This window comes from Phasianus colchicus, chromosome 11 (genome assembly GCF_987193195.1).
Source record: "Phasianus colchicus chromosome 11, bPhaCol1.hap1.1, whole genome shotgun sequence".
Lineage (NCBI taxonomy): Eukaryota > Metazoa > Chordata > Aves > Galliformes > Phasianidae > Phasianus > Phasianus colchicus.
Genome location: NC_143446.1, coordinates 3,055,651 through 3,170,302, shown reverse-complemented (window position 1 = coordinate 3,170,302; position 114,652 = coordinate 3,055,651). Strand labels below are relative to the sequence as shown.

Here is a 114,652-nt window from a genome sequence, read left to right as displayed (position 1 = left end):
GCCTCCTGTGAACACGAGGGAGGTGAGCTGTTGGCAGGATGCCACACACTTGATGTACCTCCTTGAGGAGCTGGGATACGATTTACAGAACTTCAGCTCCAGGACACACCAACGAGAGCCTTCCTCTCACCCAGAGAGCTCCATCCTCAACTATGGGTTTTGTTTTTATGTCACATAAAGCAAAAATGCACAAGGATGTACCAGACTTTCAGGCAGGGAGGGACCATCCCAAAGCTTTCATGGCCATTAAAACCAAATCCCAGGTCCTAACACTTTGCAGACAGCTTTTGGGAAGCAACAAAAACAGCTCAGTGAATCAGAACCTTTCTTTACCCCCATGCCCAGCAGGCAGAGCCAGCCCTCCCTTAGGGAGAGCACTTCTGCCAGGGCCTAGGCACCTAGAGGGAAGCAGACACCACCTCCTTGCACCTTCTGAGCCTCCCAGAGCTGGGCATTCAGTAGGGACAAACAGCAGTTCTCTGCTAAATTCAATAGTGCTTAAGATTATTTTCTCTTGCAGACCTTCACTGCCTATCTTTCCTCAAAGTACAGTGCTGTAACACCAAGGCTCTGATAGCAAGAAGTACCTAAAGAGCTTCTGGTCCACACTTTATGTGTCTTAGAATGTACTTTGGATCAGACTGCAACTTCCATGGCAGAGAGCTTGAACTCAGTCTGTATATCTCACTTTTCTCCTACACCGGGCTCTGGGACAAGACTGTGTCCAGTAACAACCACAGGTGCAAGGCTGCCTGAGTACCCAGCTCTCCCAGGGCCAAATGAAAGCGTGCTTTGCGGATACAGAGCCTATGTTCATCTGCTGCTACAATAGACTTGTTGCAGGGAAAATGCATATAAATCAATCTGCTCTGGCCACACAGCAGCACCTGCTGCTGTTGCAAACCCTGGGATTGGCAGAAGGGGGAACCACTGCAGAGCCTGCCAGAGAGCGGGCTGAGACACAGCGCACAGTCAGCTGAGAAGCAGAGTAAGCAATGGATCTCAAGCCAAGAAGTCAGCAAGGTTCTGCCCCAGATCCAGGGATGTCTGCAATATTCTGTCTTCCACCCCAATAGGCTGAAGACTGATATGAGAATTCAGGCAGGAAGGGACCTCTGGAGGTCTCTAGCTCCCACCACCGGGCTCCACACAGGTGCATTCAAAGCACTGCCAACTTCCAAGACTAATCAGGTTGCTCAAGGCCTTGTCCACGCAAAGCTCTCTGCAGACTCCACTCCAGCCCATCCATGAGCACACACAGCACACAGGTGGACTTTTGGTATCTATGGTCCACAATGCAGCTTTCTCCAAGAAGAGCTGGGTGCTCTTCTGCCTGCCCCTGCTGCATGACAGCAGTGTGTCTCACCCTCTGACACCACCCAAGCACAGCACCCCATGTCTTGTCAGCCAGCAGCCTTGCAGCACTTCCTCCCCAGCTGCCTGGATGTGCAGCCTGACCTGACAGCAAGCTACACCATGGAATGTAATAGGTTGGAGGGGATCTTAAGGATACTGTGGGTCCAACCCCGTGCCTTGGGCTGGGTGCCAGGCACCAGGGCAGGATCCCACCCAAGCTGGCCTTTGCTGTCTCCACAGGCACCCACAGCTGGCTAAACAGCTGTGAGATGGCTTAGAGGAGTCTTCTTGCTTTGAGAGCAATGCTACATGAGTGGTGAGGTGCTGGAACAGCTGCCCAGAGAGGCTGTGGATGCCCCGTCCATCCCTGGAGGTGTTCAAGGCCAGGTTGGATGGAGCCCTGGGCAGCCTGGGCTGGTATGAAATGTGGAGGTTGGTGGCCCTGCGTGTGGCAGCGGGTTGGAGCTTCGTGATCCTTGAGGTCCCTTCCAACCCCGGCCCTTCTGTGACTCTATGAGAGCAGAAAGCAAAGCTTCCTACAGACAGGGAGAACGCACTCTAGGGAGCAACCAGCTGAGGTGGGGGCTGGCAGCAGGGGGATAACAAGGCAAACGCAAAGGCATCTGGGCGTCACACCGGCACCACGAGGAGCTGCAGAATAACGTACCGAGCCTGCTGGGAAGCAACAAGACTTTTACTGCCGCCAACCCCACGGTCTCCCAACAAAACGCTGAACAAGAGCAGTGCGCTTGCGGCATGGATGCCCGCTGAAGAACTGCGATAAACGGGGGGGCGGTGCGGGGGGCGGCTTCTTGCTTCTTGCCGCTCAGCTCCCGGACAGGAGGGAGGAGGAGGAGGAGGAGGAGACGTGCGTTGCCGGGCGCTGTGCCGGACCCCCAGCGGCACTCCGCGGCCCCCGGCAACGCGGCCCCGCCGGCGGGGGAGGGCGGGGGGCTCCGGCGGCGTCTATGTCAGCGTCTCGCCCTTGGTGACCTGCGGCGACAGCGAGCGCTCAGGCCCCGCCCGCGCCGCGCCCCGCCCCGCCCCGCCGCCCGCTCACCCGCGCCTCGATGTACTCGATCCTGCGCTCCAGCGCCGTCAGCTTCTCGTTCAGCGTGGCCAGGCGGGAGCGGCACGACATGTCTGCGGGAGCGGCGGTCAGCGCCCGGCCGCCCGGACCCCTCTCCCTCCTTTTCCTCCTCCTCCTCCCCCACGCCCCGCCGGCCCTCACCGAAGGAGTTGAGGAAGTCGGCGATCTTCTTGATGGAGCTGGTGATCACCTCGATGTACTCGCGGTTGGCCCAGTCCTGGTGGATCTCTCGCTGCACCGGGTCCTCCTGCACCGACATGGCCGCCGCCGCCGCCCGCGCATGCGCGCCACCTCCTCTTCCTCTTCCTCCTCCTCCTCCTCCCGCCCCCCCGCGGGCTCAGCGCCCCGCCCCGCCGCTGTCGCTGTCGCTGTCCGAGCCGCCCGGCTCCCGCTCGGCTGCGCTGTCCGCCGAGTCCTCCGAGTCCTCCTCCGGAGCCGCGGTAGCCTGGGACAGGATTTCTTCTCCCTGAGCGGAGGGAGGAAGAGCTGCGCTGAGCGGGCGGGATGTGAAAGCGTTTCGGCAGCCTCGAGTGGGCAGGTGGGGGTCCTGCTCCAGCTTCTCCCCTTCCCTCCCGGGTCCTCGGCACCGAGGAAAGGACCCCCGCCCTGCAAACAGCACGAGGCACCCGCTGCGATGGGCCACGCCGAGCCGGCACCCTCAGTGCAGACCCAACTTCAAGTGCTTCCCACCCTGCTACAGCTGTAACACAGAACTCTGCCGACTTAAATACTTCCTGCTCTGCTACGGCTGTAACAGCACCTTCACACACAGGGTGGTGAGGCACTGGAACAGGTTGCCCAAGGAGGCTGTGGATGCCCCATCCCTGCAGGCATTCAAGGCCAGGCTGGATGTGGCTCTGGGCAGCCTGGGCTGCTGGTTGGCGACCCTGCACACAGCAGGGGGTTGGAACTCAATAATCATTGTAGTCCTTTTCAACCCAACCCGTTCTATGACTCATGCTATGATTCATTCTGTGATTCACGTGGCCTCTTAGCTGCAGTCTGCACAAGGTGAGCACCGTCCCCCAGCTCTCAGTGCTCACCTGCAGGTCTCGGTTCTTCAGGATGCCCACCCAGAAGGCCTCCTGGCAGTGGTTGAAGGCCAGCATTGCCTTCACGCGATATACAAATTGTTCCAGGGACTTCTTCAGCAAAGGCACGTGGTTGGTCAGGCCGAGATCCTGGTGAATCTGAAAACAGCACAGAGTGGGTCCGGTTGGTTTTTGCCAAGGCTAAGTAAAAATTGAGGCTCCACAGGCCCAGGCTGGGTGGAGGATGTCATTGGCAAATTAAATTCTGCTTTAGCAGAATTAGGGAATAGTGCTAGCCCAGGCCATGGCTACACAGGTGGGATGGAACAAGCTATTCCTGGTGAAATAGCAGTCATCTCTGCAGGGCAGCAATGAACAGCCGCACAGTCCCAATGCACAGCAAAAAGCTATGGTCATCAGAGCATCAAACAATCTGCCTAGGAAGAGACACAGCTACTTGCTGATAGCTGCAAGCCCATCATGTCAGATTGCCAAGCACAGAGAAGAAATGAGAAAGATGTAAAATAAACCACTGCAATGGCAATCTCTTCTTGCTCAGTGCCTGACACAGCTCCTTTACATTAGATGTGTGGGATGCGGATCAAAAGCCATCTTGTGCAGAACAAAGAAACACAGGCTTTTGGAGGACTGGAACAGGAGGGAAGAGATGGAATTGCTGTAAGTAAGCACAAAGCAGCTGAGGAAGGGCAGCTATGCCAGGTACTGTGTGTGATTTAGCTCTGGGTGAGCAAGCCTGTCTGAGCAGTCTCTTCCTGCAAGGCATGGATGTGCAGTACAGCATGGAGTCATTGCTGAAACAGAGAAGCTGCTGAGAGCCATAAACAACTTTGTGCATAAGAATGTTTTTCTTTCATGAGAGTACTTTGCAGCCTTCTAGCATCAGATCCTCTCATTAGCTGCAGTCTGAAATCAGATTAACTTCATATCTTGGATGAGTTCAACACATGAGGGTAGGAAGGCACTGCCTTCCTTCATCTGCTACCAGCAGGGAAGAAGTAACTGAGTAACAACAGCAATCTGTTCTCTGGTCTGTGTATAGAGGCAGGAGCTGGCAATCATTGGCAGAACCCACCCAGGAGTGACTGCAGTAATGACACTGCCAATATCACTGTTCTCCCTGGGGACTGGAACCTGTCCCACTGCCTGCAGGCAGTTTGAAGTCTCAACAAAGCACCTTCTCATTTGCCAACATCTGACCCCAGAAATTCTCTCTCTTGTTTTTCCCAAACCATTTGGCACAGAGACTTGATCAGACCACACTGGTGAAACAAAAGTATTTACTAACTGTGCTTATAGGCTAAAGAGACCACAGAAAACAGCACTTGGACATCCTTTTCTCAGAAATGTGTTCTAGGACCTCTGAGGAACGTGAAAGGAACAAAGCAGTACAAGTAAAATTTTTTCTAACAGCATTTTTGGTTGTCTCTCTTGGGATGAGCACTGGCTGCCCATATTGCAAGCAGGGTGATAATCCTCCTTCCTTCTTTCCCTCACTGTACTACACAGAGGCTGGCAGACTGGCTGGGTGCCATCAGCACAGTCCTTTCCGTTTGCCCTCTCCCCTAACATCAACATAACAAACCAAGACGACACCTAGAGGGGATTTTGAGTATGGTTTTCTCCTTGTTCTGGCTCGCAAGGCTGGCGATCTTTGCCACGGCTTCTCTCACGTATTACCAATCTGGCAATTGTACTTTATACCAGGTTTCCAGGGTCTTGGCTTGTGTGTTCAGAAACTCTCCTGCAGATGCCAACAACAGAGGATAACAAGAACCTTTCCTTTTGAATAGGGTATGCTAACCTGATCTGACATCCAATTAAGCAGCTTCCAAATCAAATACTTCAGCTTTTTGGCCATTGACCACGGCTATTTCACCTCTCAGAGCTTTTGCTATAACTGACACATTGTAAGACTGCAATTAGAACCTGGCTGTGCCCTGGAAAAACAGGGAAAAGAATAAAACGTGCTAACAAGAGGAGCACATGGAGCAATTGGAACTTACCTTGGAATGGCCACACATGTGATGGAGCTGTCTGGTACTCAGCTGCAATGTTTTCAGCAAACTCTGCACATCGTCCTGAAATAAAAACATAGCCCAGTAAATAACTGTAAAAGCATTTTCCCACAAGGGACAAAAGGAATTAGTGTAAGAGCTTTAGTCTAAGTAAAACTTTCAGAGGTACAATTCAGAAATCATCAGGTGAACAGGATGAGCCATAGGAGAACTGCACTTTGCACACGGCAACTAAAGTAGGACCACACATCATAACCTATCAATGAAAGCAATTAGGGACAATTAGGATCAATCTTGCCACATCTTGCCTGAGTACAACCTTCTAAAGTAGGGGAACTGGAAGGAAAATATGTAATACTGTTAGATTGTGGTACTTGAAACAATTCCAGCATGAACTCTGGGCAACAATCCATTTTACTGAGCAAATTATGAGGCGCTTTCTATCGTGCAGCAGGTGTCCTTTTTGATAACCTCATTCTCCTAAATATCTGGAGAACAGATCTCAAGTTTGCTGTAGAAATGGTCCTTTCTTAGCGAGTTGGTTGAGATGTGAAGGCTAGTAAAAAAAAAAATAAAATAAAACAAGAAGTCTCACTGCCAAAGAGGCATTGCCTTGCAGCAAAGCAAGGGATCTCAGACTGTTCTTGTCTGTTGTGTGGTGCACATAGGTTGGTCTGCACCCACAGATGTTGAACTACCCAAAGCTGCAAGAATTTTTTTGCAAAAACACTGTCCTTCCAGATTGGAAACCCTCACCAACCCGACTGCTGAATGTGACCTTCCCACTCTGTCAGGGACACCTCTGTGGTGATGGTATTTGAAGGAGAAGGAGGAGTTTGAAATCAGTTATCAGCAAAGCCATCCAGCTTTGCCAAAGGTTCTTGGCAAGCTGGAAAATACTGTCTGCTGAGGGAGCACTGGACAGGCTAGTGAAGCAAGGCACAGCACAGCTGGAGGCATCAGACACATTGGTCATTAAGTGTCACAAGTGTTATGCCAACGTGTTATAGCAAGCATTAGTCATGCTTCCCAACTGGGTTCAGACAGTTCTCTTTCCAAAGCACTTACCCGATGTTTTTTAAAGCTGTGGTCCAGGAGAGGCATGGCAAGCTTCAGAAATGCTTCTACAAAGAGACGGCCATACTACCAAAAATGACAAATATTTTAAAAGGCAAGTTTAAATTCCTTTTCAAAGAATCATCAGGAAGTCAGGTAAGATAGCCATACATTCTTTCAAGCTACTCCTGGAGACTCCTCTTGCTCAATAGAAGACTACTCTGAAATATACGGCTCAGTAAGGGGTCTTACCTGAATCACTGAAGAGACAGACTAGAAATACATACTCATACACAACCCTGGTTTTACCAGCAAATTGGCAATAGAATCTAACTAAATAAAATTACAGAGTCACTATAGAAATCCTAGTCAGAAAAGGCAGAGTTGCAGGGAGATGTGTGGTCTTCCTGGGCTCCAAGGGAGACCTGCTTGTTGTGATGTTTATTCTGACTTGAAGTATCATGGTAAAGGAGAGAGGGGGAAGGGCTTAAACCAGTAGTGGCAATTGTAGCAAATTCTCTGTGGTTGAGCCATGCAAGGACAGTAAGTGGAAAGGTAAAAATGCAAAGGTATGTGTGCTACTTCCAGAGAATGCAGTAACTACTCTGGTACTTCTGGTACTGGAAACAACAATTCAGAAAAGCTGATGCTTCAGCAGCTCTCTTCAATGGAGTTCTTGCTTACCTTCAGGCAGATGCTGAGTACAGGCCTGCTGTCAAACACCTATGTGGACAAGAGTTAGAAATGAGTTAGATAAGTCTGCAAGTCAGAACGAAATAATGCAAGCACAGCAAACAGTTAAAAATAGCCCACTGTTGTATGCCATTTCTTGGCATGTGACACCTATTTCTAAGGCAACATCCATTCTCAAGTTTTGACAGGGAGCATCATGCAAGTGCACAAAATGTAATGGTTGTCAGACAGAAGTACTTTGCAGAATGGCTACTCAGTCATCAAAAGAGAGCAGGGAGGTAGACCTTTTGCAGATGGCACAAAATCATCTCAGTGATTCTGAAGTTCTTAATAGCCTGGAAACTGAGAGACCCAGCCCAGCTGATAGGCAAGAGCCATGTAACAGACAAAGCAAAACTGAGGTGTGCAAAAGAATGTCTTTCAGAGGAAACAGTGAAGCTGTTACATTAATGAGGCCAGCTGGCAGAAGGCACCAGTTATCGCTGCACAGGTCACACAGCTGTGATCTAAGAACAAACAACGAGTCTGAATAGGTGGTCTCAGCTCTGCTGAGGGTTTTCTAGTACGTTTGTTTACATATTTTTGCCAGTCACCAATTCTATCATGAATTTGTGAGCATTTGAACTTTCAGAGCACACAGGTGTCAGCAAGTGCTGAGATGTTACCATGGTGCTGCTATGGACTGCAGAAAAAACACTGAGTTGGCTCTGTCCTTTCACGGTCTTAGAAGACTGGTGCTGTGAGAGAACATGGAGTGCAAGTAGGGCTCCAGTGAATGCTGCTATTACAGAAGAAGCCAGCTCAATTCACGAGAACTCATAAGCTGTACTTGAAAAAGCTTGCTTCTACCTTTGTACAGACTTAACATTTCTGTGACAGCTATGTTATTAAGACGTGCAGGCTGTAAGAATCAGAGAGTGCTAAATGGAAACCCTTGTACACAGGTTATAATGCCTTTATTTACCACCTCCAGGTTGTTCTGATGGTACATCATCCTTCACATTTTTCTCATGTGCTCATAAACCCAGGTTCACTGGGATGTGCTGGGCATCACAAGGCAAAACCAGAAAAATATCACAGATATCATCACCATTGACCCTCACCTTGACCAAGTTAATGAGGATATGGAAATTCCTCACAGCAATGTTCCACTTCAGCAGCTTCTCCAGTTGTACCTGATGGGATGCAAGGGGACAGTAACCCAAGATGGTGCATTTCCTCTCACTCTACTGAATGGTCTCACTGTGTTTGCTGTACTCAAAGTGCAGTTATTTTGAAGACAGAGGAACAAAGCTTTATCACAGCAAAACCACTCAGTGGCAATGCCAGCCTGATCAGGACCCGCCATGTCCTATAATGTTAAGAGTTAATACACTTCTTTGTTTTTAGAAGCTTTTGGTTGGAAAATAATTTTGTGAAGCCACACAGGTGTGCAGACCACCTGCACAGCATATTAGTTTGTGGATTGCTACCTGTTTTCTCTTTATAGTTTCTGATGGATTTACTGGATTTTTAGATGGTGCAAAGCAGGAACAGAAGGATGCTAGTTACATATTAACCTGTGTATCAGTTTGGGCTGATAAATGAACCTCTCTGACTGCATTTCCCAGTCCACGTTCAGCAGTAGATTCCTTTACAAGCTGTACATCTTTATTATACCTACCAGTTTAGCTTAGGTTCTTCTCCCCTCTGTGATACCAGTGCATCTGTTTTCCTACCTCACTCGAGTCTGATGGTTTCCCAGCTGGGATGCTTTTCACAGAACTCTCTAGCTGAGCCATCATGACTCTGAAGAAAACTGGGAATGTCTGCCTGTGAAGAAAGAGAGAGCAAAACTGAAAGCCACCCACAAGCATCTGGATAAACGCATCCCTAAAACAACTTGGAAACTCAGAGATTGCCCCATTGGGCATCCTTTTTAGCAGGAAATCTCAGGAGATTAAGCCTAGAGCAGGTATAGCCCAAGCACTCAATGCAGATGGAGAATGCTGGATAGTCAATATCAATATGAATTATACAGACACCTTCTTCCTCCTTGTAGCCCTGGGAGTGCACAAGTTTGCACTTCATTGCAGTTCATAGCATAAGATGTGTTTGATACCTCAAAAGCATACATATTTTGTCTATCCCTATGTAAGCAGCAAGTGCTGGCAGCAAGAATAACCCAAATCCAAGTACGGAGCTTTTGCAAACTACATACCAACCCAGGATTGCTCACAGCCACCCCAGGTCACCAAAGGTGACTTTCAGCATGCTTTCTATCACTGCAGTAGCACATAAAGGAGTAGTACACATGACAACAGACAACAGATCATTCTCCATGTGAAATGGCTTGCAAATAAAAGCTCAACATTGTATCAATGCACAAGGATACATCACCTCAACTTAAAGCTAATAATTATTTATGAACCTGTTATGCCAAAAATATTTAGGAATGCCCAGAGTTTCCCTCAGTGGTACTAACACGAAATTATTACATAACAGACAACAAAACATGAAAATAAATATAAAAAAGTAGGATTGTGCACCTTGTGATGTTCTGATGCCTACTGAGGTAATTACCTGCTCAGTGTGGGATATGTAGAAGAACATCCATCTTTGGCAGAGTTGATCAATTCAGGAATACCAACACTGGAGATTTCTTCTATAGCTTTCAGGATGTTATCTGTGTGCTCCAGGTAGACGCTGAATCCAAAACCAGCTTAGTTCATTAGTAAATATTACACAAAATAACACAGCAAGCTCTTGAACTTTGCACTGCCTGTAGCATATAGCCTGGTTCATTCTTATGCTGAGTACCTTCAGGCTCCTTCAGTACCCTTAGGTTCCTGTTCTGCCCCACAGATCTGTGTGTTCAAGCAATGCAGTGGGTGGCTAACTATTTCCCTGTGGATACAAAAGGCTTCATTCTGCTCCCTGTCTCTGTCTTCTAGCTCATGGGATGGGTATTTTGAGAACTATTACCTACTAATAAAAAACGAGGCCAAAGGCAGCATTAAGCACGTCAGCAATCTCCTCATCTCTCATAATCATGCTTCCCTGCACATCCAATAAAGGATGGAGACTCTCCTTATCTTCCCTTTGTTGTTTATGTACTTACAAAAGCATTTTTTATTGGCTATCACTTTAGTGGCCAAGTTAAGGTCTAGCTTGGCTTTGGCCCTTCTAATTTCTTCCCAGCATAAATGCACATTTGCAGTCTCTGTGACCTGCCTGCCCCTTCTTCCAAAGGTCATAAACTCTTTTGGTCCAGGGCAGCCTGCTCAAGGAGAAGTCCTGATGAAGAAAGGCAACTGAAACAAGGTGACTTCCAGAGATCCATTCCAGTTTTCATCATCCCATGATTCTATCTCACCTCAGACTCAGCCCCATTCTCCTCAGCTTTAGTGAGAGTGGATTTGCGTTCAGTTTTATGAAAACAAAACCAGAAACTTGGATCCAGACACACATTCACACATGCCTTCGCACACATCTTCACACACATCTGTAGATGTGTTGATGTACACAGTGCAGCAAACACAAGGTCCAAGTGTGCTTTCTTTACAGAGAGAGTGGTGAGGTGCTGGAACAGCTGCCCAGAGAGGCTGTGGATGCCCCGTCCATCCCTGGAGGTGTTCAAGGCCAGGTTGGATGGGGTCCTGGGCAGCCTGGTCTGGTATTAAATGGGGAGGTTGGTGGCCCTGCATGTGTGGAGGGGGGTTGGAGATTCATGATCCTTGAGGTCCCTTCCAACCTGGGCCATTCTGCAATTCTGTACCTCTATGGCCAGTGACTAGCAGAATTCTTTCCATCACTCACTGTCTTCCAGTGATGTAGAAACAGTACGCTAGGCCAAACTGCCTAACTATGAGGATTATGACCAAGAGTCACCAGTAACTAAGAGAAAAAGTTCCACAGTGTCTTAATGTGCTCTTACAAAGGCTTGAGCCTTACCAGAGTAAAGTATGCAGGGCACTGTTGAACTGGCTGCCCTTCTCACGGTCCCCACCAGGCTTCATCCATGACTGGCAGAGGAACTGCTTTGCTAGTGAAGCTGGAAAAGGTAAGAAGGAATTGGACGTGTTTTGTTTCCCAAGAATCCAAAACAATTTCCTTCTTCCATAAAAAGGCCATGTGTCCAAATGGCTTGCCAAAAGATCACAGTATCATTACCCTTCAGTATGCCTGAACTTTGAGAAGATGGAATGCATTTTCCCTAGAAAGCAATAAGGTCACAAGCTGAAAGAGGCTTAGACTTGATATAAGGAGGAAATCATCCATTGTGAGATAGGTTCATAGGTTGCCCAGAGAAAATGTGGATGCTCCATCCCTGGAAGTGTTCCAGGTTTTTAGCAGCCTGGTCTGATGTGAGCTGTTCCTGCCCATGGCAGAGGAGGAGGCAGAACTATGGTTTGGTCCCTTCCAACCCAAACTGTTCTATGGCCTATCACAACAATCTATGCACATCCAGTATGCTCCTGGTTTGGAATACCCACTTTCATCAGAAGCCACCCATCTCTAACTTAAGCCAAGCATAAGGTCTTTGGTAGCTCCTACAAGCCAAATATTTAAATAAGGCAATATGCAACCCTTAGGGCATACATTCTAAAAACTGTATTCCAATAACAAGCAACTTTTTGTTTTGGCCACAGCTCTGTAACCGTGAATGTTAACTGGCAAATTTGAAGTTTACAGATTACTCAAATCAAAACTTCTAACAAATTTGTTTCTCTTTTGCAGAAATGCTTAAATACAGAACATTATTAGTAAAAACAGATTATTCCCTGACACAGTCTGTGGGTAGTTTAAACGGGACAGTTTAAAACAGTAAAAATCCCATCAAAGTAGGGAATTTATCATTGAGTGGTCATAGGTATCTGAGAAAGACAAATTCTAGAGACGTTGCAATATGACAAGGTACAGCTGAGAGGGGTGACTGTCTTTGTCATATACTGAAATAAAGAATTAAAAGTGGAGACAAACTACTTTTCTTGTATATTCCTTGCAAGGATGCCTATGCCTTACCTTCTTGAAGGCTATTCTTCTTACGGTCCCAATCATAATCCCTAAGAAGGCCAGTTCTCTTGACTGAGATGCACAGAGTTAGCTGTTGCTAATTTTTTCTCCCTCCACTCTGAAGTAACAGCTCTACCTGGACAGTTTATTTCCACAATCCTTGGAAATGAACTGTCACAACATACTGAGCTACATGTACTTACTAGGAAGTTACATCCAATTACATCTGTGATCAGCTCCATAATTAGTTAAACTGAACAGCAAACTTATTCACAGAACTCTTAAAAGCTGCAAGGCTCCAATTTTAAAAAATACTAACCAAAAGAGCTGGAGTTTGCCTTTCTGCATAGGACTGAGGCACAGCAAAACGAGTACCAAAGAGCTCCCAATAGATTTACTGTAGTTCCTTTTACTAACTGCTGCAACTGATCATTTGGAGACATAACCCAAGATTGACCAAAAAAGGACAGCACAAAAAATAATCTAGGAGAAAAGGCTCTTCACGCATTACCCATTTTCTCTCTCTTCCAGCCTGTCATTGGTTTTTCAGAGATGGCCATCAGGAGCTGAGCGAGGATGAATGCACACTGGAAGCTGGGAACACTTTGCTGGAAATTCAGTAAGTATTGGAAACTCTCACTGCAGAATGACAGGAAAGCAAAAAGGAGAAGACAGCATAGATAGGGTAATCTCCAGCAACAGACTGGTTCAAGATCCAAGGTCTCCCTAGCCTAGCACTTGTCTCTAGCAGTACTATTCTGAAGAAAGGGTAGCAACCTCTAGTAGACAAAAAGTCAATGACTGAGAAACCTCTCGTAAGCCCTAGCTGCTCTAAGTTTAGCAACATCTTTATACACTGCTTTTGCCTTGTGTCCCTGCAGGCATTTTAACTATTCAGAACCCATTTGTTCCTTCTGTGAATCCTACTGATCTGCTAGTTTCACATAACATGCTTACACATGCACCCCATAGACTAATGCCTATCTTATAATTCAGTAGTTCCATTTTATCAGCTTTGACTGCACTGCCATTCAAATGAAATGCAAAACTTCCTGTTTAGAGATGTCATCCCTAAGAGAGCTCCCAAACACACACTGATACATAATGTTTGAAATCTATCACTTTCAGAGCTTGGGAAATATTGACTGTACCTTATCAGCTCTTCAAGAGGAAGAAACTCCGTCTCTCCTGGCTTCAGCCTGTCTGCAAGTACCTGGAGAGCTGACCTCAGCAAGTTGGAATTCTCATGCTGAGAAAAACCATTCCTGAGGGTAGAAAAAGTCCAGCTCAGCACCAGAGTAGGAGGAGAGATACTGCATAAAAAAGCATACCCAGGCAGATGTTTGCAACAAGGATGTTTGATGCAAAGAAGCAAATACACCAGAAGAGCCCAGCAACACGGAAGTTATAGGGGGCACCCTAACCCTTTAGCAGCGGCCAACAGGAGAGGCACACCTCAGTAAGAAGCAGAAGTGGCATCATCAGCTGCTTACTTTCGCACATGACATAAAACAACTGTTCAGTTTGATTAAAAAACAAGAAAACCTAGAAAATTCTGCTAAATTCTAAAGAAAATGTAACGTTTACTAAGCATTCAAAGTTCAGGGAGTGCCAAAGGCATGTTGATTTGCATTCTGCTGCTTCCTTCTCTTGTTCTTTTTACACTTACTACTACTTCCAAAGCACAACCAAGGTAAACCACTTTCCATACTCAGATCTAAATTAGGATTCAGAAAAAAAACCTGTGCAATGCTACTCTGAATTTTATTAACAGATGCAGAAGTTAAATTCAGAGTGAACATACATTTACAGTTTGACATTTAAAAATCCAGTTCAAGTGCATCAGTAGTAAAAGCTCTCATCAATGAAATGCACATCCATTATTTCCAGTGAAAAAAATTAATCCTTTCATTGCTCAACATTCAGGCAATGACAAATTAGCATGAGGCTTGCTGGGCAAGAAATTCCAAGATCCCTATGCAGAATGGAAGTTGCACAGTGAGGTGTGCCAGTACTCCACTTATGCCAGTCATCATCCAAAAAATCACACTGATCAATGCACTGAATGCTGGCCTGTTCTATGCTTCCAACTGTTCTGCATTCACTCTTAATCACCTACCTGGTTTTGTTCAGGGGAGTTAACTACAAAGCATTTAAATATCTCCAGATACAGTAGTGTGCAGTTCTGCAAGACTGATAGGCCATCAGTTGGGTACAAACACTACACAGGAACATGAAAGGGAGGGAGCACACAAACTTTGTTCATTTATGTGGCTACACAACCTTTTGTTTAAACTCACCATGCAAACAGCAAGCGAAAAGTTTGCAGCAGCTGGTGGTAACAAGAGGACATCAGCTGGTACTCCTGGATGTCCAGTCCTGATTCATCTACCACACCTTGGTTTGGTATAACTGTCTTTAATACAGAACAAATTATTCATTAAATACTAGTTCAGGGAAAGAAAACAGCGAAAGAATACATTTCTATAAACTCAATGCTTAAAAAACCCTGCAACACACCAAAGCCACTCTCTTTTCCCCATAAATAAAACCAGAAATACTTCTATAGGCAACAAAAGTTGATGATTTTTGAGTCAAAATTGCTGCCCACTGACCTGGAAGTAGTTGTGCATGTTCTCCATGTGATTGCACAATGGCTTTAGTAGCTTGACTACACACACAGCAACTTCCTTTGGGGATCTCTGACAAAGGTGGGAAAAACCAGTATCCTTGTTGACTTTTTCCTGTAGCAAACCAAAATTTTAAAGTCAATTCAGTCTTATTTGATAATAACTTCAAGAGTCATCACCCAGAAAACCAAGGACTCCTTGCATTGAAGGTGTTATTTTAAAGAATATGAAAACATACAGGGGAAAAATAAAAAACAGAAAATTGATTCCAACGCCTTCTGTCCACTTAAGCTGAGCTACTTCTTGAACAGCAGAGCCAGTTTCTCCAAGCTGGGCAGGGAAAAGTGTCACCTGAGTTTTGGGCTACAAGGTTTTCCCTCAGCTGCTTGCCCTTTTCTGAGACATGCAGAGAATTAGATGCTGCAAACACTTTGGAGAGTGATGCAGTAACAGTAATTTCTTTTGAAAGGGCAATTGCTGCTCTGACACACAGCTGGGAGTCAGACTGCCATTCAGCTGTAAGGTGAATATATTTCTGAAAAACATTTAGTCAGGAAAGGCTGGAAGCCACTGATGTGCTCTGCTAGCCCGGGTTGTGCCCCACTGATGTGCTCTGCTGCTGTACACACCTTTAAGAAGGGCACTCTCCTAGTGGAGCCTGAGGTCAGCACGTGTTCTAGCTTACAGCACATGTCATCCAGAAGGAAGCAGAGCTCAGCAGGCCCCAGTTGCACAACTTCACTAGCCTGCAATTACAAGGAAGAAAAATCAATTCCAGAACTCAGCACCTAATTGTAGTGCCTTGAAGCTCACGTTCACTTCCTCAATTTCCAGTTATGTTTCTTGGCTTAGTTAACCTCTGCCAGGGAGCAATTTGGTAGATACTAGGCTTTTGCCCTTTCTATTGCAGGTATGGGCTATCAGTTCTGGTTACTCAAAGCACAAGGTGGATCTGGTGCTCTGAACATAACTCCAGTAACATCCAGCTACTGAGAGAGAACACATTTATACAGTGAAATTCAAAATCACAGAATTGTAGGGGCTGGAAGGGACCTCTAGGTCCAACCTTCTGCTAAAGCAAGTTCTGTAGAATACACAGGAAAGTGTCCAGGGATGTTTTAAATCTTTCCAGGGGAGACTCCACAACCTCTCTGAACAGCCTGTTCCAAGTACTCTGCCACCCTCACAGTAAAGAATTTTTTCCTGTGTTCAGATGGAACTTCCTACATTTCAGTTTATGACACTTGCCCATTTTCCTGTCACTGGACACCACCAAAGAGCCTGGCCCCATCCACTTAACTCCCACCCGTTAGATATTTATGAGCACTAGTAAGATTCCCTCTCAGGGAATCATTTGAAATAATGCCACATGTGCCAGGAGATTTCTCAAATAGCCTTACAAGTGCCCTGTGTCTTGCACACGTGGTGATAGCTGTCCTTGGAACAGGGCAGGCTGCACTCCACACTACTACAGCCTTTTTGCATTTTACTAATCCTATGGTTGCATAACAAAATTAGACTCCAGATGGACTGAGCCTGCCTACAAAGAGTCTAACAAAATTAAGCACTTCTGCTCTCCATATTCATAGCAATGCATAGTTTTATATAAGCTTCCAGATGGCAAACAGGGCAACTGCCCAGTGGGGGCACATCCATGACACCAGTCTCATTTTTGCACCCAGTTTCCTCTCTAACAACGACTTGAGACACCTGCCTTTTTGCAACATGGACTTTACTGTCATAGATTCTTTGGAATAGGCAGGCCACCTCGTAGTGTTTTTAACATTCTATACCTCAGCAGTGTTCAATGTTAAAGTTTTTTTCTTTCCATAAAGTGTATGCATGTTATACTGTATCTTTTTCCTTATACCTAGTGGGTGGCAAACTTGCTCATAGCAGGGAGGGTTGGACTATGTGATCTCCAGATGTCCATCCCAACTGGCAGATTCTGTGATACACAATATTAACATTACTTCGGTTTAAACATTGTTGCCATGCTGCATGTTGACTACCAACAGAAATCCTTCTGACCTCAGTACCTTGAATTACTTTTGTTTCCTTGGAGGCAAATTCCCTCCTGTCACCAAACTCAGCCCTGGCTCAAAAGATCTTAACGTCAACCTTCTTTTCACTTTAATGGAGCAGGAGAGGTCAAGGTCACAGTGAGGCAATAAATAACAAAACTGGTTGCACTCACCTCTGTGTGCATCTCTGTGTCCAGGACAGACTTTGTCAGCAGCCCACAGTGGAGTACAGAGAACACTTCCAGGTCCAGCTCTCGGAAGTAGGGACGATAACTCTGCAGCTGTGCCAGAGGGCTTCCTGTCTCTCTCTCAGCAGCACTCTGAAAAATGAATGGCAGAACTCAGCTTGCAACCTGCAACACTTTCTAGCTCAAATAAACCTATTTCTTCCACACAGTCCTCTATATTTCTTGCCAAGATGAAACAAGACTAAGAATAATTTGCAACAAGTAGCAGAGATGAATACACACAATCAGAAGCATTTTCATTTTGGATTGTAAACAATCCTAAACCTAAAACAAACTAAAACCTAAACAACCTAAAGGTCACTAACATTTTCTGGAAAAAACAACATAGGAAACGAGAATAATCTTTGCTATCTCCTTTCTGTGAAACAATGGCTGCCATGAAATTCATCCTGGACTGGTGAAAGACAGTGTAAGCACCATAAGAGACAAATGTTTTTATCTCTGATAAATACCAGAACGATAAACCACGGTATGCTATACTGCTTGTTGGCCCAAAATCTATGCATTCCTAAGAGATTCACTCCATGCTAACATATGTTACACGTGGATCATACAGGATTTATGGATTTTGTCATCCATGGGTTTGTCTGGGACCAATACTCCTGTTAGCTAAAAAAAAATGTTTTACATCCATAAATTTCCAGAACTATCCAAGACTTCACTCATAACGCAGGTGATTTTGTTATTGTATTTGACTCAGTTTTCATACCTGTACAGTAGCATGGAGACAGGAGAAGCATATTTGCTGGACCAAAAAAAATGGTAAAAAAATAGGCTCTGAATATCAATTATTAGTAACAGTGTAGTGGTAGCTGTGCCTTGAGGGATGTCTATGAGATCCCAGCATCTGGGATGCTGAGTCCAAAGCCAGGCACACTTCCCTGGCCTCTCTCCTTCAGCTAGGACAGATTGTGCATTCTGGACATAATGACATTGCAGGATGAGGGGAAATGGTTTTAAGTTGAGGGAGGGGAGATTTAGGTTGGACGTCAAGGGGAAATTCTTTACAGAGAGAGTGGTGAGGTGCTGGAACAGCTGCCCAGAGAGGCTGTGGATGCCCCGTCCATCCCTGGAGGTGTTCAAGGCCAGATTGCATGGGGCCCTGGGCAGCCTGGTCTAGCATTAAATGAGGAGGTTGGTGGCCCTGCGTGTGGCAGGGGGGTTGGAGATTCATGATCCTTGAGGTCCCTTCCAACCCTGGCGATTCTGTGACTCTGTGATAATGATAAGAGCTTGTTTCAAAGAACAAGAAAGAAGATCCAACAATTCATTAGTTGGTAGATTTGGGGAGCAGCTCTTAGTGTGTGAAGAAAATGGGTAATTTTAAATATGCTTTTTGATGAATATATTGATCAAATACCTCAAGAAAAAACTAAAAAAAATGAGAAAAAAAGAGACTGAAGCAGACTAGAGTCAGAGAGAGAGATGCATTTTCTTACAGGGGTCTGTATTTTCCAGATTTATGTCAGTTTCTGACTTGAAACTAGGAACTGCACTTGCCTGCAGTAATTCAAAGCTTTTGTTTTTATTTCATTTCCCTTTACCTTTCCTGCAAGTCCTCAAGGGTATATACCTACCTTCTCCAGCTCGGAGAGCTCAGTATCAGGCTGGTTTCCATCAGAACTTTCATCTGCCTGAGTACGCTCTGCACTGCAAGCTTTGCTGCTGTCAGACTTTTTTTTCTTTCCTTGAAGAAAAAAGCAAATTCAGAGGAGAAAAAAAAAGGGGGGAAACAAGGGGGGAGAAAGAGGTTGCACTGCGTTCAAATAGTGCTGCAAGGCAGGGAAACAACAGAGGTTGTACTTCAATCAGCCCTAAGAAAGCACGGAGCACACACAGGTTGTGAGTCACCTGTAGCCAGGGTCATAGTCCAAAAGAAAGCCAAATGCATTTGGGACTCTCTTCTCACCCAGCTCCTCTTTTATGGAGTAAAATCACAGTAAGAAATTGAAGCAAATCTCACTTTTCTCACAGTACTGTAAGCATGTTATGCAGTGATTGCCAAAATGGTGGGTCATCTTAAAAAATGCTTGAACAAAAAAATTAGCATTGCTGTCTCTCAGTAGTGACAAAGTCAGAGGACCTGGAAAAGGACAGTAGGGCAAACAGCTACTCATGGGGCTCTTGGGATGCTGTATCAATAGCAGAATAACTCAATTAATTCACAGCAAAGGACCTCACTGCTGACAAAGGTGGGAAGATTCATATCTGACACAGTAGCACAAAGATTACTTGAAATCAGTGTAGTTTCTTTAACTGTACACGATGTACTTGGCATCCTGTAAGTCACTAGGACAAGGAAACGTTCACTCAAGGTTCCAAAGTTATTCCAGTGCAACATCACTGACACTCTATCCATTGCCTTGGGGGACTGACAGCTTGCCAATGGAATCCCCATGAATTTAAAGGGATATAAAGAGGATTCAGGAAAATTAAGGCAGTTGGGTTTGTCCTCCACCACTGGAAAAGATCATTGAGCACATGGACATACAGTCTGTTGGAAAAAAGCAGGGTTGCCAGGCTATTGGTATCACACTGATAAAAGGATTCCAGAATTTAATAGAGATCTAGATATCCAAAAAGCCTCTGATAAAGTTTTACACCAAAAACCCTTGAAGAACTGGATGAAATAGTGCATTCCTGGACAGAAAGCTTGTTAGAGGAGAAGCAGCGAAGAGTAGGGCTTAACATGCACTTTTCACATGGAATCAGCTACAGAATTCTTTAAAAATTGGTTTTATTCAATTCCATAAGCAACTCAGAGAAGGAAATGCTAGGGGAAACTTCCAGCAAATGTTTCCAGGAAGTCTGACCACTAGGTACAGACAGTAAATATATCAAAACAATAAAGAACTCACCTTGCCAAAAGTAAGCAGACAAAATAGCTCACTATGTAATCACAAAGGATATGAAATAAGGCAGCTCAGAGTGCGAGTAGAGAACTGGAAAGCCTTCCCCTACTTATTGGCAGCAAACTATTTACTTTGGCTGAGCAAAACCAAAAAGTAGGGTGAAACTGGTGTGGAAACGATATGACCCCATGCAACTGTGACACGATGGATTTTTTTTTTTTTTTTGGTAGGCAAAATGAGCTGAGCTCAGAAATCTCTTGGTCTGATATGAGCTTACCAGTCTGCAGAACGTAGTCATAACTTTCCTTCTGCTTAATTACTCTCACATGACAGGTCCAGTGCAACATGCTGGTCAAACCCAACATCACATCCTTAAACATTACAAGATTTCCTTACCATTTTTTTTTCTCACTGGACCACCAGCATTAATAGATGGTACTCCCTCTGGGGCTTCAGAATCAAAAGTAGCAGGCGGTGGGACATAGCCAGGGGTTGCTGAAAGAGCCAAAACACAGACATTTGTTTAACTCAGTTCCTGAATGAGAAAATAGAGGCAAGTACACATCTAGAGGAAGTACCCCATCATCGTCCCCATGAAAGGGGAGACAATACATTACATGAGACAGCTGAGGCCCAGAACATACAAATATTTCACATTCACCTGCCAAACATTTTCCTAGCACATTCTGTAGCTCTGTGATGTTCTGTAGTCGAGTCAGAACTTTCCCCTTCATCTCAGCATCTTGTTGCTGGCAGAAGGCATTTACAACCTAGAGGCACAAAACAAACTGACTGTGAATTAGAGAGATGTGTACTCTTACTATTTTTTCTTTTCCTAAATAGCATCCCTATGTCCTGAATAAGCACACAGCACTCAGCACAAGTGGCCTATCTGACCAGATCTAGACTGTGGGACAGGAGCCCCTATGAAAACAGACATATCATAGAATGGCCTGGGTTGAAAAGGACCACAATGATCATCTAGTTTCAACCCTTCTGCTATGTGCAGGGTCACCAACCACTAGACCAGGCTCCCAGAGCTGCATCCAGCCCAGCCTTGAATGCCTCCAGGGATGAGGCATCCACAACCTCCTTGGGCAACCTGTTCCAGTGCCATAATTCCAGTACCATAATTGACATAATCTGAAAAGTAACTTATTTCATCAACCTGCTGGCTACTCTCATGCTAGTACAGCATGGACAGACTGACCTTTTTTTCTTGTGCTCTCCTCTCCTACTATGGGCTACTACTACACCTCATAGCTTAGAAAAATATTTGAGGTTTACAGCTGCCTCCTTGCAGCAACAAAACTGATTTTCAGACACAAAACTAAGCCACAGAGAACAGGCTGCAACTGAGTAGCAGATGGAAAACTCACGTGGCAAGGGAGTCCTTTAGAACCTCTGAGTCTCTTACAGCTAACAGCAGAGTTGCTGTGAGCAGGATAAAACAAATAATAACGAAGAGAAGAACACGGAAAGATCTCCAACATCTTGCTGGAGAATATTTCCAAAAGGCAAGGCTGTTCCTTGACAATTGCACCCCTGAAGCCTGAGGTTAGTATGTTTAAGTGTTATTCCTCAGGGCCACTCCAAAATAGGCAGGCAAGGCTCTACCCACCTCACGAAACCAGTTGAGTGCATAGAACAGGAGCGAGCACAGAAATTCCCGTTCCTGCTTGGAGAGAGAGTCCAGCTTCCCTTCCACCTCCAGGTCAGTCAGGTACAGAGGGCAACCTGGGACAGAATAAGCAGAGAATACATTGGGCTGCCTTTGCTACCCATCCTCTCATCTTTGCATGGACCCTTCTCAAAACCTGTAACAATTCCAATGACTATCTGGAGCAAACTCCACCCGTCACTTGCCAGAAAAAAACAATTTTCTCCCCTGCTTCCATCATTTACGGGCAACAGAGCATCTCAACCTCCATCATAAACTACGTATTTCTCCCTACAGATGCAGGAGGTCTTTGCAAATCTGTGACAGGAGCAAGTCAGCTGGATGGACTCTGTACAAGGTTCACTCCCCATACCTAGTAAGGCATCAATCTCCTCCAGGCTCCCGTTGTTCTGTTCTCCAGTGTAGAGTCTGAGCAATCGGAAACAGGGTGATAGGCATATTGGTGATACTACCCTGGGGGGAGGAAAATTAAAATATATAAATAAAAATATAGAGAAATGGACTTGGTCCTCCTATGTTTTATATCTCTCCAGAAAGCTTATTACTTTTCCCTTGCACACTGTGTCCTCCCCATGCCACCCAGCCTACTCTTTTGATTTTGTGCTGCTGTGGCTTGCAAGGAACAAAGCAGAAATGCACCATATGGTTAAAAGAAATATATCATTTATCATCAATTTTCTGGGAAAGCACATGGGCAGAGAAACAGCTGTACTGAATCAAAAATGGAGTCAGATTTACTTCTAGCAGAAACCAAAGATGAATGTTACAGGAGGAATGACAAGAATTTGTGTAAAATATATTTATCAGCAGTGGAGAAACCTTCTTGAATATTTGCTAGCATTCTACTTACTGCTCTCATTCTGAGTGAGAAAAGTTACTATTTTTACACTGATGTATGTAGGGCAGTGATGTGGGTTTTTTTATTTGCTATAAATTGATTCTGTTTATTAAGCACAACTACAATCTCAACAAAACCTTCCAACAATAAATTATGCAGAATGTGAAGCTGATGTTAAAAAAAAAAGTCTTATTTGCAGTGTTGATGGCCCACTGTTTAAGTTATTTATTACACACTTCTTGTTCCATTCCCCAAGGACAAAGCCCTTGTTCCTCAGTCAAATTTCACTTCTGGCTGCATGTTTGTGATTTTGCACATTTTTTTATTGCCTAAGTGCAACTTAAAGGTGAGAATAAATTGTGTACTCTTTACACACCCAAATTCCTTGCTGATTCTATTTGAGACTCATTGCTCAAAATACAAATTTTGCCACCTCAGAGTTCCATATCCATCTCAATAAGGCATTTAATAACACAATAACACTGGACTAAAGAGCTACTATTCTCACATGACAGATGGAAAACAAAGTGGATGCAACATAACTTACTAAGACCACCAAAACAGCCTGAATCAGAACAGGCTGCCAGGTCCCCATCACATGCTTATGCCTCTAGACTTATCTGAACACGTCTAACAGCAGACAAGAAAAGAACAACGAAAACTGGCAAATCCTCCACCCAGTTCCTCATCAAGCACTTAGGCAGCCAGGGCTGGGCACAGTGTACTGCATCAAATGAAAATACAGTTCTTTGAACTGTAGTATGACTGCATGGTAAATATCAAAGTACCTTTTCCTTGGATTACTCATTTCATCAGTGACCCTGCCAAGCTCACTCTGTGAGACCAGTGGTAGGAGGTTAATGGCAATTGCTCCCTGAGTTTCATCTTCATCCAGATTATACAAGGACTTCACTGGGAACAAAAAGGAACTGCAAGAAAAGAAGACAAGCTCAGTTGAAAGGACCACAGTGTTTACACATTCAGTTCTCAGTAGCAGAAATATTACAAAGATTTAGCCAACGTTCAGCATACCCATCCACTGTAGGGCTGAGATCAACCACAAAGTCATTGGGAAAGTCCTCCACCAAACTCTTCCCAAACTTATCCTATAAAGAGAGGAAAAAAACTGCTCAACAATTTGGCTCAGTGAAGCAAACTGTGACAACTGCAGTAGAAAAAGCAGAAGACAAGGCCAAGCAAAAGGACACTGGAACAGCCACAGCAGTGAAACCCACTGCTTGCAAGGACTGACTTTAAAGACAGTTAGGACACATTGCCAAGCATACAGAGCCAGTCCCAAGAAGAACTTTAACCTGTACCAGCCTTGCTAAGAGAAAGAAAAAAAAAAAACCACATTCAAGATGAATGCTTTTCCTCCAGGGAGCACTCAGTTGGATGCCAGAAATGACTGGCTTTTCTAGCCTAGCCAGTCCTGTTCGAAAACACAGCTCCTCTTCTACACAACCAGTTGTTGCAAAGAGCACAATGATTCCAGCAAGAAAGAGAGATGAGCCCTTGCTCTTCCAATTACCATAAATCTTCCTATGGCTCCTCCAGGTCCTTTGGTATCAGACAGCCTTAATTGTCTGACCAGAAGCCAATTCTGATAAGAAGTTTAAAGCTCTTCCAGGTTCTACCTTGTTTATGGATATCAAAAGCCTACTCTGAAATGTCTATTTATTTCCTTTAAAAGTCTTTCCTCCTTCCTGCTGTCATGTGAAAGTTTACATAGAGGAAGCTGTTAAAGCATAACAAGGAATCTGTCAAAACAGACAAACAAAAAGCTCCAAAAAAAAAAAAAGAAAACCCCACAAAGATGAAGGAGTAGTTTGTATCTCCTCAATCTCTTACAGGAACCCTAGCATGCCTACAACAAAGAAACAGTTCTCAGACTGGAGTAAAATCCAGTGCCCTGTCCATACTTCAAAAACATCACGTTTCTGAAGAACATATTTCAGTGATTAAATTCAAAATACTTTGCAACATACCAGGAGCTGCAGGTCCAAATTTCCCTTCTGCTTCTCAATCAAATTGGCAAGTTCATCATAGTAGAGAGCCAAGATCTCTGGTGTTTGCTCACAGCAGAAGCCAACAAGGTCCAGCAGTGTAGAAAGCTGAAGGCAGAGAACAGTTTGTAGAACAGGTAAATAGACACGACTAAAGCTTTTACCTTAACTTCTCCTTTTTGCATTTATTTATTCTGAGGCATGACCAAAGCTTCAGCTCTAGGATAACAGCCGTGGTGGCTACTTTTGCAGAGATGCAGTTTATAGAAGGTCTTTCAAGGACCTAGCACTGCTCCACCACGGGACAACACAAAAGAGATTGTCCTGTTTCTTTGTCTCTGAAATAATATTTGGATAGAAGACTTTCACTAGATGCCTGCAGTACTGCATGAGTGCTATTTTAACATGGTACTCCCAAACAATTTCTAATAGATTCTTGGCTCTGTAGTTAACATACAAGCATTTCAAGCTGAGTAAAGCTGACTGTCAGACACACACAGTGCTTCACCTGAAGGAGATCTTCCTGTTGACCACATCCTCTCTCTGCCCCACACTGCCCCAGTATGCACCCATTCTTGGCACCCACCTGCCCATCACATTCGATGCTCGGCTCAGGTCTCTCCAGCGAATCACCATCTGCTTCATTTCTGAAAGCAATTGATAACCTCACTTTCATGATACAACACCCATGATGGCAAAACCCATCACACAGAGAAATTCACTGAAGAATTATACATGAAAAAAGACACATTTGGTAACAGTACGAGGGAAACACCTGCTGCTGTTTTACTCATTTGGGACAAGACTCAACATCATCTTCAAGATTACACTTCTTCTGACCTCTACTCACCCACCTTTCTGAAGGCCATGTAGCCTCACCTCACCATGAGCCTAATATCTACTATATCTAGTACATGATGCCAACTACTCAAATTCATGCTGCTTACTTGCAAGGTTCAGAAGGGTAGTCTTTTTTCCTCTGATAAGGAAGGAGGATTTGCCTCCTTCAAAGTGTTTCTGATGAAATCAGGTAGGATGCTAGTAAGGTAGAGACCCAACATACTATCAAGATATTTCTCAAGTGCCAGCAGATACATTTTCCCAAAACACTTGGGTCAGACTTGGACTGGGAAGGAATATCTCTGTAGGTCAAACAGCCAAGTTCCCTAGGGATTCAAACCTTTTTTTTGAGACACAGAACACACTCCCACCTGAGGGGTCATCCGTGTGCATTTTACCTGGCAAGTCTTTTGCTACTGAATGGTGCTTGATGTGCTGATGACTCCATTCTTGTGTTGTTCTTTTTTGTCTGTAGTCTGCATTTTAGGATTTTCTAAACCTCTTCTTGAAATAACTATTTTATCTTTTCCTGCTTAGACTTAGGCCAGTGCAAGTCTGATGTCAGTGTTATGGAAGCAACCATAAGGAAGCCCACTAACTCAGGGCCTACAATTGGCTTTTCTCTTTATGTAATAAACAGCAAAAGTATTTCATTAAGAAGTGAAATATCAGCAAGCTACACCATACTTCCAAACACAGCTCAAAAGTTTCTAGTCTAAACTCTTCAATCTTTGTTGCAGTTCTTACCAGGAGTTTGCCTGGTTCGTCAACACTGTTTATAAATTATTTATGCAGTACATTGAAAGCTGTCACGTCAATACCTAGCATAGAAGTAACATTTTTTCTTCTTACTTCTCCATTATATTTCTCTGCATTCAAACAGGGTACATTAGATTATTCAGCCTTAGCTTTACGGGCTGATCTGCATTCAGTCCACCACAGTATTCAATTTATTTTCCCTAAGTGTTAGGTCCCACTAGTGCTAGTCAAGGCCTTTGTGTATAAGCACTAACAAGAAATTCAGGGGATGCCTTCAGGATTTGCAGCAAGCAGCAGTACTACACAGTTAGCAACACCAAACATTGCAGTTTGCAGGTAAGAGTTAAGTTACTGGATCTGACCAAGATGTGCATGCACTAGAAGGCAATGCCTTCCTGCCACCTTTCCCTACTCCAGGTTGTCTTAAAGCATATTGAATTCACCTCTGTACATTTTCCTCTTACCTTTTTAATGCCACACTGCCCATCATGGTAACAGAACCAATAATCCCCATCTGTTTGTGGTTGGGAACAGAGCTGGAGAGCCACTTCCTGATCACCATATGCATATCATCCTAAAAAGAAAGACACAGCCTATATCATTACAGAGGCATCTGTGCCCACCACTCTGTTCTATCAGCATCTTCACCTGATGTCATCTCCAAAGGCTGCACAGAGATGATTGATTGAGATAACTTTGAGCTCTGTAGACTGAACATACGTCCTGTGATTTCATTTGTAATTAATGTAATTGTCAAAACTGTAGGTAAGCTTGCAAATAGCATTGTAAGTGCTTTGGCTTTGCTCCAATTATTATACAGTCTAGATTTCTTCTACAGTTAAGAGAAGAATATATATTAAAACATAGTATATATTCTTGCAGTCCTCCACACACACTGCAGCTGCAGAGCTACCCTCCAAAATACAGTCAGCTGGAAAAGGCTCAGGAATGGAGTAGTTTCTGATGAAAGTCCAAGGAGAGCGCTAGTGAACAGCAGAACAGACACCCAGGTTTAAGACATTCCTCATGCTGCCTCTGTTATATCTTTGGTGTGGGAAATCATGCAATCACAATTGTAAAGGCTTCTATGCAGCAGCTCCATAAGCACACAGCAGGCCTCAATGCAGCATGCTTTAACAGCCATACCAAAGCACCTGAACAACTGCACTCTCCCAGGATGGGCACAGCTTTGAAAAAACCTGGAAGTCTGAACTGCTAAATATGGACTAAAGTGGTCTCCTGATGCTGAGAACATACAGCATATCCCTGTTAGAAGGAAGAGCATTCTCAGACTGGAAAAGAGCATGTGAGGAGCTATGAGACAACTTAAAAGCAGCTTCATAGAAGTAACAAAGATCTCACAGGCCACCATAAAACATTATGGAAACATAATGGCCCTGATTGCCTTGATACTTATTAACTGCCCTTGTAGGTTCTGCAAAGGAAGGGGTTAACTCACGCAGAGAGCTCCCTAAAAGCAAAAGTTCTATCCTGAGAGTGGTCTTGAGATAGAGGAGATGAAGGCTTGAGTTACGCTATGGAAAGAACTAGTGCCAACAAGATCAAACTGGAAGCAGGAGAAAGGAGAATACATAATTATACCATCTTTTCTTGACCTCTGCTAGGCAAGATGCTTCTGAAATGATCTGTGCAATTCTAGCACAAAAGCCCAGCCTGCCTGTAGTGACATATACCCAAGATACAACTATTTTAGAACTACATTAAAGAGAAAACAAAGAGGAAGTTGGTTCCAGGATACAGATTTCTTTGACATCCCACCCCTGGAGACTCAATACCACCAAGGACAGAGCCAGACTGTCAGCCTTGGATCCCAGTCACAAACTCTCAGCTCAGAATAAATTCCAGAGCTTATGCTCCTTTCCTTCTGTTTGCAATTTAAGAGAGACAGACAGGCAGAGTACCTTTCTGTGATGGCTAGTCCTTTTAGGCTGTAAAATCACCCAGTGTGGATCGCTGAGGCAGTTTTGCACAACTCACATATAGAAAAGAAAGACTCAGGAGGGGAAAAAAAGTCACTGAAAATTTTGGCAGAGTGGAGTTCAACCTTAAAGAGAGTCAGCTGGAAGACTTGAAATGACTACAAACATGCTATGTGCTACAGACCATTCAGGAAGACCAAAAAAGTTTTCCTTCATAATCTCAGGCATTTGCAAACATACTCACAACTTGAAGGGACTAGAAGAAAAAGAAATAGTCCTAATTTCTAAGAGCTCAGACTTAAGAATGGAAAGATTTTAAACCTCAACAATTCTATTGCAAAGTAAATGCACTTAGGATATTTCTTTATCTTTATTTGATCATTCTTGCTCAAGGAGTGGGAAACAAGAGGCACAAAAGTTCTGAAGTCCACCACTTGGCAGCAGTCCTCTACACTGCAGTTTACTTCTGCTAACACGAGTACCTGTCATATCTGATCTACAAACATTAAGCACTTGGATCAAGACAAGCATCTTGGAGAAAGGAGCTGAACTATGCTTTCTGAATACTTCAAATTGATGGAGAAATAAAGCTTGAGAAAGAAGATACTAAATTTACACTTTAGCACATCTCCAAAGCTCAGCTAGGCAAAGTCACAGCCAACCTGATCTCGTGCTGGCAACAGTCTTTAACTGAGAGGTTAGATCAGAGACTGACACTGGTCTCCTTCCACCAACATTTCTATCAATCTATTCTTTTTAGATTTGAAAGAATAGGGCGCTTCCAGGAAAGCTAGGAGATGTAGAGACGCTGTGGAGAGCACTTCCTGTGCAGGACAGCAAAGTCTGGAGCTGCAGCTCAGCTTGCAGTTGTGGAGAAGGGTATTAAGCTAAAGGACCTCACATTACTTGCTGGTCATAAATGAGCTACTATTTGTACAATACAAGAACTTAGTCCAGCTAAAAGAACCATGGCACAGCTCAACTCCTTTCTGCCGTGTCCCTGCTTACCTGAATATAACTTCCTTCTTGTCTCTGGCTGAATGCCAGTGTGCTGAGAATGTAGAAGAGCTTCCGGATCTGGCATGGATTCAGTTTCTGCATAGAGTCTAAAATGGTCTGTAAGAGAGAAGCCACAAACTAACTCAGATACATCAAGAAATCCTTTTCAAATTCCAACAACTGTCAGCCAAAGAGCAGCCAATTACCTTTACCTTTTTTGTATGCGTAGAAAGAATCTACTTTGAAATGAACACAAATGCAGAGCTATTGGTCTGCCCTTAATTCTTGCAGTTTGAGGTATTGGAAGCTGACTGGGGAGAACAATTTGGCTACTACAAGCATTTTGGGAGTGCTACAATCCCACTAATGGCAGCTATTCAGCTTCTATCATGGATTTTCTCAGTGCTCAAAGTATTTAAGATGAACAAGTGAATTTGCTGATATTTCCAACACAAACTCTGTAATAATAGCCAGACCTTTAAGAATTTAGAGGAGACATCATCTGTGCTGAATGGCACCCTCAGGATATTTCTTGTTCTGAGTATTTCAGTGAAAGCAATCCAACTGTTTCCCACAGCACTGCTGTTTTTTTTCCACTACTGACACAGCATTTTGCTAGTATTATTTTTCTTCTACAACTGGCCAACCTTGAGCAGGATTTAGAACAAGGCACTGAGTATGACAAGGGCAACTGCAGGATTGGTTACCCACTTTCTGCCATTCCCAAGAAAATTCATCCAGTTTAACACTAAGAAGTAGTTTGAGGAGATCTGTAGACCTGTCTCTATGCTAGAAAGGCTCCAACTCTGCGTGAAACCTGCTGGCCATCTGCAGCCTTGCAGATAACTGGCTACTGCCTCTACTACCTCTGAGATGCAAGTCAAACATGGTACACTGCAAGTCCCAGAGGTGTGGCCAGAACATTTATTAATACTTGTCATACAGAAGCTTTGGTAATGCATTGAAGATTAGCCCACAGAAACCATAATCAGTAAATAACCTGCCAAGATAAGAATGTGCAAACAAGGTTAGGAGGTCAGTAGGTCTCAGCTGAATGCTGTGAGCAAGTGTTCCCACCACGTTTGTGACAAAGCATTCAATGAGGTGGAAGAAATCTATGCTGTCTCTTCCAAGGACCGCTTTCAACCTTGAGCCCCCAGCACATCCCAGCTCTACCAGAAAGAAGCGAGTCCCATTTCTCCATTTTATGGATCAAACATGATAGACTGCATACAAATTCTTATAGCAGACCTTAACATCCTCCCTTGAAGCATATTTTTAAAAGCTGACATATATTTAACAATCAATCAACCAAAAAGTGAAAAGTACTCCACTTTCCTACAGTGGGTACTTAAACTACAAAACTCACTGCCACCAAGTGGGCAAATACAAAAATACATCAGAGGTGTGGGAAAATGCATGTACCCACAACTCCTCGAGGGGAAATTCAGGGTCCTTAAAGTACAAATCACCACGGGAGGATGTTCAAACAGAAAAATGCTGCGTGCCTGCCTTGCGATTTTGCTCCCCACTTACTCTCCACCTTTGCTGCTTCTGGAATTTGGCAGTTGTGCAGGTCTGGCTCTGCTAATCATTATTAGGAGTCAAGAATTCACTGTTTCTTTTTTCCCTATTGAGTACTTTCTTTTAAGTTTTAGGAAAGTCTTTTCCTATTCTTGCTAGGAGCTTTGTTTTATGATTCAAAATACTGGCTAAGTGCTGACAATCTTTCAGCATAGCAGAAGAGGAAGTCTACAAAGGCAACAGGTTTTTGCCAAAGATTTGGAATAGCTGATATTAATAATGAAATGATTTATGTATATATAAATCATTTTCCTTCTATCCATAGATGTCATTCCATCCCTGCAACACACACGTTCTCTGTTTACAGGGAAGAGTAACTTCTTTTTCTAGTCCAATTTCCACTTCCAAAAATTCATAGTCCAACTCACACCTTCACAAAAGGTTGCTTTTCATCCTGACCATTGCATTTCTCAGAACAGCTTTACAGATACAGGTTGTTTTATTAAGGATATTTCTGAAGCACACTGACCTATTCTGGATCTGGGACAAAGTTGTGAAAGGATCCTGAGATGTAATGTGCCCACAGATCTACACGTACCTTCACGAAGGTGGCATAGCGCATCAGCAGGGATGTGTGTAGGATCACCAAATCAGTGAGCACGTCCAGAGAAATATCCAACTCTGTTTCATTTCCACTGCATACATGAGTGACCAAAGCACATACAACCTCCTAAGGAAAGACCCCCAAGAGAATCTGCAATGAAATGTCAGTGGAAAAATGCCTGCCCTTGTTCTGCCTGCCGCTATGTTCTACTCACATAAATATACGGATCGAGTACAGATAATCATCTTGAAACTCAGCCCTATAATTCTAACTTTCTTCTCAGTTCACTTTCTAATTCCAGATAGTCACAATGTTGGCATTCTCCTTCAGCCTGAATTTTATTCAGTTTACGAAGAGCTTCTGGAAGCTTTTCTTCACCATTTTCCTCCTGCCTGCGTGCTAACAGTCCTGCAGCTCGTGCTCTCTGCTACTACCACTTCAGACAATAAAAGCCCACATTATTTTCACATGCACACAGAATGTTGCACCTTATCCAGGAAAACACTGCCTCTAACTACGCCATCCAGTGTCTCAACTCTCTTTATCAACAGCTGTTCAAAAGGACATTTTCATTTCAAAAATCTTTTTGTTGGCCTTACTTCAGCTGGCTTCCAGACACCCGTGCCTCTGCAATCTCATCCACTGTCTGGGGTTCTGGGACTTCCCTACATCACTAACTACTAACACAGCCAAGCTCTTTGGAAATTCATAGCATTTCAAACTATTACTAAACTTATTGCAGACAACATGTCTCAAGCTTTTCTCAGCTGGTTAAGTTTGCTGTACCAAGTAAATATAGATGCAAGGTCACAACCAGCCTTAATTGCAAACATACTGTGTCAAAAAAGTGCAAACATATTCAAAAGAATTTGCAGAGCTGTCTTTGGTCCCCAGATTTTCTTATCTCACACTTAAAGTCAAGCCTGCAGTTATTTCAGAGTATGCAAAAGAAGTCCAAGGTGGTCAGAGCTCTGAGGGGAAGCTGTGTGTTTTCAACACAGTAAGTTCTCCAAGGAAAGTATTTCAATATGAATCATGTGTGACTTTTTTTTTTTTTCCCCCTTTTAAAACAGAGGAGACTCAAAGAGATTAACATAGAATAGAAACAAGAATTTATGAGCAAATTTTCTCTGTGACCCTGAGGTTCAGTCCAGCTTTCAGGCTACAGCTCAGTAAAACTGTTTGCTTCTTGACCTGCAAAAAAGAACAGCATAGTCCTCTCTGCTCCATATGTGGAGTTTTTTTGGTTTTTGTTTTATTATTTTGTCACTTCTGAGACCTGCCTACTTGCTCCCTGCTCCTCTCAGCAGTCTCTGTGCCTCAATCAGTTGCTACCAGAGCTGTGATCATCTTCTTGGCTTATTCTATAGCAGAGGTCTCTCTCAAAGGCTTCCAGTTGCCCGAAATCCCCTCCTCTGAAGGATGAGGGCACACACCCTCCAACAAAGTGCAAACACACAAAAATAAAACAAATGCCATCTATCACACTGTACCTGCTGGCAGTAAGAGTCAAAGACTGCAAAAGCTTGTTTGTACATGCAGCTGCCAAAGGAGACCACAGCTGGGTGTGCAGAGTGCAGAAACGTCTGGGCAAGCGATAGAATTGAAGGGAAGAAATCCTTGATGACCTGAAAAATAGAAATATAATACAACATACTGCAGCTCATCTCAAAAACTTTGTCTAGATCAGTAGATTTTTTCCAGGCTGTCCTGTCCAGCAGAAATGGGCAACAAGAGCAGATAAGGCAGACCAGAATGGCTTTCTCTAACCTTGCCCACACAAAGAATTTTCAGATCGGTTACGCCAACCTGCCAGGCTGCAGAGCTCACAGCAGAGTATCCCTTATCAGTGACACCATGGGAAGTCACTTCACAGCAATGCACCACAAATTAAAAGCCACAGGGCAGACATGCTCTTGGCACTACTTTGACAGAAGGACTGTCACATCAATATAAAACATAATTTTGATTTCTCTGAGTAAAGTTAGCTTAATCTCTTACAGCAGCTTTGAACAAGCTCTCACTCATGTAAAGTGGCCTAATTAACTTCTTCTGGAAGGGTTGCTCAACTAAAATTGAATTAAAAGCAGTTACGTTCAGAATAAATGGAATAAAAGTCCCCACTTGTGTTACTGACATAGGTTATTTTAAATTCTTAACAGTGTTTTTCACCTGTTCCCCCTATTCCTGCCCTGTATCGCTTTTCAGTTTTGAAAACTCTGTTCAGTTTTTCAGATATTTTCTGTTTTCTCACAGCATTAGGCAAACACATGCCATATACACAGACACCATATATATAAATATAAAAAACAGCACACAGAAAACGATATATTAACTCCTAAAAACACAGTGGGAGACAACAGCAAGTCAGGAACATGCAGTAGAGACCTTAGGTTTATCACAAAGGCTGAAACGTTTTGCACCAAAATAAAGAAAAACTGTTCTCTTATTAAAGAACAGATGACAGTTACAACAGAGGACATATACCCTGGGAGACTGATTAGTGACCAAGAAACTCTGAAGTATACATAATGCAGCACAGGGTTAAATCATCATCTGACAGGACATTCGAGGGATGAAGAAGGGGGAGTCCCAACACAAAATCAGCACTGACCATGGAATGATTTTGGAAAGCATTCTGCACCAGCTGCTCTGGCATGAAGCCCAGGCGAATCTTGCTCCTCAATAACTTCTCAGTTTGCTTCCTGTTCTTGCTGTTTGTAGAATGGATTAGCAGCAAAACGATCAGATCCAGAACCTTTAGGAAGAAACGGCTGTTAATCATTACGCTGAAAAGGCATGAAAACATGCCAGACAACTACACACTTTGAAATCAAAACTAAGAAGGAAATCAAGAGCTCAAAAAGCCCCTGACAGCCACAATTACAGCAGAACTCTCATCATTCCGACAGGAAAGATCTCAACTCTGTCTCCTGATGCATGGAAGGGATGAATTAAAGAGTTACAACAAAACGAACGGCTGTTACAGTGGCAATAAGTCAGACACCAACAGAACCACCCAGGCAACATCACTGGTGGTTTCTACTCTAATTAGAAAAATCTCTCCATCTATGCCCATAGAGAGAGCTATGAGAACCACCAGAAAAGGACACTCACAAAGAAAAGCATAGAGTCAGAAGTATTACCTTGTGGTCAGACACAGACGTGCTGTTCTCAATAGCCTAAGAGCAAAAACAAAAACCAAAAATCAAGAAAGCTGTTACGTTAAAGTACAATACTGTATTTTAAAACCATGAGTGTTATATGAAGACAAATGAAAAAAGGCATACACCAAAACACTTCACTGCAACAGGACAGTTATCCAAACCAGCAAACTGGATCTTGCCAGCAATTCAGAATTCAGAAGATACTCAAAAGAAACACATGAGAATTCAGCATGGATATTTTCAAACAGCACTGGTCTTGTAAAAAACTAAAGTTCTGGAAATGAATGAAATCTCTATCAGTAACTATCAGGGCTAATGTTCACTTTTTGATATTTGACTGAATTATATGGGGAAACAAGGTCTGACATGTGCATCTTACCTTAATCCAGGCTTCAGAGACATCTTTCTGGAATCTTACAGCTAACTTGATCACATCAAAAAGCACCTTCACACAGTTCTGGCTGGTGGTCATTTGGCTCATGGAAGAACTGTTAATGACCAGAAAAGATGACTCAGCCATTGTAAATATTGTTGTGAAAGGGACAAGGCAGCCTAGCAATCACAGCAATTACAGAAAGCAGCAATTCTGTAGAAGGAATGCTTTGGTAAGGGCAGGGAGATTCAGAACAGGGTGGAAGCAGACACTGCAAGACCAAAGACGTACTTAGGGAGAACCTAAAGATGAACTTGCAGCAAACACCTTCATTACAAATGGGGCCATGCACCCTCATGCAGATGCGGATGCAGACAGCTTCTTGCCTTCTCTCTGACTTTAGTGAAAGGATGTAAGCTATGCACAGGGCACTGTCAGTGCACCAGATTAGTGCAGAAAGGCAAAAAAAAAAAAAAAATGAGGGTTAGGGATAAGCTGAAAGAGCTGCTGAATTAAGGTGAACATTTTTGCTTTACAATGAAACACATCAGTATATTGTCTGTGGAGTCTGAGCACTAGAAGGGAGTTCACAGAAAGGCAATGAGTTGCTCAGAATAAGAAAATAAATTCCAGCTGCCAATTCAGCCTCTGAAGCTGGCACCATGACAGATTTTCTTTCCCAGTAGATTTATACCTGCAGCACTGCAGGGGAAGTTTGCTGAACAGGGATTGATAAACTTGTTATGCTAGCATCAAGTAGGAAGTAATAGAAGTGTCAGCACCTTCACTTAGGACAAATTAGAATGAATGTAAGTAGGTGCATCTCTGAGACCAGATAAAGAAGAGATGAAGGCCTCATGTACCATTTCATCACTGCAGAATCACAGAAATAGTTACCTGGCCTGAGCTTGGCTTTTAAGCTTTCTTTGGGAACCCAGCATCTGCAGTGGCAGAACACATGATGACAAATCCAAGCTCTTACGAAGATCAGAAATCACCTGTAAAACACAGATCCCTGCACAAATTGTTCTGATATAAGAGGGGGGGAACGAAAAAGACTAAGGAAAATTTAAATTTAAATCCCTCAGAATAACCCTAGTATTACAAATCCAATACTCACCTATTTGTGAAGATGTCTAAATATTTAGCTGTGCTCAATGTTTGTTTGTTTGTTTTTTTAATTACTTCTTCATCATATTAAGATGGCATGAATGCATGCAGGCAGAAAGCAGAAAAGGATTTCTTAAAAGTTACCCTATGAAGTTTCCACCTATATTCATGACATGCTGCTTTTAACTAATTTTATCTTGTTTAGCAGCAGAACAGGATATGAAGTTGTGGGGCTGTCAAACCACAGATGAGCACAAGATAGGCTGCATGTTATAGGCATACATTTTTCATAGTGCTCTCCCTTGAAGATCTGGGCAGATCACAATCTATATCTGAATTCTGTTGAGGTTTCCTCAAAGAATGAAAAAAAAAAAACCAACCCCACATTCAATCATTCAGCAAGGTTGGCTCAACCAAGGAGTCTTACAAGGGAGGATGGTCCTCCAAACATAGAAACATTCCAAAAAGGATGGTTCTTAAAGGAGCATTTTGTACAGAAGGTACAGAAGGTGGAGAAAACAAGAAGAGAATTACTAAGTTACAATCCCTGTTCTTTTGAACAATTTAGGAGTTTAGAACCCTTAAAAGTTCTAATGAGTGAAAACTCTAAGACATAATTCAAAGGCTTAAATTTGCCACAAAGAGTTTTTCAGTCTAGGAGCTTAAAATAATTTCATAACATTGATACTGAAAAGATAATTACAAGTTCTAAAAACAAATGAGAAAAATCTGCTAGCAGAAAGGGGTAGATTTCAATTTCATGCCTCAAAGCATAACCAAATCCATGTTAAAGGACAGCTGCTTTCCACACATGCTTTGATCCTTGACAATACTAAAATTTTACTTGGAACTATTAAAACATACACCTTTATGTGTTGAATAAACAGCCTCTGTTAAAACCTGCACTGGATTATAAAACTTATTGGTCTTTAGTACAGGGAGAGCTCCGTACCTCTACAGCATCTGCAGCCTTGACATTATGGAGGATGAATTTTACGACCACAGGCAAATCCTCCAGTTTTACAGAAGGCACAATGGTCATGGCAGACTGCCGCACCTGAGGGGAGAGCAACATGGGTTAGCTGCAATCATATGGTTCACAGAAATACAGAGTAGGTTGTTGGGAGGAATCTTTGGAGGACTTGAATGCAGCCTTCTGCTCATAGCAGGAATATCATAATTACTAGACCAGACTAGCCTTGGCTTTGCTAAATTTTGAGGATCTTCAGAGATAGACACAACCGTTCCCCTCCCTGATGCTACCTCTGATAATCCATGTTAGTACTGTAGACCCTAACCCACTTTGCAAGTGTCCAACCTGAACCCCTCAGGCTGTAATTTGTGGCTACTGCTCCTTATCATATCACCTGGCACTCCCAAGAAGGTTTTGCACCATCATTTTTAACTGGCTTTTGAAAGGGAAGAGCCTAGAAGAGTTTGCTCGATCACCCAGCAGAAGCTCTTACCTCAGCCAGAAGTTCTGCATCAAGATCCAAACGAGAAAGAGCATCTAGAATTGGAACTGTGAGTCGTCTGCCTTGTTTTAGTAAGCAGCTGATGTGCAAGGAAAAGAAAACAAATCATCTTCTTAATATAAGCATGAATTCATGTTTAGTAAACTGTGAGATTCTAGTCTTTTTGTGTTCACCACAAATATCTTAGAAACAGAAAACATACACCACTGACTTTATAGAAAACTTGCTCCCTAAATTATCACTCTCTGAACACAATGAATGATAATTTTGTGGCTGTTGGTGTGAAGCTGATATGAAGACTGTACCTTTTTTCAACACTGGAATAACTGGGAGCATGGAGAAAAGCGTGGCAGCAGCCTCAAGCAAAAACCTGAAATTTGGTAGGTCCTGGTTTCATTATAAACAGAAAAATAGTGGGGAAAGGAGGGGGTATTGCTAGTATATTACTTAACCTGACTTTATATCTAAGAGAGAATGTGTTGCCACTGCCTTGCCATTAACAAAGGATCGTTACAAGCTACTGGAGGGCTCTAAGCCCCAGATGTTAGCAGGTGTACAAGGAGCAGGGAAGACTGAGTAAAGAGAAAACCTTTAGAGGGGCATTTTGGCATAGCTGGGGAGGAACCCATCCTCTGCTTCACCAGGAGTGGGGAAGGTGAGGAATGGAAGGACAGTTCAGCAAACAATCCATCAAGTCAGAGCGGTAAAAAAAATTTTGTGGCCTCTGCCACAAAAGATTCCTTGAAAGAGCCCTTTGGTTTTCCCTGCAGTACCTCTTGGGTCAGACTCCAGCCAGTTCTTCTGCAGTTTCCTCCTTAAAGCTACACACAACAGGAGTGGGCAGCATAGCTTTGTTCTCAGGTACACAGCTGGGGCTTTACATGGACCCCACTAAACCTGAGAATCTCTGTGCTGGCCAGGTACCAAGATGGCAATGTAGAGGCTGTTAAGACAGAAGGCAGGTTTCCAGTCTTGATGTTTCTGCTCTTTGTTTTCTGATTTGCCATCTACAGTTGTTTCTTGCTTTACATGTATGTTTTTGACAATGCTTTGTTAGCAAAGATGTTCTGTGAAGCCTTGAAAGACACCTGCTTTGCTAAACACTACAGTCACACCTCTGTCCCTGGTCTGGTTTCCAGCAAGAAGAGGTTTAGCAATTATTGAACAAGAAACAGCAGCTGTGCTTAAAAAGCATTGTGGACTTCATTTTCCTGAAATTCATGTAATCATTCTTGGCTGCCATCTAAGTTTCTTATAAACTTTCTCAATTCAAGTGGAACTCTATTAATAACGTGAGGTGAAAAACTCATCTTTCTGCTTCTTGATAATTCCATTCACATTCCCTAGTTTGTTGTAACAAACACTGAGTACTTTCCCACACCAGACATAGGTAGAGGCTACTGAGAATACACAAATCTCTTGTTGCTAGTCTTTAGATTCTCAACATTGCAAAAATACGAATAGAGATAATAGAAGTCTGAGAGTACAGGAAATAGGATGTATTCTAAGATAAGGGGCATGCTGAAATAATAACTATCAGAGTGAAATGATAATTAGTACAGGCATAAATGTAAGGGAACTCTGTAATGGCCAGGATGAAAAACACTGGTGTATATAATTAAATCAATGTATATATAGAAGAGACAGGTGTAAGGGACAGTGTAAGCTGGCACTCTCTGGGAGGATCTCTCTTGATATTAGGTCATCCAATTCCTCATGTCAGTAAATACATTTGAGAAAAGTATATAAAAAATTAGAAGGTTCTGCTTTTTGAACACGTCTATTTTGTTGTGTTTTGAGCCTTTTAAAAAAATAATAAAAGCACTGTTGACCCTTATTGTAGCATAACCTAAACCAAATCCAAAGCTGCCTCTAGTAATATCTGAATGACTGATCACAGACAGATTCCAGTTAAGTGCTTATTACTTCTGCTGGATCATTCACATCTTTGTAGGCAATATGGACAGCGGGATCAAGTGCACCCTTAGCAAGTCTGCAGATGACACCAAGCTGAGTGGTGCAACTGACACGCCAGAGGGAAGGGATGCCATCCAGAGGGACCTGGACAGGCTTGAGGGATGGATCCATGCCAACCTCATCAAGTTCAACAAGGCCAAGTGCAAGGTCCTGAACGTGGGCTGGAGTAATCCCAAGCACAGATACAGGTTGGGCAGAGAATGGCTTGAGAGGAGCCCTGAGGAGAAGGATTTGAGGGTGTCAGTTGATGAAAAACTCAACTCAAGCCAGCAATGCATGCTTGCAGACCAGAAGACCAACTGTATCCTGGGTTGTACCAAGAGAAGCATGACCAGCAAGTCAAAGAAGCTGATTTTCTGCCCCTATATCTGCTCTCATGAGATCCCACCTGGAATACTGCATCCAGTTCTGGGCCCCCAGCACAAGAAGGATATGGAGCTGTTGGAACAGGTGCAGAGGAGGGCCACAAAGATGATCAGATGGCTGGAGCACCTTCCCAACAAGGACAGGCTGAGAGAGCTGGGGCTCTTCAGCCTGGATAAGAGAAGGCTCCAGGGAAATCTTATAGCAGCCTTCCAGAACCTGAAGGGGGCCAACAGGAAAGCTGGAGAGGGACTTTTTATTAGGGCACGTAGTGACAGGATGAGGGAAAATGGCTTTAAACTGGATATTAAGAATAAATTTTTTACTGTGAGAGTGGTGAGACACTGGAACAGGGTGCCCAGAGAGGTTGCAGATGCCCCCTCCCTGGAAGCATTCAGGGCCAGGCTGGATGGGACTGTGAGAAACCTGGGCTAAAGGGAGGTGTCCCTAACATCAGCAGGGGGTTGGAACTACAAGATCTTAAAGGTCCCTTTCAACCCAAACCTTTCTATGATTCTGTCATCAGTCTATGCTACATTCACTGAAGAACTTAATGTTTTAGATCATTTTGGAGCATTTAGACCCCTTTAACAGTATAACAGCATGTAGAAAACATCCTGTTGCCATGTAGCTTTAGTCAGTCCTGGTGCAAACTGCATTCATACACTTTTTTTTTTTTTTTCTATTCAAGAAAGAAGAGGGGAAAAAAATAGAACTGTACCTCAACTCTCTGGCAACTTCATTTTGCTGGGAATCCTCCAGGATCTCAGGTAAACTGGTGATAATATCATGCTGGATTGGTACAGGAGACACACTAAGCATCTGCATTAACTTCTTGACAAGGTCCTGCAGAGAAGAGGATCACTTGTAAAAACGGGAGAGTGTCACCACTAGCAAGTGATTCCTTAGAATGACAACAATATTTTGCACAAGTCATTCATTTGGACTTGTGTCAACTGTCCTTTAACTTGTTGTCCTGTTGGAGCAGGAAATTGTAGTATAGACTTACAGGAACAACAGCATTTTACAAGTAGAACTTCAATGTCTTGCTGAGGGAAGGAAACTGGGAAACCCAACAGCAAGCCTTCCAGAGTTTAGTATGAATTCCTAGTTCTCTTCATTCTGGGACTCTCCTTAGCAACATCCCTTTAGTACAGAGTAACTCACAGAGGCTGTTGATGTAGAAAGGGAAAGAAGGAAAGGAACCACCAAAGCCAGAACAGAGAATCCATCCCCAGATGCTGGCAAGCATCCAGCATCTCTTGTTAAAATTAAATAAGAGGAGACTGTAACTTTCTGCCACCAACTGCTTCAAAATGTGGATTGGTATGTATAGATACAATTTTTTTCTAAGAAAATACAAAAAAGAAGAGTTACAGCAAGAGAAGAGGAAAATAAAAGGGGACATTCAAAAGTTATTGAAGGAAAGAATGTGAACAAGAATTAAATTTCATTGAGTATTTAATTTTTTCAGGGTGTGAATATGGAAACACCTGTTTGCATTTGCATCAACATTGAGCTCAGCCCACCTGAGAGGTGTTTCAGACATTAAGTGGAAAAGCATGCAGTGGCTGTGCCATCCGTACCCACCTGGCTGTCAAGACTGTCGAGCCATTTAAACTGATTGAGAATGAGCCTAGGGAAGTTTGTTCCAAAGGTACCCACACTAAAATGACAGAAGTGAAAGACAGCTGAGTCAGATCCACAGACAGACTCAAAAGCTTTGCTGCTGGTCAGCAAAACCATGGAATGAAAGTCAACATTAACCAACTATTCAAATTCCATGAAGAAAATATAAATGTAGAGCTTTTAGCACTGTGAAGGAACCCTACCTTTCACTGTACACACAAATAAGGGATACTACAGCCTGTCTCAAAACACTACCAGCAACATTGTAATTACAACACAAGCAACGTGACCTCACTTTGGATCTCCTGTGCTACTGTAAGTGTGGCTATGCTGGCTTAGCCCAAATCTCCCCTGAGCTCAGTGTCCTTGTCCCCAGCTGCTGTCAGTGTTAGATGCATCTGGCTAAGCTGTAAGAAAGAGAGGATACACAGAGCCATGTTATCCCTGTGTTTCCACTCAGTCTCCAACAACAAATAATTTCCCAAGGCAGAAGCTGGTGCCCTGTCCCTCACCCCTACTATCCAGCAGAACATTTATCTGCAAGTAGTTTCCCCTTGTTCATTTTTTTTTAAAGGGAATAAGACCAACCACAATTATTTCAGATCTCTACACACCACAACACAGAACCCTATAAGGTTACACACTATTCCTGCTGTAGGTTAATAAATTGGATGTCTTCTGTCCAGGCATCAAGTGACATGAAAACCATACAAGTCTCACAGGTTTCAGAGATGCCTTTATGTCAGTTTGGGCTGAAATTGTCCAATCAATTTGCAGTTACAGATTAGTTGTAATGAATGTTGTTTCTTGTCCCACAGTTAAACAGGAAACTTCTATTGCTCTTCACAGTCCATTTTAGATTTGATTCTCATGAAAATTTGCTGCTATCAGCTGTTACCTCACTTTTCATTCCCTTTTTCCACTTACAGACACTCTGAACAACTCAGACCTCCACAGGATCTCCTCATACTGCAAAATGTACCATGATGTTCTCCATTCAAGAAAAAACAACAGATGTTTCTTTTATTTTCCTTGCTTGACTACAAACTGCATTCTTGAAAGGAGGTTTGCTTGCATCTAACAGCCACATAGAACTCTGTCAGCCACTTTCCTCTTGTTTAAATAACAGGATATCTCATAGTCCCTCTGTGAAATACTTCCAGTGTTGGTGCCAACAGCTAACAGAAGCATAGTGAACCATGGGGGGAGGGAGGATGTGTTTCACTTTCTATGACTTTGTCTTCTGCCACGTGCACCCACCATTTTAAAGACATGGTACCCACAGATGATTTTACACATGGATGAATGATATTTTTAAATACAGTGCAGACATCCATGTAGGTAAATTTGAAATAACAATTAAACAGCTGGCGATTGTTCAAAATGACTAAGTACATTTCAAGATAGAGGGAAAACAGTCTGTACTCACACATCAAAAAAGAATTCGGGGATCTTTTCCAACAACAGCGTTACGACAGCAGGCTATAAGAAAGGCAAAAGGACACTGTTAGGCTGATGATTTACTGCTTGTACTGTGGCACTGCTACAAAAGCTAACCTTTCACAAAAGGTAAAATATGCACAGAGAATAAAAGATTCAAAACAACAAGCAAAAATACTTCCTATGTAAGACATCTCTTCCCTAATGCCTGCCTTCACTCTGTGGTGAGAGGTAGCATGTTCAACTCCACATGTGTTGATGCAACTATTATACAACTCAGCAGAACTTGCTATTGACAGCAACGTTTCGAAACACACACTAGAACAACCATCTCCACACTGTTTAAATATCACTTCAGTGCATTTTGCTTCACTTGTACGATTGGTTTTTAGTTCCCAGGAAAGCCAGTGGAGCGGGAACTTCAGCTGCACTATAGGACTGAAAGCAGTCGTCTCTGGGGCCACATTTGGGAAGGGAACAGACAAAAGGGGATGAAAAGAGAATGCTGTGCCTTATTGCTGTGACATTTTTGTATAAGGACCTCCATGGTTATTTTCTCCTTCCTTTCCTTGTTAAGCCAGGACTTCTCCACTTCTACATCTGCCACGAGCAACTCCAGGAAGGGACGACTGATATGAGATCTAAGTGAACTGAGCTCCTTGTACATCCAAATAAATCTTGGAAGGGCCTCTGTCCTTCCATATTGATTGTCTCCATGTAATACTTGTTTGGGGCTGTAATTCAAGCATTAGAAATTTTCAGTTGGAAAGAAACTTTGGAGATCTTTGGTCCAACCCTTGGCCCAAAATGGGGCTAATCATCAAGACCAGAGTAGGGACTTATTTGATTTTAAGCACCTCTAAGTCTTATGAATATTCTCCAGAGTAGAAGTGGTTAAATTCTATCAGAATTTCCCATGTTTAACTTGGCTGTCATCTCTCATCCTGCTCATCTTCCTTCAAGAAGACTCTGGCTGTTTTCTCTACACCATACAACTACATAGGCACAGACCACAGGGTCTCCCCTAACATTCTCTTCTTAAGAAGAAATAAAGCCACTTCCATCTCTCCTTATGTACCACATGCTCCAAGCACAGAGCATCTTTGTGTGCCAAAGGAAACAAGAAATGGGACTCTTGTCCAGCTGCATACTCACCTGCCTCACCAATTCTACTCATCCATTACTTACATAAGCAAAGAGTCCCTAAATAAATCAATATCACCATAAAGAGAAAACTAAGATGTACGTACCTGTAAGATCTTAATTCCAAGCAGCAGCTTAATGAGGCTTTCACAGTATGAGTGCACCAGAGTCCTGCAAGGTGAAAGATTCCACTGCAGTCATAAAAGCATGTGAGCAGAACAGACTAACTCTTCCTATTACTTTTTTTTTTTTTTTTAAATCCACTTATAATGACATGTATCAATATATATCACAAAAGCACCCCCAAACCAAAGAGATGGTATGTTAGGGGTAAATACTTCTTACTCAACAATTGCCAGGAAAATACATTTTCAGGACTTCTAAGGGCAGAATTCTTTTAGAAGTAAAAAATTAAGATCAGTTGCCAGGTTTCAACAAATTCCAATCCTAACCATCTCGTAATTACCTTTTCTGTGTGAGAATTTCCAATGTTTTAGAACTTATGAAAGTTTAGAAATTAAAAGGCATTAAATTAAAAAAAATAAAAGTTATGTGCTGGTTGGATGTTCCTAACACAGCATCAAAACAAACTGAAGGCTGCAGCTGCAATAAAGTCAGCGGTTGGGTGTGAGAAAGTTTTCCCATGGGTATTAGAAAGGGGAAAGCACTCAAACCAAAAGATGACAGGGTGTGCCTCTTCAGAATGAAACTGAAGACTCAGGTACAGTGCTGAAAGCAGTTAGTTCAGTGTATTTTGGCCAAGAACAAAAGCAATGGAAAGCTTTGGAATAGTGAAATAATTGGATCTTGCTATTAAATGCCTGGGGAATCAGCTCATCCCACGGGTAGCTAGTAAGTTCTGTGACTTACCACTTCACAATTACTGCTATTAATAGGGAATTGGATTACACTAGCCAGTGTTGCACAAGACACAGGTCTTGTTATGCATCAGCCAGAGCTATGGCTTTTCCCTCCACTCAGCTCAGTGCTATAAGGCATTAAGTACAGACCAACTCTGACCAAAGGGGAGGACAAAAATACATTTTCCTAACCTTGACGCCTCAGTCCGTGCAGGAGTGCATGGCAAGAGGCAGTTCTTGAACTGACTTCTGTCCTTAATGTGAGATTCCAATCCACTGATAAACTGCTTCACAACCTGGAAAGCAGATTGAAATTATCCACTTCTTGATTAGAAACATCATTCAACAGCTGTCTTATAGGATGCCCTTTGTGAGCAAGTGATGAAACCAGCAAAAAGGTCTCCTACACAGCTAGCCAGAGAGAGACAGAAATTGTGACAGAAGGAATGCTAGATAAATTCTATTTTAAATGTAAAGGAAACATTAATTGCTCGACAAAACAATTATAAAGCAACAGTCTCATGTTTCACTTTGACTTAAAAGGGCTTTCCTCAACTCTCTGTTTGGCTAGAAAGCAACATTCAATGTGACAAGAGCAACATCCAAAAACATTTGCAGGATTCAAATTATTGGCCTCGGGAGTTTCCTGCTAGGTTTATTAGCTAGAGAGGAGCATCACATTGTGGCAGCTTTCATGTTGTCAGCTCCCAGCTAATAGGAAACCAAGCACAGCTTTCACTAGGAAGGTAAGGTAGAGATTTTGCTCACTTAACAGTCTGTTTCTATTGAATAATATTGCCAGTGAATTACTTTGATAGGGCATGGCAGTGGAAATGCAGCACTTGCATTTGGAACAGTTCAAAACCAATCTCAGGTGGTAAGACAAAACTGGTCATTACTTCACTCCTGAGTGTTCAAAAGAACAACGAGACCAAAATGCTGGGATGACAACACTGAGAAGATTAGGGAATCAGGGCTGCATTTTCAATCTGGCTGTTGCCATAGCTCAGTCAGTTACTTACACCTGGGTACGACGGGTGTTTCTCCAGAGCCACCCGGAGCTTCTTCTGGAAAGCCGTTTGATCCACAGCTAAGGAGAAGTTTCAAAAGAGAATAAAGAAACTGAGAAACTGACATCAAAATAACTACATGAGATACAAGCTCTCAGGACCGTTCATCCTTATTTTGGCATTTGCTCTATCAAGAGCCCCAGTTAGGAAAACCTTGGGCAATGTCACCACTTGTGCTCTCTCCATCCTGAGCTGCAGGCAGCCAGTAGCATAAAAAGCCTTGATGGACAAATTCCTGCTGTTTTTTGGTAAATAAAGACAAACTTATTCAAGACAGAACAAGGGATCAAGGAGAGGAGGAGGAATTCCCCAGGCTGTTTTTTTTGTCCTTGAGAGTGCAACACAATCCTTACCAGATGTGCAACCCAAAATTGCACCTTCGCCTAACTTGCTAGAGTAGCCAACTACCAGCAGAACCAGTACCATAACCACAAGCAAAGCTCATTCAAGTGATGTGGTGTGTAACGTCACACAAATGAGCAACCCTAGCATCCCTGCCATCCCAAAGAAGCCTTCTCCTGCCCAAACCGCACTGCAGCAACAGGGCCAACACAGCTTCCTTGTATCATAGAGCTGGAACACGGAGAGCCCTGTGTGGCAATTCAGCTTTCAGGTGCTTAAAATATGACTAAGGTGAAGCAGCTTTATCCAGCAGATGTTTCCTCCATTTGCTGAAGGCCTTGTATGAATTAAAGAGTTTGTTTTCCTGCTTCAGAGCTCCTGGCTCTGTAACTCAATGAAGCGATAGTTATTTCAACCATCTTGGTCTAACTAATAGAAAAATACTGTAATCATAAATGGAATGAGATTAGATTACATCTACCTCCAACAATCTCTCAAAAGTCTTTTGACTTGGCATGTATACATTTAAAAAATTTACTGTAACGAGTTTGAATGATGCATTCATGCAGGAACTGTTTGATTCAGTAAGCATAGAACAAATAAGAGGCCAGATGAAAGTTTCCTTGAAGTTGGGAAAAAGCTGTCCAAAGTGTTTTTTCCTCCAAAAGTAACATGCATCTTTGCTTTATAACAGTCAACTTCGCAGGTTTTCACACACAAGTGGGCAGATACCTATTTCATTCTGTCCTTCCCCAGCTTTCAGTATGATTCCTGATGTTCTCAGGAGCTCTTCAAACACTCCTTCATTCTCCAGTCCACCTTGGGCAGGGGCCCTCTTATCAGAAATCCGTGACTTCTTTGGTTCTGAGAAAACAAGACAACCTACACCAAATTGCTGTGCAAAAAAGAGAAGCCTGAATCTTTCATAAAAAGAATTAATTTAAAATTAACCTTCTAGTAACAAAGTAACACAAAATACACTTACGGAATGACATTAACAGCAGTGCTGTGAGGCTCTATTTGACAGCAGCTGTTAGCTAACTCAAACTCCAATGCTGTTCTAGAAAGTAGCTACCACTGCAGCACAAAACCACAAGGGGACACTTCTGGCTCACCCCTTTTAGTGCTCCACAACCACAGGCACTTTCAGTGCCTTACTCTCAGGGAAGACATATCTGCTAACAAGTGAATGGAGCACATACTTCCTCTGCCCTGAAAAGTGCAGATTTGATCTAGGTTCTTCCACCACATTTGTGACTTGGACATCCCATCCACCTACTAAAGCAAAACATTTTCCTTTCAGCTACATAAAGAGGCTACTTTGGTTTTAGAGATATCCATTTTGATCAAATGGGATTGACCCACGGACTCCAAACTCTCTGAAGCTCAAGCTGGTTAACACAGCTGGTTAACAAAGGTACAAGGACCGAGAAAAGATATGGTACATAGTACTGCTTTCAGTGCTGTTATTTTATTGTGATTTATAAAAATAAGACTGTTTAAGATCAATAGTGTTGTTAGTGAGTAGGTGCTGATGTTACCAAAGCCATCATTACAACAGCTGCTGCCACTACCGCAGGGTTTCCCTTCACCACAGTGTACCTGAGCACCTACTCTGCAGGTCTGTCTTGGAGCTCTCTTCGGAAACATCAATTTTAGACAACTTCCTTTTCGAAACCATGGTAACAAATCCTTTGTCACTGCCTGTAAGAACATGGGAAAAGGTCAAGTGAGTTCAGGAGACGTGATTTTAATTCAGTTTGGGATGAGGGTTTTTTTGTTGTTGTTTTAGTTGTTTAGTAACCCTAGAATGAAGCAGCGAATAGTGAAGGAAAACGACCTACGAACACGCTTCTCAGAGGCAGAAGGGCTGGCCTGGCTGAGCAGCATCACCCGGTTTTATTCCGCTGCTCAGGCGCTGAGATGTCAGAGCTGTCACTCCATACTTTGATCTCGCGGAAGCTCTCAGCACGAACCCCTCCGACTCGTCCTCTCCGGCTGGGCGGCAGCGTTTAGGACAAAGAAATCGCTCTCGACTCACCTTTACAGGTCAGAGCTGAAGAAAACCTTCCGTTCGCAGCCCGCCTCCCTGCTGCTGCTGCTGCTGCTGCTGCTGCTGCTGCTGCTGCTGCTGCCGCCGCCGCCGCCGCCGCCGCCCCTCAGGCGACACTGGCGCTACCGAAGCTCGAGCTTCCCGCCGTTGGCGCGAGGTGACGTTTTTCCGGCGCACACCGGAAGCGGAAGTGGAGCCGAGGCCTAGGGCGGCCCGGAAGCGGCCGGAACCCGAGCGGGAGCCGGGTCGGGGTCGAGGCTCGGGCTGGGATCGGATCGGGAACGGAGTCACGATGAGCGAGCCCGAGCTGCTGCTGGATTCCAACATCCGTCTGTGGGTGGTGCTGCCCATCGTCTTCATCACCTTCTTCGTGGGCATGATCCGCCACTACGTCTCCATCCTGCTGCAGAGCGACAAGCGCCTCACGCAGGAGCAGGTGTCGGACAGGTCAGGCCCCGGCCCCGACGCCCTCCCGGCCCGTTCCCGTCTCCTTCCTTTCCTTTCCCCGCGGCTGCCGCCGCCGCCGCTCACACCGCCCCTCTCTTTTGCAGCCAAGTCCTGATTCGCAGCAGAGTCCTGCGGGAGAATGGAAAATACATCCCGAAGCAGGTACGGAGGTGCGTGGGCAGCTCGAGTCTCACAGTGGGAGCGCGGCCCCGAGGTGGGGTTGGGCACAGGGCCCCCCGCCGCCCCCTCCCTGGTGCGCCGCCTGGATTGGCGTGCTGAAATGAAACCTGCCTCCAAAGCGCCGTGCTGAACATCTGCCGGCAAACCCGCAGGGACTGAGAGCTCAGGAGAACGAGAGAGTCGGCTGCTCGTATTTGCTCAGTTGCTGCCTAATCCGTGTATTGTTAAAGCTGTAAGTCGGGGTGGGGGAGTGGAACTGTCTGGTGGAACAGAGCCAACAGGAGCTTTGCACAAAGTGTGAAAGGTGGATTTTTCTTAAAAGAAATTGTAGGATTATTTCAGGAATTTTGGCAAGACAGAAAGTTTGGTACTCAGGGAAACATCAAAGTAATGAGCTTCAGGGCATCCAGATAGTGAAGTAGCTGAAAAAAACATCATCAGATAGCTCCTAAGGTGTTCAGATGAGCAAGAAATATTGCTGTCCTTCATTGCTTACGATGCTGGCATTGGCTCTTTTTATTTTCAGTCTTTCCTGACCCGTAAATACTATTTTAATAACCCAGAAGATGGATTTTTTAAGAAAACGAAAAGAAAGGTAGTGCCTCCTTCACCAATGACAGGTATGTTATTGTGTGGTGAATATAGACAGGAGGAAAAAGATGTCCTTCTTCTGCCAGGGTAGCAAAGAGAGCCACCTTGGCAAAGAGTTCAGTGAATGTGAGGGTGGAGGTGGGAAATGAGCTGAGGCTGGAGGGCAGAGGAGAGGGGAGGTAGCAATGTGTTGGGTCACTTCAGCATTGTGGTCTCATGAGACAAGCCCTTCAGCACTGCCAGAAATGGAAGTCTTGTTTTTCTGCACCAGCTCCAGCAGGACCATCTCTAAATGCATAACTCATTATTGGCTCCAAAGACATCAGCAGCAAATTGGCTGAATTGTTCACTGTCACTTTTTAGGTAAGCAGTCTCACAGAGAAGTCCAGATTGGGATGGAGTCATATGCAGCAGAAAACAAAAGATGTTTCCAGCAGTAGCCACTGCCACAATGTCTGCTCATCTTATCTTGCAAATATTTGATGATTGACAGTAGAAACTAATAGATATAGGTAGATAGTGGGGTAGAACTGTTAGCTCTCATTCAGTTTTGTATTTGAGACACCTCACCTTGGTGAAGTATTATCTCCTGTCTACCTTTAGTGTGCTGCACTGCTACATGATGTTATATGTTTGATTTACAGATCCTACCATGTTGACAGACATGATGAAAGGGAATGTAACTAATGTTCTGCCTATGATCCTCATTGGCGGTTGGATCAACATGACATTCTCAGGGTTTGTCACAAGTAAGTGTGTGGAATAACAGCCTGAGGGTCTGGCGATGTTGGGTGAGGACCTCTAGAGTCCAGACTCCATCAGAAATTTGATTCCATACCTGAAAGCAGCAGGCTGGAAGCAGGGTGAATCTGGCTTGTGGCACTGCATGAAGTGCACTGATTGGCTTGTCCCAAAGCAAAGGAGGGAAGGTCATTCTCAGAATACTGGACGTGATGACAAATGAAACAGGTTGTACTTGAAACAGTTCTAGTGGTGAAGAGAGTTATTTATTAAAACTGCTTAGACTTCAAATTGATGGAGGGAATTTTCCTCTTGTCCAGGCAGTCAGTTACTGTGTAATGCAGAGTTTGCAAATCAAGCAGGCTCCCTTAAATTCACAGTTTTGTGGGTTGCTCTCCTTGTTGTTTATGCAGTAACTGTTTCCTTAACAAAAGACGCTTCCCTTCACAGCCACTGAAACAACAGCTATGATAATTTGGCTGTGATGGTTTTAAAAGGTTTCACTTTAAAATAAAAATTAGAATGACTGCTTTTTCAAAAGTATGCACTGTTATTTTATGCATTACCTTCAGACTACACTAGATCTAATGAAAGAAACAACTACTGGCTTTGCAGTCCCCTCTGCAATACGCTGTGTTACCTTGTGAAACTGGGTTTCATTTTGTCCTTCAGCAAAGGTCCCATTTCCTCTGACACTGCGTTTCAAACCAATGTTGCAGCAGGGAATTGAACTGCTCACTTTAGATGCATCCTGGTAAGTGTGTGCTCCACACTCAAAACTGAATGCGTGGAATATTCTGAATGTTTTAAAAACCCTTGAATAGCCTGTGCATGCTTGTGAAATCAAGTCACAAGCAATGTTTGTCACACACAGGCATCTTTTAACTGAAGTAAGGAATGCTTATTCTGATTTTCCAGGGTGAGCTCTGCTTCCTGGTACTTCTTGAATGTGTTTGGACTCAGAAGCATTTATACTCTCATTTTGGGTCAAGATAACGGTAAGTCGCTGTCACTTCTGGGAAGGAGCTGGCTTCTCCCTTCATTAAATGACTTGCTGTGGAAGCATTTCTACATTTCCAACCAAAAAGCCTCTCTCATTTCTTTGAAATTACTTTCCACTAGCCAGGTTTGACATCACCTGGAGCAATTACTCATCTCTCTTGCACCAGCTGTTAGCTAACTGCTTGTAAACCTCTCTGGTAATTAACCCATGCTTTCTTTCTCATCAAATTGGCAAGTAGAAACTTCTGATCTTGGCTTTGCTTTTATTGCTGGCAAGGATCAGTTTTAACAAAAGCTGCAGTAGTCACTTAATGTTACATTCAAGGCAAGATGGTGATGGGGAATGTAAAGGAACATATTTTCCTCCATCTGCCTGCATATTTTAAGTAAATTTAGCTAAGATGTAAGGAACAGGGACAAGATGTCTTTTGAGAACTCACATGGACAAGATAATGTTTTGTTTCAGGGGGGAGAAGGGAGGAGATGAGTTCTCCAACTTTCTAGTGCAGCCCAGAGACTCTGTGCTCCAAGCACTATTTAGTGAAACAAAAATAAACCTCTCATTTCTCTTTTTGTAGCTGCAGATCAGTCCAGGGTGATGCAAGAACAAATGACGGGGGCAGCAATGGCCATGCCAGCAGATACCAACAAAGCATTTAAGGTACAGTATTTCCACCTGCATTCCCTTTTGCTTTCCCCATGTCAACCAAGGGAAGCACTCTGGCTTCCTGTTCCTAAAATTGGAGTGATAACTGATAAGGTATTTAGAAGTTGCCCCAGGTTTGGCAGCTCTACAGTACACTGAAGCAAACTTGATAAGACAGGTGTATCTGATTTAAATCTGATTCAAATCTGCTTTTTTTCCCCTCTACCTCTTTTTCATTTCAATGCAGACTGAATGGGAAGCTTTAGAACTGACTGATCATCAGTGGGCTTTAGAGGATGTAGAAGAAGAGCTTATGGCAAAAGACCTCCATTTTGAAGGCATGTTTAAGGAAGAACTACAGACCTCCATCTTCTGAATTTGAGAATATGTTGTTTCTTCTTGTAAAAGGATTTGAAAAGAAAACTGTCTAATGTATTTAGCAAAGCTAAGAATAAAAGAAACACACCACATTCAGTACTGCAGTTACTTAACTCTGTCATTTGAGGCCCAAGTATGCGATACGTGTATGATAAGCAGTGTGCCCTCAGGGACTCCAGACTTTTCCAAGAGCATCCTAAGGTGGAGTGACCCCACAGCTGAGCCCCACCTGGCATGGCCAGAATGTTCCCTTCCTAGGTTGTTCCTGCCTTGCAGCACTTGCTGTGCCAGCAGTACAGCCAGAAGGAGAGAAACAGTAGTGCAAGGCTGAGCACAACCAGCATTCATCCTGATGTGGGAGAGGGTATGCCAGCTGCTCCCAACTGCCCTTGTTTGGCAGTTTCAACTCTTTCACTGCTACTTGGCAGTGCGTTCCCAAGGATCATGGCACCCTCCTAGGATCAGGGATGGGAGCACCATATCTGTGCACTGGAGAGGCAGGATCAGTGTGATGCCTGCCTCCCACAGCCTCCCAGCACAGGTAAGGACCCTCCTTTGAGAGCTTCCGTCATTTCCACATTATTTGCACCCCTACCAGGAATCTTAGCTCCAAGACATTCCCTGCTCTTTCCTCAGGTTTCATTCCTGAATACAACTACTTCACTGACAGTACAACTGGTGTTTCAAGTCATTTTCCATTTCATGTCCACGACATTCTTGCATAAGATATTCTGCAAGCCCCTGCATTGGCTCAGTACCTGATCACTCCCACCTTAGCAAACTTCCATTTTGCTTTCCCTTCTTTCCAAGTTCTTGCTTTAATATCAAAAGGCAGAGATCAGCATAGGGTTTTGCCACTAACCTATTACATTAAACTTAAACTAAAACTTAATCTGTCCTCCAACTTCCTGGGTTTTTGTTTTTTTTTTTTTTTAAATGTTGGTGAGGCACTGCAACAAGTTGCCCAGAGAGATTGTTGATGCTCCTTCTCTGGAAGCATTCCAGGAAAGGCTGGGTGGGATCCTGGACAGCCTGAGCTGGTGGGTGGCCATGGGCAGGGTGTTTGGAACTAGATGATCTTCAAGAATCACTCCAACCTAAGACATTCTTTGACTAGTTAGTTTATTCCTTCTTTCTCTGCCTCACTTCCCAGAGCACTGCACTCTACCCTGCTCCACTGAAAAGGGAAATGTGCAACCATGTATTCCCCTGGAGCCACAGATATCCATGATGGGTTTCATGTCATGCTTTGATGGTCAGCATTTCACAGTGTAGCTCAGTAACTGGCGTTCTACACTGAGGCTCTTCTAACCTTCTCTCAGGTTCTAAGACCAAGCTCTTCAGCTTTTACACTGCAATCACAGCATGAGCCTTAAGACCCCTTCATGAGGCTTTCACCTTCACAACTGTCACCAAGCCTGCAGACCAGGGACAATCCTCTAGATTCCCTGCATGTGCTAAATGCATGCAAGCCTGTTGCATTTAACTTGTTTCCTTGATCTTTTCCAGCTTATCGTACTTATTTAGCATGCCTCAGGAAACTGCAGTAGCTGCAGGACAACCATTTCAGTATGGCCACAAGCAGGGAAGCTATGGGGCAAAAATGGCCAGAAGGAATGCAGCCTCCTCCCGATCTGCAGAGGGATGATGAGAAAGGCACACCTGAGGCTGCCCAACATCACAGAAAGGCAAGGACCACCACAGACCAGAACAGCACTGCAGTGGGGAAAAAGCAAATGTTGAGTACGAACTCTCAGATTTACACAGCACTGCACTGCTCCCCTGCACAGCACTCATTACGCTCCAGCTGAAAGAGCTCCTGCTGCAACAGGCATCCCCACAAACAACAGCTGCTCAACCTGCACTTCAGGCCACTCAACAACAGGTGAAAACACAACAAAACCCAGTTTCAGTGCAAACCACTCTTTAATTTTCCTCTTCATACAACACATCCAGCCACTTACAAAGTGCTAGTCCAAAAAACAGGTCTGGTGTTACAGCAGATTCACACCAGCCAAGGCCATCAGCTCTGAGACAGAGAAAATAAGAGCTGGGCCACTTTTTCTGCAGTACAACAGTGTCTGCTCAGCATCCGAGCATCAGAGATTGAGCACTTCTTAGTGTCAGTGCAGCAAAGGAGGTAAAGAGGAGAACAAAGGCTACTTCAGATGGAAGTTGCCTTTACAAAGTTGTTTTACTCCCCTCTTGCCTCTCCCACCTCCCCATTTTGGAATGCCCATGTGATTTTTCTTTCAAGGTAACCTAAGATAAATGCCAATCAGAATAATTCAGTGCAGTGCTACAGTTAAAAATTGCTTTTGGGATATTCCCCTCAGAACAGAAATAAAATACTAAGAGCTGTAAAAAAAATCCGAGACAACCCACAAACCAGAACAGCGGAAACAACTAAGCAATTCTGATTTCTAAATTCAAATTTCAATAGTTTAAAAGCAAAACTCTGCAGAAGGGGGTGATAATACTTATGTGCCAGCTAGAGACAGTCCTTCCTCCTTCTCATGCCCTTGCAGGGAGCCACGGGGGGCTGCCCTTCCCCCCCTTCCCTTTGCTTGGAGAAGGACAGACAGAGAGCAGCTGGCTCTGCCTTTGCACAGCCACAGCACAACATAGGTCCAGGGACTGGTGCACGATGACCTCCTTCCTATGGGGCTTGTTGCTCAGAGTAGAGGAAAAGGATTTGAGCTGGCGTGGTCAGAGTTAAGCAATGACTGCTGTCACACTGACAGAGAAGACAGAGAAGCTATAGTCAGCAATGAAGCCACAGGAACTGTGCAGAGAGGACAGAGTGGCTGCAAGCATGCATCCTGCAGGAGGGACAGTAGTTCTTGGCCTTTTGTTCTGCCAGTGCACTTGGCTGCAAGGAGGACCCCTGCTGTGTGGTTTACCACCTTGAGCTAGACATCTCCCTCAAAACCAGATGAGAACTAAGTTTTTCTAATTTTTTTAATGGGGAAAAAAAAACAACAGTTCTCTGCTGAGGACTAACCTGATCTACTGTTCACAGGAATCCTCATACAAGAGGAAAGCTGAACTCAAGTCCTGCAAGAAATGGAGCCAGTCAGGTAAAAGTGGCAGAGAGGAAGAGGATTTGCCAGTTGTATTGGAAGGACAGAGCAAAACAAAGTAACTGGCAAAAGGACACACTGGACAAGAAATTGCCAACCTTACAGATTCAGTATTCACGTTTACAATCATAGAATAGCTTGGGCTAGAAGGAAACTTAATGATCATCTAGTTCCAATCCTTTTGTAGGATGGCTGCTCCCCCCCCAACCCAGGTTGTCCTGGACCCCTCCAGGGATGAGCACCCACAGCCCTGGGCAGCAATGCCAGCTCCTCACCACCCTCTGAGCAAAGAATTTCTAATTCCGAACCTAAATCTCCCCTCTTTTAGCTAAAAGCCATTCCATTCCCCTTCGTCCTATCACTAACAGAGGCCAAGTAAAAACTGCCTAAAAGAGTCTCAAGTGCATCCACAGATGAAAGGATGCAAGTAAGAGAAACTTTGGTGCTTAGCAAGGGAACCAAAGTACAATGGCAGAGGTGGCAACAGACAAGCCAGAAGTACAAAGATTTGAATTGAGAGATTCCAGAAAGGGTACACAAGCCTCAATGATGCAAGCAGGGCCTGTCAGCAACTCCACAGGGTTGACAGGAAGCCCCTGCATCAATTCACAGAATCCTACCCACCGTGCTCCTCCATGGGCCCCATCACACTCAGCTGTGACCTCTGATTCAGGCTATACCACCCAAACCCCAGCTACAGACCTTAATCCACGTCCCACAGCCCCAGCTCAGCCCTGACCCCTGCCTCAAGCCACACAGCTCAGACAGACTTTAAAAAGAACTTTATCAAAGCTCCAATATATATTATTTTTGGCCTCTAAATATCTGAGATTCAGCACCTATTCCTGGCTCTCCAGTGCTGTTCTGTAACCCCAAGCACAGAATCTCTCAGTGCCAGATTTTCTGCTCGACTCCTACAGAAGAGAGAAAAAACTTCAGATGCCTCAGAGATGGCTTCAGGAGGGACCTCTAACATGGTGGTTGAGTACTGGAGGCGGTGCTTAGTTGGTATCCATGCCGTCACACTCTTCGTGGGGAGGAGATGGGGCAACATGTTCCTCATTGTTTCGGCGCTGATAAAACAGCACATATGCAGCTTTTGTCTACCAAACAAAAAGCAAAAGAATCTGAAAGACTGGAATAATCCACGTAGGTTGGCTAGAAACACAACGCCCAAAGCAAGGAGCTGCACTTAGCACAAACTCGGATTAGCTTCAGGCCAAGTACTCACCACTATTTGGTCTTCTGAAGCCAACGATACACTGCTGTCATCAAAGTAGTACCACTTGCCATTCACCTTGTTCTTTGCATAGGCTGTGTCTGTTGGGAAAAGAAATTGCAGCTCAGGGAAGCACTGCACCAGTGACATTCAAAACTCAAACCAACCATACAAGGCTGTTCAAGAGTTAGCCTTCCACAGTTTCACGTTTGACACTGTACTAGAAACTTTTGGTGAGGGCTGCTGTAAATCACAGCGCACAGAGCCCTCCTCCAGTCCCTTCTGCATAAGCCCTTGCAGGAAAGAACAGAAAAAAAAGAATCACTCACAGTGGCCTACTCCCATGGCTCCATAGTGATTGGAAACTGCAATGAGGTCATAGACATACGAGCTTCCTCTTGGGTCACAGACAAACTCGGACATGTTTAAACCCCTGGAAGGAAATCCAAAAATATCAGTATGCCAACAATCTGCACTTTCACATCAGTGAAGCTCTGTTAGCAGGCAGCGCTAGTGAAGCTACTTATGCTCAACAGTTATCAGTGCAGAGATCTAAATGTTAGCCATCCCACACAAGGCAGGTCCTGGTAAACTCCTGGGGTGCAGCAAAACAATTGAGAAGGAGGTACTGAATAAGAACAACTCTGAGCATGTCCCTGTGTAGTAAAAACTAGAACAGAAGTAGCAAAGAACACCAGCGTCCTATTGTAGAATGCTGACAAGCAGAAGGCAGGGAGGAGGTAGGCTTTCATCTCATACTTTTGCAACATTCAGGACTACAAATAACACTGCACAAGGAGTTTCCTCAATTCTCTATACACATCCGGTTCAGCAGGAAAACCATCATTTTAATCTTTTTTTCAATTAACTAGCAGGTACTGTTTCTTTTGGTGTTCTTTGAGGTGTGTGGATCAGATTAATGTTAAGATTAACCAACCAAACAAAAAAAAAATTGAGTCAGAGTTGATGCACATTCCTGGCTTTCCTAGGAGTGCCTCTAATAATATGTAATATATTGGCCCACTCCATCTGCCCAGTAGCAGAGCAATAGGAATTAGAGCAGCAGGCAAACTGCTGATGTGTCCTGCACCTGGAGACTATTACCCAATTCATGCCTGCTGTCTTGTAGCTTGAAAGCATAAGACAGATCTGTTCCAGTTACAGCATTAATAAGAAGCCCATACAACAGAAACATCAGATTTAGATTCCTTTTGACCAGCTCTTCATATGAAGACTAGCTCAAAGGAAGGATCCTACCTGATAGGGAATTCAACAACAGTGTCGAGTTTATCCCTCCAGTATCTGCTGTATGAGAAGCGTTTTAGATGCACTACCAAAATCTTGGGCAAAGACCACAAGTCAAACTTCTTCGTGGCCTGCTGATGCTTCTTACAGTTAGGGCAATACCTGAGGGAAAAAACAGAAATAAGAAAACTGAAAGATGTCAGAGGATACATCAGTAATGTGGTTCAGTCTCTACCTCACAGAAGCCCGTTTTGGCTTGTGGAACATGCAATTCCTTGGAGGTTTCCAAACTACCACTTACTTTCATTCTGTTGGTGAAATCCTACTGGACTAGGGATTTAGGTAAAATTAAGAGTGCCTCAGAACTGGCACAAGCTGGAAATAAAGTAGTGCAAAATCGTTAAGTAGCCACCTGTCTTCATTGATATCACAAATGCTGCTTCTGATGCTGTCTGAAAGACAGACGTATGGTAGGGAATTAAAAATAGATCAATCTCGACATATACAGTGCCTTTTTTAAATGCAGGCAGGAAACAAGGAAAAAACCACTCTGCATTAGCCCATGCCTACAGCCTACTGAGTGAACAACTGACCACAGAACAGGCATCTCCCACAGACTAAAAGACAGATCTGAGAAATTACCAGAATCCTGGGACAAATCACGAGCTCAAGCAGTTACAGCATTTTATAATATATAAAAAGGGAGAAAGAAGCTCTTACCAAGGGTCATGTTCACCGAGAGTTTCCATTGTAGTAAAGAGCTCTATGCAGTCTTTAAGGGCTACCACTGCCTTCATCTTCTGTGGTTGTAACACACTTGCATGCTTTTCAAATGCCTAGTGAAAGAGATGCATGTTTTATTCAATTCACATAGCCTTTAATCCCTGCCACTGTGAAAATGAACGCGCCCAAGTTCACACTGCTGGTGGCTTCCAGCCCCCTTTTGCCCACATAAATATCCCGAGCCTCCAGCCACCCCTTCCTTGCTTTATAAGCAGTCCTTTGCACTTTTTCCACCTCAGTTATCACTCTCCCCATGCTCCCCAATGAAGTTACAACTCCTCACACCCTAGCAGCCATAAAATAGGATTAGCATCTACCAGAATTAGCATTCTCTCAGTACAAAAATAAGTTTAGAAGGTGTGAAAAGGACTGGAAACACACAAAAGCATATAAAAGAAACACTCTGCATACTTCTATGATAGCTAGAGCAAAAATTAAATACCGATCTGCATAGCCTGGTGACAAATAGACCATTGAACCTGAACTGCTCTCTGACTACGTTATGAAACTCCTAGAAAAAGATAGCTGTGCAAACATATGGCATAGCTCAAGTACACTGCATGACTCTAAGAATAATCAACAAATGCTACATCATTATGGCATATGCTAAATGTACTTAAGTGATTGACAGAAACCAAAATGACAGTGGGGCAAAGAAGCTACCAACTCCCAGAGGAGTAATTGTGGTTGATTCTGACTTTCAAGTGAGCCAGCTCTTGTCTCCAAGCCACTCAATCGTTCAAATGTGATCTCCTAGTAAGAAGTGTAAGGAAGAGGGTTTGTGTGTGTGGTTTTCTTCTTTTATTAATTATGGTGGATTATGAACTACACAACTCAGAAATTACAGTATCTACTTTCAGGAATGCTGGTAGTAGATCAACAATAACAGACTTGTAGTCCTTGTCCCGACCAACTCACCCCATGTTGTTGACTCCAACCTCTATGCAGAGGGGCACACACAACTTCAACTGTTTATTACTGTGATCTATTGAAGTATCATGCTGTGTACTATGCCACGTATAAGTTTACATATAGAATACTTATGAAAAGAGCATACTACAACCTGTGCCTCCTGTTCATCAAAGAGCAGCCTCCGCGTATCAGAATCCCAGTCAATAGCAAGTGTAGAAAAAGCTAGAAGAAGAAAAACTTTTGTTGCCAATTTGTTGGTGTAAGGAGGAAGAAGAGGAAACGATAACAGGACAATAATTACCATTCAATTTCAAGAGTTTTCCTTCTACAATGGAGTTTATCTCAGACGTCCCATATAAATTCACAAGGCTAAAAGTGAAATGCTGCTTCTTACAAGGCTGCACGTCTCTCGTTGGTTCAATCTGCATGCAACCCTCAGAGTGGCAGGGATCAACTTCTGCCAGCTTTTCCCTGCATTCCTGTCCATCATCCTGATGCTCCATCTCTTCAATGTCACCTGGCAAAATTTAAAACAAGCCCAATATTGATGACCTTCAGGGAGGAGTTTAGACTGACACCTCACATTGACAGCCACTTGCTTAAGACTGCTATGATGTGCACAGATCACTTAGAAATTAACAAAAAACACACAAGAATAAATCTGTGCTTGCTAACAACTGCATCTGAAGCTGTATTTTATTCTTTACCAAGGCCAGGTAAAACATCAGGGTTCACATCCTTCTGCCAGACATGATGAAATATACTCAACACAGCTTAGCACTATCTGACAGCACACTCTAATAAACATCCCAAAAGAGAATTGACAAAGGCTGCATTGGACTGTCTTCATAGAAGGGCAGCCCTATGCCACAGTGCTATGTAATTGTTACATTGAGCTAAAAACTATCTGCAGGAGCTGAGCCAATTACACACAGCACAAACCACATGATAACAAAAAGCTTCCAAGCAATTCTGGAAAGACTTTACCTTCAGCCACACTGCTGGAGCCATTGCATGGTCCTCTGCCTGGGCAAGGTGTGGAGTATTCTTCTGCCACAGGGAGTTTCACATAGCGACTAAACAGAGGGAACATTTTAATCACATAGTTGTAACAAAACCAAAACTGTACATCACAAGAACTGCACCCTCTCTGTCAATCCCCTCAGTGAACCAGAATTCACCATACACAGCATCAAAACTCTTGACTCTCAAAGTGAAACAAAAACAGCTCAGTAAGTCTATGTTCTCACTGCTTGTACCAAGTTTTACAAGCATTAGATAGAAAACAAAAATAAGTTACGGTGGCCCACAGGAGAGCCCTCACAACATTTCCCAAGCACTGCTCCTAGTCTGGTTTGCAGCACCAAGCAGGTAACTTCCCATGAGACCACCACCAGTGGTGGAACCAGTGGAAGCAGATCTTACAGTCAGCTTTTACAGAGCCCAGACAACCAGGACCTCAGGATGTCCCCGTGGCCTCCAGACACTAGCACAATGCAAATGCTGGTTGGTATTCCACAAACAAATCAAGGAAAAATTCTTCCTATCAAAAAGGATGCAGCGATCCTGTTACAGTCTAATTCAGTAAGCTAACACTAGAATTTTGCACTAAGGTACAGATGTGACTTACCTGATCCGCTCCAAAACAACACCATACAAGTGATCCACAGTGAGCTTGTGTTTTGGCACGGACATCAGCAGTGGCTGACCAAAGAGTATGGTCCCTGAAGTGCTGCTGGACTGCCTCACTGCCTTTTCCCGAAAGTAGACAGAGAAAGTAATGTACTCCGAGCCATCTTCACTTGGCTTGCAGACTTCATATCTGTTTGAAAGACAGGTATGTCCACAGGTTATTTATTTCTACTGCCAAGAAGAGCGGCAGGCAGAACCAATATCAAGTCAGTCCAACAATTCTCTTGACCAGGACCTCCTGAGGACAATAAGGGTTGTACTTTGTGCCTTCATGGCACAGACACAGCTGCTTCCTGCCCACTTCCCATGGCTCACAATGGCACAGGGTACGTACCTGCCTGCCATCACCTTGACTGCCACCTTTCCTCTGCCTTTTGCTCCTAATTCACATCTGTGTTATCACTCACCTCTCCAAACATTACTCAAATTGCTTCAATCAAATCATGGTATCAGTGAGAAAACGCTAGATGAACATTTAGATCACTGAGACAATGTTTGCTCTGTCTGGAGAAAGAAACCTCAGTTCCTTGGGGTCTTACATTCCCCTCAGCCTCTTGTACCACTACAGGTCTGAGCTTACACCACAACCAGCCAGGACTCCAGAAAACTAAGAGTTTGGAAACACCTGCTTCACAGAAAAATCCAAGAGCAGTACACACAGCAAAAACATTCTGGAAGAAAAGCAGCTCCAGAGAGCAGTGAGAAGAACGAGATGCAATTTGTGCTGCTGGATGCAATAGGAAAATCAGATATTTGCAGATAGGAGAGTCAAAAGAAACCACGTGGTCCAACTCTACTACGTTTCTCGCTCCCAACGTGATTTTCAAAACTACTCACTACAAAGGACTTATCCTCAGGATTTCCAAGTGACAGTGCTCTTTAGCTTTGTGAGTCACCTGTCCCAGACTTATTTTAAAACTGAAAAAAGAAAGATTTCATGAAAGTCGTCACTACACATAACTGAGATGACAGTCAGGTGTCTGAACACACCAACAGCTCTTGCACATTAGAGATGCCACTTCCTTTCTTGCAAGAGCCAAGAAACAGGTTTCTGTCCCCTGTGTTCAGCACACCCTTGCAGAGCTTGGAGTGGAACAAATTTCAGAGTTGCAGTTCTGTTCTGTTCTACTTAAACAAAAGCCTGGCTCCCAGCTTGAGGCCATGAAGAAAAATGCCCCTCCAAGAACACAAGAGACAAAAAGTGGATCTAACAGTTCACTAAGAATGGCTGTTGATGTTTTCTATGCTGTCGGTGCTGTTCTGCTAGACAACAGTACTGGATCTTCTGAAGTTTCCTGAGAAACAACACTATAAAGAGAAGAACTATTTCACTTAGTACTGTAACACTCAGTTACAGTGTAATACTTACAGTTAATTCCAGGTTGTAGGAGACCCTCTGGTCTGGTCTCCCACAAAGCAGACAAGTACACAACATGCCCAAGGTGCCTACGTTCCTCAGCATTCCAATGACTGCCTCTCACACCACCCATGGTGCTGATCAGAGGAGTCCCCAGTAATACTCCATCCTCACACAGGTCCTGAACTAAGCCCTGCCTCTGTGATGGCACAGATGGGATTGAAAAAGCTAAGGATTACTCATACATCTCTCACAAACAGCCTGCATGCTGTACCCCTGCAACACTCCCCAAAACCTCACAAACTCCTGACTGGGAGAGTGGCACTCTGTCTTCTCCATCACAGAACAGCTTGTACTCTAGCATTATAGATGTCTCAGAACCAGCAGAGCTGATACTATAAGCTTATAGGGCTACATCAGACTATACAACTGATGGGTACTGGTCAGCTGCCTTTAGAATTCATGACAGGTCTGCAAAGTACCTGAAAACAGCTAAGTGACAGTAAATCAGGATGGCTTTGACTAGCCTTCATCCCACAAAACAGCACCAGGAAGCTTCAGGCTATGGCTGCCACTCAGAAAGGAGGCACTGAGCAATGAACCAGCTAACTTTCGTCCCCCGCTAAATTAATGTTAAGCAAATGCACAAAGCATGGAAAACTACAGAAGGACTATATGAACGCCACTATTAGTAGGAAAGGCTCTCAGCTAGATGCCAACCTAATATATGGATATATTAACCATAACTCTCTCCAAAATGCTGTGATGTAAATAACATTAAACACAACTGGAAAACACTGCATGGATCACAGGTCAGGATATAACAACAGCAACCAAGAAAACAAGCAAAAGGATGAGGGAATTCAACCAGCATCGTTTTTCCCAGTTAAAGTTAAGTTCCAAGTTAAAGAAGCACATTTTAGAAAGGATATTTCAAACAAAGTACAACCAACCACTTTCCTAGATCAAACTGCTGCAGTCTCACCTATCTCAAACATGTCACATCAGGCCAGTCTGCTGATGTAACTCAGTGCAACAGCTGCTGTTGTCTGTCACGGTGACAAACCTGCCCTGCCTGCAGCCAGCTATGGTTTTCAAGACCACAATCTTACCTAAACGTAGAACAAAGCATGTTGTGAGACAAGGCAAACATATACACACATGCCAAACCAAACATATATTTTATGACTTTCATAGGTTAAAGGTGACCTGCAAATCAATTTGTGAGACTTTCATCAGTGTGAACAATACACGTTATATTATATGCCCCATTAGCCAGGCTAAGAGATCAGAGACATCTAATTTATGAATCTAAGCATTTTTCTTCTTAGGCCTTAGCAACTAAGAAGAAATACTGAGTCCTGCTCACGTAGATGAGGGCTGTGGAGGCTGCCTTTGGGTGGCACTTACCTGACCCCTTGTAGGCCGGCTCCGAGCTCCAGCAGGATCTCTGGGTGATGTGACATCACCAGCATGGTACATGTGGGGGTGTTAGATTGGAGCGGGAGCCGGAGGTCCTATAGTGGGGCTGGACTTCACGGAACCTAAGGGAAAGAAATAGTGAGCATTGCAGTGATGTGCTGAATGCTGCGCCCTGCTTAGCCTGGAGAATGAGAGCATTCAGCACAAACACTGGGCTCATTTTGTCAAATTGATTTGCAGACCACCTTTACACAGCGACTTTCTGGTCATTTGCCACAGATCTCTCTGACCTTCCATGGGAATATCATGCCTCCAGAGAATTGTTTACAGTGCTGCTGAGAAGTGGGTTAGCCCCAATGTGCTTTGGCTGCACTGTCCCATATGTCAGGACAGAGGCCCTACTTTATATCCTAGAACAAAACACTATTTCAGCACATACCCTACCCTCTGCTCTGCTGCTAAATGCTACCAAATCTTGGAGCAGGGCAATACTTCATTTCCAAGCCTGCCACATTTAAAAAGAGAAGAACACAAGGCTTGGAGAATTATAATTCCAAACCATCCTTCTCTGGAGAAAAACACATGTGCTGCTGTCCCCTTGCACTTGGATCCATTTTGGGATGCATATGAGTTACTTAAAATTACATAAAAAACAGGAAGTCTGGTAACATTCACTTTTCTTCCTCTTGTACTATTACAATAGGTGATACGCAACAAGAATGAGTAAACCAGGAACAGACCAGCTGGAAGGAAAAGCACATCACAGCCATTCAGAACAGATATTTTAAGAACAACTGTCAGTTCAGCTTCAATTCCAAATGGAGCCCAAGGGGTCTCCTTCTCCCACCTGCATCAAAATTCCACATCTCCCACTGCTTTGGTAGGAGGTGACCATTCACTGTGCATGTCTCAGAACATCCAGGTGCACTGCAAGGTCACAAAGCTGACCTGTCTTCCCCATTCTCTAAAGTGAAAATAGGAAAAAAAAAAACAAACAACACAGCTCTTCTCACCACTGAAATCTCTTTTAGAATGTGCAAGCTCAATATTTGTACAGGACCTTTCACATATATTCATTATTTCAACAGTATGGTCTACACTTAAACACCTGTGCCAGCAGGCCCTTCCCCTCTGCAAGCAACTGGCAGTAAGAAAACAAAGCACATCTGAGCTGCAGTGCTGCTCCTGCTCTGTGCTGCATGAGTTCCACTCAGTGACACTTTAAGCACAGCGCTGCATGGAAAGAGACACTATGCTCAGAAAGCAACCCATACAGGGACCTAAATCTGAAGGTAAGAAATCAAACATACTGCTGTCAAAAGCAGGACAGCAACAATTCCAATACTAGTACTGCCTTTTTTTTTTTTTAATTTAGGAAAACAACCCAAACCCAATGTGCTTGAAGGGCACAGATCTATGGTATGAGATGTCTCCCTGCTTTCCAAATGGAGATGCATGCAGCTCACTGGCTAGCACACAGCCCTCTAAAATCAGAAGTATGTCAAAGCAATGAGATACCACTCTCATATGCAGCCCCAGATTTGGCTACTGCTTTCAGCAAAGCCAACCCAGAGAAAATACTGCAGGAGACTGAATGTTGATACTGACATCTCCATCCCCAGGCAACTTAAGGCAGTGCTGAGAATGGGACAGAAGGCAAAAGCTGCCAAGTTAAGTTACAATAAGGCCCTAAAGCTTCAGAAACCATTACACCTTATTTCTCTTATAAAAGAAGAACAGTCACCAGGGCATCACCTAATGGCCTCAGTTCCCATACCAAGAAAAGCACTGGTAAAAAATAATACCATAATGTCACCCTCCTGTAAGAAGGAGCAGCCTGCCCCTCCTGCTCTGCTGCCCACCCAGAGGGCAATCAGCTGAGCACTGAGCCTCAGGCACTCAGGGCATGAGGACAGGCACTGGGATGGCACTGCTGGTGAAACAGGAACCCTGGGGCCTTACAGCTCCCCCAGGCACTGCACTCTGGTTCTCTGCAGTCTCAAGCTCTAGCAAACAGCCACAGGCAACTATTAACACAATCTTGTTTTGCTTCTTCAAGTGGAAGGGTGGAGTACATTTCAGATGAGGACACTATTGTGAGGTTAAAAGGATGATTTAAATGCTGGTAAGAGGCAGGGATGAACTTAAGTTCATCACAGCTTCCCTGTTTCTTTGCTGTGGAGATCAGGAAGAAACAAATGACAACAGCCTGCAAAATCAGAAGGGACAAAAAACCACCATGGGACCCCACTGAGAATTCTGCAATTTTTAAATACAGATTTTGAGAATACTCTTTCTGAATATGCTGTACTGATTAAACTCAGTCTTGAATCCCTTGGTTATTTGTACTTTTGAGCCCTTTCCAGTGAAAGAAGCTTTCCATTTAACTTCAATTACTTAAAATATGATGATTAGATGTACTCATTACAGTATGCCAGCAGGAGGTCAAACCACTGAACACGAGGGAAAAATAAGAGCAGATGGTCAGTATATAAGAGGAAATAGTTTGAGTATCTGAGACGGTGAATACTACACTCATTTAAATACAAAAGGCCTTATAATTCTAGAAAAGATCCTTAATTTAAATGAGTTAGTGATCCTCAAGTCATATTCTGGGTTACACATATCAATTTCAAACCCTTCTGATGGTTTGTACCTGAGAACACACCATGCAATTAGTACCACCATTAGCAGATCTCCCACTCCAGTACCACTTTCCCCAGCTGAGGGCTGCCATACCTCTCCATCAGCTTTGCTGCACTACAGGCACAATGTCCTGAAATGGGGCAGATTTCTCATCTGATTCTAACAGAAGTAGCAATATTAGAAAACTCACCTTTTCTGTGACTCATGTTATTACAAGAGACACTCCAGTGATTTGAACAAATCTTAGGAAAAAACAGTTTTCCTACCACAGTAAACAAACAGCCCATAGAGTTCCTTGCATATAAATTGTTACCTTCACAGCCCCATTTAATGCCACAGAATGTCTTCTTGGGGTTTATCCTATGGCAATGCTCACTGTAAACATAGTGCAAAAGAAACACTGGATGGTAACAGTGTTATCCTCCCATGCCTTGGCTTTTTAATTTGTGAATTTGGGGTGAAACTGCTGTAGCTGTAAAAACATCACACATACCTTCTAATACAAGGCAGCTGTTGCCCTTCATTAATCAATACAAAGAATTTTCCTTCAGGAACAGAAAAGAGACACATCATACAGTGCAAACAGCATTATACACCCAACTATATCACCTCTCAGCACATGAGGATCTTTTCCATGGCAAACATTCTGTGGAGTCTGCAGGCACAAGAGCCGTGCTTCAGTCATACGAATCAGTCCTTCTTCCACCCCTTCTCTGGGGAGGCAGAGGTAACTTAAACCCAACGAACAAAACACTTTCTAGAAGGCACTCAAGTTTTCTTAACTGACTTAAAAGAAAGAAAAATATTTCTCAGCTATATCAAAGGACAAGACATTCCATTACATCCTATCACTATCAGATGATGTAAAAAGTTAGTCTCCCTCCTGCTTATAAGCTCCTTCAAGCACTGGAATGCTGCAATGAGTTCTCCCCAGAGCCTTCTTTTCTCCACACTGCACACCCCCAGCTCCCTCAGCCTGTCTCCATAGGAGAGGTGCTCCAGCCTGCTGAAAACATCTTGAGAGGGGTTCCATGGAAAAACAGGATTAGCCAAGTTTCCTCCTGCTGTCTCTTTTCTTTCTTGCATGGCTATTTTTAACCCAGGTCAGCTCACTGCTATGACTCACAGCATGGCCTCATTTACAATTAGGCCTCCACACAAGGACACGGCGACTGCAAATGAAAACACACATAGGGCTGCAGTTGAAGCTAACACTTGCCCTTCAGTGCAGGAGCAGAGATAAACTCAGACACAGCAGTTTTCTGAGAAGGAACATGCAACAGCTTACACACACAGGAAAATATTTTTGTTGCAATTTCCTAGCTCCTCAAAGGAACAGTACCCTGCTGGGAGAGGGGCAGCAAGGAGCATCTCCATGCTGGACTTAAGGAAAAATCTCTGTAATATCATCCTTCTTGCTTTTCTACAAGTTATGGAGAAAGGTTTGCTTGCAACTTAACGCCTTAAAATATCCCAACAGAGACACCAAATGCCCTTCATAGGCACCTTAACCAGCCCGATCTTCAGATGCAATTGAAGAAAACAAATGATATGACAAGAACTTTGAGAAACAGTCTGGCACGACTCCCCAGCAATGAGTTCACAATGGATATCAGGACAGAACAGCACCAAACAGCATGTCACAGCATCCCATTCACTGCACCAGGGACATCACTGCACTGCACAATGCTTTTATACAAAGAGCAAGCTTGCAGTGGAGTATCCTCATAAGAGAAAGAGGGGACTTCTGACGAGGATCTCGTTGGACCTCACAAGCTCCAGGCTCAACAGCTAACTCCAAAGTCTGTTTTGCATTTCATGTGCAGTACTTTCCATCTTTTACCAGCTGCTACAGAGGAACACGACCTTTGCTCTCCATCCAGATGATCCGGGTCATCTCATCCACCACATGCATTGGAAACATCAAGCACAACCAAACCCTCAGCTTCACCATAGGCCCCCACACTCCCCAAAGCAAGTCTGCCTGTAGTCCTCTGCAGCTGGACACAGAGCAAGCACTGGTCTTGCAATACCCCTGCCATGGTTAGCTGGGTGCTGTAACAACCATGTCAGTTCTTAGTACTCTTTGCATCGTGGCATCTTCCCACTTTACTCACACAAAGATGTCGTCTTTTGGCATGATATGATTTAAACCTTCATCCGCCTGGAAGATTTTGTGGAACCGATGGTTATACACATCTGTCACCACCATCTAGAACAGCAAGTGAGAGTTGCAAAGAGATTGTAATAAATATTTACATAAGTTCATGCGTGCTAAATTCAAGCAACACTTTGGTTTTTTTCCATGAGAATTTTCAGCACCTGTAGCATCAGTGCTCTGTTTTCTATAACAGCACCAGGAACTCATCAGCTGCTTTCATTAAGATGGATCAGAAAAACAAAGCAAGTAACAGACTGATTTTACAGAGGTACTGAGGAGATGAGATACCACAGCTGCAAATCAGTCTGCTGGAAACAACAGCTCAAATCTAACATTTTAGGAAAAGACCACTCAATTTATAACTCGCTAAATATTGAAATAAATTGAAGTGTTACACTGGTATCCTGAAAATCCCCCCCATCACCTACAAAATCATTCGTTCTATAAAAATCTCACCCAATTCCTTTGTTATTACAAGGACATCCAAGGGGAGGTGGCCTCAAAACAGGCTGAGCATCTCACGTTACTAATTACACTGTCAGAAACACTAGAGGGGGAGGTGGGTGGATAAACAGATGGTTTCCATGCACTTTTTTTTTTATATATATTTTTCAGTCAAAAATTGCATTCAAACTTCTAATGGAGTAGTAACAGAAATATATCCTTCAGCTAATTATATATTTAAAAATTAAGACATCCAAATGCCTCTAGAAGAGCAAAGATTTATCAATATTACCACACTGCATTTATCCTTACATTTTCTGCAGGAACCCCAGAAAGTTTGGAGAGTGATTCACAGAGATCTGAGATGGCCCCCATCATCGGCACCACGACCCGGTACTGAAAAGAGAGAGAAAGCTTAGCAAAGGCAAAACAAACCTGTGTACACAAAGAGCATGGAAACAAAAACACAACTTGGAATGCCTAGTTCTGCCCAAGGTCACAGCCATCCTTTCCTCCTCTGGGAATCAGAACTGTATGCTTTAGAGAAGGACTCAAAGGCACACACTCAGAGGACAGACAGGCACACACTTGGAGGGAGCCACATGGAGCACACTGGCCTTGACTAAAAGGAGTTACATTTGACTAGTATTTACCAGGATCTTCTTGGTTATGCCATCCATCTGTACCCTCACTTGTGGCCATCACAGGCTTACAGTTCACTTTCTCTTAGCACAACCCATGTAGTAGAGACACTTTTTCTCCTGTGTCACACACCAGAGGTGAAAGGTAATGATACATACCTCTGGTATCCCAACTGGGAGATCACAAAACGCACAGAACTGGCTGTCAAAAGGACAGCAGGTGGGGATATGAGACTGAACACGGCCAATTCAGCCAGCAGAGCTCCAGCTGCTGCAACTTTGGTTTATCTCAATTCTTCAAAGTACAATTTACCCTTTCAGTCTCTATGCTACTCATTTATGTTACCCATCTCTTCAGTGAATCCCTCCTCTGTTCCTTCCCTTTACAGAACCTTGGTGATGAGTGCAGCTGTCCTTGATTTCACAGTTGTACAAAAAGCAGAATGAAAATTCACCACCAACTTAGCACACATCACCACTGCATCTACCAACCCCATACCCTTAAGATTACACTCTCTATATAAATCAAAGGTTCTAATGCACAACATGTGCAAATATTGCCAAGCAACACCTCAAAAGCCACTTTACTTTTTCCTTTGGTAAATGTCTATCCACCACTAGAGCTTCTGGGTGCCACAGATCTTGTGCACAAGCATGGCAACTACAAGGCTACTTTGTGTGTGTGCCCACCTGCAGGCTCACTTGAAATAAAGAGAAAGAAAAGTAAATAGTAGAATCTATCTCAGAAAAAAGCAGGCTTTAAAAGCAATCAAATCATACCTCTCTTTTTACAAGAGAGATTTTTTCTCCCATTTGTATGAAATTGAAAATCCTTACTTGTTTAGAGAAGCCTCCCCTTTGCCTTCTTCAAGGTAACACAAGGTAAACGTGACCATGCAAACACATTACTGCCTTCACAGAGCAGTGTATCACATAGGTAACCTCACCACAGGAAAAGTTAAGCTACCTCCTCAAAACCTAAGAGGAAGAGACTCAGATAAAGAAATTCATGCCTTAGTCATGCCTCACCTGGACAGGTCTGTGCTGCGGGTCTGCATATACCAGGGTAACTTCCAGGAGACGATCTCTCTTCAAAGGCAGTGGAAGGGTTAAGTAACAGAAGGGATCAAAGGTCACAGAAACCTTAGAGCATTTGGGACAAACAAGGGTAGATTTGAAAAGACCATGAAAAATATCCACAATGATAGAATCGTTTCGCAGTCTGTGGTTCTCCCAGGCTTCTTTTGCTACCACCTACAGAAGGAAAAGAAATTAAGTATGAGCTCTCACAAACACGAGGCACAGCAAGCACAGGGATGGAAACAAACTCTGGAAGTCAATACATATAGAGAAAATCTTCATAGAAAAGTGGGTGTACTCTATTTTCAGCCTAACACACCTGGATTTTTCTACAGTGAAACTAAGGCCCTGTATCAAGCCAGAAGTACAGTAGTTTGAAAACAAGGCAGAAATCTGTGTACTTCCTATATCAGGGGAAGTGGAAGCACCAAAAGAAAATGAAGCAGAGCTGGGCATCCTCCTCACCCCACTCACCACCACTGCTTGGAGAAAAAAGGAATAAATATACTTCAAGCATTGTTGCCATTTGCATAAAAAAACAAAAAACTATAAGCTATTGTCAGTTAAGTGGAAAAATAAATAGTCACATATTCTTCCTAAAAAAAATAATAATTGTTTTACTGGCCTTTATGAGCATTACTGCCACTCTGACTGTGTATTTACTGTGGATTCTGCACTTGTCAGTATATTTCAGTTGTTTGTACCATGACAAAAGTCAGAAGCCCAGTCAAGAGGAATGTGATCTTACTTAAGAAAGACATTCCACTATTATGTGTCCCATTTCAACGTGAGCACAGCACTTGCCAAGTTCAGAGAAACAAAAGTGCCTGTAAGGTGCTCTCCTACCAGTACTGACAGAGGATAATGGTAGGGAGGAAAAAATGAATGCGAGATTTTTCAGGCCTCTGAAAAATGGCATAAAATAATTATTTTCCTGTATATTATTTTCCTGTACCCCCTGTAGATTGGGTAGCTGGAACCCAAGTGTGCAAAACTGCTTTTATATCCATTCCACAGCACCAGAAAGGAGGAAAAATCAGGACAAGCCTGTGCAGGAGATGCAGTTGGTTCACCAAATGTTAGGAATTCATCAAGATCCACTGCAGTACCATGTTACAATGACTCAACTCTGCATAAAACTTAGCTCTCGCTTTGCTTTGTTCAGACCTTTTCATACAACCTGCTCAATGTAACAGTTCACAGGTTACACTCATCAAGAGGCCACAAGGGAGCACACCTGAGTACTCCAGTCTGTCTGAGTGCTGCTTACCAGAACACTGCTTAAAACACAGGGCACTCATTCATACAATTTTTTTTAGAGCCACCCTGGCACTTCCACATGCATCCCCATCCCAAAGTCCACAGACAGTCAGCATTTGCCTCAAATTGATGCTGACAGCTGCTGTCCAGACTACCTGGAAGTTGATAGTGTGCATGAGGTAGTCAAGAGACAAGGTTATAGTGATAACTGCAATCTACTTGTACCTATCTTTTATATGACAAGATCAAACTTCCTTCTTTTCCACTGAAAATCTATGTCAGAATGGTATGGTAAGGTACTTTCTTGCTTGGCAGGAAGAACAGAGCTCTGCTGTAACACAGAGCAACAGATTTGTGCTGCATGGTGCCATGAAGAACCATCCAGGCCACAAGGCATAACAGGATTCTCTCTTCCCAGGTATAGTGGCTTTGCAGGGAAGGCATTATTGTGGTTAGTGGGCAGGAAGCATCACAAAACCAATTTACACTCCTTCAGGAGCACTGGTTGCCCTATTCTCTAGTAAAGAGCACCATACCGAATCGGGCCTGCCATTGGCATCCTTCAACTCCAAGTAAGGTTTCTTCTTCACTCTATTTAAATCCTCATGCAAGCCATCTAGAAGAAAAGCCAAGAGCTCCTGGGAATCTTGCTGCTGGTATCCTGAAAACTGAGGAGCAAATCGGCCAACCTGTGTCTGCAACATAACACAAGAGTTAGAGGGGACAAGTATAAGCTGTATGCAAAAGACAGTGAGATAAAAACACAACCTAGCTTTTACAAACCCCATGCTGCCTTATATTAGCAGCAGACCCCAGAGATGAATGCTAACAGAGTAGAGAGAGCAGAGGTTAATTTTACCAACCATTTTTCACTTCATCCCTGAACTACTATGAGAGATGAATGTATTTAGTGCTATAACATGGAAATCTGAAGTAGGAATATTAACTCACAAACCTGCAAACAACGAGCACAGAAAACTTCTCTGCACGTTGCATTTTTTACTTTATTTCAGAAGCCTACAGCCACAGTGCAGAATTAATGCATGACAACATCTTGAAGATGAAGACAGAAAACACTTGCAGAAGAGCTAATATTGATTGGCTCAAAGCTAAGTTTGAGACCAGAGTCACCAGTAGTCTGCAGCTAAGTATGAACCTAGAAGATATAACAGGCTGAGTAGTAAGAGCCAGAAACATCACAGCCAAACACAACCTCTGCTACTCCATACCACAAGTGCCATATCACAGCACTGCCACTTAACCTTCCTGCTTTCACAAACAGAATTTCTGTAGTACTCCATTCAATGACTAGCTGAAGCAGTGGTCTGTCCAAAGGGTCATAACTTATCTTCTCACCAACATGTGGCACCTAACACAATTCTAGACTTATGCTTAGCACATTTTAATTACAATGACAACTGCAAGGAAATCCAAGCCGAAGGGCTGAGATAGTTAAAACACTGTCGCTCATCAGCAGCAATATTAGAAAAAGCACAAGTAATGCTACACAGGGAAATAAAAAGCAACACTTATTCCAGTCTTAAATAAGAACAGCCAACAGTAAGACACTTTTAAAGATGCCCACTACTGTTTACTTCCTCCAAACAGTTTACAGAATAACTTTAATAGAGATGGATGGAGTGCCACCAACTTCAAGTGGCAGACATTAAAAACATCTTGCTGCTTCAGAACTACCTCTGACCCTACAGAGGACAATTTTTGTTGTAGGCAGGACTTTGCTTCAGGTCTCAAAAGCATACAACTCAGCTTAGAGACTGCACACACAAAACTCAACCAGCAAAAGGATGCGAATTCACAATTTCAGCTCACTGCTTATTTCATGCATTTGGGATGTCGTTCTTGTTTGTATTACTGAGATTGCACTTACAGAAGCAAACTTTTAATGTTCCTTTGATGCTTTTATTACGTTGCCCTGGAGCATCTCTGTGTTATATTTAGAACAAAAAACATAGTTTAAATTTTCCTAGGGTGGTTGCACACCACTGCTACATTGCAGGGTTTCAGCTGGAAGCAGCGCTGCACTGAAGCACCGCAAACACTGAACCAACAGATAACACGGCAGACAAGGAAATGCTTTCTGCTCTCTACTTCATCATTCCATTTTTGCATTTACAGCCTGCATGCTGCTAAAAATTAACAGCTGGCAGCGCTCATGACCTTGCCTAGTTTTGTAGCAACAGTCATGGTGACACATATATAAAAACAGCTCTCAGGTTAGAAGGTCATTAACTAAGTAAGGCACTGTGATAAAAAGCAACAGCCAACTCCAGGTTACGACCTTACTTTCTCACTTGTTTTTCCTTCCCCATACTCCGAAAAATAGCTCCTTAAAAACTGAAGTAACACTAAAGCAGTTCTGTTGCTAGAGCTTTTGAGACACCAGAATTTGTGGAAGGCATGTCAGCTTCTTCTGCCAGAGAGCAACACTATAAGAACACAGAGTACTTACTTTAAACATACGTGGGGCCACATGAGATTGCCTCCCAGACCAAATCTGTTTAATGAGTTCTGCATAGGCTTCTGCAATTTCTCCTCTCATCCCCAAGGGGTTGCTGTGATTTATTTCAGCTTCGTATTTATCTTCCAGGAAATAGTCAGTCAGAGGAGGAGTATTGCTCAGACACTAAAAAAAAAATCATTAAGGAAATGAACTTACGGCACTGTACAATAAATCTGTGTGACAGTGAAGAAACAAATCTAACTTTCACATCAGAACACACACTAAATGTTTTAACAAATCTGGTGAGACAGACTAATAATACTAAAAAAAAATCTCTCAGGAAGGTGGGATCCTTTAACTACTGTAACTGGAAAATGGCTGGAAAACAAATAAAAAAATAAAACACCAAAGGCTACAGCATTCAAGAGACTCATTTCTCTTAGTGGATGCCACACTGGCTACTCTCATGCAGCAGACGTGCCCACAAGTGCAACCCTTCTCTTTGGAGCAGTTTCTACCAGTTTATCAATTGTAAGACACATAAGGCTCTCTGGCCTGCAGCAACTTAGTTTTCCTTCAGGAATTTTTGGTTAATTTGTTCTGTAACTCCCACTGACACTTCATCAACCTAAAAAAAGCTTCTCAGCATAATGCTGAAGCCTGACAAGCCAAGTCTGCAAGAGACCACAGTTCAGTGTGCTCATCTTACCAATGCTGCACACACAGGTTAAAACGTTTTCCACGTCAGACTATTTCTGCATAAGCACTTTTCTTTCCACAGGTTCTGATTCACAATCTCTGCGAGGTGAGATTGCTCTTGTGCTTAATCTGAAGAATGCGCTTTTCAAACTTTACCTGTAATGCAGAATTCATGAAGCAGGTATTCCCAAGGTTACTGAGTCCACAAAGGCCAGGCTGGGACAGGGAAGTGGAGTCCCTGCTGCTGTAAGAGTTACAGGCAAATCCAGAACCTCTGGAAGAAAGACAACACAAAGTACTCTGCAATGAGTCTATCCAGTCTTGGTCATTTTGAAGACCTGCTCAAACATGTGTGAAAGAATTGATTAATGAGAGGCACCAGCCTTTGTGTTTCTGCTGCTTCACAGTGGCTAGATATCAGTATCATGAGATACACACACTAACTTTGGAAACATTAATCACTACAGGGTCTATTATTAACGTTTGCATCAGAACACTTTCATTTCCTCTGTCTACAAGTACACAGCACTCCATCCTAATGTAGCAACCTAGTGCAAGAGCTGGTGTGATGAGCTGTTAGAGCTAGCAAAGAAGTCACAGTTTCCGCCTGGAAAGGTTGCTGTCACAAAGGCAGATGGAAAGAAAAATATAATCCTTTCCCTCATATCCCCAGTCCTCTGAAAATCAGGCCAAGCTCTAGCAGTTAGCAGTACCAGAACATGTGCTACTCTTCTAAGAGAGCAGGGAACAGCAGAACCTAATTGCCTCAAAAGTAAGGTTTGATTAAAGTGACTCAAACCAGCATGACAGTCCTTTTCTATACAGTCAAGGAAGAGCAGCAGTATTCACATGAAGGACAAAGACACAAAAGATGATTGCAGCTCTTACCCCCTGCCCAGGCTGGAGCTGCTCAGTCCATAGGAGTTACTGCTATCACCGTTAGTAATGACAGATGTGGCAGATGCTGAGGAGTAAGAACTTGCTGAAGGTTTTGAAGAGGTAGTGAAGTTTCTGCTAGTTGCAGTGCTTGACCTGGACATGGAAAGGAAAAGGAAAAAAGAAAAAGTAGAAACAGTACTTTTACTTTTGTCACCCCCAACACCACCTGCCACAAAATCCCAAGGACTTGCCATTTTACAGTTAGCCCCTCCACAGATTTCATTGCTATCACCTGTGTGATCATGTTTCCAAAAACACATCTGAACAGAAACATCAGACAGAAGTAGGAGTTGCAACTCTTGCTTAAGGCAAAATTCCTTGGTCAGACCAAAGTAAGAATGTATTTCAGATGGCACAAGTAACAGGACATCATGATTTAACTCTACTCATAAACCAGCTTGAAGCAAACAAAAATTATGGTCTTAATCATCACAAAAGACTCACCTCATGTTAAAAGCAGCAACATCAGTTCTTCTCTACGTAAGACCCAAAACAGAATGGTAATCAGCAAGAACCAGCAGTTTGTCACTAAGCTGGCTGATACAACTCCATTGCCTGAGGGCAAGGCACACCACTAGTGTGGCACACAGGCAACACACACAGCAACCCTCAGCACATTGCAGAGAGGGGTACTGGAGGGAATGCACAGAACCAAGCTGTTTGGGAAGGCAGTATACACAGAAGATGACAAAGGGAACCTGGATGGTAGCAATTAAGGCTGGCAGAGAGAACATTCCCTGAGAATATAATGGACCCGGTTACTTGGGTTATGGAGAAAGCTGAGATACTCAAATTTTTTGCCTCAGTCTTCACTGAGAAGTGCTCCAACCACTGCTCAATATGCACAAACCAAAGGCAGGACTGGGAGAGAACAAAGAACAACCTACTGCAGAAGACCAGGTTTAAGACCACGTAAGGAACCTGAACGTATTGAAGCCCACAGGACTTTATGAGATGCATCTGAAGATCCTGAGGGAACTGGTAGATGAAGTTGCTAAGCCATTAGCCATCATACTGGGGCAGCTGTGACAGTCTGGTGAAGTTCTCACAACATGGAAAAGGAGAAACATAACCCCACCTTCAAAATGGGAAAAAAAAAGGAAGATTCAGGGAACTACAGGCCAGCCTGGCTCATCTCAGTGCCTGGTAAGATCATGGAGCAGACAGATCCTCCTGGAAGCTATGCCAAAAACACATGGAAACAGAGGTGACTGATGACAGCCAACATGGCTCAATTTAACCCAGCAGACCACAAACAATTTGAAACATCAATAATCACCGCAGTCAGAAACTCGTGTTTCATTTTGCAGCACTGAACACTTGGATTCAGCTTCTTGTGGGCACTGGCTTGTGTTTATCTCCATCTGCTGCCTGTGGACTTCTTTATTTCACTTCCATTTCTCATACACCACAGAACTTTAAGTGCTCAAATCACCTTTTAACTTTCTCATCGACACAACACTTTTAAGTCCTCCAGTAACAAAATCATCTGCCAAGTGTTCAACAACCCATTAGATTCCGTCTGAAACCTCATTAACCCACTTATCACCTTTCTTGACAACCTAAAAGGATGCTATCATTTCACATGCCATTTACCAGCACATCAGTTAGGAAAAGAAAATCTTCTGATCCATGCTCAGGATTCCCCTGGTGAACCACTGAGGTTATTTTTTATTATGATACGTACCTCAAGGCTGCTACAGGGACTCACGTTGCATAGGTTGCCAGGACTGGAATCACAGCCCCACAGAGTCCAGCACACACTCAGGGCTCACGGTCAGAAACCCCAAACGTACAACTTCACCTTTCACAGCATTGCTGCACAGTGCCCCCACTCTGCCAATTATAGTCAGGCATCTCAAGTTCTACCACGCAACCTTTTGAAAACCCACACAAATGGCAAGGGAAGAGAAATCTGTCATTATGCTGCTGCTCTCCAAAGATTAATCTAGTACAAAAACTGTGATAAGCAAAAAAAAACCCAAAAACCTGCCAAGATGAACTGCTTGGAAAAAATGAAAATCTTTTTTTTGTTGTTGTTGTTTTAAGTGGTTGGAAGGCATAAGCAAAAGTATTCCAATTCAGTTGATTCAGCTGATGATACCTTGAGAGCACGTGGTAAAATTAGTCCTTTTATAAAGTAGGGATCCAGAAAAGCAAAAACAATACTTCATAAATGCTTCAACAAAAAAAAAGGAAGAACAAGAAAAGCTATGGCCATCATGAAATGCCACTTAGAAAGTTCACATATGCAAGAGTCTCTCCAGGAGAACTGACATAGTCAGTTACCCAAAGCACAGCACCCACTGCAAGCACACGTGCTTGAAAGTCAAGAAATGAAGGCCTGCCCTTGAAATCCTTGGCACCATTACTGAAGGGGTCCCCGAGGTCACCAGCACATGAGGCAACAGGGGAAGAAGAGTTTCAAACTTAGAAGGGCATTTAATTATAGCATGATGTGCATACAAAATACAGCAATGGCCTTAAATCACACAACAATTTCTGGCATTATCACTGAATGGTGGATAAGGTCGAACAGAAGCCTAAAGCAAGACAGGGCAGTTGAAGAAAAAGACAGTTCCAAGGGTGTTCCAAGATGAGTGAACTAAACAACAACTCCTCAACATTTTTATTGGAGAGTGTATTAGGAAGAGAGAAGTTCACTGAATGTACAGTGCCATCAGTGAACAGAAGAGCATCGTACTTCTCTCTTCAGCTGAGATGCTGGCTACATTTCACTTAGGATTCATAAACTACTCTTAATGTAAAATAGTACTGAAAAAGTTAAAGATTAAAATATGAAAAGCAGTTGGAGAATATTCAATTACCAAATAAACTACAAATGACAAAAAAGAGCACTTATATGAAGATATGCCATAAAATGGGAAGGAAATGAAATAAATTTCAGAAAAGATCATGACTGACACGAAGGGAAAGCACAGAGCAATCACAAATGGATTAATAGAGAGCAACATCAATGATTCAAGAGAAAAAAAAGTAAATCTAATTCACTGTGATCCTACGGACATCCTCTTGACCCACTTCCCCAGCATGACATCTCTGAAGTACAGAATCATTTCAAACTAGGTTTCACTAACAATCTCATTTTTCCCTCTTCTTCAAACGTAGCTCCAGTAGGATCTTGATTTCAAATGGAACAACTTACAAAACCTGCTGCCATTTGAACTGCATTGCACAGAAAAGATTTCCTTTATCAGTATCAAATCTGATGGCCTCAACTTCATTGGATTTTGCCTTCTGCAGTTTAACAATGAATAAGTCATTTCTCATCACTGCACATAACTTACACTCCACTACACACACACAGTATTTCATCACACCCTCATCTCACTCATGTCTTCTCTAGAGATTAGAGAAAAGATTTATAGCAATATTTCCAGGTTTCTAATTGGTTGGGTTTTTTGATATTTTTTTGTTAGCTCTTGTTTTTTTCTGCAGGGGATGGAAGGCTCACGTTTGTCAGGCTGTTTGTATACTGCTTTTAATGAGAAACTACTAGAATGTGGAATATTCACTACTGGCATGGCATTCACATGCTCCAATCATTTTTTTCCTACAGCAGTAGAACACTACAGACTTTTCCTGGCCTGTCTATAGAGGTAGTTTCCTAAGTAATCTAGCTGAACAGAAATAGCACTTCTGTCTCCTAAGCACTGCAGAAACCTAAGCTATTTAATCCTTACGCAACCTATTTGAAATGGGCTTTAGGACAAAGATTGTTGCTAAAACAAGAAAGCAGCTGTAGGGCAACTGAAGGATATTTATAATGAAGATCTGACATCCTCCAAAACACACAAAACAAATTCACAATAGCCACCAATAACTGGGCCTCCACAGGGAATGCACACTCACTAAACTCAGCAAACAAGCTGAACTAAATAATAGAAGCCAATACTTTACTCTTACTTTGCAAGGAAAGGATGTTGAGGCCACGTGCCATCTTCATTTTTCACCTCTATTAGGACAAGCTGGAAGAGAGTTCAGGTAAAAAAAAAAAAAGTAACTAAAAAAATCCACTATACATTTCACAAAGTCATCAGTAGAGCAAATATTGATAACTGTGATTGAAGTACTTGACATGAAAGGAAAACAGTACATGACCATCTAAAAACTTTAGAGATAAAGCACTGCTCAAGGAAACCTGCACTGCAAATTGCTGAACGTTATCAGAATACAATGCCACCATTTACCACAAGCACTGGAAAATAAATATGTCCCTTACCTCCCCGTGATAGATGTTTGCATCTTCCAGAGTGACACCCAGCTCGCTGAGCTGCTCATAGGAGCCATCAAAATGGCTGCTCCATAACCTCACATCCTTCTCAGCTGGGATTTTAAATAGTTTCCGAATCTCTTTCACAAGAGTGGCTGTTCAGGAAGAAAAAAAAGTAACACTAAAATTCCTAAAACACAAGAACTTTTGAAGAAAATAAACTGGAAAGCCAGTCTTCTAGCATCACTATCTGTCAAGGGCTTCTGAGTAGGAAGTGCACTGTGGGAGTTACAATTGCTCCTATAGCTTCTCTAGTACTTAGTGTGAAAGAAATGCAGTTATTTTAGTCACACATTTATGTGCCAAGCCCTCTGTTCAACAGCATTCAGAACCACTGTGATGTTCCTGCCCTGCCCAAAGGACAGCTTTGGTGGAAGAGCCATGATTTGAAAACGCAGGTTCAAGAAGAAAGTGTTTTCAGTTATCACCAGCAAGCTGAAAGAAGCCTCTTTTTTGACAAATTACAGCTAAAATCCATCATTTTCACATCTGAAAATACAGGAATTACACAGAGGGCATGTTTCAGGAAGTAGAGAAGCATAGGAAGAGCCACTGAGAGGACATCTAAAACATTCACACTCAAGGAAGGAATTATACAATAAGAACAAAAGACTGAACTGCTTTATACGAGCAACACAGAGGTTTCTCAAGGACACTGGTTAGTAAACAACACGTTCTGCAAAGCCTTTAATGACATCTCCCTGCACTGCACAAAGAGTCACTATGACTGGAAGAAACTTCAGGGTGTTCCTAATCCGAGCGTTCAAAGCTGAGTCAACACTGCATTCAGCCCAGGCTGTCTGGGACACAGCCAGCTGGGTGTTCAAAGCTGGCAAGGAAGGAAAATCCCCATTTGGGCTCTGTTCAAACGTCCAGCTGTTCTGACAGGCAAAACTTTTTCATTATATTCAGTTGCAAACCCTGATGTTTCAAATTATGACTACCATCTATTGTTATCTTGCTTTGTGCTGCAGTAAAGAACTCGCCTCCTGCGTTTCCAATAACCTCCTCACAGGTCCTGTGAGGCTGTTAAGAGCTGCCCCTAAAGTCCTTTCTTTCCCAGGTCAACCACAGCTCCCTTAGGCTCTACTCAAAGATCACGCGCTCCAGCTGGACCACCTTATTGCCAGACTGGTTCTAGTCACATCATCTTTCTTGCTCTGGAAGGTACAAAGCACCTCTTGACAAAGCATCAGAACAGCTTAATGCATGAGAGAGCTACTTACCAACACTATCTCTTCTGCTGAAGCAGCAGCTGATCACGTTGGAGGGACTGCTGCTCTCACACAGCTTCAGCTCAAGAGGATAAACTTCAACTTCACAGTGCTTTGCATACAGACCAAATTCCATCACCTGCACACAGAAAGAAGGTGAAAAATAACACAAATAATAATAAGGTATTCTGCAAGATTAGTTATTCCTCTTCATCTACAGATTTAAAATCATATTACAGCAGGAAAAGCAGCACATCTTAGAGGCCAGTTATATGACAACACCAGTGCAGCAGGAAGAGGAAAAAAAACAGCTGAGAATATCCATACCATCTGATACTACAGCTTCACAGTACTGTGGGACAACAACTGCCCCCCCTCATACCCTGACACCAAGTACTTCTCTTTACCCTGAGACCAGTTTTCAGCTCATTGGTGCATAATACTGAACTACTCAGTTCATAATTAATTGACACTTAATTTTCCAGCTTTGTGATACAGTGACTCCACCAGTATTATTATTTAACTACACATGTCTGCCTACAAGTGTGTTGCTTTCAAGCTTGCTATTTTATTCATTTAAATACTATGCTCATTTCCTGCTCTTACTGTTGTGAAGAAATACATACAGTACAATCCTGAAGTCCTGCAACACAGCTTGCAAAAGTGATGCCACACGTATCTATGTAAATAAAAGGTTTAGTTCACTTAAAATTGTACAGGAAAAAAGTGATTTCTCAAGTACTAAACTTGAGAAACCTTGAGATCCTTCTCAACTTGGATACTGCAAAATTTACCCTATTAAAAAAATAACATGAAAAACTAACACATTACTCACACAGCTCTCTGCAGCTAAAAGGTCTAAGAAACTCACACCATATTTCAACGCAGTAGCAGATATAGAAGATTTTTCCCCAAGACATCAGACTTGCTGCAATCCACATCACAATCTATAGCTGCATTATTTTTAGTAAAGTGGATGAATGAAAAAAAAAACATGAAACACATACAAAAAAACACTTTGCTCAGTTTTGGAAAGAAAAGAATCAAGAATAAGAGATGAAGCTTCTGTTGTTGCTTAATGCAAAAGAAACCATTCACAAATTCTGTCTCTTTTTGAGCAGGAATTTTAGCGAACAGCAGAAATGGAAGAACACCTTTCAAGAAGTTCCTGACCATATCACTGCATCTGTTCACAGAACAGCAGTGTGGCTTGGGCACACATTTCAGGTCATTAAAAAAAAAAAAGTCTTCTTCCATCACTTCTCTGAAGAGTTCTGGTAAGCTAGCTTGCTCTCTGTACTAAGTTGGCCAAAGGAAAATTTGGGTCATCCCATTGGGCAGCACACTCTGAGCACAACACATAACATATGGAACCATATGCTGTTCCATATTTTGTACATTTATATACTCTGTAGTGGTACTTCTATATAGTGACTGTCCCAAGAAACAGTTTCGAAATATAAAATAAGATGAGCTAAAGATACATCCAGTCTTACCCTCCTATATTTGCTTCCAATCACCAGACACACAGGGACGAAAGAAATCTCAACTTGTAAAATTATGAGGACGCATGAATCCATGATGCATGAATCCATGATGCATGAATCCATGATGCATGAATCCATGATGCATGAATCCATGATGCATGAATCCATGATGCATGAATCCATGATGCATGAATCCATGATGCATGAATTGATCCCCATTTAAGCAAAGAGCACTCAGGGATCACAGGTTTAAGTACATTACTTCCAATGCCATCTAAAACATTCTGTCACTAGATACCAACCAGGTTACACTCACATGCAGCACTGTGATTGGTGCACCCCACTGACCTTTCACTTCCTATTTTCTCCAACAGAATGCCACATCCCACAGACACACTATTCTGCTATATTTCTAGGTGCTGTTTTTTTAAACAGCAAAATCCACTACAACTGGCAGGTTATCAGAGACTGAAGTTCTTGCAGCAATTCTAGACTTTAAAAAAAAAAAGTTATTTTTAATTGACCTGTGATAACTCAGACTATCTGCAAAATAGCATTTGCTCTAATCTCTAGCACTCAACAATTTTGGGTGTTCAGATCAAGTATTCAGCACCATGACTAAAACAAAAACAAAACCCCCTCTACCTGTAAACAACTGACAGATTTCAGAAGAGTGACATGTGAAGTCTACCTTTCAGAATAGCTTACATACTCAGAATGCATTCATAACTACACTTGCAGAAGAAAACACCTTACAAGCTTATAAAAGAAAACCACAAACACGCCTTTTCTTTTTGGAGTTTAGAGTGCCAGAATTTTGGGAGAGAAAACACAAACCAAGTTCAACTGCACAGGAAGTCCCCAAACCATCTGCATTAATAGGTAATTTATGCCAGTTCTGTCTTTGATTTCTGTCCTGTCTTTATTAGGCCAATAAGCCTAACAGATTGCATGCTTTAGTACAGCCCAAACTATTGCATACAACACAGAAACTCCACATTGCTCCAAACAATCATAAACATATAAAGGTAACTGGAATAAGGTTCATGGCTCTCACCCCACATAACCCATCCACAGAGAGTCAATGAGGATTCAGGCACTTCAACTGGCAAATCATGCTCTTTAAGACAATTAGCTAAGCACAACCTGACATTATTATCTCAACTCACATCCAGTGAAACAAACACCACAGAATAAGGTTAGAAAAGATCTCCAAGATCATCAAGTCCAACCATCACCACCATGCCCACTAAGCCACGTCCTACAGTGCCACATCTACCCTTTTCTTGAATACCTCCAGGAATGGTGACTCAACCACTTCCCTGGGCAGCCTGTGTCAGTGTCTGACCACTCTTTAAGAAATTTTTCCAAGCATCCAACCTGATCACCCCTGGTGCAACTTGAGGCCGTTCCCTGTCATCTTATCACTGTTATCTGGCAGAAAAGGTCAATCCCCACCTCACTACAACCTCCTTTCAGGGAGTTGCAGAGAGAGAAATAAGACCTCCCCTGAGCCTCCTCTTCTCTAGATGAAACAAACCCAGTTCCCTCAGCCACTCCTCACAGGACTGTACTCCAGACCCTTAACAGCTCCATTGCACTTCCATGGACAAACTGCAGGACCTCAATGTCTTTCTCAGGAAGAGAGACCCAAAACTGAACACAGTACTCGAAGTGCAGCCTCACCAGTGTGACAATCACCTTTCTGCTCCTGCTGGTTGCACTGTTTCTGACACGTGCTAGGATGTTCTTGGCCTTCTTGGAAACCCCGGCACACTGCTGGCTCATCCTTAGCCAGCTGTCAACTAACTCCCCCAGATCCTTTTCCTCCACACAGCTTTCCAGCTGCTTTGCCTCCAGCCTATACTGTTGCCCCGGCTCGCGTGTGACCAAAGTGCAGGACCTGGCATTTGGTCTTGTTGGACTCCACCCAATCAGCCTCAGCCCCAAAGATAAGATAACAAAGGTATGCTGAGGAAACCCTGCTCCACCCCTACGTACTTTCCTCACGATGGGCTGCTGTCCCTCGATGCAGCGGTACCACGAAACCAGCTTCTGCCAGGCGCTGCTGGGCACCAGCACGTAGTCCAGCTGGGCGATGAGGTGCTCCTTTAAGCTCTGACTTTCCCCATCTGGAAGGGACACGCGCTTAAGGTCCGGCTCTCTCACACTCCTTCCCTCCCCACAACGACCGTTGCCCGGTGAGCCCCGCGCAGCCCCTCAGCCCCCGGCGGGCCGGGCCGCACAGGGCCGCACTCACCGCTCAGCAGGCACGCGTTGTCGATGGGCCCAGGAAAGAGGTTGGGGTCGCCCACGCCGGACACGTCCCACCTGTCGTAACCCACGTAGCGCTTCCAGAGGCTGAACCAGCGGCTGGACAACAGGTACCTGCAACACACGGCCCGGCGCGGCCCTCAGCGCTGGCAGCCCGCTGGCAGCCCGGGGACAGGGCAGCAGGGGAGGGCCGGCCGGGCTCACCAGGACTCCCCCAGCCTCATGGACGCGGCCATCAGTGGCCTCAGCTCGGCCCGCTGCACCGCTGGGCTCGGCGCAGCCGACTCCAGCGCCGCCGGCTCCACAGTCGCCGAGCCCGGCGCCTCCGGGCCGAGCTCCGGCCGCGCCGCCCCCCCTCCGCCCTGGGCCGCCGCCATCTTGGTGCGCTCACACCTCCGCTACCGGAAGTCGGCCGTGTGCGCATGCGCTCTGCGCGCGGGCGCCATTTTGTGGCCCCGCCCGGGTGACCGGAAGTGGTGGGGGCGTGGCTCGGCCGTCCGTGATGTGTGGCTGGCTGTGTGCTCCCTGCCGCCTGGGTTTTGTGGCGCCCTGCTCAGGGTGCGGGCCTGGGGGGAGAGCCCTCAGATTGGGAGGGGAAGGAGAGAGAGAGAGCAGAGCTGAGCAGCGAGGGGAGCTCGTAGGAGTTGTGAAAGCGCCCCTGGGAACCGCCCTTCAGGGAGATTGTGGTGCTCGTGTGTTGCACCTGCAGAAGTTTCCCAGAGTTCTGTTCATATCACATTACACCACCTCTGTTTCCTCGGTACAAGCATTCAGCAGAACGTCCTTCACTCCTTGGTACAGAGACACAGCTCTCTCTGTTACCTAAACAAACTGCAGGGCAGGGCAATCCATCAATGAATGCCAGCGAGCTTTAAGAATACTGCCACAACTCGTGTCATGGGTGTGTTTTACAGTGAGTCAGCTGTTCTGAGGCAAAGCATGGCTGAGCTCTGCCAATCGTTACCTCCTAATAGGAAACAAAATCATCTCATTCGTAGGGCTGAGGGAGCAAGGGCTTTCAGGCACCACCCAGCTGTAGGCAGGTGTTTCCTCCTGCCTGCCCATAGCAGTGACCAAAAACTGACTACAAGTCCTCTGGAAATTTGTGTGTGTAAAGTTTGTGTGTGCAGTGCAGCTCATCAGAAAGGAAAAAGGAGTTATAAACTGCAGAAAGAGCTTTTAACAGGCTGAGGAATAAAGGGCTTTTTTAATTCTCCACTTGATGGCATTTCTGTTGAGTAAATGCTTCTGAACGCCGCTGTTCCATGATTGAGGGTTATGTCCTTGAGGCTGATGGGCAGAATGCTGGGGAAGCCAGGAGATAAAGGCAGGATAGGACGTTTTTATTTGCAGCTAGTTCACACTCCTGACTGTGTCCTAACTGAACTTGTTTAAAGGTTCAAGGAGTTGATGGCAGCTTAGAAGGTCACCCTGATCATGAGGGGAAGGAGGGGCCAAACACTCTGGGAAAGGCGGAGAGCTGGGGCTGATACGTAGAGGAATGCAAGTGCAAGGGGTGCAGTGGCAAAGGAGTAGCTGTTAGCAGATACATGTTACAGTAGGAAGGTGTAGGAGTAGGAAGGTATTGGAGTGTAGATAAGATACGGAAAGGGCAATGTCTTCAGGCCACAGAATCACTGAAGTGCATTACCTGCAGTGAAATGTCTCTTTCCCACATGGTTCCAGTAGTGTTGGAGCACAAGAACTGTGCTCCTTTGTGTGTGTCACCAAGGGATGTTTCCAGGCTGCTCCTTCCACCACCTGCTGTCTGGGTGTGATTAAAGCAGATGGGGAAAGAGGCTGAGAGACCTTTACCTGCTCTGCACACTTACTGCTGGGACTGCAGCATGCTTACATTGGGATGGTTTCTTTTTCTGCTGATTTTCATCCTAGAGTAGCATCACTGCTATCATTCTGCTGCTGTGTGTCTGTCCTGGAGCTGCCACTTGGCTTTCCTGCCAGTACAGCCCCAGCAGCCAGGAGATAAACAAATCCCTTGGCCATCAACACAGAATGAGCATTGTGTACAGCTCCAGCAAGCAGCTCTCCCACCTGGGGAAGGATCCCTTTGTTGGACTGCCCTGGTGCCCTGCTCCTTGCAGTTCTACAGGGGCTGCAGACAAGTGGCAAAGCGTGGAGTGCCCTGCAGGGGCTCCTGCTCACACATCTCAGGTGCAGTGAGCCAAGATTAAGGAAATGCCACAGCTCACATCGAGTAAGATTTTTAAATACAGTGCAATGAGCTCCTGCTGCCCGTCAGCCACTGTGCTTTCAGGGTATTTCAACATCCTGCACTAATTAAGGAAGTGGATTTAATTGCAAAATGAATCCACCAAATCAAGCAGCTTCTGCTCCAGAGGCAAAATGAGCCACTGAAAACATCCTGTTTTTTTAACAAAGTTAAAAAGTTAAGGAAGTTCAGAAATAGCCCGGTGAGAGTTGTGCAATCTGAGCTGAAATCCGGATTACTCAGGGGGAGCGGGAAGCAGGGTGGAGCTGCCTGCAGGCTTTGCCTTAACAACGGGGCCAGGAGGGGCCTTGGACGTACTTGCATTCATGGAGCAACCAAGAAATGAGAAGCTATGAACGGGAAAAAAAAATACATAAATGCCAAAGTTAAGTGGTTTTAGTTATGAAAACAACACACAAGTGATAGAGCTTGAAAGTGTTGTGCCTTCCCAAATTGCTGGTACATGCTTGAACTCGGCAGTGTAGCACCATGTTTACACTCAGTGCTTCGAGGCCTTGTAAGGGTTGATTGTACAGAAACTGTGAGATATCTGGAGTGAAAGCTGACTGCAGGAGGACCTTTGAAGTGAGATAGCAGATGAAGTTTGGCACATGCTCACGGCTTCCAGCGGAAAACAGCCCCAATTTCAGCATTCAGCTGTAAACCCTGCGTTGCTGCCCAGAAACAATGTCAGGGTCATTGCAGCTCCACCAAACACCTGTCAGATCAGTGTTTGTTGGGAATCAGAAACATGGCAGTAAAGGAATTGAAACAAAATGCTCACCCACACTTTGCATGTTGCCTACAATTCTTGTGCCCAAGGGGCAACAGCGATAATCAGAGGCGAGGCACAGCTTCTGCATGAGAAGTAGTCAAACAGGCTGGGAACAAAAGAACTGGTTCTCCAGGTAGATCCCCCTGTGTAGCTGCAAGGTGACCTGGGCTGAATGCAGGCTCACAGAATCATGGAACCTTTATCCCCAGCTGCCCACTCAGCCACGTCCCTCATTGCCACATCCCCACATTTCCTGAATACTTCCAGGGTCAGTGGCACCACCAGAGGTGGACATCAGGCTGCCTCCAACACAGAGCAGTGCCGGGGACTTCTGGGCAGACAGGACAGCAGCACCACACACACTCACTGCTCCAGCTCTGGGTCTCCTTGGGGCATCCACTGATGCAAGACGAAGAATGGGCGACCTCAGGCAAAGGCTGCTCCTCCGCAGCCCCTCGGTACAGAAGTCACAAGCTGTGCAGTGGCTGCCAGCTGCCTGGGCACGGCTCAGCCTGCCCCAGCCTGCACCCAGGCAGAGGGTGCACCCAGCCCTTGGCCATCCGCTGCCACCCCGTTCGTCCCGACTTGCCCACATTCACCACACCGTAGCCTTAAAGCAGACTTTTTCTTTATTCAGAGAATCCCACACCATTACCCACACTCACGCGCTGCTTCCCCAGGCTGAGTTCCCCCAAACACTTCACACGCAGCTTTGAAAACATCGGGCGCACTTCGAGGATTTGGAAGATGCGCCGTCACAAAGCAAAGCCTGCACGGACATCGGGGGTTCAGCCAGAGCAGCGGCCCTTCGTACAACGCAGGTGGGGCCTTTCCTTTATTGCAGAGCCTCCTTGGGCACCTTCTGGAGCAGCAGCTCGATGTCGTCCTGCAGCTTGATGGTCTCGAAGTGCCGGCTGTAGCGGCGGAAGGGGACGCCGTCGGGGCCCACGAGGAACTTCTCGAAGTTCCAGGAGACGTCGTTGCGGCACACCGGCGACCAGACGATGTACTGCGGGTTGGTCATCAGCGCCGAGGGGTCGTCGTGCGGGAAGGGCAGCGCCTCTCTCAGGAAGACGAACAGCGGGTGCGCGCCCTTCCCGTTCACCTCGCACTTCTCGAACATGGTGAAGTTGGGTTTGAAGCCGTTGCCGGGCCGCACGTACTCCAGCGAGCGCAGGATCTCCTCGTTGGTGGCGTTCTCCTGCGGGGAGGAACGGCCCCGTGAGCTCCCGGCCGCGCTGCCGCCCCGCTGCGCGCTGCGCGCTGCCCGCTCCATACCTGGTGCCCGAATTGGTTGCAGGGGAAGCCGAGCACGCGCAGCCCGCGGGGCCCGTAGCGCTGCTGCAGCTCGTTGAGCTGCAGGAAGTCGCGCGTGGTGGTGCCTCAGAGCGACGCCACGTTGACCACCAGCAGCACTTTGCCCTGCAGCGAGCCCAGCGCCAGCGGCTCAGCCGCGCCCAGCGGCCGCACCGAGATCCCCGCCAGCCCCGTTGCTGCCATGGCCGCTCCGCTCCGCTCCTTCGTACAGACGGACGGACGGACGCACAAACACCCCACCCACCCCGACCGCTTTGTCCCGCCTCAGCTCAGGCGTGCACCGCCCGCCCCTTTCCGCGCCTCTCTGCGCTGTTCGGGGCAGCTTTATTAGAGCCGGGGCCGGGCTGGCGTGCAGGCGGTGCTGGGGAGGGGCCGCGGCACGCAGACAGAAACACGGCGCGGTTGGAAAGGACCTCCCAGCCCCACCCCTGCCGCGGGCTGGCCGCCCTCCAGCTCACGCCGGCCAGGGCCCCTCCGTGGGCTGGGGCACCTCCGGGGGCGGCGCCCGCGGCCGAGGGGCGGCTCTGCAGGCGGGGGCTGGGATCGGACGCGGGGTAACGGAGGGATCGCTTGCGGGGGAAGCGCGGCGGCGGAGCCGCAGCTCGCGAGCTGGAGGAGCGGGCGGCCCTCGCTCAGAACCCCGCGGCTGATGAGTGGCTGCGTAACGGCGGCTGTAGCGCTGCAAACCGGTTTTGTTCAACCTATTTATAAAAGGAAGAAGAAAAAAAAAATCTCCGCCCCGAAAAGGGAACAGCACGGCAACGAGTAAGCTCGGTAACAGCGGCGGATGAAATCCCCACGGGCGGCGCAGCAGCTGCGAACTTCCTGCTCTGCGGCCGTGTCACCCCGGGGCGGGGGCAAAGGACTGCCTTTGCGCGTCCAGAATAGTGCCTGTCCTCCCCTTCAAAAAGCTAATGGTATTTTGTAGGATTCGGCCTGGGTGCAGCTCGGTGCTCCCTTCCACAGGGCACTGACCCAAAGCCAGCTCTGCTGGCAGAGGCTCTCAGCTCCGAAGCAGATGCTGGAAATACCAACACGGGCACAGACGCATGCTGCAGCACAGCTCAGCCCGGAGAAGAAAAGGCTGAGGGGTGACTTCATTGCAGCCTCTGAGTTCCTAAAGGGAGCCTATAAACAGTCTCAATTCTTTGAAAGGGTAGATAACAGCAGGACAAGAGGAAACGGTTTTAAGTTGGAAAGAGGGAAGATTGAGATTGGATGTCGGGGGGAAGTTCTTTACTATAAGAGTGGTGAGGTGCTGAATTTGAGGCTGCCCAGAGAGGTTGCGATGCGCTCCCTGGAGGTGTTCAAGACCAGGTTGGATGGGGCACTGGGCAGCCTGGTCTGGTATTAAATGTGGAAGTTGGTGGCCCTGCCTGCAGTGAGTAGGGTGGAGCTCCATGATCTTTGAGGTCCATTTCAGTCTGGGCCATTCTGTGATCTCATTGCCAGGCAGGGTGAAGGATTCCTCCTCCACAGGCAGCAAATGGGCAGCACTTACCAGGAAAAACACACAGAAGCATTTGCAGCTCCACACTGAGAACGGTTCTTCTGGTTCAGGTTGTTGGACGCTGGGCCAAAAGCCCCAGAGTGAGCAATACAGACACCAGGATACAGGGAGCTTAGAAAACTGCCTTTATTCTATTAGTTGTTGGAAAAATGAAAATACAGAAAGTTTAGTTGGCTGCAGAACAGCAAGAAGTTCACAGGTTAGGAGTCTGATCACTACATGGTAACCAAACTTACACAAAAAGTTTCCTTTTTTTTTTTTTTTTAAATTTTAGTTTTGAAACTGGGTCCAGCAATGAGCTTAAGGCAACTGAACAGTTCAGAAGCTTTGAGTGTGAGCAGGCTGTCTTTTCTCATCCCTACGGCACGTCATGGAAAAAACTCCTCCTGGCTGTGCAGACCACTTGGATCATTCAGGTGGGTCAGACTCTTACAAATGAACAGGGGAAGAGGATCAGCTGCTTTCCATTGGACTTTATTTTCAAATACAGTTTCTTAAAAAACCCAGAACACCTTAACGCAGAGGTTACAAGTAACAGTATTAGGAAATCCAATTATACAAAAAATACTACATCTAAGCTGGGGTAAATAGATTTATTTTTGGTAACATACATTTAAACTGGCACTAATTACACAGTAACTAAAAGGTAACTAACATGAAACCACAGAACCCTCACTTTTCCTTAGCTGAATGGGACTTGGTCATTTCAGAGTGATCACATTTTCAAACAAACGTTTTACACCACCGAGCCATGAAAATCAGACCTTCCTAAATGTGATAGCACTGAAGCTACGCTTCGTTCCACATACAGCCATTAACTGTTGTACTCAATTAGAATAGGACGTTAGTTATTAAGTAGTTACAGACCAATCCTCTGTGTTGACAGCTTTTTCTCTTTCTAGAAAGAAGAAAGAAGATAGAGAATTGTCTTCAATTAGCGCCTGGCATATCCTGTGAGTGCAGAAAAGGTTGGTTAGAGGAATGTTGAGGTTAACCTTGGGTGCACAGATGAATTTGATGCAGATTGTTATAAAAATCATGGTTGGCTTCTAAATACTGGTAGCAAGATGACTCGATTTTTAATCTCTTAAGTAAATTATAGATAATGAAAAAGGCCAGTAATCATACACTAAGATTAATAAACAGCACTTCAAAATTACTCAAGTGCAGGGTGCTGCTTTGGCCATCTTCCTCTGGCCACACTTTATAAGAGAAGGCACCCGGACTTTTTCTTGCCACGCCGGGCTTGCAAAGCAGCTCTAGTGGCCATTTCAAAAACCTCCCTCACACCGTCTTTGGTCTTTGCCGAACACTCCATATATCCAAATGCACCAATGCGATTTGCCATATCTCTTCCTTCCTCAGGTTTGACAGGCTCCTGCAACAACACAAAGGAAAGTTAAAACCAAGCAGTGTGCTCAGGAAGGAGCTGCAGTATCTGCACTTCAGAACACGTTCTGCTTCAGAACACACACCACTGAAGCCATTTCCTTTTACAGTCTGACCATAAAGTGCTCGCTGTGCAACACACAGCAAGCTGCTGATGCCCACTTGATGCTCTGGGCACAACTGACATGCACTTTCATAGAATGGCCTGGGTTGAAAAGGACCTCAAAGATCATCCAGTTCCAACCCCCTGCTGTGTGCAGGGTCGCCAACCAGCAGACCAGGCTGCCCAGAGCCACATCCAGCCTGGCCTTGAATGCCTGCAGGATGGGGCATCTGCAACCTCCTTGGGCAACCTGTTCCAGTGCCTCACCACCCTCTCTGTGAAAAACTTCCTTCTAATGTCTACCCTAAACATCCCCTGTCTCAGTTTAAGACCATTCCTCCTTGTCCTATCACTATCCACTTTCTTCATGTCTTGTTAAAGCTCTCAGAAAGGAACCTGCCTGCTTCATTTTGGCCAGCTCTCGTCTTGTGTGCTCGTCATTCCTCAGGTCCTTCTTGTTTCCTACCAAGATGATAGGCACGTTGGGACAGAAATGCTTCACTTCCGGGGTCCACTTCTCTGGGATGTTTTCTATTAAAAAAAAAACAACACAAGTGTGAGCACACCAAAACCCAGTTCTGGGGCTGGTTTTCTTTAAGGCTTCTGCCTGCTGACTTGCAGTAAAATGAGCTAAAACACACTGATGCCCTTATTCTACTTTCCACACCAGGTGCAAATAGATCTGTTCTGGTGATACCAAAAAGACAAGCTGATAGACACCCAAAATTTTGGTTTCTCTATGTCTCTCAGTAACCACTTGACAAGGGTTAACACAAGATTCTAAAGAAGAGAAATCAGAATTCTGATGTGAAGAGTTATGGAACGTTTGGCTTCAAGAGATGCACTGCCTTTATCTCCAGAAGCTAAAGACAGGCATGTGTAGCTTTTTACAACATCCATAAACCAATATCAAACCACTGCCCTGAACTCCCACTCAGTGTCACTCTATGGACTAACTACAGATGCACAGAAACAAACACTGCACCACTCATTTGCAAGGCAGGGCAAGAAATCAAAACAGCCACCAGGCATTATCCCACTGGCAAAGTGTTTCACACCTCCTTTCTGTCTCCTTGTTTCTTCCTGAGACAACTCAGGGAGGAAGGTTTACCCATAAGACAGATCAGAGGAGTAGGGAGATCTAGTGAGACAGCTCCCAAATAACCACCAGTGAACAAATGCCACTGGTGACTGATCTTTGCAGAAAATCACTTGTTTAAGAAAACGTTACCACAAAATATGTGGTTGGGAGGCCACAGTGGATGGAGTAATTACCATTTTTACTGGGACAGAAATCAAAGTTCAAGAGATGTTCTGAGTCTTTGCAATAAGAGCCTCTCTACTTCTTTATTCTCTCCCTCTTCAGAACTACCTTTTTAAGATCAAACACATATCTGTACATCAGTTTTATATATCAAACACCAAACACTTCAGCCCTGGGCACAGGAGAGGTGCCATCTGATACACAAACATCTGTCTCATTTGGAGTTCAGAAACCTTACATCAAGCCAGCTGTGTTCTCTTTTCCACCACAAGCAGGTGCCCCACTCACAGGAAAGCAGAGCAGGCCATAAACCCTCACCCTCTGCAATCCCTTCCACCAGTGAGAAAGCCTTTCCTCCCCATCCTGAGCCCTCTCCCCAGGTCAGGTTTCTTCTCCATCATACAGAGAAAGAGAGCTGCATATTTAATACCTAGTAATTGGGAGTGCTTCAAACCAAACTCTCTCCTGAATAAAAAGGGGAGGAATGACACAAAGCTAACTTTTCCCATTTACAAAGGAAGGGAGTTGGTCAGTTTTCCTCGATATAGTGTGATCTTGAGCATGTAAGAATCTGCCATTTTCAAGGAGAAATAATAATAATGATAATAATAATAATAATAAATCAAAGTGCCAATCTGTATTGCAAGGTTCCTTAAAGATCTTAATTTATGAAAACCATACATTGCAATAAAGACAAATTTTGAAGCCAGGAATGCTCTCATTGCAGCACACAAGAATACATTTTATGTATTTCCAAAGAGAATACAGCAACACACAGAAGCAGTTTTTCTCATTTAATTACCCACCTACTTACCTAAACTATCAGGACTATCGATTGAAAAACACATAAGTATAACATCGGTATCTGGATAAGAAAGCGGTCTAAGTCGATCGTAGTCTTCTTGTCCTGCTGTATCCCACAAAGCCAACTCCACCTGCAGCAGAAAGACCAGGGCAGTCAGCCACGTGATAGGGATGCTGTGATTCTGAAGCAAGTAACCCAAGCATAGTGCAGTATTCCAGTCAACACTTCTCAGGAGGAGAACAGGCAGAACTGCTTTGACAACAGAACTATTAGAAACTGCCTGTCCCATAATTCCAAAAATTGATTTCTTGCAGCTTATGACACCTCCCCTTACATCCACGCCTCATGTCAGTTCTCTGAAAGGACTTGAACGCTACCAGCAGAAAAGCAAGATGGGGATTAAGGGGACCCAGCTGCACAGGGCTGAGAAGCCATTCGATAGGCATTCCAGGAATACCAGCTGTCAGCAAAAGAGGACTCTCTAAGTATAAACTTTTTAGGATTATGCATATTTTCAACTGGTTTACAGCTGGAACCCGTAGTGACAAAGAAATGTCAAGCTAATACCTATTCGCGCACAAATTCTTACAACTCCATCTGAGCAGAAATGTAAGCTTGCCATTTGCTTTGGAACACAGCTGGTTTGTGTACAAAGCTTCTTGTGAGCAATTTTATTCAGTTCTGAGTAACATTCTCAGTATTTACACTTCTATTTTACTATTCTCCTTTAGACTCCTAGATTCCAAAACTGCAGAAAGAGAGTCCATAGCAGCTCAGATAGAGACAGGCAGAACTGGAACTCAACTGTGAACTTCAACAGGCAATGCAAATGTCTGGTAATGCTGTAAAGATGCAATGCCTTATTTGCAGACATTCAGAGCACCGTGTCATGAATACAGGAGAATGATTCCTCAGAGCAATCACTGCATTCACAGCTGCCAATGTGAGTTTGGTGGCAAACACTCACGTTTTTTTACAGAGATATCTGCTGCGGGTTCCCTCACATGATGCTCATATCAGCTCCTTTGCACTGTCTGAACAAAGACATCCCACAGCATCACCGTTCTGTTTTCATGTGGCACTGTGCGTTTCTGGGAATGCTTTTCAAAGAGGACAGCAGGCATGCATCCCTGAGACAGTGCAGCCTGAAGCACTGCACCACTGCAGGCTTTTGTAACCAAGTTTTCAGAACACAAAGTGCTTGGATAAAATGTCATCTGCTTATCAAACAGGCACTGACATTTCCACAGCAGAAAACGCACTGCTCGAGCTGCTCGTGCCATTTTTATCTAGTGCTGGTGGCACAGAGCTGCACACAGCTCTGGCCACAGAATGGCATAGCTCTCTGGCCTACCCATTGAGAGATGCAGGGATTCAGGCAAAAGGGAGTGAGGCCATGTGATTGGGTGATAAAAGAGAAAGAATGGATGTCAGATGTATTTTAAACAACAATTTAAGATCTTGTATCTCAGATATGATATAGTAACTGTAGAAATTGTAATTGTGGAGGAAAGTGTATCTTTATACTAGCCTAAAAGGATTTCTTTTCTATTCTATCCATACCATATGAGAGAAGAGCTTTTTTCAGACTTAGATAGCGTGAAGAATAATGACTAAAACCACAATTAATCCATAGCTCTGACAGCAGGAAATCAAATGTAACAGAACACCCTTAACTGGTTCTGATCTTGGCCCAAATCAGAACTGAAACTAAGCAGTTCCAATGAACATCACTGCACCTGAGCTACAAGTGACAGGAAGGTATTCTGACTGTGCCTGAACCTAAGTGAAGGGACTGTGGGGGAGACACAGGGGAGCTCAGCACCACAGCCTGCCACAGAAGACCAGGAAGGTCAACTGTGTGATAATAAACAGACACACGTCATGCTTGCCAAAATTTTGAGGTACAAGGCTCCAGAACACACTGCAAAGTGCCTGTTTTACACAGCACATGCCACCTAGTGTGACACAAATGCAGAATGCAACGCACTTGGCTTTCAGATTGCAGACTTCTGAAGGCTGGTTCCTCGAGCAAGGGTTTGGGGGTTTGTTTGGCAAACAAAGGGACTCAGAGGTCACACAAATTCAAAACTACTCTTCAAAGTATTGAAAATTAAATGTATGAGCAATACATTCACAAAAGAAGAACTAAAAATGAAGCTTGGTGAGCACGCCTGGCTGCTAAGATCTGCATTCCTACAGACAAGTAGGACAGATGCTGATGAACACTACAAAAATGAAATCCCTTTGAAGTCTGCCAGTCATCTGTTCCAAAGAGGATTCTGCACGTTGCCAGGAGCGGGTAGGAAAAAATACTGCTCCAGGAACTTGTCTTTGTCCTCACAACTGCAGGATCCGATCAAGGCAGGGCTGCCCCTTTGCAGCCCCAATGGGCAGTGGCCTGGTGTTCTCAGCACATCTTTGCTCCAGCACACCACATTTACTTGCCAGAACTGCTTGTTTTTCAGAATCTCAAATCTAGGGGGTTAGAAATATGTCGTAACAAGAAATATGCTGTAAACAGACATTGGATATGAGCAGGACAGTATTTTTACTGCATGCAAACACGATGCATTTGAAAATAAACTGACAAAGTGGGTACTAAAAGCACCTGTACTGCCCACTTATTAAAGAAGCATGCTGATCTCTATTGTGTTCCGAATAAATGCACGTTCATTCTGATTACTGTAAGCGTGTATACATACCTGCTTTCCATCCACTTCAATATCTGCTACATAATTTTCAAAGACGGTGGGAACATAGACTTCAGGGAACTGGTCTTTGCTAAACACAATCAGCAGACAGGTCTTTCCACAGGCACCATCGCCCACTATAACCAGCTTTTTTCGAATGGCTGCCATAGCTGAAACACAAGAGGACAACTTATTAATCCTTCCATTGCAGCTTTTAATTGAGATTCTAATAATTAGCAATCGTTACATTTCCAATCAATAAGAACTTCTAAATTGAGTCTCTCTGCTCTGTACAGAGACACATCTGGAAAAAGATCCCTTTTTTTTTTTTTTTTTTAAAGAAAATCATCGTGCTGGTGAGGCACTGGTATGGAAGCAGCAGAAGGGAATGGAAATCAGCATGTTTTAGCACTGCCTTGCCTGATCTGGAGTTTGAGACGCAAAACTCCACAGAAACCAAGTGAGCACATTCTGAGAAGTGTGTTTTAGACAATCCAGTGAGCAGCACTTCAGTTTGAGGGCACTGACACTCTCCCCAGGCTGAGCTGTCCCAGCGACCCAGTGCCAGAAGGCTTGGTGAGTCACTGGGGCTGGGGAGTGCCCTACTGCCACGTCAGAGTGCTCACAGAAGGATCTCCAAGTCTCAGCTCGCTCCTCCAGTTACAGGCAGCACACTGCAGAGGGCTGGGAAGCACATAGCTCACTCCTGGATGGCACGGCCAGTAGCTCCTCGTGGGCTGCTGGGATCTCTGCTGCTTCCTCCTGGAAGTGTCCCCTCAGTAGCAGTCAAAAGAACAAAAGGAAATGGTAGGAAAGCAACAGAAGGACAATGTAGCATCAAGAACAGGAGAAAAGCTGGAAGAGGTTTAACAAAAGCTGAAGTCAGGGTGGGGCTGAATGAGATGACCATGTTGGAGTTGGCAAACATCTACACAGTCAGGAGTGGCCCAAACAGTGAGGATAAAGACTGACTGCTTGTCATCACTTCCTACAAATGACTCTGAGGGAGTGATACAAAGGCAGCAGAATGGAGTCCAAGCCCACCAGAGGGCAACAGGGACCTGGGCAACTCCAGCAAGGGGATGATGAGGGCACATGTGGCCCTAAAGGAGACCAGGCAGGTTTGTGGAAGAAGCTTCCTGCACAGGTTCAAGAATGCAGAAACCACACCTGAATTAGAAAATCCCTGCATCAGAAAGTACTCTGAGACTGAAAGTCCTTGGAAGTGCTATTTATATATATATACATACATACATACTTGTTCTCTTTTCTCCTCAGGCATTTATTTGCTCCCATTGCAGGAACAAGACAGATATAAGGAGGGGCTGGGCTGCATGGGAACGGAACAGGACAGAACCACATTGACTTCCTTCTACATACAGGGAGGGCACTTTGGGGGGCACCCTGAGACACCCCACAAAGCTTCCCAGTCATGAAGCCAACAGCCACACTGCTATTATACCCATTTTATGACCAACTGCACACTCCGAGAGGTAACTTGTACTGTGACGAGCCCAGTACAAAGCTCACAAGGATGACTGGTGCTGCTGGCGAGGGGAGAAAGGCTTGAGGAAGCAGAGAGAATACAGCCAAAACATTTCCTCCTTTCCACCTCTTCTCTCGGCCTTGGAAATTAAGCAAATGAAAAGATAAAACTAACCACCTAAAGGCAATCTTCAGCACTACTTCATGCCGAAGCAGCAGCGGTTTTCAGAGGTTCTGGGCTTCTGCTGGGGTGCCAGTAGGGAAGGACCCTTCAGCCATCACTCAGCTTGGGGGCTCCTGGAGTACGGCTACATCAGACAACTGCTGTAATCCAAATCTCTCTAAAATGGGCTACAGTCACCTTATGAATACACATGCACACATCTGTGTTATTTACCTTAGGGGTTTAGGGTTATTTTTACATTTGTGGAAGGTTTAAAATGATACATGCTTTAAATGGGTTCTCTTTCAGTGGCTTTAGACAGTTGTGAGTATTTCTAGCAACGGTAATATTTGATTTTACAGAACTGGAAATCATCTGCCCTCTGCACCAAGTCACAATCTACTGCATAAGCCCCTGTCAGCTCTCTCCACAACCCTTCAGAACCACAGTGCTGAGCCCTAAGGACCCCTGGAGCAACCTGCTTCTGCACTCTGCTCCCTCTGAGCATACTTCCCCTGCAGCCTGCCCTCAGCCTTCCTTATGTAATGTCAAGTAGGATATGAGGTAATGGGCTTACATGGGCGTAGGAGAACAGCTTATTCCCCTTCTCCAGTGCGTACCCTCCCTCAGCCTTCTCTGCAGGCAAGCCCATCCCAGCTCATCCAACATTTCTTTGCAAATCGTGCTTCCCATGCTTCCCTGTGGCTGTGTTCTGCACACACTCACCAGAACACGGGGACCAAAGAGTGCACCCAGGGCTTCACTGGCATGAACCAATACACAGACATTCGGGGAAGGAGCACTGCTGCTGCCTTTGTAGCACAATTTGTGTCTACAGCAACGATGTGGCAAGTCCCAAAAAAATCCAACCAGTTTTGTTCTTCCCTGGACAGCACATATATGGCCATGATGAGAGCACCCTGCTCTCCATGGCAGCTAGAAGGGATCGTCAGAGCTGGCAAACACTAAGAACAACATCTGGATGGCACAAACGAGAAGGAATCTGACTGCTTACAGCAGGACCACATCTTAGCAATCTGTATCACCGGGACAACACTAACAGCACATGCAGCATTTGAAGCCTTCTGCATTTTGGCAAGCTCTACTTTTCTTAACCAGGTATTCTGAAGACTGGATACACACCCATTCAGTGCAGAAAGCAAGAAGCCAACAAAGCTGTAAGATGGGCAGCACCTAGGCTACGCACACATTGTTGCATTTGCTGCAGTGCAGCCAGCATGCAGCTCCAGTCAGGGGTGAGAAGAGATTCAAATGGAAGAAATTCCAAATTATGACACCCTCCCAGCCAGTGCCTTCCCCAGGTATCACAGGAGCTGCAGTTCCTCTCTCGGCACAGAGCTGACAGCACAAGGAGCTCCTGTTTGCTCAGCTGCCACACTAATACCCTTGTTACACGAGGCTATTTCCAAGCGCAGCACTCATGCAGCATAAAGCCCTGCTTGTTACAAGAACCTACTGAACACTCCCAAAGAATGAAAAGACGGGGAAAGTAATTTTTTTCCATGTTTTAAATGTATTCTGCTACTCACTCCCCCAAAGCATTATTGTTTAATACAAAGGAACCTGCCCCTTTAGTTCAGCACACACATTACTTTTCTAGGGGAATGCTGGCAGTGCCCCACCTCCTGCAGACCCCAAAGTTACATTCAGAAGGGAGGCCCATGGGCACACTCCAAAGGTGGATATGACCATACCCCACAGCCCAGGTGTGCCTCTCCAGCTCTGCATCTCCATCCCAGGAAAAGTAATAAAGGGGAATTAAAGCCCTTTCTCATCACATAAGTATCCTCACTATGCTTCGTATCACTGACCCGTTGGCCACTACCAACTTTATGTTGCTGCTATGCCACGCAGGCAGACCCAAGGTGTTTTGCCCAAACAGATCACTGCTTTGATAAACAAACAAACACAGCAGCAGCCCAGCAGCCCCACTCAGGACATTTGTGCTGTTGGGAGCAGAAACGCACTTTAGATTCCTTCCCACCTGATGTTGCTAAAGCCCTCCAACCCAAGGTGTAGCAGAGTTTCGGCATCTTGCAGGCAGCTGTGCTGCTGCCTCCCGCACACTCAGCACCAGGGAGACCGATGCCCAGCACTCTGTGTACCCCTACACCCAGCCAACCCTGCTGGGGTGGGGCAGAACTCTGCCAGGCCCTGTGTTCCGTTCTAAAATATTCCCTTCTGTGAGGACAGAGGGGGAGGAGTTTCTGCAGTGATTCTGGAGAGGAGGAGGGCAGGGAGGGATGAGCAGGCTGCTCCCACCGTTGTCTTTTGGCATACAAAAGGAGAATGGCCCGAATCTCAGAGCAGTCTGGAATGGAAAGCAGAGCGGGTCTGCTCGTAGGGCAGCTGCATGCAGACTGTGAAGGGACTAGGGCTGAGTATGGAGCATTTGGGTGGGGGAATGGCACTGAGAACATCATCAGAAAGAGCAGGAGGATGACAAAAGCTGTAACTGCCCAGTCCCCTTCTTCCAGCCCAGCCCAAGTCCCACAGATCAGGACAAAGCATTCCAGCCTTCTTCCATCTCCCATGGAACAACGTCACTGACTGCACATCCTGAAGGTTTCTTTCCCCCACCACATCTTTACATTAATGAAAGTACGTATAAGCAAACGTTACAAACACTGCAGAGGCTGCTGATGAACTGCAGTTCACGCTGCCTTCATCAGCTCCTCTCAGCATGCAGAGCTCACACAGGATGGGCCCCACACTCAGCCAGCCATGCCTGTGAAGTAAAGGAAACTGTGACCCCAATTCACCTCTTACAGAAGCTGCAAAACAGGTTTGCCTTGGGACTGCAAGGAAAGGAAGGGAGGAAGGAGACCGATTCAACCACACAGAGGAATTAGGTTTAACCCTAAGAATGACGTACACCAAAACACGCTGCAAGCACTTAATTATTGCCATTATATCCAAAGACATCCAGGACAGGGCTCATCTACGCTGCACTGAAAGCAAAGACTGACCAGCTCTGCGCTCAGAGAGATCAAGAGACCACACCTGTATGATACCATGTACAGCACAGAGGGCTAGGAGGATGCCTTGGCCACAGGGAACCAGGATGCAAGCACTGAAAACATGAATGCTGCAAGGTGATGGTCAACACAGCCTGTTTCAATAATAAACAGCTGCTTGATTGTGTGCAAATTGGCCTGTGGACATTCATACTCACATAAGCCATTCCATGTGTTGCTATTGAGGCTTTTGGGAAATAACCATATTCTTTAGGGAGTTCTCCACATGGAGAACATGAGACAGTTTTGTTTGACAGCACTGCAAAATAGTTCTATTACTAACCACTGCACCACAGGAGCAGGTGGTAAGAAAAGATGTTTTTTTTTGGAGGCTTATATTTGAAATATAGCACTCAAAACAGTCCCAGAGCTGGCAAAGCACAGGGCACGCTACTGATGCAGCACGTCCTATGCAATCCTTAATGGAAATTTTCTATTACCTGACTCAAGTACAATTGAAAAATGCCACAGAAGGTTGGCACAGCTGCCAGCAGGAGTAAGTGCTGGACCCTTGGCATCCAAGCACAACGTTTGGCTTTCTGCTCATGGGTTGCTCTGACTGCTAGCCATGCTCAAGCCTGGCAAGTTTTACTAGTTTGGGAAATGCTTAGCAAACAGAGCCACCCATTTCCAGAGCCACACAGCTGTGCTAAACCCGAGGTAACAAAGCTCAGCAGGCCCAGGTCACTGATAACCCACTCACCTCCCTGCAGCACATCCCCAGAACTGCGAGGAGTGGCAGCTCAGTGCATCAGAATCCAAAAGCATCAGTTCTGTGGCAGCTTTCGTGAACTCTTAATGACTGATGTATTTTATACAGAGCAAGAAAGAGCCAGCCAGAAGTGCCAAACTGGAGCTTTACATGAGCATCCCATGTGTGTCAGTTACATGCTACTGGTGCTGCCCATGTTGCTGCAGTGCAGGAGAGTCAGAGATCTGAGCACCAGATCAGTGCTGGGGGTTTTATGTGACACCTCAGCGCCAGATTCCTCATATCAGATGGCAGCCTTTGCCCTTGCTTTCCTCTTCAGGAGGAATCCCGTGTGACAACACGCAGTACATCTGACCCCAAGAGAAAACTGCTTCTGATTGATATGCTTTCTGGATTTCTAGCCACTGCTCTCCTCCCACTGGGGCTTTACAGGAACAAAGCCAGGGCACCAACCCCAGTCTGCCTCCCACCCTGCACTGTGGGCAGCTGCAAGGCAGGGAGCTGGCAGAAGGGCAGGGAGGAGGAAGAGAAAGGAACAGCATCCTGCAGGGCTCGCTGGGCAGCTGCACACCCCCCGCCTCCCCCCAGCCAGGCCAGATGCCTCTGAACCCGCGCACAGCTCCGGGCTCACAGCCTGCAGGAGGAGGGAGCTCCCGCAGCTTAATGACACACTGTGAGTAAAGCCACTTCCTTCCAACTCAGAACCATCCCTATTCATTTCTCTCACTGCCACCCAACTCCCAGGCAGGCACAGAGGAGCAGGCCACCTCCCTCACCCTTTCTGCTTTTAGCACGAAGGAGCATCCACTGCTGTGGCTCTTGCTCTGGCAGCACTTGCACTTTCTGCACCGGGGTCTGCGAAGGTTTTATTTGCATCTTCCTCCTTTGCAGGTCTGCTAATTCCTCCATCTGCTGCTTGGTGCAGCAGGAACCCCAGCCCAGCAGCTGAGTGCCCCACAGGCACAGGCTCTGCAGCCCCTCCGCACTGAATACAAGCCATACTGATTTTATAGAAGTTCAGTTCTTACAGAAAGCAATGCACAATCACATCGAAGGCCAAGAGAACACCTGCACTTAAGAACAGAAGTGAAACAATTAGCACTAATAGTTTCTCAGTCCTCGATGAGTGACAGTGCCTTAATTCTTTTCTGAACGCTTTGTTACTTGTTCCATTATTGTACCTGGGATTGATGTCTTACTCTGATGGGATTATAATCATTAAGGCTGTCCTACTTTGCCTGATTATTAGCACTCTTCCAGGCTCCTTAAATCACTGCAGTAGTTCAAGAGCTTTCCAGAAAAACACATCCATATAGAACCCCCCCACTTGCAGGCCAGACAGAGCTTCAAGCTGAGCCACACACAGAGCAGAGGTGTAAGTCAGCAGCTCCAAAGCACACAGCGATGTTCCATCCTTCCTACTGACAGAGATTATGAAGACATCTGTGAGATCTGACACCTCCTGGCCTAGGCTCCTCCTCGAGCTCCCTTTTCCCCCAGCGAGGCACTTTCTGTGCCTTCCAGCCTGTTTTTCTACTTTCTGCTTTCAGTTTCTACTTTTATCCTGTTCCATCCGTACAGTTTTCCTGCATTACGCTGTAAATGCAAATGCAAAACAGAACAGATGCTTTCATTTCCCTTCCAGGCCAGGTTACTCAGTTAAATCACTTTCAACACTTGCTTACAGAAAAACATCACGAAGTGAGGTTCTCAAAGCTTTTTTTTTTTTTTTTAGCCAGCTCAAGCCCTAACAGTTAGAAGCTAAAGCTGCAATACGCACAAGCAGAACCCTCCATCCAAACACTGGCACCATGTCCCCTGTTGTCCAAATGCCAAACCCAGCGAGATCCTTCTGGGCTCCCACAAGCTCCCTTTGCTCCTGCCAGGCTCCCCACTGTGCCATCCTCCTCCATGTTCTAGCAGTTATGGGATGGATGCTGCTCCAGCACCCAGGGAAGAAGCTAACTGCAGCGTTTCTCCTCTGGTCCATGGCAGGACACCCTCCCACCCTGCCCCAAGTCAGGGCTATGAGGCAGGAAGCATTTAACTTGAGGGTGCACAGCTCCTCGCCCCTCCACACGGCTGTTGCTTTGCCCCTGCTGACCCTCTCTTTGTTATCAGCACACACGAGAGCACTTGTCTTATGCAATACCGAGTCCCAAGATTACTCCGTACAAAATGAGATTAGGGCTTAATATTGAGGTAATTATAGTAGATCTGTGGATTTCCAATCATGCGTGCGACCTGTGGGACGCTCAGCAGTTGGGGCAGCTTTCTGCTCAGTGTCCTCCCCAGATACCCACCAGCTCCACAGGCACCTAAGATTACCAAGGACAGGAGAAGGAAATGCTCAGCTATAAGCTTATTTTCCCAGTTTCCAGCTTGGGCGTTCCTTGCTTTGCAATCTTTGTGCTCAGCAGCATATCTGAGAGTGCTTTCTTCCATGATTTCACTTGCATGGTGCTGAAGCTCCAAAAAAAAAAAAAATCACTGCCACTCAGAGCACTTTGTGGGGCTGAACTGAAGGGTTCAGCTTCTAGGCACCCCCTGCCTTATCTCTGGTCGCCCTCATTAGCCTCTCATCTCCTTCTCTTGGCATTCTGTACCCCCAAAGCCCCTTTTCATGCACAGCATTCAGGACATCAGTAGGCTGTGATCTGAGAGCCACGATGCCATCCTGTTTTCTTACTGACTCCTCTTCCCATAGCTCCTCAGTCAATCACTGCCAAACATTAAATTTGATTTCCTCTGAACGATGACAAACTCTTCCTCATAAATAGCAATAATTAACTCTCACCCCACAAATTAAGATTATTTCTTCATCCTGATTTGCATTTACCTGGAGTGAAATGCATTTGATGCTATTCCTCCTTTCATTTAGTATCCAAAGGCCTGGGCTGCAGTTCCTCCTCCTCACTTTTTGTCTTTCCTTCCCAGACTACTCAACACCCACCCCACCTTCAGACCGCACCAGATCCTCTGGTTACACTGAGCAGATTCCCACACCTCCCCTCTAGGTGCTTGCAGGGCATTCAAACACTTGGGTACACTCACACACTTCCTTTGCAAAAGCCACACCAATTTCACCCACTGGAAGTGATCAGTCTCTTTCCTTTCTTTCTTTTTTTTTTCCATTTTAAAAAAATATACGCATTGAACTCTGTGACCTCCTACCGAACTATTTTTAAGAACTGATACCATGCAAGCCATCTTCAGTTTCTCTGCCTTCGTGGCATTAAGCAAGAAGTCACATAGCACAGCCACCAATGCAGCTGCTGGATTCCCAAGTTCCTTTGGAAACCCTTGGGCATGTACCATGCAGCCTTGGCACTCTGTAATGATGTTTATCTCTCTTCTCTAAAAGAACATCTTTGCTGACAGTGCTTCAAGCAGGGAGAGATCTTCCAGCGAGCACTGTTCTGGCAGAGGAACCTCTTTGGACTCCACAATAAGCAAAAAGGACGCTTGTAAACCCATTCATTTTTTTCTGATGGCTTTAGCATCAAATATTTCTATCACCTCCCGACCCTCCTGGCTCCAGCAAGCTTCTTTCTTCCAATGGACTTGAAAAACAACGTATTCTTTTGCTAGCAGTATGATGTTGCTGAAGGTCTTTCTGGCTGGTCCTCGTGCTTTTCAGTGGACTTGAAGCTGAGAGCTCACACCCTCATTCACTTTTCTGGTCAACTTCATGACTTGAACTGCATTCCTAACAGCCACCTTATCCCAAACTGCATGCTCATTCTCCTCTGTCAACGTTCCACAGTATAATTTAAAATCTTCCCAGCAACACATTTGATTTAAAGCGTAGAAGCCGAGTTCTGCTGTGGTTTACATGGAAGCCAGCCTTCCCAATAGCTTTTGGGCTGAGCCAAGGTACTCTGTCAGCACCAAGATCCTCCTGTCAGAGCTCACTCACCTCACACAGCTTTGACAGGGCAGACAGGTGAAAAACAAAGAGCCTTCAGGTGTAAAACACGTGGCAGATGGAACTTCAGCAAGAAATGCAAGTGTTCAAATCACTGCCACAAGCAAAGGCCATAAAATCCTTTGCTTTCCTAAAAGCAGTGAAGGCGAGGAGGAGGAATCACTTTCTACAGAGCATAGGAGGAGCCACTCCATACTGACAGCTCCAGCTGAGACAGAGGGCTGCAAAGCACTGCTGTCTTACTGAGCAAGGAGACCACAGGCAGTTTCTGATCAACAGCAACAAAAAATAAACAACAAAACCCAAGCATTAGAGCTGGAGGAAAGAGAAACCTGAATTTGTTATGGGAGCACAGCCCAGCTCTGTACAGTGACACCAGGCACACCAGTGACCCCATCTGCTCCTCCCTACAGACCATACCCACGGCTTGTCAGAGAAGAGCAAATTCTGCTCCAGTGTTCTTTACATGATTCAAATACCTTAAGGAGAAGTTGCTCTAAGGGTATCTTGGTTATTTCACCACCTCTTAGCATTCTTTCTAAGTAAAAACACAGAGACAGGAAAAGGACGGAAGAGAGAGAGAACGGGCAGATGTGAGCTGCTCCACCACTTCCCCTGCACTTTCAGAATCCTCCCCACACAGCTCCGAACAGGCAGAGAACAGATCTCATCAAGGTCAGAAGGACCCGCACACCTGGCACTGCTGCCAAGCAGCTGAGCAACAAGTCAACAGCACCCATGGCCTGAAAGCAGCTCTTCACCAGCATTTCTTGGGGAGTAACACACAAGCTGTTCCAGGCTTCAGTAGCAAAGGTTAAGCAGTGTTTGGTTGGAGAATGCAGCACTGCAGCCAGCAGAGAGCAGGAGGATGCAATGGTGGTAATGCAGCAATCGGGGCAGGAGAGCACACAGAAACAGGGTAAAGCAGAGCCAGAGGGACAAGAAAATGAGAAAACGGTGAAAACAAACAAGTCACCATGAAAAAAACTGAGGAAAGGCATTTCTAAACCCTTCCAAACCATCAAACTGTTTCCATTTGGAACTCGCTTATCTGAAGGGCCATCTCCAGCCCTACATCCTGGTGGCAGCTGAGACCACAGAGGATGTTTTTACCGTCAGTTCCTGGCTCAGGGAACTCCCCGCCTCCAGCAGTTGCTGTGGCACAGGGCCAGGGCAGGGAGCTCCAGGGGACAGCCCTGCACTCAGCTCCTCAGTCCTAAGCATTTCGTACCAGTAGTGTTAAACGAGACAAATTGCCCATTAAAAAATAATTCATGTCAAGCGTTTACGCTGGATACGTTTTTAAGCATTCTAGAGAGCTAATTAAAATGAAATCAGGCTAATGGCAGGGTTGCTTTTTTTTTTTTTCCTTAAACGCGAGGCTTTGGTCCAAACCAGAGCTGGGAGCATTCAGCATATCTGGAACAGAAGCACAGAGCTGTGTGGCTGCAGGCCCAGGTGGGAATGAGCAGGGTGGGAGGAGGGCACAGAGATGGACTGGGAGAGCCTTCCATAAAGAGCTTCCATGGACGAGATTCTCAAGGAGCGGCAGAGTTCATATTCCCCTACTAAATGAAATTCAGGAGTAAAGCCCTTGGCATTGCAGCCCGTAATACCTGGAGTCACAGATAATGGTTAGAAGGAACCAAACTAATTTCTGATGTTTCTCAGAGAAGAAGATGATGACAGAACCGTCCTTTAAACTACAAGACGGGAGATATAGGCGAGGCATTACGGGTAAATCCTTTGCTGAGAGGGCGGCGAGGCAGCGCCGCCCAGAGCTGCGGGTGCCATCCCTGGAGGCGCCCCAGGCCACGGAGGGGCCGCGGGCAGCCCGAGCCGGGGGGCGGCCGGCCCACGGCAGGGTGCGGCCGCGCGATCCCCGCCGGTCCCCCCGCGCCCGTCCCACACCGGAGCCCACCGCCCGGCTGCAGGCCCGGCCCGGCCGCCCCCGGCTCCTCCCGCGCTCGCCGCCCGCGCGCCCCGCCCGGCCCTGGCCCCGCCTCCCCCGCGCTCTCGCGGCGCCGCGCGGTGACGTCACCACGGCGGGCTGCCAGTCACGGTGCCGCCCCGCCGCCCGCTCGCGCCCCGTGGCGGAGCCGCCCGACCCCGCGCCTCTCCCGGCCCGGCTCCTCGCCGCCGGTGGGCCCGGCGGGCCGCCGCGGGGCGCCCCGTCGCACGGCTACCCCCGCACGACGCCCCGCCGGGCCGCCCCGCCCTCCTCTCCCCTCCCCCGCCGCCCGGAAAGGCCCCGTTACCGACCCCGGAAACTTCGGGGCGCCCCGCCGAGCGGCCGAGCCGCGCCCCGCCGCCTCCCCTTTGTGCGGGCGAAGAGGCCCGGCCGCGGCGGTGAGGAGCCGGGCCCGGCTCGAAGAAGCTCGGCCGCCCCCGCCCGCCGGCGGCCGCGCGGGCTCCCGTCGGTCGGGCGGGCCCCACCCGAGAGCCGCCGCCGCCGAGGCGGGGGGATCCGGGCGGCCGCCCCCGAGCCGAGCGGCCGAGAACCCCGTCCCGGTACCTGCGGCCTCCGCTGGCTCCGACTCCCGCCGCTTCCTGCTCCACAGGCCCGAGCTCGAGCGGCGGCGAACGGAAACGGGCGGGGCGGGGGCGTGCGCGCTCACCGGGCCCGGCGCGACGCGGCGCGGCGCTGCGCTCCTCAGCCGGCCCCGCCCCGCCCGGCGCGCGCGCCTGAGCGCGTCCCCGCCTCGCCACAACCAATGGCAGCGCGCGGCCGCGGGGGCTGCCGGGAACGGCCGCTATAAAAGTTCGGGTGCTATTTACGCCGCGCGGGGTGGGTGCGCGCGCATGCGCAGTGCGGGGGCCGGGTCTTCACGTAATGGCAGGAGACGGCGTTCGGCGGAGCTCGCCCAGGAGAGACTGTGCTGCTGGAACACCCTTTGCCTTCTTCCTCTACCAGCTCTGCCCTTCCCGTGGGCAGCTGTCTGCTGGAACCCGCCCCAGGAGCTTAGTGCGGGGTCGGTGCTTCCTGCCAGTCCTTGAGCTTTCTGTGCGGCAGCGCCTGGAACACCTCTGGCCTTTGCACTGCTGACTTCTTTTGACACTCCCATTTATTTTTACCAATGCAAGAGCTCATATAGTAACAAAAAAACCCAAAGCTTATTAACTCATATACAGGGACAGCTGAAACATTCTTAAGCATCTATCACAGAGCGCTTTTTGCCATCAGTTTTGCTTATTGCACTCAGGCATTGCCACAAGTGTTTTCAGATGTGCAGAATCATTAAGGTTGGAAATGACCAATAAGGTGTCAGGTCCAATGGTCAACCCAGGTCCCTGGTGTGTGAGATCTCTCAGTTTTATTGTGATGGACTCCGAGAATTGCTGTCAGCATTTGGGGTTGCACACAGCAGCTCCCGCAACATCAGTGGGGCCGGCGGTTGAAGTTCTGGGCCCGACGTGGTACCCGGGAGCGGCTTCGCCCCCGGGCTGGGCCTCGCCGCCAGGACCGGCTCCTGCGGCGTCTTCGGCGTCTTCGGGGCTGGCTGTTGTTCTCTGCAGCCCGACGTGTGAGAGGCGAGCGGCTCCGAGTCCGGGCCCGCCCTGCCTGCCTGGAGAGCAGCTCAGGCACCTGGGAACTGGGATCTGGTCCCGACGGTGCCTGGTTGGTGGTGCCGGAGCTGCTGCTCTCCCGTCCTATGCGGCCTTGGGATGGCCCCGGTCCCTGCTGGCTGGTGGTGGTGGGGCCAGCGCTGTCCACGTTGGTGCTGGAGGCTGGAAGGGGAGACAGGAAGGTGAGCGGGACAGATCTCCAGCGCTGGGGAGGGGCAGGGTCCCATTCGTCATGGGCCAAAGTGACGTGAGCAAGGCCTCGCCTGGCCCCAGCCCAGCAGCACGCAGCCCTTTGCCTCTTACCGGTGCCCTCTCCAGCACAGGTGTTGCACTCCCATGCAGATGTCCTTGGACTCAAGTTGGAGCAGAGTCTGTGGGTGCCTTGTGCAGCACAGGAGCTGCAGAGGAGCAGCTGCCAGGGCCTGGGGAAACAAATGGTGTGTGGCCATGAGGACAAAGTGACTGGAGCTACGGAGTGCCCCTTCACAGCTCTGGTGCTCAGTCTGTTCCACCCCAGCCTGTGGTGAGGCCGCAATCCCACGCAGAGCCCCAGAGGGCTGCTGAGGTAACTCACCCCTCTGCCTCTGCCCGCTCCCTGCCGTGTGGGGAACGGCAGTACCTGGCATCACAGCGCCGGTGCCTGACTCCCAGGGATGCGTAGGCACGGTTGGTCTCCCACTTTGGTTTTCTGCCAGAGAAGGGAGGGAATGTGATGAGCTCCCAGTGCCTCAAGACTAAGAGCGGCCAAAGCCATCCCTGCAGCAAAGGGCCAGGCCTGCCAGGACAGTCCTTGGGCAGGCACTTGTGCTCTTGTGCCCTCATGTCTCGAGAGCTGGCTGAAGGACACTAACCTGGCTGGGATGTGGATCCCCAAATTGACCATTTCTTGAATAAAGACCTCTCTGTCTCTGCACAGAGGGCACTGGAAGCAGCGAAGCCCAGCACTCTTGGCCATGTCCTGCAGCGGGAACAGAAGCAGCGCGAGTGTAAGCGGAGCCCGGTGCTGCTGAGCACCTGTGGTGCCTGCGGGTGACGGGAGGGCTCCTACCTGGATGCAGGCCCGGTGGAACCAGGCGTGTTGGCAGGCTGGGCACACCATGGTGCAGTACGACCTGCTGAGTCCCACGGGCTCCATGCAGATGATGCAGGTCGTGTCCTGCGTTGGCGCTGTCTCCACTGGCAGGTGCGGGAGGTGCTCCCAGCAGAAGCACCTGGGGGAAGATGGGAGGGATGGGCAAGGTGAGAAGTGCTGCGAGGAGGGCAGAGGAACAGGAAGGAGCCCCAGGAGTCCCACCGTCCACCTCCCCACCTGCCCATGTGCCTCATTGCCACATTTCCCATGTCTCTGGAACACCTCCCTGGACGCTGACTCCCCCAGCTCCCCAGGCAGCCGTGCCAGTGCCCGACCACTCTTTCAGCAAAGATGTTCTTCCTAATATCCATCAGGGTTCTCTCCTGGTGCAGCTTGAGGCCGTTCCCTCTCATCCCATCACTGTTACCTGGGAGAAGACCCCCACCTCACTACAACCTCTTTTCAGGCAGTTATATGGGGTGGTGAAGCCTCTCCTGAGCCTCCTCCAGACTGAACATTCCCAGGTCACTTTGCTGCTCCTCATGGGACTTTTGTTCCAGACCCTTTCCTGCCCCTTTGCTCTTCCGTGGACACACTGCAGGGCCTCCATGTCTTTCATGTAGTGAGAGACCTGGTACTGAATACAGCACCTCCATTTAAGGAGCTGTAGAGAGCATTAAGATCTACTGTGTGCCTCTTCTTGTTTGTTATAGCTACCAATAACATCTAGAAAAAAATAGGGGAAATTGCCAGGAGCAGGAGCTCATCAGGATTTTTTTTTTGAAAGTGTATTTGGGACTGCTTTCAATGAAGTCATACTCACTTGGTTGGAGAGTGGAAATAATTTTTGTGCTGGGAAATGGAGTGCTTATTTCCAACATGATGATGTTTAATAAAAGTCTTTCTGTAATATACAGTGCTCAAACATTTTCTGTTTGCTCATTGTGTTATATTTTCCTTTTATAGGTTGGAATTTTGAGATACCTGTCCCAGTGATATTCTTGCCAAAGTAATACTTTTGTATCATGAGTTTATTACTTCAGAACTGCTGTAGGCTTAGCAGCGCAAGGGTCTGTGTCCCCCAGGAGAAATGTATTTGTTGTGGTTGTAGTCTGTGTGTTTTTCTACTTCTAAAAAACAAAATCCAGGCAAAACAACTTTCTGAAGCTAGTCTGGATGTCCAGCTCTTGTGAAAGCCAAGAGCTCTCCTCTGTAGATAAGCAGGGCAAACTACTCCAAATGTGCCTCCCCACATTCTTCACACACAGCCTGATTAAGCAAAAGGGAACTCTTCCAATGGAGCCAAAAAAATCCCCAAAACCAGTGAAAGAAGCAGAGTCCAAACCAAGTGGTGATCTATTTCTCCCATGTAGGACATCCTTTTTCCTCTCTCCCAGGAAACACAGCATTTAGGCCAACTGCAGCTAACTTCATTTCTGCACCTGTCCCACATACGAGGAAAGCAGAAAGCAAGCTGCCTGTCTGACATTGTGAAGGAAGCAGCCACCTCAAGGGCCCATCCTTTCACATCCTTCTCTGAGCTGACTGCAGCCCTGAGCCCACCTGCACCTCTCTGCAGCTAGCAGCTTGCAATGGGCCCGCAGCATGGTGTGGGTCCTCCAGCCAGGGGAGAGCTGCAGCACTTGGCGGGGGATTTACAGAGCAGTTGTGAAAACCCTTCCATAAATGTCACTATCATTTTGTTGCAAGTGATTTGCTTTTCCACACAATCCTTTTCACTCATACCTCAGTGGGAAGCTGCTTTGAATTTCAACTCACAGTTATTCAGCTCCTTTCACACCTACATAGAGCCTTTGCTTTAAGCTTGCATGTGATGTTTGGCTGTTTTTGGGTGCACGGGAGCACCTAGGGCAGGAAAATGCAGTGGAAGCAAGCAAGTTGTACCTTGTGGCATATGTGAAGAGAATTAATCAAATGAAAAACCCTATCAGAAAAATCTATAGGCAGCAGGTGAGACCGGTGGAATTCAGTTTATACACAAAGACAGCATTTATCCAGAGCTTTGGCTCTTTAATTGGAGCAGGGCATACAAAAAGCAGGTTGAGGTGTTTTGTGCGATCCAGCAATGTTGCTACTATAGAGAAATTTTTAATGCTTTGCAAAACATCCAAGTATAAACTATAAAGAGAAGATTTCAGCTGTACAGTAAGGTATTCAAAATTAACATTTGTGTGATTCAAAGCAAGGTTATCTGATCTTTTCCCGTTTTCTGCATTTAGAAATACTTGGAAGAGTTCCATCGAGAGGTATATTGTGAGAGACACATCTTTGGAGGGGCAGAGGGGCTGGCGTGTGCTGGCTGTACTCCTGGGAAACCATGCTGAAGATACTCTCATGTGGAAAAGTGAGAGAAAACGTGTAATGTCCTCTCTTCCAAGTGACACCTGTTCAGATCCTAAACTGCTTTAGGTGCTGTGGACAGAGGAGGGAGCTGCCAGCTCACCACAGCCAGACTTGGCAAGCAGAGCCCAGCTTGCTTGCTGGTGGTCCTCCCAGAGGTGGTATCAGACTTAATTTGCAACAGGTGGACACTGGCCTGGAAGTGCCCAGTGCACTTTGGCAAACTTTGGGCATGGTTTGTATGCCCATACACTGCAAAACCCCAGCAACCAGTCTGCAGGGACAGTGGGAGCAGGAGGCCTGAGAAGGTAGTTGCAAGGAGAATATTTTGGCAGTGGGGTCTTTAACACTTCGTTATGAGGGAAAACCTGAGATGGATTGCTCAGAGGTCAGCTTGAGCCAGCATGGAGTGGTTTGAAGCAGAGCCCCAAGCTGACCTGATCTGCAGCCTTCCTGCCCTGGCCAGCAGCAAGGGCACAAACCATGGCTTTATTCAGCCCCGAAGGAAAAAAGATTTCTTCACATGATGCTGCTTGCTGGCTGCTGGTGGCAAAGTGTTGGCTGGGACGTGTGGCAATGTGCACGGCTGGGCAGGACGGGCTCTGAGTCAGAAGCTCCTGAGATGTTGCTAAATTCAGCTTTTTCTGATATACACTGGGAGCTGCTTTGGTGCAGCCTTTCTGCCTTCAGAGATATGGCTTGGATCCAGTTCTTGTGAGTTGTATGTATTCATTCATT

At 45.3% G+C, this 114,652-nt stretch overlaps 7 protein-coding genes across 12 annotated transcripts; 1 reads left to right on the top strand and 6 right to left on the bottom strand.

Moving 5' to 3' along the window:
* Window positions 1-2,032: 2,032 nt before the first annotated feature.
* BRK1 (BRICK1 subunit of SCAR/WAVE actin nucleating complex) lies at window positions 2,033-2,723 on the bottom strand. The gene is made up of 3 exons (XM_031611504.2): window positions 2,588-2,723; window positions 2,417-2,499; window positions 2,033-2,349 (listed from the first exon to the last, which is right to left on the bottom strand). Exons 1-3 carry the CDS (start codon window positions 2,703-2,705, stop codon window positions 2,323-2,325), a joined length of 228 nt encoding a protein of 75 aa, XP_031467364.1. The 5' UTR covers window positions 2,706-2,723; the 3' UTR covers window positions 2,033-2,322.
* A 52-nt stretch (window positions 2,724-2,775) lies between these two features.
* Window positions 2,776-48,391, bottom strand: FANCD2 (FA complementation group D2). Of its 5 annotated transcripts, none has more exons than XM_090147960.1 (43): window positions 48,193-48,391; window positions 47,754-47,855; window positions 46,884-47,033; window positions 45,762-45,829; window positions 44,932-45,035; window positions 43,987-44,050; window positions 42,726-42,778; window positions 41,258-41,333; window positions 40,389-40,513; window positions 37,319-37,406; window positions 36,805-36,909; window positions 35,640-35,740; window positions 34,749-34,857; window positions 34,349-34,384; window positions 33,817-33,960; window positions 32,696-32,830; window positions 31,197-31,328; window positions 29,084-29,191; window positions 26,600-26,709; window positions 25,123-25,183; window positions 24,519-24,644; window positions 23,563-23,636; window positions 23,319-23,459; window positions 22,045-22,145; window positions 21,633-21,748; window positions 20,673-20,781; window positions 20,408-20,506; window positions 18,737-18,846; window positions 17,085-17,231; window positions 15,517-15,633; window positions 14,873-15,001; window positions 14,558-14,673; window positions 13,409-13,522; window positions 12,769-12,896; window positions 11,196-11,295; window positions 9,825-9,947; window positions 8,981-9,074; window positions 8,366-8,437; window positions 7,254-7,292; window positions 6,582-6,656; window positions 5,502-5,576; window positions 3,490-3,636; window positions 2,776-2,912 (listed from the first exon to the last, which is right to left on the bottom strand). In XM_090147960.1, the coding sequence occupies exons 2-43, from the start codon at window positions 47,830-47,832 to the stop codon at window positions 2,784-2,786; spliced, it is 4,329 nt and encodes a 1,442-aa protein (XP_090004086.1). In that variant the 5' UTR covers window positions 47,833-47,855; window positions 48,193-48,391; the 3' UTR covers window positions 2,776-2,783. The 5 variants fall into 5 exon arrangements, with proteins under 5 accessions (XP_090004086.1, XP_031467359.2, XP_090004087.1 ...); XM_031611499.2 differs by having other exon boundaries at window positions 46,884-47,015; XM_090147961.1 differs by having other exon boundaries at window positions 47,766-47,855.
* On the top strand, window positions 48,387-52,281 carry EMC3 (ER membrane protein complex subunit 3). The gene is made up of 8 exons (XM_031611503.2): window positions 48,387-48,651; window positions 48,756-48,813; window positions 49,358-49,451; window positions 50,067-50,171; window positions 50,836-50,917; window positions 51,082-51,161; window positions 51,744-51,826; window positions 52,059-52,281. Exons 1-8 carry the CDS (start codon window positions 48,497-48,499, stop codon window positions 52,185-52,187), a joined length of 786 nt encoding a protein of 261 aa, XP_031467363.1. The 5' UTR covers window positions 48,387-48,496; the 3' UTR covers window positions 52,188-52,281.
* Window positions 52,282-54,096: 1,815 nt separating this feature from the next.
* USP4 (ubiquitin specific peptidase 4) lies at window positions 54,097-85,894 on the bottom strand. Its single transcript, XM_031611501.2, has 22 exons — window positions 85,707-85,894; window positions 85,489-85,616; window positions 85,230-85,360; window positions 81,754-81,880; window positions 80,477-80,622; window positions 80,161-80,222; window positions 76,183-76,326; window positions 75,451-75,568; window positions 74,605-74,778; window positions 72,671-72,829; window positions 70,824-71,048; window positions 69,466-69,549; window positions 68,666-68,760; window positions 61,062-61,253; window positions 60,419-60,507; window positions 59,733-59,948; window positions 59,583-59,653; window positions 58,457-58,572; window positions 57,749-57,898; window positions 56,821-56,924; window positions 56,504-56,592; window positions 54,097-56,375 (listed from the first exon to the last, which is right to left on the bottom strand). The coding sequence occupies exons 1-22, from the start codon at window positions 85,877-85,879 to the stop codon at window positions 56,274-56,276; spliced, it is 2,895 nt and encodes a 964-aa protein (XP_031467361.2). The 5' UTR covers window positions 85,880-85,894; the 3' UTR covers window positions 54,097-56,273.
* A 3,224-nt stretch (window positions 85,895-89,118) lies between these two features.
* On the bottom strand, window positions 89,119-90,205 carry GPX1 (glutathione peroxidase 1). The gene is made up of 2 exons (XM_031611496.2): window positions 89,786-90,205; window positions 89,119-89,708 (listed from the first exon to the last, which is right to left on the bottom strand). Exons 1-2 carry the CDS (start codon window positions 90,005-90,007, stop codon window positions 89,343-89,345), a joined length of 588 nt encoding a protein of 195 aa, XP_031467356.2. The 5' UTR covers window positions 90,008-90,205; the 3' UTR covers window positions 89,119-89,342.
* Window positions 90,206-91,436: 1,231 nt separating this feature from the next.
* Window positions 91,437-109,582, bottom strand: RHOA (ras homolog family member A). Of its 2 annotated transcripts, none has more exons than XM_031611506.2 (5): window positions 109,430-109,582; window positions 97,601-97,758; window positions 94,905-95,025; window positions 93,227-93,357; window positions 91,437-92,712 (listed from the first exon to the last, which is right to left on the bottom strand). In XM_031611506.2, the coding sequence occupies exons 2-5, from the start codon at window positions 97,754-97,756 to the stop codon at window positions 92,539-92,541; spliced, it is 582 nt and encodes a 193-aa protein (XP_031467366.1). In that variant the 5' UTR covers window positions 97,757-97,758; window positions 109,430-109,582; the 3' UTR covers window positions 91,437-92,538. The 2 variants fall into 2 exon arrangements, with proteins under 2 accessions (XP_031467366.1, XP_031467365.1); XM_031611505.2 differs by lacking the exon at window positions 109,430-109,582 and adding an exon at window positions 101,242-101,377.
* A 92-nt stretch (window positions 109,583-109,674) lies between these two features.
* LOC149916388 (uncharacterized) lies at window positions 109,675-112,364 on the bottom strand. The gene is made up of 4 exons (XM_090147969.1): window positions 111,333-112,364; window positions 111,056-111,169; window positions 110,785-110,903; window positions 109,675-110,643 (listed from the first exon to the last, which is right to left on the bottom strand). Exons 1-4 carry the CDS (start codon window positions 111,614-111,616, stop codon window positions 110,294-110,296), a joined length of 867 nt encoding a protein of 288 aa, XP_090004095.1. The 5' UTR covers window positions 111,617-112,364; the 3' UTR covers window positions 109,675-110,293.
* Window positions 112,365-114,652: the final 2,288 nt, after the last annotated feature.

What these genes read in the sequence shown, in the direction of transcription:
- BRK1 (XM_031611504.2), bottom strand. Translation starts at nt 2,705, where the DNA reads ATGTCGGTGCAGGAGGACCCGGTGCAGCGAGAGATCCACCAGGACTGG. An exon ending in CGACTTCCTCAACTCCTTCG is followed by an intron (nt 2,500 to 2,587) that starts GTGAGGGCCGGC and finishes CCGCTCCCGCAG; the next exon opens with ACATGTCGTGCCGCTCCCGC. An exon ending in TCGAGTACATCGAGGCGCGG is followed by an intron (nt 2,350 to 2,416) that starts GTGAGCGGGCGG and finishes CTGTCGCCGCAG; the next exon opens with GTCACCAAGGGCGAGACGCT.
- FANCD2 (XM_090147960.1), bottom strand. Translation starts at nt 47,832, where the DNA reads ATGGTTTCGAAAAGGAAGTTGTCTAAAATTGATGTTTCCGAAGAGAGC. An exon ending in ACACAGAGATGCACACAGAG is followed by an intron (nt 15,634 to 17,084) that starts GTGAGTGCAACC and finishes TTGTAATTGCAG; the next exon opens with GCTAGTGAAGTTGTGCAACT. An exon ending in TCCTCATTAACTTGGTCAAG is followed by an intron (nt 7,293 to 8,365) that starts GTGAGGGTCAAT and finishes TTGTCCACATAG; the next exon opens with GTGTTTGACAGCAGGCCTGT.
- EMC3 (XM_031611503.2), top strand. Translation starts at nt 48,497, where the DNA reads ATGAGCGAGCCCGAGCTGCTGCTGGATTCCAACATCCGTCTGTGGGTG. An exon ending in GCCTCCTTCACCAATGACAG is followed by an intron (nt 49,452 to 50,066) that starts GTATGTTATTGT and finishes TTTGATTTACAG; the next exon opens with ATCCTACCATGTTGACAGAC. An exon ending in ATACCAACAAAGCATTTAAG is followed by an intron (nt 51,827 to 52,058) that starts GTACAGTATTTC and finishes ATTTCAATGCAG; the next exon opens with ACTGAATGGGAAGCTTTAGA.
- USP4 (XM_031611501.2), bottom strand. Translation starts at nt 85,879, where the DNA reads ATGGCGGCGGCCCAGGGCGGAGGGGGGGCGGCGCGGCCGGAGCTCGGC. An exon ending in CAACGCGTGCCTGCTGAGCG is followed by an intron (nt 85,361 to 85,488) that starts GTGAGTGCGGCC and finishes TGTCCCTTCCAG; the next exon opens with ATGGGGAAAGTCAGAGCTTA. An exon ending in CTCCAGCAGTGTGGCTGAAG is followed by an intron (nt 59,949 to 60,418) that starts GTAAAGTCTTTC and finishes AAATTTTGCCAG; the next exon opens with GTGACATTGAAGAGATGGAG.
- RHOA (XM_031611505.2), bottom strand. Translation starts at nt 101,290, where the DNA reads ATGCCGAAACTCTGCTACACCTTGGGTTGGAGGGCTTTAGCAACATCA. An exon ending in GAGGGCTTTAGCAACATCAG is followed by an intron (nt 97,759 to 101,241) that starts GTGGGAAGGAAT and finishes CTTGTGTTTCAG; the next exon opens with CTATGGCAGCCATTCGAAAA. An exon ending in TTGAAGTGGATGGAAAGCAG is followed by an intron (nt 95,026 to 97,600) that starts GTATGTATACAC and finishes TTTCTGCTGCAG; the next exon opens with GTGGAGTTGGCTTTGTGGGA.
- LOC149916388 (XM_090147969.1), bottom strand. Translation starts at nt 111,616, where the DNA reads ATGGAGCCCGTGGGACTCAGCAGGTCGTACTGCACCATGGTGTGCCCA. An exon ending in GAGCGGGCAGAGGCAGAGGG is followed by an intron (nt 110,904 to 111,055) that starts GTGAGTTACCTC and finishes TTGTTTCCCCAG; the next exon opens with GCCCTGGCAGCTGCTCCTCT. An exon ending in CTGTGCTGGAGAGGGCACCG is followed by an intron (nt 110,644 to 110,784) that starts GTAAGAGGCAAA and finishes CTCCCCTTCCAG; the next exon opens with CCTCCAGCACCAACGTGGAC.